The sequence below is a fragment of the Vidua chalybeata genome, chromosome 17 (genome assembly GCF_026979565.1).
Source record: "Vidua chalybeata isolate OUT-0048 chromosome 17, bVidCha1 merged haplotype, whole genome shotgun sequence".
In the NCBI taxonomy this organism is placed as follows: Eukaryota; Metazoa; Chordata; class Aves; order Passeriformes; family Viduidae; genus Vidua; species Vidua chalybeata.
This window is the reverse complement of record NC_071546.1, coordinates 6,703,702-6,841,223: the sequence shown is the minus strand read 5'-3', so window position 1 is coordinate 6,841,223 and position 137,522 is coordinate 6,703,702. Positions and strand designations below refer to the sequence as shown.

The following is a 137,522-nucleotide window of genomic DNA, read 5'->3' as shown; positions in this document are numbered from 1 at the left end:
GACAAGGGCAGCCTGCAGCCCACAGCCCAGAATGACAGCAGGGGACAGAATCTGGGAAGGATGTGCACTTGTTAGGCAAAGAGATCCCTGGCTGCAGTGGCTGGGCTCAGCACCTGTCCTGCAGAGCTGTGTTCATTCCCTCACCACACCCCACCTCGTCTCAGCAGAACAACAGAGATGCACACAGCTCAGTCCCAGCAGCCTCGCTCTTCCTGGGGGCAGGATTCAGTCTGCTGCCCTCCAAAATTTACCCTGAAAGGAGCTGAGCACTGGGTGTCAGGACTGGCAGAGAGGGCTTTGCTCACAGACCTGCAGCTCAGCATGCCATGAAGATGCATGGGAGCAAGTCCCCCTGACACACTCCCTGCAAAGGGTCCCTGGAAGGTCACATTTGCTCCCATTGTGCTTTTCAGCTAGCTCTTGCCAGCTGCTCATCCTTGTCTCAGAGACACTGCCTGTCTCTGGAGGGCTGCAATGTGGGATGCCCTGTTACATGCCCAGACTGCCTCCTGCCTTTACCTGGGTGCTGCTCTGGTTTAGGATGGTTTAGGATGGACCCCACAGGCAGGTTGTACCACATGACTTTCTTCATACCATGGCTGTGGGAGAGTTTCTGCACCCCTTAAAAGGTCGGGCACCATAATTCCTGCTGGACATAGGGGCATGAGCTGAAGGGAGCAGTCCTGTGCTCACACAAGTCCTGCAGAACTGGGGACACTGTAACACAACACAGAGCGTGTCCACACAAAGATGGAGGTGACAAAACATGACTGGGAGGGACACAGCCCCAGCACTGCCCTGTTTGCTGGGCGTATCTGAGCCAAATGCCCCAAACTCTTGTCCAGAGCCATTTCTCATATGCCACCCTACTTCCTCGGTCAGCCAAATGACCCTGCCTTGCTGAGGTTCTTTTGTGCTGCTGTGGGTCGTTTTCTGGGAACATTCCCACTGCCCCACAGATTCAGGCACTGCCTGTCACCACAGCCTGGCAGCTCCCCCCCATCTTTATTCTCTCCGAGTACTGTGTCATTTGCAGACTCCACGGTGTCAGCCTTGTGATTAGATTCCAATGCCTTTATGAATAATTTGTTGCGCAATTATAAAGCAAATATTTAATTGAACTTTATGTAAAATTGCTTCTGCCTCTGAGCACTAAACCCCAGTTTTGGGAGAGGGCTCTGCATGACCCCATCGGGCTTTGGGTGCCCTGTGACGAGGCAAGCAGAAAACTGCCAGACCCCCTCCCAGCAGCCTGTGCCTGCTTGCAACCAGCTGGCCCTGGTGCCTCAGCTGAGCCTGCGAGGGGACCACGAGGGGATGGCTGCACACTGGCCCCAGAGACCTCTGCAGATGCAGCAGCTGCAGGACTGCAGTGAGCCTCCCTTCCCTTGGGAGCGTGTCCTCGGCACAGGCAGGAGATGTGTCTCCCTCAGCTGAGCAGCAGAATGAGCCAGCTGGAGCATTCCCACAGTGTGACCAGTGCAGTGCTGGAAGAGCTCAGCATGAAGGATGTCACTGTGGAAAATGTCTTTGTGACAAGTGGATGGCAGTCAGGTTTCAGCACAAAGATAAGGACACATGCAAACACCCTGGATTTTCTTCTTTCCAGTCCTTTCCCTTCCAGGACAAGACTGGACAAGACTGGAGTACGCAGGTGGAAACTTCAGCTGACTCCTCAAAGGAGGGTATTCCTCACTGGCCATGTCTCAACAGCATGGGGCACCAGTCTGAATTGATAACAGGAGCTTTGGAACCAGGGTGCCCACCCCAGGAGCAGCTGCTCAGCACATGCAAGGGCCAGTGGTCTGTGCAGGAACACTCAGTACCAGACATCACCCACAGGCTCAGCTGGAAGTGGCTGAACAGGAAAGGTCTGGACACACCTCAGATTGGCCATGGCATTGCCTCTGCACAGGAAAACATCTGTATCAGCAAACCAACAGAACTGGATGAAATCCTAATTTACCATGGTCTGCAAAAGAGGCTGAAGTGCCTATTTCCAGTGAGGCGAATTTGAAATTGAAAGAGGAAAACGAGTGCATTGAAGAGATCAGAAGCTCCTTTCCAAGCGTGTATCTGGTGCAGGTAATTGCTAACTGACCTGGAGGGGCTCTTGAAATCGACCTAATGCAGCAGATTCTGCTGCTCAGAGTGGCTCCAGGGCTGGGGACAGCATGTGCTGCACTGTCCCTGCAGTGTGCTGGCACGAGAGGACAGGCTGGGCAGTGGGGGGTCACAGCATGGGAAAGGGAAGGCCTAAGGCTCCCCGCCCCACAAGTATCCCAGCCTGGCCTGAGCATGTCCAGCTGGAAGGGCCTGGTCAGCTGCTGGAAGCTGGACACTTGTCCTTGCACAGGGCAGGCCTGTTGGCAGTGATGGGGGACCCAAGGCTTGGAACCAGCCTGGAGCAGCTCTGCTGGCACACTGGGAAAGGAGGGATGGATGGGGGGTCTGGTCAGAACTTGGCAGTTCAGGCACTGGGGCTGGACAGCCAGGTAGGAGCTGGAGTCCCTGAGAAGGGGCAGAATTCAAAGTGCCCTGCTGACACGGGTGTGTGTTTATTGGTTTCTCTGCACAAACCAGTGAAGAATGTCAGTCCCCTGTGGGAGCCTGGGGTTATTCCCTTCCCCAGCAGCACTCTCTTGCCTCTCATCTCAGCTTGGGCAGCCCTTTTACTCAGCTCTTGCTTTTATGCCTACAGATGAAGCAGCACAGCTTACCCTTTGGCTTGCAGCCACACGTCCCCTGCTGACAGCACACCCCAGGACCAGCCCCATTAGCTTTTGCCCCTGGCAGCTTCCCTTGCTTCCCAGCCCTTGTTCCTTTTCACTCATAGGCGTTAAAGGTTCATTTCAAGATACACCTTTCTGCTTCCTCTGCAATCCAGACATTTCTTTAATAAATCACATCTGTACTGGCTCTGTGATGTCTATTTGGCTTTGAGCTGTCATCTCCACTGCTTGTTGTGCCCAGCGTGAAATGCTGCCATTCTGCCTATAAAAATTGGTGGCTGGGGCAGTTATTTGTAGCAGTCATTCAACATTTGCTTTACTGGTCCAGGCCCAGACTAAAGAAAGCCCAGTGACAAGTACTCGGCTCTGCTAATGGGCAGGCAGATGAATTGCCCCTGCTGTGTGAGGTGTTCACAAGTGCCCTCCCTTCAGTGGCACAGGGACTTATTCCAAGTTGTTTGCTCCCAAGACTTACATCTAGATGCACAGCTCACCACCTAGGCATTGCAAGAGAGTGGATAACTGAAGCTATGCCCTAGATAGGCAATATAAAAAAGACAGGGAAAGAAAATGAGGAAAGGCAGAGTTTGGGGCCATCAAGTCTGGGTTGCATCCAAGGATTTCAGCTAGATGGAAAGCTTAGGACCAGGGCTAAGTGGCAGGAGGACCATGATACAGCCTCCCTTTGTCCTTTTCTCCCTAGTCCACACACATGCAGGCACACACACTCTTCTGTAGCCCCGAGGTCAGCCAAAGGCAGAGAAAAATGAGGTTCAAAGCAATTGTAATCTTCCTGTGATAATTACAGGAGAACTGTGGTGCAGTGAAAGTCACAGTCTGGCTGCAAAAAGCAGTGGAGAGGCTGTAAGCTGGAAAACAGTTGTTTATTTCTGTTACTAGGATGTTCTTTGGACTCACATCCCAGAAATGATGTGAGGTGAGCATTGCTGGAGTACACCAGTGCTGAGTCCAGCACTGGAAGGATTTGCAGTCTGAGCTGGGAAGATCACCATAATGTGGCTGGGAAGGACTAGCAAAGCCCTCCTGTGCCCAAGGGCATTGGTTCAGTGCCTACGTGTAGGAGGTGCAGCATCAGCCCCAGCTCTGCTTATCTTTCATCATGCCCTGTTCCCTCTGACTCAAATCCTGCTCAGCCACCACCACTGTTAAATTAACTGGCAATGTATGTGCACATGCAGTCAATTCCCTGGCTTCCTTCATCCCGTGGCAGTCCCACTGCAAATGAATTTAAAGTTACACTTTCCTTGTGCCATTTATTGTCCTGCTGTTGTGACTAGCAGGCTTCTGTGAGTATCTGACAGGGTTCTACAGCTTTTCCAAAGTGCAGCTGCAGGAACCTGGACCTGCCAAAGACATGCTCTAAGTGCATCAGTGGGGCTCCTATGCTCACTCAATTACCAGGATTCAAAGAATGATCCTAACGTTAAAAAATATTATTATTTCCAAACCGCATACTTGTGTCTTCCCTACTACATTTCACACAGTCCAGTACAGATATTTTTAGAATAGATTCAAACACAGTCCATCACATCCCTTGAGCACATAATTAAGTAGTCACCTGTTTAGCTGTTGTATGCCTGCATTTCCTTTTTCCAGGCATACCATCCTACTAACCCACCTTGGAATTGTCATTTTCCTGAAGTTAGCTATGGCACACTCATGGAATGGCACCTCTTGGCTGTTTTCACCACTTCAGACTGTAAATGCTATGAGATGCTCTTACTGGCCCAAAATCCTCCAGAACCACGGCTATGGCTGCAGCTTTTATGAATACACATTCTGAATCACATTTTCGCAGGCTTTTACAAGGATATGGCTTGGGGCCACGTTTGTTGTAACTTTGAGTTTTCTGGGAAATACTCCTGCTTTCTGTAGCTGCTGCATATCCATTGCCAGTGATGATTTCTCCTCTGCAGTGGGTGTTCCTCTGGGTGGGCAGAGAAGCCTTCTTGCCCAGCAGACTTGTTCTGTTGCAGCTTCTGGCTCTTGTACATATTCTGGTCTTTCCTGGTGTGCTATTGCCATATGCAGAATTTCACAGATTAGTCTGTGTTCAGAATTCTCACAGATCCTCAGCTCCAAGGTTTTACTGCAGGTCTTTAATTCTGTCACATATTGATCGACTGTTTCTGCTTGCTTGAAAAGGATTGGAAATGTTAAAATGATTCATTGTTTTATGGGATACACAGTGGCATTTTGTTATGTTTCTCTTACACGTTCCTTTCCTCCTCCCACCAGCAGCACAGAGACCAGGGCTTTCACGTTAGTGCTTCTTTCATCTGCACTAATTGCTAAGTGGATCTCAAACTGCCTGACAGTTTCCGTTCTCTACTGCATCCCAGCAGGGAAGGATTTAATGCTGGACCCTGTGATACGCTTGTTAGTTCTTCCAAGAGCTCCTGGAAACCACTAAAGTTCATATTTAAATTTTGTCAGAGCCACCTTGCAGAGAGAAGTGTATGTATGAGGAAAGATTGCCTTCATTGGGGCTGAACCAGCGCTGATAAAAGTGACTTAGCTCTGAAGAGTGAATCTCAGGGAGTTAAAAATAATTTCCCCGAGTATCTTCCTGTGGCCCCAGAGAATTAGCAACGAGCTTGGCGTTCTGAAAGCCCAGCCCAGAGCCCATCAGAGGCAGCACAGCCCCTGGGTGTGGAGGGATTCTCTGCCCCAGACCCTGTGTGAGTCGAGCAGAGGCGTGTGCTGTGCTCAGCACAGCTGAGGGAGCCGGTCCCTCCTTCCTCCCCCTGGAGACAGCAGGCTGGAGACCCTCGAGGCACCCCCAGCAGCCAGCCCAGCAGCCAGCCCAGCAGCCAGCCCAGCAGCCAGCCCAGCAGCCAGCCCTCCAGCAGGGCACGATTGGCCCTTGCCTTGCTGTCTGTGCTGCAGGGCTGCCAGGACACATCCTGGTTTGGCAGGGAACCCCTCCTGGCATGGGCCCTTTGCTGCTGTGGTGCCCTGGGATCCCTCAGCTGCAGGCTGCCAGGATCTGAGTGGCCGTGCCCAAGCAGGGCCATGCCATGTGCAGAATAAGGCTCCTTAGGGAATCTTTGGAATTGCCTTTGGAGACACAGCAGCAGCCTGCACCGTGGCTCTGGGGCAGGGATAAGGAGCAGGCTACACTTGCCATTTCCTTTTCTTAAACTTCAAATGTGCCATCAGATGTAAATTATTCACTTGTAATCCCTGGAGCTGGCAGCAGCTCAGAGAGGATCCAGCTCAGGTGATAAGAAGGAGGAAGGAAAAAAGAGGAACCCATTAAATTTAAAAACCTCTGAGAGTCACAAAATGTAAAAATATATTCAGGAGAGGAGCCAGGCCAGGATAGGGAAGCTGAGGGTCTGGCACTCACAGCTCTCTGAGTAGTGGGGTGCCATGAAAGACAGGGCTTGGTGGTTCTGAGTTCTCTGCTCTGTTACCTCTTCTAACTCCTCACGATGCTTTCGTCCTGTGTCTGTGGTGAAGATGGAAGGAGAAAAGAGCAGGAAACACATGCAGAACCCTGCTGGAGTGTCCAGCCCAGACTGAGAGCAGAGTCCTGCTCTCCAAGGATGCATTTGGGGGATGCCCTCTCCCTCTCCACAGCCAGACCCCTGGCTCAGTCTCCTGAGAGAAGGTGCTGAGGATCCCCAAAGTCAAGGTGTGGGAGCAGCTGTGTCACAGCATGAGCAACACTCAGCAGCACTGCCCCCAGGGACATGACCAAGATGCCCAGAGCTGCCTTGGCTCCTGCAGCATACTTGGAAAGCTTGTTTACTTGGTCCTGATGCAGTTACCATGTTAACTGAAAACAGAGAGCAGCCCCTGGCAAGGCATGGGCTGCAGAGAGCTGGAATTAAAAACATTTTAAATGTTTTGCTTCACCAGCCTGGCTGCCCCTTTGCCCACCAGCTTTGGTCTGCTCCTGCAGCAAGTGCTCCATCACCTCTGAACCAAACTGCATCCATCAGGGAGAAACACTCCCATCTCAGGCCTGCAAACGTGTCCTGGAACAGCCCCCCAGGAGCCAGCACCCCTCCCCATCTGCCAGGGACTGAGCAAGCTGCAGGCACTCGAGGGATTGCTGCATTCCTGTGTCCTGCAGGAGCGTCTGCAGGCAGTGGCACGGCTGCAGCCCAGCTCAACCTCCCCAGCACAGCCAGTCCAAGCCCCACAGCTCTGCAAGAGGGTCTGACAACAGGGTGGTGGACACCCACTTAGCTCAGCCCTTCCCAGAAGCTGGGGGGATAGCTTTAGGAGACACAGGGGAGATGACAATGTCCTGGCTCGGCCTCAGTGGCTCTGCAGACACAGAGCTTGCCAGCACTAGGGAAGGTGTTCATTCTGAGCTCCACCCCGGCTGGTGGGCAGCTCTCCCTTCACCTCCATGTGCTGCCAGTGGCACACTGCAAATGGCTGTGGGGAGGACAAAGGGCATCAGTGCTGACACAGACCATGACTGCCAGGAGATCTCTGGCCCTGGCAGACCTCAGCAGGGCTGGGGGGAGGACTCAGAGAGGACTGGCCCTCACAGCAGTTGAGAGAACTGGTGGTTTTAGAGTCTCAAGGATCTTGTGCATCCTCTTGTCACTCACTGCATGCTAGCTCTCCATCCTCTGTGCTCTGGACTCAGACCAGGACCCAGACCCAGACTGAGCTTTGTGTCTCCGGCCTTTGGCCACACATCTCAAGCTGCCTGAGCCGACTCAAATCTCAGGACTCCCTGTCAGCTCCACCTGCATAACTGAGGTGAGAAAAGGGGCTGCAGGTGCTGCAGGGGCTGCACCAGCCTGGACTGGAGGAGGCAGCCTGAGACCCTGCAAGCAGATCAGCTGCACCTCCTGCTTTGGCTGCCGGCCCCTGCAGAGAGTCTGGATCACTCCTCAGAAGAGCAGCCAGATGGGAAAGGTCTGTGTGAGTCTGATAACAGCGGCTGCTTGGCTTCCCTCCCTGGCAGGCCTGCACAGAGCACACAAGTGCCCGTGTCTGGCACTGCAGGAAACAGGGGGGACCACGTGCCCCGAGGCCAGGCTGGCATCTCTGCCCTTAAGAGCCCCCAGCACAGCTTCTCCTGCTGGAACATCCCCAGGGAGTGCAGAGCGAATGCTCACCCCCACGGTGAAGGGTAGGTGGGAGGTGCATCCCCTCGGTGTGCTCAGACACTTGGCACATGCTGAGCCAGGCTCCTTGTGCCTGTGGCACTCACAGAACAAAGTGCTGGGGCTCAGGGTGCAAAGCCAGCACCTCTTCCCAAGCAGGGCTCAAGGAATTCGTCCCTGTCCCAAAACTTACTGAAGGACATGGAGTTGCTGGCTCTGGACCACCCAGGGCAGGACAGGAGCTAAAGGCCAGGCAGCTGCTTTCTTGCACTTGGATGCCAGCAGAGAAGCTGTGGATGTGAGGGGTAGAGCCAGGTGACAGAAAAGAACAAGGCGGTGCTTGTGGCAGGAATGCAGCAACCCACTATTCAACTACACTCTAAACTTATTTTTAAAATTCTCTTTCCTCTGCAGATGGTGCAAACAAAGTAATCTGCCCCCACTCTTCTGCACAGCAAGCAAGAAGACATCACTGTATCAAACCAGGTGGAAGTGGGCACCTTCACCAGCAGGCACCAGCCCCCATTCATTCATTCACCCTCCACCAAAGGCATCTCAGCAAGCCAAGCAGCTCTACCCTGCTTCACCTGTGGAAAGAACACAGCACCAGAGCAAGGCCAGGGTGCTGAGCAGCCTGGGGGAAAGTAGGCAAGGATGGAGGATGTTTTCTGTGTGTGGAAGGGAGAGAAAGGCTTGGGAAAAGTCTCCAGATTCCCTGGGACCATGGAAACCACTGGCAATAGGACAAACAGCAGGGTCACTTCTAGTTCGGTAAAACTTCGTGTATGCTTCTGCATCACAGCTTGCTGCCTCAGTGCTGGAAATTCTTGGATTTTAGGTGGAGGATGGATGTGATGGCAATGATAAAACCTGGGCTTTTCAACTCACTTTCACACTTGAGGCCTGTGAGGTGGGCTTGACTTGTTAGGTAGGTGAAGAGATCACAATGATGGTACCAGGAGAGGAGGCAGAAATCAAGGCAGAGAGTGATGTCTGTGATCAGTCATGTGACAATCAAAACAGAAAATAAAGCCCAACATCCAGCACTTGGCTTTTGCTCCTGCAAATCTGTCTGCACCCTTGTTATCAGCAAATCCAGAATCAGCCTCCATCCCCTGCACATAGGGAAGGAGGTGACAGGGATCAGCAAGGCATTGTAAATTTGGTTCTATTTTTACATGCACAGAAGGAACAAGGAACTGCCCATCACCTCTGTTTCCCCCTGACAGCAGGACTAGCACTGCCTGGGCCAGCAGTGCCCAAACCTTTGGTTTATGCTGTTCTTGGCTGCAGAGGCAGTATGGGCCTTTCCTTGGGCACCCTGGCACTTTAGGGCTGTGAATATCCCAGGGACATTCTGGAACCACTGGTTCCTACTTGCTGGAACCTCCCCACCTCTTCCTGGCTTTTCCAGGATTTCTGAGCCACAAGGCTGCAGCTCCTGGTCTGACTCCACAGCCATGGCTGTGCTCAGCTCCTGCTCTGCAGCACTGGGGAGGGCAGGAACATCAGTCCCCTTCCCCGAGGGTGGGTGCAGGGGTCACTTCTGCACCAGCCAGAGAGGCTGATGGTCCTGCCCGGGGCTGGTGCCTTGGTGCTGCAGCAGCCCCGTGCTGACATCCAGACCCCAGCAGAGCTGTGAAGAGCAGCTCCCCACAGACACTGCACCCCATGGGCCCCACTCTTCCCCAGCTCTTTGTGCCTGGGGTTGCACAGATCCCAGCACCCCATCCCGCCCTGGTGCTCGCTGTGCTGTCAGGAACAAAGCCCTCTCCCGAGCGGGCTGGGCTGCCTTGCCTACAACTAAATATTCAGAGGCACTGTGCACTAGCCCTTTGATCAGCAATTTATCTCTCCATGCCACAAGTTTCCTGGAGCCTGGCGTTTCCGCCCCGTGCTCAGCCCAGGTCCCAGGAGCCCCAGAGACAGGTGTGAGGAATTAGCTACAGGGACTAATGCTCTGACAGGAACCAGCACCAAAAGCAGGGGACAGAGTGTAATGTTTATTACATTTGAAGCAAAGCAAACATGTGGCCTACTTATGTATCTAGAAAGAATTAATTTGGGAGCTCCACAAAGCAGCAGATTATAAATTAGAATAATTTTCACCAACTTCAGCCCATTCATCTTGTTTCACACCAGGCCTGTCAGCTCAGCCTGACGCGGCCGAGTGCAGCCCCAGGCCCAGCTGCTGTCTGCTGGCACGGGAGGACTGTCAGCAGCCAGCCCATGGGCACAGCCTGCCAAAACCCATGGGAAGCACGTGGGCTTGAGCCAAGGCACACACCTTTAATGGAAACAAGCTCACAGCCTTAAGAATGGCTCCAGAGGTGCTGAGGGCCACCAGCTGCCACCTGCAGGGGTATCCAGAGTGCTCTGCTCCAGGGACTGGCCCAGGGACAGCAGAAGATGCTGAACACCCACCTTGTGCTCCTCCACCCCCCTTCACTTGCTGGCAGCCTGCAGGGAGCTGAGGGTCTGGCAGGGCTGTGCACACACCTCCTTACCACCCACCCTGGTTACAATTCCAGGTTAGGAATCTGGCTTTCCTGATGGAACATAATGGACAACCTTAGGCAAAGGTCAGGTGGAGAACCCTTTCCACAGCTCAGAGGTCACTCCTGGGGTCTTCACCCACCCTGTGCAGGTGCCTACCTGAGCTGCTGGGAATGTAATGCTCTGCATGCCCGAGGCACTGGGGGCCTTGGACTGACACCTTGAGCAGGGGTAACAACCTCTGTGCAGTCAGAGTCTGGTGCAAGGAGCAGCAGGAATCACAAACTGGAAAAGCAGCTCATGCCTGAGCCAGGTCCCAGGAAGGGCTCCAAGGGGGCACATGAAGAAATTACCCTGAGGTATTTCAGGGGTTCTGTCCTGGAGAAAAAAATCACCCAGAGCAGTGACTGTATCCCAGATGGCGAAACCTCACTGGCACCTCTGAAAGCAGTGGATGAGAACAACACTGATTTGGCCTCTACTTACAGATCCCAAGAGGACAGCATGCAAAATACCATATGGACGCTGGGATCATTTTACTGCAAAAGGTCACCTGCTGCCTGGCTGGATGAAGTGTTAAAAGAGACAGTGGAGATGCCTGGGCAATGCTTGTAAAGGAGGATTCATCCCTGAAGATGGATCAGTTCAGGTCAGATCACTGCCACCATGATCTCAACTCTCCAGCCCTCCATAGTGATCATGGGTGGACAGAACCAGAGGTGGGATCAGAGCCTCAGCACCCCCCTGTGCAAATGAGAGCACTCCCAGGACGGTGTCTGCAGGGCTCCAAGGCACAGACAGTCAAGATGGTTTCCACAGGGGGGAGCAAAATTTGTCCCAAGGGTTCTCCTGTGTTGTGTCTCCAGAGTAGCCAGGAACAACTGCCTGGAGCACGCTGGTGTGATGCTCTTCCTAACACTCTTCTAGACAATTTTCAATTCAAAGAGACACATGCCAATTTGTACGTGGTCTTTTTGACAAAACTATCCAGAAGCAGGAGGTAGCATGCTGCCAAGGGCTTCAGAGATGTGTATAACAGTCTTGTCTCAGCTGACAGGACTCGAAAAGCTTCATCCCATGGCAGGGACTCTCATTAATCTGTTCTTAGCAGCTGAAACAACCTGCACTGACACAGGAGCTGTCAGGCTCAGCAAGCCCACCAGAATCCACCCTGGCAAGTGTGTGTGATCAGGATGGGCAGAGCCCTGCAGGCACCCCAGCCCAGAGGCCTGCAGGGACCCAAGCCCAGGGCTTCCAGACAGGTGCCGGGGGGGTGCACCTGTCCCAGCCAGGTCTCACTCCAGAGCAGCACCCACCCCTTCACCACCGCTCTGTCTCAGCTGCAACCCTTGCTCCACACTCGGCCAGCTGATAATTTGTGTTAGTTTGTTCAAATGTCATTATTAATTAGTAGAAAAACACTATTAGCAATGTTAATGTATTCCAAACAGTTCTGCACATTGGCATCGTGTGAAAGCAGAACTGGGGCAGAAACCAAGGCAGCAAAGCCAGGCTTGGGCATGGGCTGAGCTGAGCAGTGAACCAGGATTGTCCCTCCCTCAGCACTGCTCTCCCTGGTATGGCAGTCAGGAAAAGTTGGACTGAGACAGATTTGTGTTTGTGTGTGTTTGGGAATCATGACCAAAGAAACGACCCACCATGGGAATTTTAGGATTAAGAGAAAGGAACTGAGGCAGGGGCACGGGGGTAGCAACAAAACCAAATGTAAAGTGGATGAATTATTTACTACAATAAACAATTGTGAAGTCACTTACTCTAGCTCTATGCATTCTAAATGGGGGCTGCAGCGTTTCTCACATCCCCCTAGTGTGCTGAGTGATTTTTTTGCAATTGGATGCATGAGGCTGGGGTAATCTTATAAGAGACTCCAGAAGATCAGTTTAGTATTGATCATGTGCTGAATTTAAAGGCTTTCCACATCCATCTGCTGCTGTTCCTCAGGTGACAGCCCAGCAAAGATCTCACTGGGCCCCTGCACCCCAGAGCAGCCTCATTTGGCTGCAGCTTGTGGCTGGGCTGATGCACAGCAGCACGTGGAGCCAGGGCATCCCACCAGGGCTCCATTCAGGAGCCAGCAGAGTCACAGAGCTGCTCCCACCCAGCCTTTGGATCAAGTCCCCCAGAGGATCAGTCTGCTGGTCAGCAGGGCCAGCTGGTTGTGGATTGCAGTGGATCACAGCTCAAGCCCAAAAGGGGCACATCACAGGGTGACTGTGCCAGCAAGAGCTTGGAAGAACATCAATCCTGGGGAGACAGAGTGACAAGAACAGGCAGAAAGAGAGAGAGAGGGAGCACAGGGAGGAGTACACATGGAGCAGGACCTCTGCCCGTGTCTCCTGGTGTCTGCCTTGGACTCTGCAGGTTTGCCAGGCATGTGACTACAAAGGGCGAGCCCAGACTCCAGAGACAACAGCCTGGCAGCAGGACAGTTGCTGTGACATGCCACAAATGTGACAGGAAGAGGCAATTCGGGATTATGGGATTCTTGGATATATTGTGTCATGATGAGGTTTTAGTTTTACAAATATGCATATTGCAACTTGTAATGGAGCCATGAAAGCTGTGAGCCACGTTTTCTAAATGACAACCTGCTCTGCAATGCTAAAATAGAAACTGTTTTTTTGTAAAACAACAAGAGTTAAATATATGAGAAATCTACTGGTTTACTGAAATAGGAGATATGCAGGGTAGGAAAACAATGACACCTCCAGGTCCATATTTACTTAACAAAGGACCTGTATTCAAGTAACTCTCACTGGCATACTCACAGAGGTTGAGTGGCTGAAAGTAAGGATACAACATAAAGAAGCCCTCTTTATCAGCAAAGAGAGCACATCAGGTGCTTCTTCAAAATTCCCAGGCAAAAATAAGAGTCTAAAAATCCATTTTGCAAAGCTGTCAGCTGGGGTGAATGGGGGCCGAACTGTTGTCACCTACGGGCTGCTCTGCCAAGTGCTGAGAGGCAACACTCAACACAGGGCAGGGCCCAGACAGGACCTCAGTGCACTGTACCTGGTAGGTGCTGAGATGCAGATCTTAATTCCAGACATTGATAACATTGACATCCAGCTCCTCTGCTGCTGTTGTTGTTGCTGCTGTTGCTTTGTTTTCAATAGCTGCAGTTAAACATTTAACCTTTACATTGATGGAATGACCCAAACATGTTTTTCCAGGCTGGTCAGCAGCAAGGCTGCCTCACAGTGAGCAGAGGGATGCCTTTTCCTTTCAGCCTGGCAAATCAATGTGCTGGGTGGCTGGCAGACTTGCAGGTGTCCCCTGCTCAGAACACATGGAAGGGCCTCAAAGGTAAGGTACAAGCAATTCTCCAGACTGCCAGCTCTAACAAAGAGGTGGGCACAAGCCTCTGTCTTCTTGGCAAGCAGAGAATAGCAGCTCACAATTTGGACACCATGCAGCTGTTCCAGCTAGAAGGCTGGCTCTGGCTGGTGCTCTCCCATGCCTGTGGCTCTGCCAGCAGCTGAGGCACCTATTCATCATCCTGGCATTTCAGATGGCATAGAAAGAGTTACAGGAAGGAGCAGCAGAGTAATGGTGAGTTAATATGGTCCCATGTTTTTTACTACTCTCAGAATATTAAACTGATTGCCTGGTACCAAAGGCCAGAAGTGTCACCTCTCAACAAGATGAAATCTATGTAGCCTGTGGATAGGGGAAAGCCACAAGATTTATAAAGGCATCCATAAAATTAACATTTGAATGAGGATGTGGGAGAAGAGACCATGAGCTGCAGCAGCAGGTCTGCAAGTCCCTGCCACCCCTGCATTCAGAGCCCAGCAGGCACTGTTGACTGGGTGCAGCCTCCTGCACCAGTGCCTGACCCAGTGGAGCACAATGGGTGCTCCATTGCCAGAAAGGGATTGCCAGGAAGCTTTTGGGTGGTGGCAGCATTTTAGTAGTGCCACAGGGAGTAAGTGGCAAAGGGCAGGAACCAGCCACATCCTAGATCTCCTTGGGGAACCCCTCCCTGGCACTCACAGAGGCTCAGGCCCTCTCTCCACCCTCAGCATCCTGCATGGCTCCATCCCACTGCCCAGGTGCCCAAGGGCTGTCCCTTGGCACAGCAGAGACAAGGACACCCAGCATCCCAGCAGCTTTTGGGGTGCACAGCTGCTGACACAGGGGCTCATTCAATGTTCTGCTACACTGCCTGTAAAGCCAGGGGCTGGGCACCTCTGGGCCTCTGCCCTTCCTCTGCACAGCAAGGAAAATACTCCAGTCCTACCACAGAACTGTGGCCAGTGAGATGTTGGAGCACCTCTGCTCTGGAAACAGCCTGAGAGCTGATGTTGTTCAGCCTGGACAAGAGAAGTTTCTGAGGAAGCCCTAGAGCCCTTTCCAGGGGCTAAAGGGGCTCTAAGAGAGATGAAAAGAACATTGTAGAAGGGTATGAAGTGACAGAATAAAGGCAAATGGCTTTCCAGTGACAGAGAGCAGGGTTAGATGGGATATTAGGAAGAGATTGTTCCCTGTGAGGGTGGGAGGCCCTGGCACAGGATGTCCAGGGAAGCTGTGACTGCCCCATCCCTGGGAGTGTTCAAAGCCAGGGTGGACAGGGCTTGGAGCAACCTGGGACAGTGGAAGGTGTCCCTGCCCATGACAGGTTGTTGGAACAAAATCATCTTTAAGATCCCTTCCAACTCAAGCCATTTCAGGATTCTGTGATTCTATAATCCCACAGACCTGCTGTCATCCCATAAGACAGTGCCTGGGGCCACAACTCATCCAGACCGTTGCACAGCTCAGATTTCTGTCCGTGGGCACCGGGGTGTGTGTCACAAGGGTGGGAGTGCCCAGCCCCGTGTCCCACCTGGTGCAATCGGGGCCGCTCCCGCTGCTGCCGGCGGCGTGACTGCCGTGCAATTAAAGGAATGAAATGTTTATACAGGAACGAATCTGTGCTAATGAGCTGCATCCTGCGCCTGCCCCGACAGGCTCCGAAACACAGCAAGCAGCACGGGAGAAGGTTCAAATGTGCTCTGCTCCCAGCCAGCAGCCAGGCCTGGGCATGGAAGTGGGGAGGGAAAGGGAAGCGAAGCCAGGCAGGTGGGTGGTGAAGCACAGGAGCCACTGGTTCTTGGATTTCCATTTCTGGTTCCCTGACAAAGGAGTCAGCAAGAGAGACCAATCCCATGTCGGGCTGGCTCAGGCTCAGGAGGTATTCGAGCTGTTTCCTTCTCTGGGACGGGAACTGCACCGTGCTCAAAGGTTTAGGAAGAACAGAAGCAATTTGGATGGTGGGGACATGCTGCTTTGGGCCCTTTCACCTAGATGGCCTGTTCAAAACCTTTCCTGCTCAGTCCTTTCCTGAAGGTAGCAGCAGAAGCTGTGCAGGAGGAAATCCCTGTGCAGGTCATCCTTGCTCTCCTCTATTCCTCAGAAACACTGCACTAATCCCAGTCGCCTGCCTACACGGGAAGCCACGGAGACACAGAATCCAATTAGCTTGAAATCCTGCTCTGACTCCTGCACAGCATCTCCCTCTCACAGAGCTGTGGAGCTGCAGAGATAAACAGTGCATTAGGATTCCAGTGGGGTCTGGCAGGAAGGATGGCTTTGGAAGTGCAGCGCCAGCCCAGGGAATGAGCGAGACACCCATGCACCTTTCCCAAACACCTCCCTCCACCTCTGCCTCACACCAGCTCTTCATCCTCACTCAGCCTGCAGCACCATTCCCTCAGCTGAGCAAGGTGGGAGCTGGGGGCTGAGGCCAGAGCTGGCAGGTCCCCAGGCTGCTGTACCCACCCCAGGGACTCCACCTGTGCTGTGGGAGGAATGAGCGGCCTCCAGAGCCTCCTGGGGGTGCCCAAGATGGCATCAAGGCCCGTGCCACAGCCCATCTCCTCACCAGGGCATCTCTGTGCCCAGAGAGCTCTTCAGAACCAGCATGACATCTGTCACCCTCAGCTCCCTTGTCCCTCCTCCAGCAGGGAGTGGCCCTGCATGGGTGGACCTCCAGAATGATCCAGGGGACAAAGCAGGTCCCAGTCCCACAGAGAGAGTGGGAAAAGGGACTGAGAGAGGAAATCCTCCCCTGGGGAAGCCAAGCACAGCATTTAGCCAGGGCCAAGCAGAGTGCAGGGGGTGCCTGTTGCTGACTCTGTGCCAGGCCCTGGCTGGACCTGGGGCAAGGAGCCTTTTGGGCTTGATGCTTCCACTGCCAAGGCTGCTGTACTCACACTCCTGCTTGCACCCACTGTAAATTACCTGCTTTGCATTTTGCAGCAGCAACTTAACAGTATTAATTCATTGTGTTCTGTCTTTAACAAACACCATTATCATATCACCAGCCAGGATTATGCAAATCCTGCAAAAGGAATTATTTCTCTCCCCAAAGTCACCTTGATTTATCAGTTTTAACCCAAAATGAAATAGTAAGTTGCTTTGGACAAACTGTTAAAAACTTGACCACTCATGACCAGGAGCCTGTGATGGCCCCATAGGGCACCTGTGCCCAGCTGGTGACACTTCACATTGACAGGTGACACAGCTCTGTGCTGGCCCCCACTGAGTGCAGGTGGACCTGGACCAAGAGCAGTGGAAACAACCCCCTTGCAAAATCCACCTGGGATAACTCCATGGGTCCATTCCCCAGGGACAGGCCCTGGGGCAGGGCAGAGGCTGTGAAGAAGTACAGAATCATAGAATCACTAAGGTTGGAAAAAACCTCCAACATCATCAACACCAACCTTTGACCAAAACCCACCATATCAACCAAACCATACCCTAAGTGCCACATTGAGTCACTTCCTGAATGCTTCCAGGGATGGTGACTCCATCACTTCCCTGGGCAGCCCATTCCAGTGCATGTGGGGTTGGCAACAAGGAAACTTTGCAAAACTGCATTAAGACCCATGGCTGCCACTGGTCTGCCCCCATCCCTGTCCCTCCTTTTCAGGCCACACTGCAGGCTGAGCCTGTGTCACACGTGTTCTCCCACACAGGGGTGGGTGCAGCTAGGGACCAACAAGCAAACCTGCATTCCACTCCAGGAAGGGGCTCTGGAACAGGGCCCTCAAATAGCTCAAAGCCTTCGGCCATGACTTCCTCTGCTGCAGAGATAAAGGCTCCCCACCCCTCTCATGATGCTACACCTGACCACAGTTGTCCCTCAGCATAAAAGGAGGCACTTGTATGATTAAAGGTAACCTTTTCTCCATTATCTGTCAGCAATTTGAGCCAGTCCTTCAGCAGAGGGTGAGAACAGCACCTTAGCAAGAAGAGAGGACTTCTCCTCTTTCTCAGGGCAGACAGCAAGACTCTGCAACCTGAGCACAGCCTTTTCTTCCAAAAGGAGCCAGGCCCACGGTTAGTGCTTTGCCCTGACAGGCAGCATTACTTTATGTGTTCCAGCTCAGTGCAGAGGGGCTGTTCTGAGACAGAGATCTGCTTCAGATTCCATTAACTATGGACAGTAGCTGTGTTAGAGTAAAAAAAAAATCCCCCCATTAGTTCAAAATAATTTTTACTTTCAAACTCAATGTGTTCTGGCAGACAAAGAATCAAGGGCACCAACTGTGTGTTGGAGCAGCATGATTGCAAGTTGGTGAATTGAAAAGCCATAGAGAGGTGGACACTCAGCAGCTCTTGTGACTATGGCCCACATTTAATTCTAACAGAGGATGGGAAATTCCTCAAAAAAACCCAAACATATTATGAGAGAGACAAGGATGAAATTAGGCACTGGCAACCTATGGTAAAATACAGCTCAGTAAAACCAAACACAGGAAAAAAAAAAACCTTTTAAGGAGTCCCTGCACTGTGCCTGGACATCATCGCTGGCACAGCTGGGCACACCTGGGCTGGGGCCTGCAGATTGCACCATGAGAAAGGGTTTGATCAGCTTTCAGCCTCACCCATCATGGGCCAGAGGAGCACTGAGCCCCCGAGGTTTTGTGGGGACAGAGCTGGGGACAGGCTGGCTGGTGCTTGTGGTGTGCAGAGACTGAGGAGGAACTGGAGGAGCCTCCTTGGCCCTCCCAGAACAGAGCCTGAGTGCTGGTGGGAGAGATGCCTCCTCTTGGCATGGCACAGACCAGGGCTCAGGCTGCCCACAGTCTCAAAATCACACTCATTCCTGCTCTGATGTGTTCCACGTGGTCCCTCCTGGATCTCTTAAAGCTCCCTCATCTTCTCTGCCTCTCATCCATCCTGGACCCAGCTCCTCAGCAGCAGCTCTTATTTCCAGCAGAGCCCGATGTCCTCTGATCATTTCACACCTTTCCTCAGGCTGACCTAAACCAGGCTCTGCCAGGCCACCACTGCCCTTGCAAGGTCAGAGGGAAGCCTGGAAAGAGGGACTACATCCTCCTGGCCTTGAGAATCCAAAGGGTGAATCTTCCCAGATGTAGCCAGTCCTGCCCACCTTGCAGCTGGGACAGTCCCTCTCCACAGCCACAGAGCCCCTCAGAGGCAGCCCCTGCTCTGCTGAGCATGGGGACAGGGCAGGCCAGAGGCTGGGAAGTGGGTGCAAAGCTGGAGCACAGGAGGGATGCAATGGCAGAGACCAAAACGGGGAAGGCAATTCAATTTTCAGAGGCTGTCCCACCAATTCAGCTCAGAGAGATGATAAGAAACCCATTTCCAGTGATAGGCACCCTAATCCCCAGCCATCCTGCATTTCCATTTTTGAGAGGTGCTGTTTCCAACAGGGAGGCATTTTCACATCTAGGTTAGCTAGAAGGGACAGCAATGGATTAAATACCAATTTTCCCAGCACTGATTAACTCCTTCTGTGCCTTCTCCTGTCACTTATGCAAGTGCTGGATCACAGGGCAGTGAAATGACTGCTGTGCTGTACCACTGGAGCAGGAGCACAGAGCTGGAGGCCTCTCCCAGGTTCTTCCCAGTGGCCTGCAGTCTGAAGAGACAGGGAAGAGAAGAACATGACATGCATCAGCAGTGCAGGCAGAGCAGCTTAGATCAGGAATTTATTATTGCTTAAGGCAGGACTCAGACTCAGCTGCGGCACGAGTCATGCAGCTAAGTTTACATCCGGTGTCAAAACCATTAGACAGGTCCAAAGTGCTGCAAGACTGACTTAAAAGCACATTTGGAGGAGAATAGCCACTTAGAGAAAAAGGGATGCAAACTATGCAGTGGTGGCCATGCCCCTCACATGCCATTTTCACAGTTTAAGCACTGTGATCCAGGTGCAGCCTCCAGGTTACTGGAGAGTAGAAAGACAACAGCAGCACAGATGCTGACCTCCAGCATCAAGCAGAACTTCTGTCACTGGGAAGCCACTAAGCCACACCATTCCTTGGATGCCAGCACAGCCTTTCCCCATATGCCTGTAGCCACACCTGCATTTGTACCAACTATCCCAGTCCTCTTCCTTGCCCCATTGCCCTCAGACTGTGCCAAGTTTCTCCATTTATCTCCATTTCCTGATATCAGGCTCCTACCCACTATCTGAACCAGTCCTTCAGGGAGTGATGGGCCCCAGACTCCCAGTCCTGCTTCTACAGCACAGCTTTTTACCCTGGCATCCCTCCCAGACATGATAAAACTCCCACCACAGGGTAGGAGCAAAGCCTGAATGTTCTGACTTAGGCTCTCCAAACCCCTCCCTTGACCCCAGCTAGGAACTGAGCAGTTTTGCTGGGAAGGGGAGCCCCAGACAGATATTGCCTCATAACCAATGAGGTCTCTGGTGCTGAGGCTGCAGGAGGGAGCCCTGACTGTAGTCAGAGCTCTCCCACCACTCCACATGGCTCCAGCACCAGCCACAACTGTCCATTCATCAACCACTGAACAAATGGAAATTTAAGGGCTCATGGCTCTATTACACAGAAAACAATTCCCCGTGCATTTTTACGGCGCTGTAATTTATTGGATCAGAAATGATGAATGGCAGCAGGAGGGGGCAGGGCCCAGCACACAGGGGAGTGCTGATGCACTGGAGACCAGAGAGAGGTGTAGCTCAGGCCAGGGAATGAGAAAGCCCCCAGGATTGCTGCTGCATGGGGCTGGGAGAACGCCACCACCTACAAGGACTGATTTCCTCCCACACCTTGCAACCCCACCATTCAGTGCAGGATTTGTAGCAGAGGCTTCTGTAAGAAACATCCAGATGAAGAAGAACAGAGCTGGGCTCTGTGCTCCTGAGGCACAGCCCCACACCTCCCAGGCAGCCTTTGCTGGCAGCTTTGCAGATTCAAGGCACAAGCAAGAAACGGAAAAAAAGCTTCATCCCTGGAGAAAGAGGAGCACCTGGTGGAAAAACAGAGCGTAAACGTGAGCACTACAGCTCCTCCCCCCTGTAATCTCCCAGCTCTGGAGTTTGGGCTGCATTCAGCAGTAATTGAAACCAGGCTCCTTAACACAGGTGTCAATTACTGCCTGTTAATGCAAGGAGCACTGATAGATACAGCAATTACACAGCTCTGCAAGGCTGGAGAGCACAAAATGAGATGGAAGGGCTACTTATGTCACTGTAGGTGTTATAGGACAGCTCTCTGTCCCAGCAAACCTCTGGCAGTGTTAGACTGGGCAGGTTCTTGCCCTCTAGCTGCACACCTGCATCTTCACCTGAGGGAACAGCCCTTGTCACCAAGAAGGGAACAATATCCTGGGCTGCCTCAGGTAAAGAACTGCCAGCAGGTCAAGGGAGGTGGTTCCTGCCTTTATGCAGCACTGGTGAGGCCACACCTGGAGAGCTGTGCCAGAGCTGGGCTCATCACTACAAGGCACATGGACATGCTGGAGGCCACCAAGGGGCCATGAAGATAATGAAGGGCCTGGGAGCACCTCACATCTGGGGAAAGGCTGACAGAGCTGGGACTGCTGAGCCTGGAGAAGGCTCAGGGGGAAACTTGTCAATGTCAATAAATACCTGAGGGGAGGGTGGAAAGAGGATGGAGCCAGGCTCTGTTCAGTGGTGCCCAGAGACAGACACAATGGGCACAAACTGGAACAGGAGGTTCCCTCTGAACACCAGGAACCACCTTTTCCCCCGAGGGTGACTGAACACTGGCACAGGGTGCTCAGAAAGGTTATGGAGTCTCCATCCTTGGAGAATTCAAAGCCATTGGGACACATTCCTGGGCAGCAGCTCTGGCTGGTTCTGCTTGAGCAAGGGCTTGGGCAAGATGACCTCCAATGTCCCTTCCAACCTGAACCACGTTGTGGTGGTGATCTCCAACCATTCATATTCTTTGTCTTCTGCCATTTCTACATTTCTCTTGCCCAGCTGCTCTTCCCCCACCTCTCTGCTCAAAGCCTCCCCCATTCCTTGCCTTCCAGGGCGTGATGTGGCAGTGAGGAAGGGGGCTGGTGCAAGTGTACTGTGCCAATGACAGCAAGAGGACAATGGAAAGTGCAATTCCCAGAAAAACCCTGCAGAGATCCAAGGCTGTGAACATCAAAATCTGCATACCCCAGCAAGGAGAAAAACCAAGAGAGCCTCAGTGCAGCAGCAGGGGTATCAGAGTCAGAGGCAATTTTTTACCACTGCAGACTGCAGAAGAATGTGAGCCCTTTAAAGCCCCAGGCTGGCAGTAACCAGCATTCCTCCCATCTACACCCTGAGCTCCCCCTTCCCCACCTCACAAGGCACCAACCACAAACCATGTAATTAATACTACAGAGATGTTCATCTGAAATGAGAAATGAAGCACATCCTGAGGCATCCTGACTGCTGGCACCAGACCCCATGTTGCTGCTCTGCCTTGCTGCTCCTGTGTGTTTTGGAGACAGGCTTGCTTCCCCACTGCAAGCCCACTGGTGTTACATACCTTGTTTGCTGGGCAGAGGACCAGAGGAGTGCAGGGGGGTCTGCAGGGACGCTTTCTCCCTGCCCTCAGGATGTTTACAGTATTGAAATTTTAGCAGGAAGCCAAGCATCTGTTCTTCAATAAAGGTCTCCCAGGGGGCTGTGTGGGGAGGCAGAATCATCACACATGTAAACACCTGGTCTTACAGGCAGGAACAGAGTTTGAGGAAGGAGTGCAGCACTTCTGAGACTCATTCAGCTTTGCTTCCGCTGCTTAATGAGTTCAAACACCATCAATATTCAATGGCAGCCCTCCCTTGCCAGGGTGGCTGTGTTGGTGAGGGGCTGGCACAGACAGGGGAGGCCTGGGCAGCACAAACACACCCCGAGCCCTCCCCACAAAAGGGCTCATCCCCCTGTGCTGCTGCAGCACACGTGTCCCTGGCACTGCCCTGCTCCAGAGCGCTTCCAGGACATTCAGCCTTCACACACTTCCTTTGAGGAAGGGGGCAGAGCCAAACTGTGCCACACAATGTTTGTCTGTACTGAAAACTACTTCCCCTGTCCCCTAAAGTGGCCCCTGGCTTGAGGTTTGTCAGAAAATGGTCTGCACAAACAGCAAGCTGCATCACTCCTCTCAGCCACAGGGACCACACTGTGGCAGCAGGAGACCTCCTAAAGGCAGGAGACAAGGCTCTGTGCCTGCACACACGGCTGGGTGCTCCCAGGGTTTCCCAGCCCAAGCCCACTCCATCAATCCAAGCCTCAAACAGCTTCAGCAACACCAAGAGGCCTTAACTATCTCTGGCCAAAGCACTGCAAAGCCACCCAGGGCTATTTCCAGAGGCAAACAGGATCTACTGGTGCTCCCAGCTTCCACTTCCATCCTGTCCATACGTCCATCCTCCCTCCTCAGTAGACTCCAATCTCCCATTTTACTTCTTCATGCCTACAGTCTGTACTTCAACACTCACCACAGGATTGTGCATTCTCATTTATTTTGTGCCATTGCTGCAGCACTCCTGGCTCCCTCCTCCAAGTCCTTCATCTTTGTGTCTTTTTCCATTTCCAGCATTTTCAATGCACAGTAGGATTTTTTTCTTATATGAGAGGGTAGGCAAAGGTTCTTTCTCCTTTTTTTTTAAATATTAGTGCCCATTCAAGCAAGGTGGACAGTGTTCAGCAGAGCTGTGGTGCTGCTTTAACACTCTGCTGCACTGCCCTACACCAGCCCAGTCCCACCCCACCCCTCCCAAGCTTGCCCACAACTCTGCCATGTTCCAGGAGCTCCAAGACAGAGCTGGAGTTCTAGGGCATCACTTCTGTCTTAAAAAGGAAACAAGGCTGGAAGCAACAGACTCCATGGTTCTACAGGTCACAAGCACAATTGGATTTCATCTTCAAGCACCATATCTGGTGCAACTTCTGGGCTGAGAATGAAATTGCCTTTACCTTGGATTTACAGGGACATGAAATCTCAGTCTGGGAGTTACACAGCAGAAGGATTCCCAAGGTTCAGCTGCAGGTGAGTGGAAGGTGAAATGAAGCAGCAGCTGTGATACTGTTGAACACAGTTCACGTGCAGAAAGTGCCACTGCCCCACATCAAGTACAGAGTATTTGGGGCTCAGAGCTCACAGCTATTGGCAGGGTAAACAGGGTGAATCCTGCTGGAAGTATCACAAGTCCCAGTTATTGGAAAGTACAGCTAGGGCCAGACCAAGTCATTCTCAGTTCCAGACATTCTACTTGATGCACAAAATCCCTTGGTCTACCAGCCTGGTGTGGACGTACTGGTTCAGTAGCTTTACATGAGGAAGCTGCACCACCTGCTGTCTGCTATGAAGCCAGTTAGCAGAACATGATCAAAGATGATCACTAATAACTAAAGTTTTCTTCAGAACCAGTTTTTTACAGGACATGCTCTTGATTAAAGTCATCAAGAAAGACTTCATATCTGAAAACTAAGAAGCAAGATCAACAGAGAGACTGTTTAGTCAAAATGGCTCAGGCTCTCCAACAGAATATGGGAAGTTCACTTTAATACCCAGCTCCTGCCAGGAGAAAGATTGTACTGTTATCCCTTTGGGAAACTCTGTCAAGTTATTTCTACTCTAAAAACTACAAAAGCTAGCACTGAACAAAACTTTGAAATATGTGGAAATTCTGCCAAGCAAAAAACCAGCCACCTGCCCAACACCACTTGAGGCTTAGCAGCAACAAAAATGACATCTGAAATCCTGCTATTCCCCCTTCCTGGACTGCAGCACTACCTGATCCAATCAAATGGGGCAAAGAGGCAAGATTCTTACCAAAAGCCACAATACTAGAAGTCTTCTTAGGACATGGTGCATTAAGGCAGAGCAGTCAGTAAGTTCTCTTGGCTGGAATAAATATGAAAGGCTGCAGAACATCTCCCTAATTCTAGAGATCAGTGATAGCTGGGCAAGTGTTTTGTGTGAGAGGCCTTATGGGCATGCAGTAGCAAGGTCAGTGGAGGACTAAAGGGAAAGGAGTTGAGAAGACAATGACCTCTGCTTGATGAAGCATAGGTACAGAATGTACAGACAAATGCAAATCAGAAAAGTTTATTTAAAAACCAAAAAATCCCCCCCTCAAAATCCCACATAGTTTTTGATAAGCTTATTGCTCAGATTAGATCTCCTGTGACACTGCTCATTCTCCTCTTGGCCTGTAGCACCAGAAGTATTCTTGCATCCCTGTCTTCCCTCCAACCTATATCATCTGGAAATGTTCATCATTTTCAACTGGTCCCAAATACCAGCATTTAATTCTCTCCTTACTATGCACACAGAACATGGAAGTCCCCAGGCACAAAAGGTCCTCACTGGGACAACTCTAGGGATGATTCCATCAGGATGGGAATTCCTAATTTGCAGAAACATTAAAAAAAAAAAAAAAAAGGGAAGGTGTATCTACCTTCTCCTTTGAAGTCAAAAGCTAACCAGCAGTAAAATCATCCCTGAACCACTCAGCCTGCAGTCCAGACATGCCCATGTTCATTCTACAGCTCATGGTCTACATTCTCAGTAAACAACCTTCAGGATCTCCTAATGGACTTTTTACAGCTTTTCCCTGTCTCAACTCGCTATTCTGCACCCACTGAAGCAGGGCTTGTCTTCCAAGGTCCTGTGAAAGGGATATTGCCTTTTCTTGTGCAGCATCTACAGATCCACACTGTAGTAAAACAGCAGAATTCTCTCACTGGGCCCTGGCTCCACTGTGGGTGGTCACAGAGACTTTTGGACCTTCCTCCTGGATAGCTGTCAGGCAGGTTTGGTAAGAACAGAGCAGGTGGCTTTGTGCTTCTTGTTCAATCAGTGCTGTTGTGGGGTTTCAACAACCTCTTCCTCACCATGTTCGGGGTGGCGCAGCAGCAGCTGCAGGTCAGGGTCAGAGCTGGCCTCTTTGTGTGGCTCCAGTGCTTTGTCACCTGCATGCAGACAGCCCCTTTAGTGACAAACTTGCTGGAGTTCCCACCAAACCTGGCATTGTCAAGGAGCTGGAACTAGACACAGCTCCTAGTGAAGCAATGAGAAAGCCTACAAAGAAAGAGAAAGGGATTTAAAACAATCACCTTTGGAATTCATGGCTTTGAGAACAACGTGGAGGGAGATTCCTAACAGGCAGACAGCAAAGCCCAGCCAGTTCAAGAGGCTGAGGCGGTCTCCCAGTAAATGTGTGGCCAGGAATAAAATGCAGATTTCCTGTGGAAACAAAAAAACATGACAAGTGGCAGGGCAGGACCTGAAGAGATATGCATGAGACATTTTACAGCTGAAGCCTAGATCAAGATGTCAGGCTGCTAAATTTCTATCAGCACATTCTTTCATGCACACAGAGTTCTAAAAACAGTTTCTAGAAACAAACAACCTGTCAAACCAGGATGTGGGATTTTAAGTCATCTGACTGCACAGCTCAGCTACAGAGGAATCTTACAACTTCTGGATCAGAGAGATTTCAAATATCACAGTTCAGCTCAAAGGTATGTGTGCTGGACTCCTCTGGGAAGGGGAGGATGTGCAAACTAGGCTACAGAGATAGTTCAAACCAGTGGTTTGGTCATATGCAGGTCTGATGCAAGTGCTTGCCCTTCTTACCCCTCCTCTCCTCTCTTCCACACCATGTGCTGCTCATGAGAGCAATGTCTATGTTTTAGTTTAGCCCACATTCCAACAAAGTTTGATCAATAATGGTATTTTTTATAGAACAGCCACTACTCTCTGGCCCTTTGCTGTCAGGGGCCAAGAGACTTCACTGCAGAGACTAAAAGGCAAAGCATCAAGCTCCTGTGCAAGGAGAACAAAAGTAACAAGCAATAATTTCTAAGGATCTAAGCAAGCTCCCACCACATAAAGCCCAATAGGGATGACTCAGTACTTGCCTTCTAGTATTAGCACAGGAACCATGCCTTACCTTAAAAATGCCAGCAATGGAAAGGGTGAGGCTAGATGTTCTGGAAACCAAGAGGAACTCAGAAAAGCCTAGACCAAAGGCAAGAATTCCACCCAAGAACAGCTTCCCTACCAGAGAGAACAGCATTCCTGCTTCATGGAAACGGAAGAGCTTCTCTGATATGGACAAAGGAAGGCCTAGGAACAAGACAATGAGTAGCAGAATACCATTCCCAGCTCCCAGGATTCCTCTTAATAAGATTGATGGGGTGGGCTGCTCACATTCCAGTATGAGGAGGATGTGGAGCCAGTTCTTCACAGCCCTTACTTCCACAAGTGTGGCAGGCTACTATTTCTATGCACTCTTTAATGTCCTGCCAGCATAAGATAAATCCAGGTCTCAAACTACTTTGCAGAGTTCATAGTTGTTCACTTATCTAAGTGAATGATCTCGAACAACAAACTGGTAAGCAATCTCCCAACCACTCTATAAAGCTATCCCTGCTTTCTCTAATTAACTCACGCACCCTCAAACACCGCAAAGAGTGGGAAGAGCCCCAGGAACATGAGCGGCTGCAGGTGAAACATGATATCAATGGGATTCTGGAGCCCTGAAAGAGGAGAACCAATAACAGAGCAGGCAGCAACAAAACAGGGAATAACACAGGTCCCAGAGCCTTTATTAGCACCATTCCTAGACATCCACCTTATTTGTGATGCCCACACCTGTGCTGCTGCAGACACCAAGCCACCTTCATTACCCACCAACAGATATCCCGTGCCCAAGGTTTCAAACACCTTCCATGAGATGTTTTGTTTCTGCAGCAAGGGCTATCACCTCTCCTTATTCCCCTCCCTGTTACCAGCACCACCACCCCCTCCTAACACCCCACGTACCCAGTTCAGCCTTCTGCATCAGTATCTGCGTGAGAGTCCAGCGAATGCCCCCCAGGAAAGAGGCACAGAGCACCAGCACAAACCCCTGTGCATTGAACTGTGTGGACTTGTAGGTGAACATGAAGAGTCCCCCAGCGATGAGCAGAACCACCAGCAGCAACGTCACTCTCTGCAGGAGAGCAAGCACAACAGAGACAGGCACCTCCTTCCTTTCAGATTCACCCACAGAACTGCATCATTCCTCTGCTTACATGTTTCTTGTACACGCACTGCCTATTTCCCTGGGTCTGACCTCCCTCCCTAAAGCATTGTGTGGGACTCTTACCATTTCCTCTAGCTTGAACAGCAGTGAAAAAAGCAGGATGAAGAGAATGGCAGAGGATTTGGTCATTGTGTAGCTGTAAGGACCAAAATACAGTGTCAGACTCCTTGAATGTAGTTCTTCCCATCAAAATACTGTTAGGAACCATCAGCCATTTCTACACTGCTACCAGCAAGCTGACACAGACCCTGCATGCTGACCCCTCTAACCAAACACCTGTTCAAGGAACACACCTGGCAAAGCACTCTCCAAACCCCACCAGAGGCTCCCAGGGAACGTGGTGTTTGTACTCACAGGGAGACAGTGACATACAGGAAGCTCCAGTTACTCAGCCCAATATCCAAGGAAGTTGACAGAGCTAAAGAATCAATGAAAAAGTCCTGAAGTTAACAGTCCTCTGTGACATTAAACAAACCCACCACAAAACCCTGCTTCATAGCCACAAACATGGACAGCAGAGCAGACCCAGGAGAAAAAACACGTTTTCCTCAAGTTAGTTCTTCAGAACCAATGTAACTCAGATATTCTCAGCTCTTCATGTTTCTGTCCTGTTCCCTGTGACTCAAGTTGGGCTCAGCATTGCACTCATTCAACATGCATTACAAAAAAGCCAGAAATAACTCTTGCCCTCCCTGTGACTGAAAGTGATTGCAGATTTGCATAAAGTCTTTCTTGAATGTATCAGGACATGATAACTTGTAAGTCTGAGGGCCACTGCAAGAAACCTGAAGAAGCGACAATTATCAGCACACAGCCTTAACCCTGGTGCAGCTTGTGGTACAGTCTGTTCTCCCTTCTAGGTAAGTTTCCTACCACAGGAAACAGTGTTACTAATCCAAGGGCAGGCCATGCTGGAAGGTAAAATTGCTGCAGATGTGGAGAAAGCTTTTTTCAAGAAACCATGGGGCATGTTATGTAAGGTACTGCAAACCTTGCCAGAGATCATAGACCAGATGCTGTTCTGTGGGAGCCAACACAACACACAGCCAAAGAACTGCAGAAGTAGTTACAGTTCTGTGCTCCGAGTAGGAGCTTCACTCCTTGGTCTCAGGTAGTTCTGTGTGCCATGAATGATGAATTCTCTACCAAGCTCCACCTTGAGAAAGATGAAACGCATGGCTTGATACTAGTGTTAAAGAGAAAATGTTACTTGCAAACGCAACTTATTCAAGGGATTGCAGAAGGTTCTCTGTGCCAGTGACTCCTTCAGAAAGATTAATTCTGTGTGGCCTCTCCCTATTCTTACCTGTCTTTGTAATGAGCAATGTGGCATGTCTCAGGCTGAAGCTTTAAGTAGTATCTACACCTGCTCTACACCTGGTAGGGAAACACGGGGGCCGGAGCGATGGCTGCACCCCCTCGCTCACCCTGTCCCAGGGGATTGGCCCCGACCACACCAGGCAGACAAGTGGCTCTGGAAGCGGCCAGAGTGTCACGGGCACCCCTGAGCAGCCTCACAGAGACACCGAATATGCTGAGTTGGAAGGGACCTCACCACTCCCTTCAGTGAGTCCAGCTCCTGGCCCTGCACAGGACACCCCAAGAATCCCACCCTGTGCCCGAGAGCATTGTCCAATTACTTCTTGGACTCTGTCAGTCTTGGTTCCATGACCACCCTTCTGGGGAGCCTGTTCTAGTGCTCAACTACCCTCTGTGTGAAAACCTTTTTCTAATCTCCAACCGAAACCACCCCTGATTCAGCTTCTTATGTTTTCTTGGATCCTGTCACCGGTTACCAGAGTGATGAAATCAGTGCCTGCCCCTCTGCTTCCTCCCGTGAAGACTCTGAAGACCACAATAAGATCTCCCCTAAGTCTCTACTTCTCCTAGCTGAACACACCAAGTGACCTCAGCCGCTCCTCATAAGGCTTCCCCTCCACTCCCATCACCATCCTCGTGGCTCTCCTCTGGATGCTCTCCAACACCTCAATGTCTTTCATATATTGTTGTGTCCCAGACTCGTGGCCCGCTCCCGTCCCCTCCCGTGCCCGGCCGTACCTGCGGGGGCGGCCCGGCGGAGGCAGTCGGCCCAGGACAGCGCTGCCCGCGGCCGCCCGGAGCGGCAGCGCGCCAGGGCACGGGCGAGCGCCGCCAGAGCGAAGATGAGCAGCAGGTGCAGCAGCGTGACCAACAGCGGGAACGGGAAGCTCTGCGGGACCGACAGCCGCTGTCACCGCCGCCGCCCTCCGCCGCCGCCACCCCGCACCGCCCCGCCACCCCGCACCTTCATGAGCCACTTGTTGTAGAAGGTGATGCCGATGGAGAAGCCGTAGTAGAGCAGCACCAGCGGCGCCGCCAGCGCCGCCCGCCCCAGGGCCGCGCCGCACGGCCCCGCCGCCATGCGCCCGGCAGCGCGCCGGGGCAGCGAGGAGCAGGAGGCACCGGGGATGGGGACGGGGGGATGCCGGCGACGGGGCCGCGGCAGGGCAGGGCGGGACGGGGGGGCCGCGATGCTGAGCGGGCCGTGGCGGCGGGGGAAAGCGGGGCCGCCGGTGACGTTGCCCGGCGGGGCGGGGGAACGAGCGACGGTGGCGGAGCGGGGCGGGCGCGCAGCGGTGACGCTCCGCGCAGGGCGGAAAAGAGGCGGAGGCGGCGGCGGCGAGGAGCGCTACTGGTTATTATTGGAACCGATACAAAAGGCGGGCGGCGCCGGGGCCCCCGGCCCGAGCCCGCGGCACGGCAGCAAGCGGCGGCCCCGGCCGCACGGCCCGGCGGGCTCGGTGCGGGCGCCGGCGGCAGCGCGGGGCCCTCAGCCGTAGTGGTACACGAAGTCGTAGCTGCTCGGCTCCTTGGGGATCGGCGGCGGCGCTTCGGGGATCTGGATGTTCTCCAAGTCCAGGAGCCTCAGCTTCATTTCCATGCTCAGCAGCGTGTCCAGGTCACTCTTGGTCAGCTCACTGGACATGTCCTTCCCCAAGAGAGCATTAAGCCCATCAATCCAGATACAGTACTGTGGAAAAGAAGGGGTCATTCACGACTCCAGGCATAAGTGATACCTTATGTCGAATCTTTCTGTCCATGCAAAAATTGGAGAACTTCAAGACAGGAAACGCTGGAGTGAGTTAATATATAGAGAAAAAAATCCCACCCCCAGCTCTAACACAGTGCCCACTTCCACTTCCAATAGATGTTAAAAGCCTAGAGGGAAGTGTGAGCCCATGGTTGTACTAGAAGGACAAGAGTTTCTACTGTGGCATAACAAATGAAAAAAGTAAACCTATTCTAGGCATCATAGGAGGAAAAAAAGTAGCAGTCCAGACTAGGGGAAATTAGTGTGGGATTTTTTTTTCTTTTTAAATGAAATGGATAACTAAGGGGAAAAAAAAAGATGGTTCATACTAAGCATCAGCAACATATTCTAGGAATGAACCTGGTGAGTGACAGCCTGCTCGAGTCTCTAATGAGAAGCAACTGATCCTTCTTAACCTCTGAAGTTAATTGCTATATATTCTACTGCTTAACCACTACGCTTCTTACCTCATATTTATTAGGTGCAATGAAGTTCAAGGTCTCATCGGGATCGTACAATATGGAGAAGGCCAATTCTAACACTTCCTAAATGGAGAAGAATCTTTCACTCACCAACTGAACAGAACATTACAGCACCTTCTGTCTGCCACCCCGAGAGAGCTGCCTTGCTGCAGCTCTGTACACTCTCTCATACTGGTATTGTGAGCAATTCTGAAGAGACTACAGCACGATCATGCTTACAGCTCACAGTCACAAAGGAACACGAGGAAAGGGCTCAGACAGGAGATGGGGTTATACACAACACACCTGCAGTGGGGGAGATCATTCACTCCTGTTGTTCGTTTCCAATCTCAAACACTACAGCATTAGATATTAATGACTGTGAAAAGGGAGCACTTGCCTTATTCTGTTTCAGTGCACTTTTCTCCTTCATGTGTGGACAATCCTTCCCTGTGACAATGGCTTTGATGTCTGCAACTGGAACTAACAAGGAAAAAGTAAAACTCCCAAACAGGCAATTCTAACCAGAAAAATACATAACTTTTTTTTGTCTTTGCAACTGAACACTGTTTGGTTTTTTAGCTCGTTAGTGCAGTTTTTCAAAACACATTGCCCGTGAGACATCCCTGCAGCTGGCTTTTAAAAAAGAACTATCAAGTAATTCCAAGTTTTGAAGAATTTGGGCAAGGACCAAAAGTTGGTATCCCCTTAGTCAAGGCTTCAGCCTTGTGTCTTTCATCTTTATCTAGGATTATATTCAGCCTCTAGACAGCAGAGCACAGAAGAGTGCACAGCCTGTAATCAGGACTTACTTTTTTCTTGTAAAGATTCAAAGGTCACTTCCCCCTGGGCATTATCTTCCAGGTCTCCATAATGTAGCACCTTGTGATTCAGAGCCAGGCGACAATACCAGAATCTTTCTGGAACACACACAAGTAGAGTAAGCTGAGCAAGATCATTCACGTAAGGTCTCACAGCCACTATGTTACAGCCTCTCCACCCAATCCATCTGCTCGCCCAGTTCCTCAGCACAGCTTCTTATTCATGAGGGGATGGCTGTATTCTTAGAAATGCACTTTGGGCCATTCCAAACTACTAGCTGAAATGGACAGCCAAGTAACCAGCTTTTCTTTCTGGCAACATGCCTGCTGACAGATTAATTAATTAGATCTTATTCGCTACAGCTCTTCACATGAAAAAATACAGTAGACACTGTCACCTTACCTTGTCTTCTGCGATTTCCAATTTTCCTAAAGCTACTTCCCTCACAAAGCCTGTTCAGGCGCTGCTGCTTTATCAGTTCCAAGATCTCAGGCTGGATTTTCTCTCTCAGCTCCCTGGCAATCAAATATGGAAGAGTAAGCAGAAAATGGAGATAATGGCATGGATAGAAGGCAACTGTTTTTGTTAGGCACATACACAATAGGTGGAGACTGGAAGTCATCTTGGCTCATTCTCTCAGACTGGCGTAGACGCAGAATCTCAGAATAGCTCAGGCTGCGCAGTTTGCTCTTGAACTGGTCCAAGGAGTTTGGTTTCGAGGGCAGAGCCCTTGTGATCTGTTCCCTAACAACCTGCATAACCTAAAGAGGTGGGAGAGGAAGAAAAACAAGTCACTTTCTTGTTGGCAGCAGGGTATCAGGGCACAGCCCAGTGGCAGCAAAGAACTGACATGGTATAACCAGGGCCAGGAGTATCAGGCTTCTGCGCCCTACTCCTTAACCAAATGTACAGGCTGAGTGAACATGTGCTGATCAGCAAAAGATTTTATAAAAATATTTCTTCTCCACCCTGACCTTATTAAAATCTTCTGCTGTCGCCCTCATTTCTTTCCAGGTCTTGTTCAACAGCTGGATACAGATGGCAAACAGCTCCTCAAATGCACGGTCATGGGTGAAAAACATGGGGTGATAGTCATTCCGGCCTTCGTTGGCTTCAGAAAGAAACAAACCACAGCCATGTGAGCATATTGGACAAAAAGTACTAGGAGTAACTAAAGTCCACTACAGTGACAGACAACTGATGGTGTGCAACAGTACTTACTCCAAGAGATTAAGACAGTTCAATACTTTGTCACCCCATAGTTTATTGACAACAGCAATTCTCCCCACACTTCGCCATGCAAACCTCTATGACTCATGCCCCTTTCATCCTGGTCCCCTAAAATAACTGCTTGCAGTGTTTCCCACCTTCCTCTGGTGGAACTTCTTACAGTGGTTAATTTTCTCACAATGCTGTTTTGAAACTGTCAGAGCTAACAAACTTTTCCCAAGTTCATGATGGTTTCAAGACTATTTTTTTTATACAGCGCCCTCCTGAAGCTCTGGGAAGTTGAAGCTTTCTGCTTGTATCAGTTTTTCAGGAGAACCAGAGTGCACACACCAAAATTACTTTATTTTGATAATGGTATTATCACTCAGACATCAACTGTGCTAACTCCAAGCTTGCCCTTTCCTTACATGGCAGAAGTGAGATCAAGGTACAAATGCTTGTGAATATCAGTTTCTAGAAGCATCAGCCCAGCAGCCTGTAAAGCTGGGTAATAAATGGCACTTACGGAGTTCCCCAACTTGCAGGATCTCACAAAGCATCCTGGTGAGCTCAATGGCACTGCGCCCAAAGGGACACTCATGTTTATCTTCTCGGCTGCTGTTCTCCAGAACAATCTACAAGAACAGGATGCCACACACACTAAGAAGAGCTGCTAAGGTGTTGGCATCTGTAAAAATCAGCAGCTTCACATACCCTGATATAGGTATCCTGATGAAATTTGGCCAAGTAAAGCATGTTGTCCAATGCCAGCATCCCAGGAGGAGTCTGTGTAAAATCCATAGCTGGATTGATGTGATTCTGTGAAAAGAGTGTGTAGAAAGAACCCAAATGAATTAGCTCAAAGGAATTGTGTGAGAACCTTTTCCAAATGAATTTTAAACCACCTGTCCATCAAGCACTCCCTCACATCTATCCAAGAGGTAACCCTGAACACCTGCTGACAATGCTATCTGAACTTTCTAGAGGAGAGGCTGGTTCCAAGTTCTTCATAGCACAGGTGCATACGGTAAGGAAATACCTCCAGAGAATGCCTAATGAACCCTTGCATTTAACCCATCAACAAATTCATAACGATATTCCCCAGGAGTGTGAATGTAATTGAATCTCTAAACTCAGATACCAAAGTAAGGTAAAGGAAACAGCTATTTCTGTTCCTTATTTCCCCACAGCTCCTATGGAGATTGCTCAGATTGCCTTGACAAGGTTTACAGTCGAGGTGCATACAGTGAATCCCAGCATCTTGTAGTCCTTGGTGTACATGGCTTTGCGTTTCTCTGTTCCGCTGCCAGGGACGGTGTTGCTGTCAGATTCTGCATCAAATGCAATTCTTCTCAACTCAAATATGATGTCTCTCTGTGCCTGAAGGACAGAAGGCAGGGAAATGGTGATGTGATCAATCACTACAGTATTTCCACACAATGAACACAGATGCCAAAGGTCATTAACACTATGCACAGAGGCAACCCATTTCAAAATGGCAAGCTTCAGTACAGTGGGAAATTCGAAATATTTGTTTGCATTTTTCTTTAACTGCAAGTTTAGTTACAGGCAATTTCTAGGCATTCAGGTAATACTGTGGCACTTCTTAAAAACTGTAATACAGCAGAGTAACAGACACCTTAAAAATGCCCAGTTTTCCTCCTACACTGCAAGCAAATGGATAAAATGATGTGCCTGCCATAGAGGTAAATAACCAGTTTGACAGCTGGCATCACACTGGTAAAGAAAGGAGTATATGACTTTCAGTGCCCACTTACATCTCAAAGTCCCACAGAATGCAGTAGGATGGTCATGAGCATACCCTAATCTCAAGGTTGACAATGTGAAGGGCAAGTCTGAAACTTTATGTACCATCCACTGCAAATTCCATAGCACTAGGGAGCTCAGGAATAAGGCCCCTTGTACATCCTATTCTATCAGATCTTACTCAGCTCTAATAGTGACCTGATCATTGGGATCCATCTTGGTCATCATTCTCTCTTCCAGGAGATTAAAGGTCAGGACCTGCAGGACGTAGAGCTGATGTGCCATTTCTGTTTTAATGGGGCGGTTTCCTCTGATCACATGCTGCAAAATAAAGGAGAGGGTAGAAATTAAGAGAATGCAAATAAAAGCTGAGGTATTAGCCCTAGGCATATGCCAGACTGCCCGTGCATCTCTCTATATGAACATTCAGTTGTTTAACCTCCATATTCCACCAGAAGCATAATTATAATGCTTGGCAAGAGCAGAAAGCAGCATCCTGGTAACTCCCTTTTGAATAAGTTTTACCTTTGAAAGAGTCACTTTTCTGCAAGTGCCCTGAGGGCAGTAGAATTTACACTATACGTAAGTGAAACCTCCATTGAGAGGACATTAGGAAGCACTTTGTCATTCCAGATATACTTACATTTAGGATTATAGACCTCAGGTGCTTCTGGGCAAATGCATTAGCCATTTCCTGTTGTGGAATTTAAAGACGAAATAACATGAGTGAAATATAAACAAAAAGCCCACACTGTGCAGAAAGGAGAAAATGGAAGAAGCCTATGAATTGGAGATAGCACTGGCACACAACAAAGTGCTTTTCTCCAGACCATCAATTTAGCATAGCATCTCACCACAGCTCATAGATGGCTTCACTACAGAACATCACTAGTGTGGAGAAAGCCACTAGCGGAGTCAAAGCACAGAAGCAAATTTAGCTTAATGCTGGACATCAAATGGTACTTCACTATTAGGAGATATGGCAGCAGGGAGCATATTGTGCATTGCCCAGGAAAAATCTGCCATCCACAGGAGCTTCCTCCAATTAGCATTTCACAGCTTCTTATACCAAGGTAAACACCCAAGATAACAAGAGCTATGGGATGCAGGACTCAGGTCTCCTCCCTCTCAAAAACTCTCCCTCTGAAATTTATTTCCTTTGTCCAGTTTCTAAAGAGATGATCAGAAATCAGCTTGAGGACAATTTGCAGAAGTATTTCAATTTACAGAAATACAGGCTAATAATTTTCATGCTTAGAGGAAAGCTTCCAGTTTCCCTCTTGACTGCATGGCTTCCTTCTCTAGATGAGGAGGGCTTCCCAAACATCAAGTCATGATGACAAACAGTCACAGCAGATGCAAGATGTCTTCAGTTCCAGCAACAGTTACACATGCATCTGCAAAAACCTAACCTGTACTTTCTCTGTGAATTGTGAAGACGCACTTTGTAACATACCAGTGACCTCATCACCCCTGCTAGAAGAATGGCACTGTGCTAATGTCAAGGTGAATAGCATTAATTTGCTGCCATAAGCAAAATCTTTTGGGTAAGAAAAATGCGTTGGGCATTTTATCATCTGGAAGAAGTCCAAAAGAACTGACAGTCTGAGATCTCTCTTCACATTCCTGTGCAGTGCAGATTGAGAATTGGGAGCAGATGTGGAGTCTCAGACAATTGCACTCAATCAGCTGTACATTCTGAGTAATCCAAAACTTTCCAGCTGCTCGTATCAACATCACTCTTGACAGAGCAAGAAGTCTGGTAAAATGTGTGCATTAACCTTGTTCAGAGTTCCTATTACCACTTTTGATCTAGACAGAAACCTCCTGAACCAAGAGAATGACTGACAGCCAAGACGTAATGGCTGCAAGTTCAGCAGCACTCATCTTACAACCAAAGTGAGTCAGTGCTTGAGTGGAAGGTATCTAAGGAGCCTCTAGATGAAGTAGGAGGTGCTTTCAGAGAGAACACGCTGCCCTCTGAGTCATTATTTTCTACTACTATTTGTGAGATGTAGTACTGAGAATAGGACAAGGCTCTGTTGTTAGGATTTGCTCATGCATGTGACACAAAGAATCCTTTCTCTGAAGGAATTAGATTGTACGTGGGATGGAGTTAACAGGTGACTGAAGCAGATAAAAAGTGGGAAGGACAAAGACAATCAAACAATTCTAAACAGCATAGAAAGAAGCATGAGCACACATACAGTCAAACCACTGCTAAGGGATCTATGCTCTGCTCAGAGTCCAGTAAGGCCCACTCTGCTGCTTGATGGTCATAGAAACACAGAATGATTTATGCTGAAAGGGATGTCTTGACTCTACACTCTAGATGTCTTGACCAGTAGAGTCCAACTCTACTGGTTCAAGCAATATCAGACTGATTTGGTTACCTAGAACTGTGTCCAGTCAGGTTTTTAATATCTCCACTGATGGAGACTCCTAATCTCTCTGGGTAACCTGTTCCAGTGTTTGACCATTCTCATATTTATGTCGTGTGGGTGTGCACGTTTCATGTGGAATTTCCTGGGTTTTAAGCAGGGCCCACTGCCTCTTGTGCTGTCAGTAGGCACAACTGAGAGGAGTCAGGCTCCCTCTTTTTTATTCCCTTCCATCAGATATTTAAACACGTAAGACCTCCCTGAGTCTTCTCGTCTTAAGGCTGAGCAGTCCCAAATCTCTCAGGCTCTATTCATATGGAAGACACTCCAAGTCCCTTAGACAACTCCATGGCTCTTTGTGGTCATTTGGACTGTATTCAAGGGAGGAGAAAAACATGAAAAATCCCTTGGAATTTTGTTTGCTATGAAGTCTACTGTCTTTGCTGAATTACCAACAGAGGAATATGTTTTTTTCTTATTTTCATGTATTAAGCATATCCATTAATTTTAGAAATTATGTAACATTTATTGAGATGGCAGTTTCCATTCTGCTGCATCCTTGAAAAAAGTGGAACATTCTCTGTGCCATGCAGAAAACAAAAAAACCTACCAGTATATCAATACAGAAGGTTCCAAATCAAGCTATTAACAAGAATGGTGATTTCCCTGGAGTTAGCACAGGGCAAAAAAACATTCTTACACTACAATTACCATAAGGGAGAAGTCACAAATTAGGCAGAATTTATGCTCTAGCCCTCAGTCAGCATCAAGTTTCATGACTGCTCTTCAGAGCTCTATCTTTAGAAGGATGCAGCTGGATATGAATCTGTCATTAACACAAGTGAGATTTGGGCTATAAACTCATGCTGCAGTAAGTTTAAGGAGATTCAGATTGCTAAAGGCCTTGTTCCAGTTTTACAGTTGGTTCACCTGATCAGTCCTGCAGTATCAGTTTCCTTTTATGACCATCTGTATGACCTTGTGTGCCATTCAGGGTTTCTCCTGCTACTGATCCTTCTCCCCTCCACAGTCTGAGTGCATCCCCAGGAGTCCTCCCGCCCTTCTCTCTAGTTTCATCCACTCTCTGAGGCTCTGGGCATCATCCCTGGGATACAAGGAGGCACAGCTAGAGAAAAGCTAACATGCCTACAGGTCCCCTACATGACCAGCCCCCAGGCTTGAGTTACTTACAGTGATGGGCAGGTCTAGTGGGTTAAGCAGCTTGTCCTGCTGGCAGAAAGCAAAAAAAAGGCACAAAGAGAAGCAGACAGGATTTAGCTTGGAGTCCAGGAATAAGGCACAAACAGGGCACTAGAGAAGAAAGGCTTAACACAGCAAAGCTACACAATACACACATATGCACATCTTGCAGGTAGCTGAGATCTTGGGAGTTTCCTCAGAGCAGGGCAGTGTTTCATTTCTCATGTTTGCCAGCAGGAATATCCCCCTATGACTTAAGAAAGGTCACTTTTTGGGGGAGAGGGAGGTGGGTGTTTCTTTATTAAGTACATACAGCCCCAAGGAGTCTAGCCAGCCTACCTCTCCCATACACAATTAAAAAAACTTCCCATGCTCTCTGCAGGATTACTTCCTGTCTCTGAAGGTCTTTCAGAATCCTTTCTGAGCATGTCCTAAATATAGATGTGTGCTCCAGGACACATTATTAATGGGATGGTACTTTTTCTCCTCTGTTGCCATACTGAAATAGCCACTTAAGTTCTTGGCAAGGTCTGAGGTCTACCTTGCCCAGACAATATGATTTCTGAGGCATAAACAGCCAGGAAGCAACCATCACTCAGGTTTAAAGTCAAAAGGCAAGAACAAACCTGTCTCTTGTCCTCAGGTGCCTTCAGGAAGAGGGCATTGATCAAGGCAATGGCATATGTCTGAATCTCTTGGTTAGAGCTGCAGAAAGAAAAAAGGGAGGCTTTTAAGGCAACAGATAGTACAGAACATTACAGCTTGTTGTTCTACCTGCACCATGAGAATGCTGACTACAGCTGTCTTGCATTTTCAACAGATAAGCAGGACTCATGGAACCTATGCTTATGATGTCCAACTCTTCAAAAGATTTGCAAAAACCTGACAGATTTCTGACTGATAGGTCCATTATCCAGTAGATAGAACAGACTGCAGCCCAGCACCAGCACAGTTTATTTCCAATGCTGCAACTATCTCTGTAAAATCTGGTTATGGTACAGTCTGCTACATGGATACAGCCTGAAACTGGTATGGAGCAAGTTATTTTTCTCCCCTATGCCAATGGAAGCCATCAAAAGCCAATGGAACTAAATGCTTCACTGCAGAACTTTTTCAGGTGCTTAGCCCCTTCCTAGCTTACACAGAGCATGTGGTTACACTTGCCATGTTCAAAACAGCACAAAACAAAGCTTCTAAACGCCAATGATATTCTTCTGTCCTCCTCCTGATATTCTGTCAAATGCAAGTTTGCAATACTACAACTCTTCCTGGGGGGGTAGACTTTGGTTGCCAAGCCACTCTATCCCTCCCTCCCTCAGCAGGACAAGGCAGGGGAGAAAACAGGATGGGAAAAACCTTGATATAAAGGCAGCTTAATAAAGCATAAGCAAAAAGGCTGTGCATGGAAGCAAAGGAAAACAAAAGATTTATTCTCTACTTCCCTTTAGCAGGTGATGTCCACCCACTTCCTGGGAAGCAGGGCTTCAGCACAGACTTCAGTTGCTTTGGAAGACAAATGTCATAGCAGCCAACCCTCATCCCTCCTTTCTCTTAGCTTTTACTGCTGAACAGATGTCATATGGTCAGTTTGGGTCAGCTGCCCCTCCCAAGACCTTGCCCAGCCCCAAGGGTAGTGGATGAGGGGAGGAAACATTGGAGAGAGAGTTCTGATGCTGGAGCACTGCTCAGCAGCAGCCAAAACACTGAGTTCTTTATCAACACCTTTTCAGCTCTCAGAGCACAGCACAGCTCTGTGAGGGCTGCCCTGGGGAAATGAACTCCATCTCAGCCTGACCCAGTGCACTCCTGCATCAAGCTCTTCTCATGAACAGAAGTCCACTGTATCACCTAAATGAATATGTGTGCATGAATATACTTTTCTAAACATATTTTTTATTTATTTAACTATACATGTAGAAATAAAAGATCTTTTTATAAAAGATCTAAAGCCAATACTTCTTTTAGCTTAAATACCTATTTTCCTCACTTTGACATATGTCTGGATAACAACCATATTCTTTCTTCTATTGCTCCCTTCCAAATCTTTTTGATTTTGGTCAATCTGCTGTACTTCAAACATGCAAATCTCCATGCACCATCCTAGGTTTTCCTTGGGCCTCCGAGCTGCACAGGTCTCTGAAGTCTGTCATTCACTTTTCCTCTCCTTTTCAGGGTTTGTTGCTCTTTTCACCACACTGCTTGCTTTTTTGACAAAGCAGAACAATTTTTAGGTTAGTTTCTCCTCTTCTAACTCATCTCCTTTGGACTTGTTTCCATGGTCATGTTCTTCCAGAACATATCCTCTGTTATGAACTGTTCCCTCCTGATGGCCTTGCCAAGAAAACCGCCAGCAAAGCCTGACTCACCCTCCACCTCCCTTTCCAAAATATTCCCTGCATGAATGCTTTCTTAAGTGACCATTTGTGTTCTGGAAGCACTTAAGCACACAAGTTGATGTCTTGAACAAAGATAATTTGCTTTAAAATCTGCACAAGTGTGTTCAATGTTAGGAGCAAATCTGTGTTTGACTAAACCAGAAATCATGAAGCTGAAAGAACATATATTCTTTGCAGAATAAAGATGCTGGAGTGTTCAGGAGAACTTGTTTAGCTTTTCTGTTAACCAAATTCAAATGTATAAGCATTCCAAGCACGCAGTGACATTGATGCACTACTTTGTTTGCAGTATAATTTGGTTAAACTACTGTTCACTGATTAAAGAGCATCAATCACATCCACAAAGAGTGCTTTTCCATACGTTCAGAATTAAAAGGCTTGAGAAAAAACCCAACCTGTGCAAAGCTCTAACAACTACATGCAGCTTTTTTATAATGAAGAGTAGAATTGACCTAGACAAACAGCCCTAAGAGACAGATATTAATTTGCCAGTTTGTTTGGAAAGAGAGGAAGGAAATGAAGGGAATTTTTAATCCCTTCAAGCAAGAAAAGCAATTGTTTTCTTCCTTAGTATGCAGGACAAAACCCAGAAGATGATGAGCTCTTAGATTCTAGTGGAGACAATTTAAAGAGGGGTAAAAGTGACAGACAGCTGGATGCAAAACCTTTGGAAAGTTGATCTAGTGCAACGCAGGTTTGGTCCTAGCACTGAACGCACATGGACAGTTATTTAAAGCTAAATATCTTTGTTCAACACTCATGTGCCCAAGTTCTTCCAGAACACAGAACATATTTTTTCTAGGATCTACTTTTTAATAAAATCCATTAGCAATCTTAAAAGTTCAAGTAAGTTGTCATATTGGTAATGCTTAAAAAAAAATACTCTTTAAGTGTTCCAAATGTAAGAGGATGTATTTTTAAATAAACAAATAATCATAAAATTGGTATAAATCCCACCACTGCTGGGTGGACACTCACACTTGCAGGTGGGAAATGAGCTGCCCCACAGTGATCTCCTCTGCAATCTTCTGGTACAGAGTCTGGCTGTTGAGCACCATGCTCTCCAGGATGGCCAGGGAGCGCTGCAGGATGGACACGTCCACCATGGGCTGACTCACATACCCTGCAATCTGAAAAGACATCAAGCAGCAGGTCAGCTGCTGCCAGCCAGGACACCTTGTGCTGAGTGAGCCAGGGATCAGAAAGGGGGGTGCACTGTGCTCTCAGACAGTACTCAGCTTCTCAGAGTCTTTTGGTCTTCCTGGAAGATGCACTAAAGCATGAAAAGAAATAATATCCAGGCAACCCCCTCCACCCAAACTCACCTGTTTGATGAAGGTTATGGAGACCATGTCCCAGGAGACAATACCGTGGTCCATGAGCTCCAAGAAGGCAGTCAGGGTGAAAGCCAACATCTCACTATAACTGAGAAATTGAAGAATTCAGTTATAAAAGATCTGCTGGCAAGAAAAAAAGCCTGTTCAAGCTGGATGAGAGAAAAATGTCACCACATTCTCCTAATAACACACTTTGGCACCTGGGGGAGCAATAAAGTGCATGCATTCATGCAGATAATTTTACTGTTTTGTAGAAAGATATTTTATTTTTCCTGGTTACAAGCACAAATTAAAATTAGCAGCAGTAAGTCCCTAGTCCTGCCACCAGAGACTCACAATCACCAGGATCAGTACTTGGCTACTCAAAGGAGCAAACACATTTTCACATCAGAAAAAATAACTAAGGGAAGTTAATTGTCCTCTAAATATTGGGACCTGACTTGAAATAAAATGAAGGCACAGCATGAATTGTGGAAAATTTAATACATAACCACAAGACAGAAAGATAAAAGAGACTGGGGGAAAGATTGCAAAAAGTGCCAAAAATGTATTAGCTGCTAATATATAAGAAGAACTATAAATGTTATTACAGTAAGTCATCAAGACTTTAAAACTACTTTCAATGAAATATAACAACTGCAACAGAAAATCCACCTGAATTATTTGTACCATAGTTCACTGTGACTGTGCTTGAGAAAACCTCCAGAGCCAATCGTGACTGTCTCCTCTTCTGCCTCGTGAAGTTTAGCAATGACTGGAAAGACTTTGTCTCCACAGACCAGTATTTGCTATAAGGTTAGTTGCTTAATGCCACTTCAGCAAGCAAAATAAGTCCCTTATTTGAGGCCTTCTCCCAGAGTCCTAGAATAAAGGAAACTTACTGGGATAGAAGCTTGGTCCCACTCTCCACAAGCCGTGTCAGCACTGTAATCCCTTCCATGTTGATGAACTCTGTGGCAAAGGTGACGTCTGCTGAAAGTTTTGCCAGTTCCTTCATGGCATCCAGCCGGGCTTCCATGCTGTGTGACTGGATCCTCTCCATCAGCTGGCGAGCTGCCCTGGACTGGCAGGAAAGAGGGATGGTGCCAGTTACAGACCAGGCACCTGCAGGCTGAGTCCTGCCAGCATCAGCGTTCTGTCAGAAGCCCATGGGTGGGCAGGGAGAGCAGAGCCAGGGTAGAGATAGCAGCAAAGTCACATTCAGTAGCTGCAGTCAGCAAGTCTAAGACAGACTAAAAAAAGGCTTCTCTCAGCAACAGTTACAGCCAAGCAGGAGGTGAGTAAAATGCTGTTTTGCATGTTAGAGCAAATGCCTGTTTTTCTCCTCGCTGAGGTGAGTGGAGGTGGGTATAGAAATATGGAGCAACACCATTAAAGAAATACAATATTCATAAAAAGTCTCATAGATTCAAAGAGAAGCATGATCTCATTTTGTGCATTCACAAGACATTCTGTAAGATTTCTCAGACACAGATCACTGATATCCTCTTAATTCCCTTTTGCCCAAGTATCTTCTCCCAGTCCTACTCACCCTCAGCTCTATGCCAAGACACTTGCACAAAAAAAGGTTTAAGAATTTAAATAAAAAGAAAGCTGCAAAAGATGACTTTTGAGGGCACAATAGCAATAATTCAGCAAGAACAACCTCCTCTTCATCAAATGTGTCTCTATTTAAATTTTTATCATTCAGTCACTGGAACTGTTGCTTTCTAACTGACCGTGCTATGTGCACTCATATTGAGCATGAATTTGTCAGGTGTCTCACTGCATCCTAATCCAGGAGATGCATTAAAACTGCAGACTGGATTTATGGACAGGAAGTCCTATAAAAGGGCAGAGCATCCAAAGGAAAGACACACACCACAGGCAGGATGGAAAACAAAGAGTGCGTGCCTCACTGCATGGAAGGGCCCACAACAAAGGTACCCCCCCTGCAATTGGGGGAGAAGGAGAAAGAAAAGCCAAGAGGTAAGAAACAGCTCACCACCATGGAGAGTTACTGAGAAACAGGGAGGTGAGGAAGCATTTACCGGGGAGACTGCCAGCTGTAGGATAGTTCCATTCTTGATGTCACAGCGAGTCTGGAAAGAAAACCCAAACTTAAACTGCGGAAAAGTGGGGGGGAAATAACCCAGCTGGATCTCCAGTGCACATCTGTATGCACAGTAATGTCACACAACCCTGTGAGGGTACTGAATTTGAGTGTCTGAGTCCCCACACCTACAGGCATGCAAAGGGAGCAGAGCAAAGCTCCTCTGTTGAATGGCACCATTTGAGTCTGAATCTCTCTGACAGCAGAGATGCTGCTCCTCAAGGGTTAGTGCCAGTATTGTTCCATGACTGTAGTCCAAGACATTTTGGACTCTCACCCAGGGTATCAGCAAACTGCTGCCTCTCACACTGACCTGCTCTGTGATGTACAGCTGAGGACCATCAGCATAACGCAGAGTGTAGTACTCTGGGTTTGGCAAAGACCACCTGGAAGGAAGAAGAAGGATACATTAAGCATCTCTGTCCTCTTTCTTCTGGCTGTCAATTAGGAAATGGAGCTTGAACCCAGGAAGTTGCAAAAGAACTTTCAAGCAAAGCTTTAGAAGGGGAAATTAGGTCTCCCAAAGAGGGGAGAAAACTCCTCTTGAGGACAATGTGGGACTTAAGCCTACTCTAAATCAACTCTGTGGAGCACCTGAACAGGCCTGCACTTCAAGAACAGCAGGATGGGCCAATCCTCAGAGAAACTGACCCTAAGGCATACAAATGCACACACTTAGAATTGGAATAAAAATGGAAGGCCCCCATTTTCCAGCAGAGCCTTTTCTTCACAATTTAAACCCCAGCCTATTCCATGACCAAAACCAGCAGCAGGCAGCATGGACTGTGCTAGCAGCACATTAACAAGCAGCAGACTTCCACAGTAACCCAGCAAGATTTGTCAGCAGGACAGACTTTCTCCACAAGGATTCCCAGAGAACTACTCACCCATCACAGACCTCCTTGATGATGGATGCAAGAGGCCTTTTCTAGAACAGAAAGAGAGTCCTCAGTAGCCGTGTTCCTCTCAATCAGAAAGGAATACTGCCCATTTCTATGCTTCCCACATTCTAGTATCAATGCTGGGGTGCTTTTCCTCCCCCATCTGGTTACCAGGTCTCACCTGATCTATTTCCAGCAGCTGGGCATTGGCACCTGGCCACTCAACAGCCACTTTCACAATGTCTGAAGGTGGTGGCATTGCTCCAGACTCCTCCAGGTGCCCTTACAACAGCATACACCTCCACACCTGTTAAGAGAAAGGACAGTGAGCATCTTCTCTGAAAACTGTTTCACTTGCTACACTGGATCTACACCAAGCTTTGAAACACCTAAGCCCAGCCTTATGGTTTTCTGGGCCTGACAGGGACAAAACACCCAGTATTAGCAGAGATCAAGGCCTCACACAAACAGCATGTTGTGAAATTGCATGCCCAGCTTCATCACCTAAGAAATACTGCTGAGAGCTTGTTGGGGCACTCACAAGAAGGAGAGTCACTGATCAGCAAAGCCCCATCTGTCACCCACTGTCTGTACTGGGAGCTCAGGCTGCAGGACTACTACAGTAGCAGCTCCCTAAGCTCAGCTGCTGTCTGTAGGTGAGAGCAGGAACAGACTGTCCAGGTAGCCTCCCTCCCACAGGCTGGGGTTTACTCATCCCCATCCAAATTTCTTAGATAACCTGATCCACTCAGGGTACCCAAACAAGCTCTTAGGCAAAGCTAGCTTTATCCTATTCCCTTCCTGTAATAGCATAAATCCAAAACATGAGCATCCATCACAGAAAATAAGGTAACAGCATTTGCTCTGGAAGTCTACCTTTCACTTCTTTATCTGCCTTTCAGAGCATAAGCTTGTGTTCAGGGTTTGGTCCCAGTCAGTTGTCAGACACAGTGGTTTTTGCCCAAAAATTTGACTACATGACCTCCTGCACTCCTATGACAGCCAGACTTGGTCCACTCTACTACCACCCACCAACTGGGAAGTATCTGGCAAGCCAAATTCAGAATTTCATTATATTCTGAAAAGCCTATCCCAATTCACAGAGATGGCTACAAATCAGTACTCTTGGCCTTCTCTTTCTGTTTGAGCACCAATACCACGAGTGGCTTGTATTTTCTTAAAACTCATTAAAATGACTGTAAGACTAAACACACCTCATGCAGAAAAGTGCCAGTCAAGTTAGGTTCAAAGTAACATCTCCAGCTTTTCAGATAAGCAGCAGACATTAACTGACCCTAGAAAAGCAGCAGACTCAGGGCACCAAATCAGGGCAATTACCAGTATCCAACCAGTACTCCCCAAAGAGCCCAATTTGTATGACAACCCCAGACCTGCAGGTTTCCATCTATTAAATCTAGAAACAGACAGGCAGCTCCCAAATGGTGTGTGATTTCCACTCACTGCTCTCCAGCAATTAAAGGCTATGGTGGCCTAAACTGAAAGCCTGAGAAACATCAGTCCTGTGCAGAAGCACACCCTCAACATCCCCAGTACCCAGCCTGTAATAACTGAACAGGTAATTACCTCTCCCATGAGCAAGCCAAGTCACAACCAGAAAACATCTAAATCTACTCAATGTTCAAGACACAACAAATACACAGTGAAGAGACAAGGCTCAAAGATTAGTCCCTGAGTATTAAGAACTGAATTTGCAACTTTTAAAACTAATTTACCCATGAGTAATTATGCATAACTAGTTAGCATCTAATTACCACTTTTCCCTTCAGCCTCTTGCAGTACAGTCATAGTCTTTTATTTGTATTGCAAGTGGCAAGTTGCTACTGAAAAGTACAAGGAAATACAGCACTTTATATGCCAAAACAAAGCATATGTCTGTTTCTAGAAGCCTTTACAAATCTCTAACTTGTCTTTTCCCACCCAAAGAACACGCCTCATTCAGAGAGGGAAAGTGCCCATTAAAACAGAAATGCTGATACGAGGGGAAATCCTGCAGAAATCATAGAACATTTAGGTTGGAAAATACCCTTTAGGTTGTGAAGTCCAACCATAAACATAACACTGCCAAGTCCACCACTAAATCATGTCCTTAATAACCATATAAATGTCCTGTTTCATCCTCAGAAAAGTACTGCAGAGGCACACAGCACCAAGAGGTCATCCATTCTACCTGCAGCTCCTCTGATATCCTCACCACCTAAACCAGGGATGAACCAAGTTGTATTGTACTACCTTGGTATCTCCAAAAAAAAGCTCTCAGCTGTATACAAATGCAAAGTAGCTCACCACGATATTTAACACTTATTTCTGCCCCAAATTTCTTCCATAAATGAGCACCCACTCAAGACTGGCAACCATGCTCCCTATTCCAATCAGTATTCAAGGCACGGCAAATACACAGGGAAAGAATCAGAGATTCAAGACTCTGAAAAATATCTTCAAGGTATTTTTTTGGTTTTGCACAGCAGCACCACAGAACAGACACCACAGGTATCTCTACCAAGGCAGAGATCTGAACACCAAAGTGACTTGGCTCAGGAGAACCCAGAGAAGCAGGAATTAAAAATTTAAAAAGGTAGGAAACTTTTTAGAACAGTCTTGGTCAAACAATGCTTTGAAGGACCAACACAGATCGATAGTTCAGTAGAAGCAGCTTTCCAGAAGAGCATGACTGGACCATGAATACAAAGGGTACTTCAGGTCAGCCTCTTAACATAAGGTTGTCTGCCAAAGCATGCTTTGAAAAGATTTCACTGTGCATCTGCAGACAAGAGGGTTGTCAAGATGTTTGGTTGTACAATGGATATTTTGCAGTGCAACAGTGATAGAGCTGATAAAATTGTTGAGAAGCTCTTGTGAAGAAGTATAGACCATGATGTTGCGTAATTGTGTTTATCAGTCAGTCACTTATGTGCATGCTCTCATAGCACATTCTTCTCAACCATGTGTAAACAATTTCTCACAGTTTCTACAGAGAGACAGAAGCCAAGCTAAAATCCATCAAAAATTAATTCGGTCTTCTTCTGCAGAGTGAGATCTGTCATATAAAGCAGTGGTGCAGGGGTAGCTGCAGGGCAAGGAAAAATCAGCAGAGCCACTAAAAACGCACTATTCAAAAGACTTCTGAGAAGCTGCAAGCTCAAACAACTACAGTATTTTAAGCAGAATTTCCCTATTCACAAACTCAATCTTCTTTTCATTACAGATAGAGAACAAAGTGTGCTGCACACAGAATGAAAATGAGGAGGATGAAAGAACATTCCCTGAAAAAGAAAAGCTGCCTGGTAGAATCCCCCAGTCAACAAGCAAATAGCTGCAGCTTCTGAAACCTGTAGATGCGACAAAAAAACCCTCAGCAGTCCTCAGCAAGTCCCCAGATGGTACCAACTGGCCAAGCTAAAGTTGGAAGTGACATTGGCAGAGGGACTAATGGGACAGGTGGGCAGAGAAGACATTCCTTGGCCAAGTAGCATGAAAGGGTAGGAGCTAGTTGAGTCCAACCCGAAGGCTATGCAGTTTTATGTTACCTCACACACCAAGCAATGAGAAACATCCCTCTCTAGATAAACCAGAGAAGCAAATGGCTCAGATTCCCTGCCTCTGGCATCCTGCATTCCTCCAAAGGCCTTCCATGGCTGCACTTTGGCTGTAAAGCACTACGCCTATGGGCACATTTCAACACAGTACTGCAGAGACCATCTCTTGGCAAAGACAGAAACTGATAGCAACAAGCAAAAAGAGAACTGCTTTATTATTTTTAATCCGTCAAGTGACTTCAAAGCCGCCAGCCAGGCGACAACCCCTGAAGCTTGGCTTAAAACCCAGTTAAAGGCATTAAACAGTAATTTTTCTGCTAAGCACTGTCCGCGCTGTACCTCGGCTCCCGGGGGAGCACCGGCCTCGCCCCTCTCGGTGGCTGCCCCGCGCGGGCGCGGCCCCTCCGGGGCAGCGGGGGCGATGCGCCGGGAGCGCGGCACCGGGAGCTGCTCCGCTCCGGGGGCGGGCGGAGGAGCCAGGCCGGAGCCAGGGCCGCCGGCAGGGAGGGCGGTGGGCGCGGCGCCGCGGCCCGCCCAGGGAGGCAGCAGACCCGAGGCGCTCCGCCGACGGCAGCGCTCCCCGTCCCTCTCCTCATCCCTATCCCTACCCACGCCCTCCTCGCCCGCGCTCCCCCGGCCCCACCGCGGCCGCTCCGCGCTCCCGCGGCCCCGCCGAGGCGCTGCCGGCGCTGGCACCGCCCCTGGGCGCGTCATGCGCCCGCCGCGCTGCCATGGAGACCGCGGGCACCGCGGACACCCGACCCGCCCGCCCCGCCGCACCCCCTCGGCAGCCGAGTCAGTGCCGCTAACCGAGCGTCCCTCGTCCCTGCGCCCCTCCTCGCCTCCGGGGCCGCCGCGGCGGGGCTCACGTCAGTTCCCCGTGCCCACGGTGCCCCGCCTCCGGGAGCGGCTGCGAGCGCCGGGGGCCCGGCGCGCAGGAGCTCATGCAGGGCAGCCGCTCGGGCTGGCGCGGGGCTCTGCGGCGGCGCCGCGGCCGCGCTCGGCTCCCTCCGCCCCGACAGCGAGCGCGGGGCCGCGGAGCTCTGCGCAGCCCCCGCCCCCGGGCGCGCCCCGCCCCGGGAAGCGCGGCCGCGGCGCGCCGGAACGGGCGGGGCCCGCGCAGCGCGGGCGGAAGTCGCGGCGGCCGCGCGTAGCAGCTTCCGCCGGGGCGGGCGGGGTGCGGGGAGCGAGGGAGCGCGGCGGGAGCAGCGGCGGCGGCGGGGGGAGCACCGAAAGCCGCAACCATGGTGAGCCGGGCGGGCCCGCGGGGCGGGGGGCCGGCGGTGCAGCGAGCTCCGCTCCGTGCCGGGCCGGGCCGGGCCGGGCCGCGGGTAACGCGGCGCTCTCTTTCAGACGGTGGGAAAGAGCAGCAAGATGCTGCAGCACATCGACTACCGCATGCGGTGCATCCTGCAGGATGGCCGCGTCTTCATCGGCACGTTCAAGGCCTTCGATAAGCACATGAACCTCATCCTCTGCGACTGCGACGAGTTCCGCAAGATCAAGTGAGCGGTGGGGGGTGCCCCCAGCCCGGCTCCCCAGCGTGGGGGGCTCGGGGTGAGAGCCGGGACAGCGGTGGGACAGCGTGTGCTGGCGGCTCCTGCAAAAACAGCCATGGGTTTAGTCTCTTTTGTCAAATCCCCAAACTGCCACAGCTTATAGGACCCTTTGTTTCACTTCTTTCCCAATAACCAACATATGTGATGCCATTTGTAGCAATTTAGATTTCTCTGTGTACTTAGTTTGAGGCATATAAAAACGTGCTCATCTCTGGAGGTCATATATTCTGTTGTAAGCTCAAAGAGCAGCATTCATTCATTCATTCTGTTTTTCCTTCTGTTTTGCCATTTGTTTTTCTCCCCAGACCTAAAAATTCAAAACAGCCAGAGCGGGAAGAGAAACGAGTCCTTGGTCTTGTGTTGCTGCGAGGGGAAAACCTGGTGTCCATGACGGTTGAAGGACCACCTCCAAAGGATGTAAGAATGAGCAGAGAGCTAAGGAAAAAAGAAGGGAAATCTGATGGATTTGCTTATTTGCAGGGAAACACTACTATTGTATTGTTGTAGACTTACAGATGCTGTTGTGCCTAGGTCCAACAAACTTCACTGCAGGAAGCTCTAATTCCTTTGTGGGCTTGGACATTTCGTTGGACAAAGGAAGGCTGTGGGCATCTCTAGGCTCTAAGGACTTCTGATAAATCTTTCTTTTTGGGGGTTGTGTTTTCAGACTGGAATTGCCCGGGTACCCCTCGCTGGAGCTGCTGGAGGACCTGGCGTTGGGAGAGCAGCAGGGAGGGGAGTACCAGCTGGTACTCCCATGCCACAAGCTCCTGCAGGATTAGCTGGCCCTGTCAGAGGAGTGGGAGGACCATCCCAACAGGTGAGATACTATGACCCATGTGGCTTTTATTTTTTGGTACCAGCGCGATGCAAGAAATTGGTGTAGTGGAAGAACTGTAATCTTAGTTTCACCAAGTTTGAGTCTAGCAAGGCTTTTTTTGGTATTAGATCTCCCTAGGTATTGTCCTGTATGACAGGAGAAGAGGGTTGAAAAGTGCAGCTTTTCACACATAATTCAAGTGGTATCCGTTGAATTGTATTACAGGTTGTAGTGTTATTTGGTAAGTTAAGAGAAGACTGCTGTAATTTTCTGAAGGGGAATTTCAATGTTACTTTTTAGTTATTATGATAAAGCAGGTGCTGTTTTTTCTGAGTCTATTTGTTTTGTCTACAGGTGATGACACCCCAGGGTCGTGGAACAGTTGCAGCTGCTGCTGCAGCAGCCACTGCCAGCATAGCAGGAGCCCCAACTCAGTACACACCAGGGCGTGGGGGTCCTCCCCCACCCATGAGCAGAGGAGCCCCTCCTCCAGGTAGGAATTACTCTGTAGAGCTCATGTTTTGTTGCAAAATTGGTAATCTGATGAAAATCTGGTATTGTGGGAGATATCCTGATACCCAGCTAGTGCCTTGAATATTCAGCTGGATTTACATGATTGTTTTTTTCTCTGGCTAAAGGAATGATGGGACCTCCTCCAGGCATGAGACCACCAATGGGCCCCCCCATGGGAATGCCACCTGGCCGAGGGGCTCCGATGGGAATGCCCCCCCCAGGCATGAGACCACCACCCCCAGGAATGAGAGGTGAGCAGAGGCTCTCCCATCTGCCACGGGGCTCTGAGAAGCTGTAATATAATGTTTGAAGGGTGATGCATTTCAGTGTCTCCCTAGCTCTGCTAGTTGTCATATAAGTTCTTTGGTGCCAAAAAGGGGTCCTATGGCTACTTTGAGCATGGGGGAAATGTATTTTCTGTTTAGTGTTGCTGCTGCTTTCCTCTTCAACTCTTTTCTTTATTCCCAGGACCCCCTCCACCTGGCATGCGCCCCCCAAGGCCATGAGAGTTCTGTGATGTACCTCTGAACAGGGAGAAGAAGGAAGGGGATACACTGAGCAGTATCACCTCAGACCTTTGCTATATATATTTTATATCTACTGCTGGTAATGTTTGTCCTTTTTAATAAAGCTGGGAAACCTACTAGGAGGAGTCACTGTTGTACTGGTCTGTTTGTGTCAAGGGTGCAGCCATTGCTTTTTACTGCTCTGCACTGGTCATCCCAGGAGAGCAGGCTTGAAGAAAAAAAGCTTAATTTCTATAGATAGAAATTAACAGTTGTTTTGTTTATAGGAATTATAGCAATGAAGTTTAACATGGCTGATGGAAAAAGAACAGATTGGGAGAGTGGAGATGGTAAAAAATTAAAGAAAACATCTTTGTGACAGGTAGTTTGAAAAACTTCTTTTCCTATTATAGAAATAGGTTCGAAACCACAAGAGTATTTTTCAGCTCTTAATTATTTGAGATCACAGAAGTATATGAGCAAAACTTCATTCAGTCTTTGCCTTAAAAGTTATTATGTACATGAACTAGAAAGATGTAACATATTCCAGCTCTCAGTTGTTCTAGCCATCCATAAAACAGAGTCAACATCTTACAAGAAAAATAATCCTTTATTTCATGGGTTGCTACACATGATTTCACAGTCTTCAACCAGGTAACTGACAAACATCCCAGAGCTATTCCACAACTTGAAGAAAAACTTCAATTTTACTGAGGTTGTCTCCTTGCAGTACTACAAAATCGAGGGCCTGTACAGTGTGTCTGCGAATACCCATTTGGTAACAGTTCTTACTTTACTTTCTCTTATACCTGCAAGAGAAGGTAATAGAAATTATATTACTCCATGAGCCCAACTTGCAATGACAGATGAGGAGCAGCACTGAGCATTTTCTAGGCAAAATGGTCTCCCAAGTAGAAGCCTAGGAAATTGTGTTATTAAAGGCACTATCCTTGATTACCCCCAGCATCAGACCTGCAATAAGAGGGTACTGCACACCTTTTAGAAAGGGCCTTCCAACAATGACAAGAGGAAGAAGAAAGCAAGGAAAAATCCTCAAAACTTGAACAAGAAAGTAAAGGGAACTATACCTGGACTTGGATTTGAAGTTTCCTCCTTTCCTGCGCTGGGCAATACCCAAGCGTTTTCGATCTTCAAATGATGGGCTTTTGAGAGAGAGGGGAGGGAGGAGAGGTCAGACATGTCACAGAATTTTATCAGCAGGACAGGCACTTCTCAAAAGAACCCTGCCCCAATTTCAGAACCTCTATCCCCAATATCACAGTACCCCTGAGGAAGTACAGAGATGCAAACAAATTCTCATTACTGCAGTCTGCACTAACGTAGACCGCAGACCTTACCTGGCACGGTACTGCTTCAGAGCCTTCCTGCTCGTGTTGGTCAGCTCTTCATCAAACACAGACACTTTTTTCTTCTTCTTGGGACCTAACAAATAATAAGAACACTGGTTGTAAACAGAAGGCCACAGCATCATCACAGTACTCCTGAACACAACAATTAGCCTAAGCATGAGGCAAAACACTAAAACATATGGACCCTGGGCCAGCACTTGTGGTCATTCCTTCAAAGATCACTGCCTCTCTCTATACAAACTAGAATAATTTATCTATTTCTAGTAAAAGTAAGTGACATAAAGTAAGTTAGCTGTAAAACAAAAGTCTCTACCTGCTGGTGCTGCTGCTGGTTCCTCTTCTGGCAAGGCTCTGGCTCTCTTTGCTCGGCGATTCCTCTTTGCCAGCCGCTCAGCATACATTTGAGATTTCAAGATCTCAAACTGTGACCTTTCTTCTGGCTGAAAAGTGTTAAAATACAAGTTTTGGTGATGTGAAGCTTTGCTAAGGGAAAACTATGATAGTCTGCCCAAGGTCCCACTTGTCCACAAATGAACTCACTGTCATTTGGGCTTTTTTCTGTGTGTCCTGTACAAATTTCTTCCTTTTCTTTTTCCCTCGTAATGCTAGGTCAAATTCCTGCAGGGCTTTAGCCACTGGAAAAAGAAAGAAAAACAGAATAAAGAATCTCTTAAAGCACAGAGCAAAGGCCAGCTGTGGCTATAGGACTGACCATGGCAACAGTGTCATGACTCACATTTCTCTTTCTTCCTCTCCTCACGGGTCTGGAACCAGCTCCGCTCCAAACTCTCACTCCCAGTCTCTTTTTTTCCAGTCTCCAGCTGCTTCTTTGCCTTGTTGATCTGTGATAATTCAGGCAAGATGTGAGCTCATGGTAGCTAAAAATTACTCCTCTCTTCCTTTTCTAAAATAGGCAGGTTAAGTACACCTAGGGTAACCTCATAATGGACTGTATCACACCAGATACTAAAAAAATTGCTTACCTGGGCCTCTGACTGCTGCATCTCACGTTCCTCACGCTCCAAGCAGAGAACTGCATAGATATCTTTCTCTAGATTCTCAATCTTCTCCCGAAATTTCAATATGACATCTAAAAACAATACCATATGAGAGGCAGCTCATGGGAAGTCCATCTTGTTTTTCAGCACCTCCTTTAGTGTCCCTCTGTACCACGATATTCCCTGTGTATTCTCTCCAGCTCTTTACCTCAGTAAAGGTACCACATACCTTGGGGGAGGATTCTGGCTTTCACTGGTGTTTTAGCAGTCTTGACAATCTCCTTCAGCATCTTGCGCTCTTCCTCACCCACAAGTGAAACTGAACGACCAGCCTTGCCTGCCCTGGCTGTCCGACCCACACGGTGCACATAGTGTTTGATGGTGTTAGGCATGGTAAAATTGATTACCTATAACAGAAACAGCGCTAGTAGGGAATCAACATGAAATGCCTCATTAAAAAGCTCAGCATTTCAAATACTCACAGTTTTAACACCTTCAATATCAAGTCCACGTGCAGCCACATCTGTAGCTACCAGGATATCAATCTGCTCATCCTTAAAGCGCCTGAGCAGAGAGAGCAAATGCATTAGCAATGAATGTAGTCATCTACTTCCACCCTAAACTTCCAGCTGGGAACTTCTTTTTAGCCTAGGCTTGCTAACTAAGCCTGCTAATACCTGAGTGATTCCAGCCGCTGTGTCTGAGAGAGGTTCCCATGAAGCTCCCCAACCCGCAGGCCCATCAGTCCCAGCAGGATGTGCATGCGGTGAGCTTGCTTCTTGGTCTGGGTGAAAAGCATCACATGATCTTGGAAGGTTCGTGTCAGCAGAGCTAAAAGAAAGTCCTCTCAGAAGCCTGCTCCATAGTGACTCACTGATTCCAGCTTGCCTTGGCTCATCACTAACCTGTTACAATGGCCTCCCGGTCCCCCTCCCGGTTGGGTCTGATCCGGATAAATTCCTGCCGCAGGAAAGGTGCAACATCTGTGTTGCTGTTCACGAAAATTCGGACGGGATTTTTCAGGGAAACGGAAGCCAAATCTTTCACCTACAAAAACAGGTTAAGAAAAAACATCCACATGATTTCTGGTAAAAAGACCTGACAAATTCCCATTCAACTTCCTGCCTTGGTATGTTTCTCAGCAGCTTGTCTTACCTCCTCAGTCATTGTGGCAGAGAAAAGCATTGTCTGACGGTGGTGGGAACACAACCTGATTATTTCCTTCATCTGTTCCTCGAAGTATTCATCCAGCATCCTACACAGGAGAAAAAGAGCAAGGTAAGGCAGCTTCACTTGGGCCTGGCCAAGAAACATCACATAAGGCAGAACAAGGACAGCCTGATAGCGATAGCCTGGAGAAAGGAAAACAGAAAACTCATGTTTTTCATTGTGGTCCTGCTTACCCTACCTGTCTGCTTCATCCAAAATCAGCACCTCAACGCTGCTCAGGTGGAAAGAAGGGCAGTTGTGGAGATGATCAATCAGTCGCCCGGGAGTGGCAATAAGAATGTCTGGCCCTGAGCGCAGAGCAGCTTCCTGGGTCTTCACATCCAGGCCACCTAAAGAGAGGGAATACAGACTGCTGACCCCCCAAGCACATTGCTGCAGAGTACAGGGATGCAAACTGCCTGAGGAATAATAAAACTACATTCAAAAACAGAAATGACCCCATGTTTTCTTTCTCAGAAGCAGGTACACAAGTACTGCACAACCCTGGAAAGCAAGATTTTAAACCGCAATATATCTACTAGAAGCATAATAACCATACAGCCTCCAGTTTTACAACACAGAATTCCCAGTTCTGTATAGTGGTTTACAATGAGCTGTACAGTTCACATAAATGACTTAACACTCACCTACTGCCAGGCAAGTTGTGACACTGCTGAACTGTGCCAGCTGTTTTGTGACAGAGTGCACCTGAATACCCAGTTCTCGTGTTGGCACCAGAACCAGTACACGTGTTATTGGAGCCTGACGAGGTTTGTAAATCAGGCGCTCAAGGACAGGCAAGATGAAGGCAGCTGTTTTACCTGAAAAACAAAAAATTAAGAAGGGTTACCAATTATTGTGAATAGCTAATTCTCAGAGCTAGTGCTCTGCTCAACCCCTACCTGTCCCAGTGGCAGCACAAGCACAAATATCTTTTCCCAGAAGACCCACTGGGATACAAGCCTTCTGAATCGGGGTTGGTTGCTTGAAGCCAAGAGCTGTGATTGCCTACAAAGGAGGGAGAGCAATTAAACTCTGTCCCTGGTATGGCCACACCTGGAGTGCTGTGCCCAGAGCTGGGCTCATCACTACAAGACACACAGACATACTGCAGAGAGACAAGCAACGGGCTACGAAGATTATGAAGGGCACCTCACATCTGGGGAATGGCTGACAGAGCTGGGACTGCTGAGCCTGGAGAAGGCTCAGGGGGAAACTTGTCTATGTCAATAAATACCTGAGGGGAGGGTGGAAAGAGGATGGAGCCAGGCTCTGTTCAGTGGTGCCCAGAGACAGACACAATGGGCACAAACTGGAACATGGTGATGTATGTGTTTAGTTCCCTCTAAACACCAAGAACCACTTTTTCACCTCAAGGGTGACCAAGCACCAGCACAAGGGGCCCACAGAGGTTGCAGTCTCCAGCTCTGGAGATATTCAAAGCCATCTGGACACATTCCTAAGCAGCAACTCTAGGTGGCCCTTCTTGAGCAGGAGTTGGACAACATGATCTCCAAAGTCCCTTCCAACCACTCTGTGACGAGTCTTGCTCAAGATGGTGTTAACACATTCAATCTTTGATTGACACAATCAAAGAATAGTTTCCATTAATCTATAATAACAGCTTCTAAAGGACTATCACACTACCTCCCAAATGATTTCTTTGTTAGAGAGGCTGCAAAGCAATGAGAAATTTGACAGTTCTAATTGGTGGCAGGGAGGCTGTACAACATTCTTCAGAGTAACATGTAATAGATCAGCTAGGTAAATACCTTCAGCAAAGGTCGTGAAAGATTCATGTCCTGGAATGACAAGTTATCATCATACTGAGAGGCATCTTCAAAAAAGCTCTCTGCTTCCTAGAAACAGGAACAACAACAAAACTTGGAACAACACATACAGCAACACAATATGTTATCAAAGGGCTCTGGGCTGGTTTTTGAGCTACGATTTGTTAACCAAAGCAAATTCCTCAATAAGAAATTCTGGAGGAATTTGACTCATTTTTAACACTTACCACTTCTCCCTTTTTTGATTTCTTCTTTTCCTTCACTTTGACCTTATCTGCAGAGAAAGAGAAATGTGACAGGAATTAGGAAGCACAGCTAAACCCATAACAAGATGAACTATTTTCACCTTATAATCTCATACTCTTTGCTCTCAATTCAGATATTGAGGGAGAAGCCTCAGAAACAAGTAGAGACATGTAATGGGGTAAAATTGATGAGTAAATATCCTTGTTCAAGGATGAGATCAATTATGGCTATCATTCAAAATAAACTTGATTAAAATCAGAAGGAATGTTGCAGAAGGCAAACAAAATATAAAAGGTGCTCCTTGCCCACTCCCAGCAAGGCTTCACTTCAGACTTTTCTCCAGTGAGCCAGCTCTGTGTCAGATTCACGGCCATCTCTGTGTGTACTGCTGATACCTGCTTTTGTGAAGATACTTTCATCATCCAGTGAATACTCAGACTCCACATCTTCTTCATCCCTACTGCAATCCTCATGCTCCTTTTTGGTTTGATCATCCTCAGCCTCTGCATCCTCATCTTTCACTTTTGCTTGTTTAGCTTCCCTTTCCTAAAAAAAGAAAATAAAATTCTATGAGAATGTTTTTAAAAGGATGAAAAAGAAACTTCAATCCTTTGTGAGTCTGTGTTTCTTATTATGAGCCCATTCACAAATCCATGGTTTTGCATAACTTTAATCACCAATAATTCTGCAACCTCATCCATTCAGCAACTCATCACATGTGGCAGCAAGCCGAGCCGAAGTGATGAGCTGCAGCCAGAGCACCGTGGCTGAGGGAATGGCCAAGCACATATCAGTCTTTTCAGCAATGAGAAAAACCCTGACCTGCAGCTTCCTTTTCTGTCTCACTTTCTCAATCTTCTCATCCAGCGTCGTAGCTGCTTTCTAGGCAGAAAATCACAACAGGAGAGCTGTAAGAGGAGCCCAGGAGAGCAGTGGCTGCTGTGGCCTCTGGCACCGCAGCTCCATCCCGGCCTCAGGCCTCACCTTGCCGCGGAGCTGCCGCAGCGCCGCCGTCCAGGCATCCTCCCCGCCGGCCTCCGCCTCCCCGAACACGAACTCGGCGCTGAAGTCCCCGCGGGAGGGTCCCCGCCGCCTGGGGCCCGGCGCCCGCGGCAGCTCCTGCGGTAACAGCCGTGAGCAAGGACCGCGGCCCGGCCCCGCCGCACCGCCCGGCCCGCGCCTCCCCGCCTGCCCGGCCCCACCTCCTCATCCTCGGAGTCGCCAGATTCCGAGTCCACGGGCACCACGTCCCCCTCGGCGATGGTGCCCACCAGGCCCAGGCTCTCCAGCGTGGCCATGGCCGCGAGCCGGAACCCCGCGGGAGACGCGTGCGCTGGGCCGGGCCGGGGGCCGGGCCGGGGGCCGGGCCCGGGCGGGTGGGCAGAGCCGCGGCTGCCTCCGCCCCGCAACATCGGGAAAGGAAACCGAAAGCAGCCGTGCCGGGGCCGGACAGGTGGCGGTGCGGTGTATTTTCCATCCTTTGCGGTTCCCCACTCCTTCAATTCGCTTCCCCTTCTCTTCGCTTCCCCTTGCCGCGGGAGCCGGAGAGAGAAGGACAAGCTCCGTTTCGGGGGCGCTGCCCGCCGCTGGCGAGGGGCGGGGGCTCTGCCCACCGGGCGGGACTTGCGGGGAACTGGAAAGTGAAACTTTGCGGGGAATTGGAAGGGGGAGCGCTGGTGTGTGTCGGGGCAGACGCGGCGGCTCCCGGGCTGTGCGGGCAGCGCAGCGCAGCATCGCCCGTGTTCGGCCGCAGGAGCGCCACGGTCCCCAGCGCCCAGCGCTGCCCTCGCCCCGGAGAGCTGGAGCAGACCCGGAGCAGTCCCCGGCCGGGCGATGGAGGGTCCTGGGCAGGAGCCCCACGCCCGACAACTCCGAGGTGGAGCGAGAGGTGAGGGTCCCCCGGGGATTGCGGGGCAGTAGGGCTGGGTGTGGTGATGGGGTGGTGCTGGTCCAGGGGGATCCGCTACTCCCCTGCCTGTGTACAGCGAAATTTTCTCTCAAGGCTGACTTTTAACACTTCCTTATTTGCCCTTGGAGTCTCTTTGGGGCCACGATGTGACGATGTGTTGCAACAGCCTCTTGCTATTTGTTCCTGCTAGCAGTCAATTTTTCCCTCAGTGCCCTGTGGGGAGTCTGACAAAGCCCCTATGGGCTGTTCTTCCTGCTACTCCGAGAGGCTGGACTTCCACAGAGGCTCCATGTTTTGTGCGTGCTATGTACAGTTCAAGTCAGCTGTGGTGTCCTCTATCTTTTCACTGATGATTAACTCCCGAGGAAATGTTGTCCTGTGATGAAAACTTAGTCTTTCACCTTCTGCTTTCAGTTCTGTGGAAAGAGGTTTTGTTTTTTTAGTGTCTTTGTAGCTCAAGTGAACTCCTAGCATGGCACTCTCTTTAGCAGTTGCATAGAAGGGTACAAATGAGACACCAATTCGAAAATCTGTGTGCAAATGTAATAATTTTTTAACTTGATGTCAAATGTTCAAAATATGCTGACTATCAGGTCAATATGCTCATTCATCTTTGTTGGGAGGCATGTTAATTTGGTTGATTTATAATTAAGGAGTGTCTTTTTTTCCTGCTTTTTTAAAGGGCATGCACTTCGTTTGGACAGCGTCTTTACAGGAAGAGGCAGAAATAGAACAAATTATGTACCAGGCCAGGCACCTAAGTTAGGGGAAAACCTCCAAGATAGTAATTATACCCCTCTGCGTGGGCAAAGAGAAGAGGGGTTTGGTGGTTGGATTTCAAAGGTTCCTCAGTCAAGTAAGAAGAATTCAAGAATCCAAGGTGAACAGGCCAACAGTGAAGCCACAGGATTCTGGACTAAAGAGGAGAATGAGGGAAGGAGAATGAGGTATCAAGGTGGGCAAACACATGAGAGGGGCAGAGGGCCCTGGAATGAGCAAGAAAATACATTTAGAGGAAGAAGGTGTCAGCTTGGACCAGCCCGTGAGAGGATCAGAGGACCCTGGAATGAGCAAGAAAATGGAGGCAGGGGAAGGAAGTATCAAGGTGGACAAGTTCAAGGAGGAGCTAGAGGGAGAGGGCTGAGGAGTGGTTGGGAAAAGGAAGGTAGCACATGGAGGATGCAGCCTCAGGAGAATCCTCATTTCTACCAGAATGCTACCCCAGGTGGTGTCCACCACAGTGAGCAGCCTCAGCAAGCCAGAAGGATTGGCTATAAATTCCTTGAAAGTCTTCTCAAGAAAGACCCCTCAGAAGTTGTCACCACACTTGCTTCCAGTTCGGGGTTGAAGGAACTTCTTTCCCAGACAACCATGAACCACAATTTCGTTCAGCTCATTTGCCAAGTGCTTCGGAAAGCGTGCAGTTCCCAAATGGACAGACAGAGTGTCCAACACATTCTTGGAGTTGTGAAGGAGTCCAACTTTCTCAAGATCTGTCTGCCACAGTATGTGTCTGACATGGTAACAGAAGTAGTTCCTTCTGTACGCCATGGGTACCCTGAGCATATCAGCAACATCATTTTACTTCTCCAGCACCTGATAAGTACTTTCCCAGCCAGTGCTGTGCAGAAAGTCTCCATTCTCTTGACAGTCTTGACAGCATCCATAGATGCCCTGAAAACTTTTGGTGTGAACATCACAGAAGAGACAGAAAAGAATCTCAATAAAGTCCAGATGCTCATGCAGCATCTGCAGGAGAAGAGGCGTGAAGGCACACTGAGGGCTGATAAGTGTACATTTATGCAGCCTCAAGATGGGCAAGAACAAAGCTATCGTTTCATGAGCATTTATCCGACATATGATGAGATACACGGTAATGAGAAACCTTTTCTACGTCCCAATTTAGTTTTTGGAAAATACGAAAGCACCAGTATTTATCTTGACACCCACTTCCGACTTCTGAGAGAAGACTTTGTAAGGCCTTTAAGGGAAGGTATCATGGAGGTTTTGCAGAACCTCCAGGACAGAAATTTGAGAAAGAAAAAATTTGATGATATCAGGATCTACTTTGATGCACGGATTATTGCCCCATCTTGTACCCCAACTGGTATTGCTTACAAGGTCCAGTTTGACACAAAACCACTGAGGTTTGTACAGTGGCAGAATTCTAAACGATTGCTATATGGATCCCTTGTCTGCATGTCCCAAGATCACTTTGAAACATTCCTTTTTGCCACTGTTTCTAATCGTAATGCTGCAGAACTTGTCAACGGGATTGTGGAGCTGTGTTTCGATGCAGAGAACCAGCCACTGCTGGGAGAGTTTCAGCCCTCAGACTCTTTCCTCATGGTAGAGACAACTGCCTATTTTGAGGCCTATCGGCATGTGTTAGAAGGGTTGCAGGAAGTGCAGGAAGAAGATATCCCATTCCAGAAGTACATTGTGGAATGTGATGCACAGGTGAAGGAGCCGGCATACCTGACACGGGATACTGCCTACAACCTTGCACCTTTGATGAAGACTTCACGTAAAGAGAAGTGCCCTGATATCTTGAAAAGTGTCTACATTCTAGATCCCAATGAATGGCTTTCAATGGAAGCTTTGAAATTAGATGAGTCTCAGATTCAGGCACTGAATCTTGCACTCACCAAGGAGCTGGCTATCATTCAAGGACCTCCTGGCACTGGTGAGACATATTTGCTTAAAGGCTCTGTAATTTAAGAAGTTGATTTCCCCATCTAGGGAGATTAACTTCAGAGAAAGCCAGCTGTATTGTCTCCAAAGCTTTAGTCCTGTGGATAATTGATGCTTGAGTCACCCAGTTAAGTGAGCTGTGGAGACAGTTAAATATCCTCAAATAGCCACGTCTGATCTTTGCCCACCTAGATGCAAGTAGACACCAACTGCACTGTTGGCTGTGCTTATATATTGGGGTGAAGAAGTTTACAATGGCCTTTGAAAACTTTGTCCTTCTTGCTGTGCAGCACTCTCCTACTTGTCTTCACGGCATGTTAGGGCTTCAGGAACATTCAGCCATGAGCCATTGTGTGAATAAAGTATTACAAGATGAACTGTAATTGTTCTAAATTGTACTGGAATTTAACAAGCACCAGTGCTTGTATTCCAATAGTATGTGGATGTTTCATGTGCAAGCAAATGTCATCTATGATGCCAGTATCAGAGTAGGCTGGGGGATGCAGTGGGAGAGAAAACCCTGTGTCCAGGTCTGGTGTGTTATCCAAGAAATAACATTCTTGCAGACCGTGGCCTTGCTCAGCTACAGGCCAGAATGTCAGTGTCATGCTACTTTGTCTACATTTTGTAAGCTAGTTCCCCCTGAACTGGGGTCAGTTCTCTCCATACTGACCAGATTGGCAGCCTAGAAAGAAGTCTTATATGTGTTTTTGATGATTTCTATGTTTCAAGGCACTCATAGAGGGCGGATTACCCTTTTCTGATTCTGAGTTTGTCTTGCAGGGAAGACTTACGTGGGTTTGAAGATTGTTCAGGCTCTCTTGACTAATGATCATGTGTGGCAAAGCACTTACCAGAAGCGTCCCATCCTTATAGTCTGCTACACTAACCATGCACTGGATCAGTTCTTAGAAGGTAAGAGTACCTGCAAGCAGGATGGTGGTATCATAGAATCATAGAGGTCATAGAATCATAGAATGGTTTGGGTTGGAAACACCTTAGAGATCATCTAGTTCCAACCCACCTGCCGTGGACAGGGATACCTTCCACTAGACCAGGTTGCTCCAAGCTCTGTCCAGCCTGGCCTTGAACACTTCAAGCGATAGTGCATCCACAAATTCTCAAACTTCACTCAGCGCAAACCACTGTAGGATTTGCAGTCAAAGGGTATTTTTCCTACCTCTTGTCCTACTCATGAAAAATGAGCTTGGCCCTTTAGTTCTAATATTTCTTTTTTATTCACAGGAATATTCCCATTTGTATTAGATGGGATAGTGCGTATTGGGGGCAGGAGTACCAGCGCAGCCCTGCACAGATTCAATTTGAAGGACCTGAGGAAGCATGCCAACAGATATGACTTCCTAGATGACGACTTCAGAGACTATGAATATGTATGTGTAGACCTCCTGGGAGATGCTGGGACTGGGTTGCCTGTGCATTGGAGGAGACAATAAACCTCCCCTCACCTGCCCTTTCACCTTATTTTACACTGAATTTGGCCCCTTAATTCTTCTGTCAGTTTTTTGTCGTGCTGTTAGTGAACTTTGTTTCTCTGAATGTGACACTGCCTCCTTTCTCTTTGTTTTGAGTAGATAATGAGAGAGATGAAAGAGGCTGAGGAGGGTCTCCATGAAGGAGCGAAGCAGTTGGAGTGCACGACCTACGGAGTTCTGCATGAGCGCTACTTGAAACCGCACATGGCGCCCCAGCACTGGGCCAGCCTGAGAAAGGCTCTGGTAAGAGAGGTCCCTTTCTTCTGAGTCAAGCAATCCCAGTGCATGCTTACCATCCTTTCTGCTAATGGGCCTGAGGTTCCCCTAGCATACATCTTTTTAGATTCATTTGATTACTGGGAAAGTAAGGGAGTGAACAGCAAGCTGTGCCAAATGACAGTAGTCTAGACAGGCAGGGCAAGCATGGGCTTTGAATTTTGCTCCTTTAAACTGCAGAGATTCTAAGTGATCTTTAGCAGCATAAAAATGCAAGTACCCAAAGGACAGCCTCTTAAACTGAAGGGAGGAGGGGTACTCTTTCTGAAGATCTGTGGCTGCTTGGACTTTCTTGTTGTGGAGGGTGTCTTGGGGGAACTTGTCCTAGTTGCAACTGCTGTATGGTGCTGCTTTGGTATCATCCTAAGACTCTGAAGTGCAATAGGCCTGGCTGATTTCACTTTCCCTGTATTAGGAGAACCCTGAGTTGTACTACATTGGTTCACGACACTCACTGATTCTGGAGTGGCTGGGACTTGGTGTATCTGCCTTCAAGCAGAATTCTGCAGAGAATATATGGGCTGAAAATCCAGGTAAAACAAACAAAACAAAAAAAAAACAAACACCAAAAAGATACCCACCCCACACACATTTTCTACAATTGTGTTCACCTAAGCAGTGTATATGTGCCAGAAAAGAGACACTGCTACTTAACAGGCACTGAATGATGTGTGATACTGTGAGGGAATGGAAAGAAGATTAACCCTAATTTCAATGTAGTGATCTGACTGCTGCACTGGCAGAGTGGCTGTGGCTTACTTCATGTGACTGGTGACTCTCACAGGTGGTCAGCAGGAAGAAGAGGAGGAGAGGGAAGATGAAGCAGGAAGAAGAGGTGGTCAGCAGGAAGAAGAGGAGCTTTTGGCGATCCCAGAGATGGCTGACCTGATTGAAGCTGAGAGAGTGATTGAGGATGAAAAGATAGCATACCCTTGGAGGAGGGAGAAGGAAGATGACAGTGCTGTTCATGAACTAGCCTTTGCCATGTTGGCTCTGAAGCTGGACCAGGAAGAAGGAGCAGCTCAGCCATGGCAGGAGACCGCGCAATGGGAGGTAAATGCATGCATTAGCACGACTGTGTAAAGAATAACATGGGGATGCTAACAAAAAAGAATCTTTGTGCTGTAACTGCTTATTGGGCACTGGTTTTTGGGGTTTTTTTTGCAGGTAACTCGTGGCCAAAGGAGAAAAATTATGCAGAAGATGAAGGTTGAACTCCGTAAAGTGAACACAATGACAGAGCTAGAGGCCAATGCCGTTCAGGATGTGTGGCAACTTGACCTGAACTCCCGCTGGAGGCTTTACAGGTGACAAAGCTATTTTGCAGGGCTTGTCAGGCAGGTGTTTCCTAGGATCATTCCAGTGTACAAACTGTGTCAAGCCATGATGTTTCTGTCTGTACCTGTTCAGCTCCTTGTTTGAACATGCTTGTTCTTACCTTCCTTGTACTGCATGGGAAGCAATGCCATGCTCTGCATTTGTACTTGTTCAGGACTAAGTACAGATGGTAATAATCTGTTTCCCAAAAGGCATGGTGGAAGTTTTGAACTGAAGCCACTCAGAAACTGTGGATCACCATCCCATTTTCCTTGCAGTGTGTGATAATGGCGCTTTCTTCCCAGGCTTTGGCTGCAGACTTACCAGGATTTTATTAAAGAGAACATTCGGGAGTATGAAGAGCAGTATCAGGCAGCAGCAAAAAGACTGGAAAAACTGAAGCTGGAGCAAGATCTCCTCATTCTCAGTAACGCCAGAATTGTGGGGATGACAACTACAGGTGCAGAGCAGTTGGGAAGCAAATCAGTATTGTATTGCTTGTAATCATGTTTAAAGAACCGTTTTGCTGAAACATTAGTATCATGTGTTGCTTCACAGCCTGGGTCAGGCTCTGCATTAGTCTAGAGCCTTTTTAATCTGTGACTCCCTTTGCAAATGGGGCTGTTGTGAGAGTTGTTAATTAGTGGCATGAGCAGCTTCTCTGCTGTTCTGCACTCCCCCTCTCTCGAGTAGCATTCTTCTAATGGAACTGCACCACTTGTGACTTAGTAAGGCACAGATAATACCTGTAATTGCTATTCCCACAGCACCTTCTGGAGATGGTAGTCTCAAAGTCATTGTAGTATGTCCCTTTGGAGAGACAATTGAGGCTTATTTATGCATGTAGAACAATGTATTGAGTGTACCTTCTGTCTGAAGAGAGCATTGAAAAAAGGACCAAGTCAGTCATAGGATAATCCCCACCTGCCTTCTTTAATAATTCTTCATATAGAAGCCATCCCTGGTATGGTGCTGTTTTAAAATTCAAAAAACTGAGTGTTGAAATGGGGAATCTTGAGAAGAACCACAATTTTTCTGAGACAGAGCCTACTCCCCTCTGTGAAAATCTTGCCTTACTGCTTGAATGCAGTTATATCCTAAGGTTTATCTTCTGTCTTTGCTCAGGCGCTGCAAAATACCGAAAGATCTTGCAGTACATAGAGCCGCGAATTGTCATTGTAGAAGAGGCAGCAGAGGTGCTTGAGGCTCACACCATTACTACTCTGAGTAGAGAATGCCAGCACCTCATCCTCATTGGAGATCACCAGCAGGTAACTTCCATGACTAACGTCTCTGTCTGCTGGGTTAATGAACAAGAACTGTCTAACCAAATGCTGTGTGGGAAAATTGCCAAGGCTTCCACAGATACCTCAGGTCCTGTCTCCTGTAGTTTTAGAGTGGAGCTCCTGTGGGACTGGTGTTTTACTTTAACTGATGCAATTTTACATGTGCTTTGATTGTGATTGTATCTAGCTTTGATGTTTAGCACTTCTGCGAGAATCCAGTCTCTGGCCTTTCAGAGGGCAACCAGCCACAGAAAATGAGAGTGAAAAATCCTACTTACACATAGGAAAAGTGCCAAAACCACCTATCCCTTCTCTTTCAGTTGCAGCCTAGTGCAAATGTATATGACCTGGCCAAGAACTTCAACCTTGAAGTCTCTCTCTTTGAACGTCTGATCAAAGTGGATTTCCCCTTTGTCTGTCTGAAGTACCAAGTAAGAAAGAGCTATAAAAAACTTAATGGCATTTGTATTTAGGTTGTTTTAAGTTTGTAATACACTTAAGTTTATATTTCTACATTAAGAGCAGCCTAAAAGAAAAGAATGTACTATCTAACTTCTGAAAAGAGTGGTAGGAGCTGTCAAACTGATACAGAGTTCCAGCATATTTTCAGTTATTTAGCGATACTGTCCACAGCACTGTGGTTCTCATGTTTTTGTGTGAAGAGCACGGTTTATTGTGGCAACTGAAACTTCCACAACTTTGCAGAGTGAGACAGCACAGTTCTTCTCAGGATGCTTCCTGCTAAATTGCTATAGTCATCTATCTTGGTGCCTGTGGAAGTTAATTCTACCACCAGCAGTCATGTATTAAAGGCACATGAAAGAGCTCGTTTAGTAGTTAGGGTGAAATGCTAGCTTTTGTTATCTATAGGGGTGCTTAGATTTGCACTGAAGCCAGCATTATTGTGCAACAACCTTATCAAGAGATTTTCTTGAAGATGCTCTGCTGCTATCACTCCTGCAGTAGTCAGTGGTGTCAGCAACAGGGTGAGGGAGAGCAGGGATTGGGAAGTGCTCCCTTCTTGTGTCTTATTGGAAAGTCACCCTTGTCTTGTATTCAGCCACTGTCTGTACAGTGGAGCAAAAGAATATTGACAGGGAAATATGATGCTCCTTTCTCAAGACTGATAAAACTGTTTTGTGTTTCAGCACCGCATGCGCCCTGAAATTGCCCAACTTATCAGTCCTCATATATACCAGAAGCTGGAGAACCATCCCTCTGTCCTGGAATATGAGAATATAAAAGTGAGTTTTCAGCAATCCAAGTGGTTGCTTTTGGCCCCCTGTTACTGGCTAAACGAGTTTCTGTAAACTACAGTGATCAAGGGTTTCAAATTCTTAGGTCAAATTCAGTTATTGAAATTTATACCTGAATCAAGGAATTGTGCAATATAGAATTATGTAAGTAATTTGTAGTTCTTCTGGTATTAGTGATGGTGGACAGTGGAAATAGATCCAATACCAATGGCTTAAAAGAACAGTAAAAAATGAAAGGGGGAACAAACGAATTGTAGGATTGTGAAAGCTAGGAAGAAATCTTAAATGAAAGACTTAATGGATAATATTGAAACTCCAACACAAAATAGGTGACAGGATTACTGGAACCCTTTTTCCTTGGTTTCTCCATTTGGACATTTTACCAATAAACAACATCTGCAAAGAAAATCTATGCCGCTTACAAGTATAAAGTCATCACTTATTATCTAACATGCACAATAAACAGCCAGAATTCAGTAAGTCACTAGAGTGCTTGCCTTGGGTATCAGTCAGTGTCAGTCTTTGCTTCTTCCTTAATGGTACTGAGTTTCCATCTTAACACTTACTCCTATTTTCTGATCTGTATTTCCTCAATGAAATGAGGAAATGAGGCTTCATGTATCTCCATGTTGGTGCTTTTCTTGCATCTTTGAACTATTAGCAATCATCTCTCTGTAATCTTCCCTTGCATATCTTGCATAGCCTTTTTCTGCACCTCGCTCACAGCACTCTGTCACAACTGAACTATTTTCCCAGAAGTCTGAACCAAGCTTACACTTTTACATGGATGGCCTTGGATCTCTGAAACACCAGCCACTGAATACCCTGAGAAAGATTGGAGGGAGTTGCAGCAGTAGCATTACAGAACTTTAGACTATGTAAATCTGTCTTCATAAAAAAAACCAGTACTAATTAGTTATAAGTTCTTTAACTGGATGAAGGAAGCATTCTGAAAACTAGCAGAATGCTGAAGTCAGACAAGAGAAAATTAATAGTGAAGATTTAATTATTAGAATAAGCTATCTGGGAAAGTGGCAGATCCTCTTTTGGTGTCTTGAAATTCAGATCAAGTCTTTGAAGAAGACAATTTAGTTAACTAAATTAGAAACCCAAATAAACCCCCTCCAAAATCCAGCTAACCAAAACCCCAACAGAGAAGAAAAATACCACCTAAAAGACACAACAACTTGGGAGACTACAAAATTTTACCCCAATTCTCCTACAAGAATCTATTCTAGAGAATCTTGTGGTTCTATCTGGCCTTAAAACAAACTTGAGATACCAAAAGGCATCAAAATTGAATCTTTCCAGCTAGTACAATAACCAACGTAGGTGATGACTGAATTAAATTCTACTCCACTGGACACTTTGCCATTATGGATACCTTGGAAAACCAGAGATCTATTTGATCTACAAAAGCTGTTCTTTCCTGTTAAAATCAGTCTCTGGGTTTTGGCAGGCAGAAAAATAATTTCTTACAGGTAGAATAATTCCAGTTAATAGGTAAAACATAAAAGCTCCTACACACTCAGGGCAAATAGAGTTTTTGAACAGGTGAGCAGTCAACTCTACACATCATGAGTTGGTGACTACTGGAGTCCTAGCATTCCTAGTTTTTTCTGTTGAAGAAGAAATCTTCCTTGCTGCTTTGTTTTTATTGCAGCAACAGAGGAGGCATATTTTAGGCATGTGCTCAGCCCTGTGCACTGGTAACTTAGTATCTTTTTCTCACAGGGCCAAAACAAGACATTGTTCGCACCATGAGTATGGTTTGAGAAGTTACACTTCATGTTTTCTTTGCTATAACCTGGAAATGTACAGTAAAAACATCTCTGGAAAGATAGGGAATAAAATCAGAAACTGATTTCACATTAGGATACTAAAATATTACCAATAAGCTGAAATGGGAATTTGATTAATAACCTATGGAAATCTAAGAGGAAATTACCTAAGTACACAGTAACTGCATACTGTAGTCAGCTCCTAAAAAGTCCTCCTGTCAGTGGATAATCAGGAGCATGGAAACAGGCTGGAGTGACAGAAACTAGAATTCTCTCTCTGACATCCTTCCTCTTGTTTCAGGGTGTCTCAACTAATGTCTTCTTTGTGGAACATGAGGTTCCTGAACAAGAGATCCAGGAAGGGAAAAGCCACCAGAACCCACATGAGGCCCACTTTGTAGTGGAGCTGTGCAAATACTTCTTGTGTCAGGGCTATGAACCTTCTCAGATCACCATTCTCACTACTTACACTGGACAGCTCTTCTGTCTGCGTAAGCTCATGCCAGCGAAGATCTTTGAAGGTGTGAAGGTTCATGTGGTAGATAAATACCAGGGAGAGGAGAATGATATTATTCTGCTGTCATTGGTGCGGAGCAACAAAGAGGGGAGACCTGGGTTCTTGCAGATCCCTAATCGGATATGTGTGGCATTATCCAGAGCTAAGAAAGGCCTCTATTGTATTGGAAACATGAGAATGCTTGGCAAGGTTCCTCTCTGGAGCAAGATCATTGAAACCCTTGAGAAGAACGGTCACATTGGCCAGTCATTGGAGCTTTGCTGTCAAAATCACCCTGGAACCAAGACAAAGGTATCTACAGGTGAAGACTTCAACAGCGTCCCGGAGGGAGGCTGTACTCTTCCCTGTGAGTTTAGGTTGAATTGTGGTCATGCTTGCACAAGGGCATGTCACCCATATGACCCGGAGCACAAAGAGTACCAGTGCCTGAAGCCTTGTCAAAAGGTACTTTGTGCAGATGGGCACCACTGCCCAAAGTCATGTTATGAACCCTGTGGAAAATGTATGGTGCAGGTAGAGAGAAGGATTTCTAAGTGTGGCCACATACAGATGGTGGCATGCCATATTCCAGCATGGGAATTGGAGTGCCAAGAACCTTGCCAGAAGAAGTTAAACTGTGGACACGCATGCAAGAGTTCCTGTGGGAAGAAATGCACAATGTGGTGTTCTGAAAATGTTACTGCCACACTGAAATGTGGCCACAAGAAGGAAGTTTCTTGCTGGATGACTAGGATGAGGAGGATGATGACTGGTGAGTACAGTGTGAAATGTGAGAGTAAGTGTTCTGTCACACTGGCATGTGGTCATGTATGTTCAGGTTCCTGTCATGCTTGCTTTGGAGGAAGATTTCATAAGGCATGTGCCAACCCATGCAAGCGTGTCTTGATCTGTTCCCACAAGTGTCAAGAGCCTTGTACTACAGAATGTCCTCCTTGTCAGAAGGAATGTCAGAACTATTGTATTCACAGCAAGTGCAAAAAGAAATGTTGGGAAAGCTGTGTTCCTTGTGCTGAGCCATGTGAGTGGCAGTGCCAGCACTACCAGTGTACCAAACTTTGCTCTGAGCCGTGCAACAGGCCTCGCTGCAACGTTCCCTGTGCTAAGATGCTTCCCTGTGGTCATCCCTGTGTTGGATTGTGTGGAGAGCCCTGCCCAAAGAAGTGCCTTATTTGTGACCATGAGGAACTCACTCAGATCTTTTTTGGCTTTGAGGATGACCCAGATGCTCGATTTGTACAGCTTGAAGACTGTGGCCATGTCTTTGAGTCGGTAGGCCTTGACCACTATATGGATGAAGATGATGATGTGGTCAAGCTGAAGGTATGCCCTTTGTGTCAGACACCCATCAGAAAGAATCTGAGATATGGCAGCAGTGTGAAAAGGCAGGTGGAGGAGATAGAACGGGTGAAAAAGAAAATCCAAGGCCCGACAGAGGAAATTCAGTCTAACAGACGGAGACTGCAGGCTGCACTGGCGCGGGATGTTTTTCTGAAGCATAATCTACCGTCTAAGTATGCCATGCTGGAAAATAAACTAAAATCTTCTGCTCTCTCAGCAAAGTGTATCGGATTAATTGAGAACCTGCTTAATTTCTACAAACGTGTAGCAGAACTAACTAATTCTATGAACAAAATTGATGAGAATGAAAAGCAGGGGCTGATAAAGAGGCTGGAAGAAGTGCAGAAATGGTTGGATAAGCAGCGCGTCAGTTTTACAGGACAGGAGCTCACTGACCTGCAGTCTGAGATCCAGAGACTGACTTATTTGCTGAGCCTCTTGGCAAGGTGCAAAGCAAGTAGGGTGATGTCCACAGACATTGCAGCAGAGATTAACAGTGCACGTGAGATCCTGGAAGGGACAAAGAAATTCACAGAGGAGGATGAGGCTGCAGTGAAGGCTCACCTGAAGAAGATCAATGCTAGCTTGCCTGCAGCAGGGCTGGCGATTTCTGAGGCTGAGAGGGTGCAGATTGTCAGTGCTATTGGCTGTCCCCGTGGCCACTGGTTCAAGTGCAAAAATGGCCATATCTATGTAATTGGGGAGTGTGGGGGGGCAATGCAGAGGAGTACGTGCCCTGAGTGCCACGAAGTCATCGGCGGAACAAACCACACTCTGGAGAGCAGCAACAGCCTGGCCCCGGAGATGGACGGGGCAACCCACGCGGCCTGGTCCGATGTGGCCAACAACATGCTCAACTTCGAGGACCTCCGCCGGCTGATGTAGAGCGGTGTGAGCCTCGCTGCTTACCACAGACACGCACACAGGGGCACAGCCCCGCTGCTTTCCCCGTTTGCTTGCTCACTAATAAAGTGTGTATCACAGCGAACTGGGCAGGGCTGTCTCTGTGGGGCGGGGCTGTCTCTGTGGGTGGGGCTGTCTCTGTGGGCGGGGCTGTCTCTGTGGGGCGGGGCTGTCTCTGGGTGGGGCTGTCTCTGTGGGTGGGGCTGTCTCTGGGTGGGGCTGTCTCTCTGGGCAGGGCTGTCTCTGTGGGGCAGGGCTGTCTCTGGGTGGGGCTGTCTCTGTGGGTGGGGCTGTCTCTGGGTGGGGCTGTCTCTGTGGGCGGGGCTGTCTCTGGGTGGGGCTGTCTCTGTGGGGCGGGGCTGTCTCTGGGTGGGGCTGTCTCTGTGGGCGGGGCTGTCTCTCTGGGCGGGGCTGTCTCTGTGGGGTGGGGCTGTCTCTGTGGGTGGGGCTGTCTCTGTGGGTGGGGCTGTCTCTGGGTGGGGCTGTCTCTCTGGGTGGGGCTGTCTCTGTGGGTGGGGCTGTCTCTGGGTGGGGCTGTCTCTGTGGGCGGGGCTGTCTCTGTGGGGCGGGGCTGTCTCTGGGTGGGGCTGTCTCTCTGGGCAGGGCTGTCTCTGTGGGTGGGGCTGTCTCTGTGGGTGGGGCTGTCTCTGTGTGGGGCTGTCTCTGTGGGTGGGGCTGTCTCTGTGGGTGGGGCTGTCTCTGGGTGGGGCTGTCTCTGTGGGCGGGGCTGTCTCTGTGGGCGGGGCTGTCTCTGGGTGGGGCTGTCTCTGTGGGTGGGGCTGTCTCTGTGGGCGGGGCTGTCTCTGTGGGCGGGGCTGTCTCTGGGTGGGGCTGTCTCTGTGGGCGGGGCTGTCTCTCTGGGTGGGGCTGTCTCTGGGTGGGACTGTCTCTGGGTGGGGCTGTCTCTGGGTGGGGCTGTCTCTGTGGGCGGGGCTATCTCTGGGTGGGGCTGTCTCTCCGGGCGGGGCTGTCCCTGTGGGGCGGGGTTGTCCCTGTGGGCGGGGCCGCTCCAGCCGCTCCCGGAGCGGACGTGACGCGCGGGCCGCTCCGGGGCCGCCCCGCAGCGATGGAGGCGCGGGAGCCGCTGCGGGACGTGCGCGGGGCGCTGCGGGCGGTGCTGGCGCGGCTGCGAGGTGCGGGCCGGGGCCGGGGCCAGGCGGGGGTCGGGCCCAGCCGGGCCGGCTCCCCGTGGGCTGAGCTGTCTCTGTGCCGTTGCAGAGGGAGAGCCGGGCGAGGGCCGAGAGCCGTTCGAGCTGCCGCGCTTCTGGGACGCGCTAGGTACGGGCGGGGAGCGGCCGGGCCGGGATTCGGTGGGGCCGGGGCCGGGTACCCGCGGGGCCGGCCCGCGGCGGGGCTGCTGTCCTCGGCCGGTCTCCAGCCGTGGGGCGTGCCCTCCACTCACGGAGTCACGGCATGGGCGAGGCTGGAAGAGAGATCTTTAGGATCATCAAGTCCAACCGTTAACCCAGCGCTGTCTCTGTAAACCCTAAACCACGTCAGGGCCAGGTCCAGCCTGCTAAACGTCCCCAGGGTTAGTGACTCCACCGCCTGCGAGGCCAACCTATTCCAGTGCCTGACCCCTCTAACTCTGGTCACCAAGCACTCCAAGGTGTGGCAAAGCAAAGGCCGATATTTTGAACTGTTCATACAGGATTTATAAAGGTCTCTGTTAAAGCCTCCTGGCACATCCTGGTGAAGAGGTCATGAACCAGGATGCAGATTGCGCTTCTGGCTATCACTACCAGCCAAGTGAGAAAAAGCAGACACAGGATACAAGCAATATGCATGGCACAAATGCACCAGGGAATTTTTCTTTGTGGTGGGGTTTAGTTTATGTGTTTGTATGGCTTGGGTGTAATGGTAAGCAAGTAGTAGGATCAGAAGTGCTGCTCATCAAGCTGCTCTGTTCTTTTATCTTTTACCTGAGTTACTTTCTCTTCTTTTGCTCCTATTGGATTTTTTTAGGTCAGACATTCCAAGTGACATCACAGGAGGCTACAAAGCTGAGTCTGGCATTCTCAAGGCCTCCACTACCTTCTGCAGAGGTGAGAGAAAGCCTTGAAAGACTATGAAACTGCAGTGTGTTTGCAAGCTTCAGGTATTTCTTGATTCATTTGACTAAATGGCCTGTGTACTGTAGAGTGTATTGATAGAATCCAAGAACTGCCCAGAGGACAATTTTCTCTAAGGTAGGGAGATATACTAAATAAAAATGTTTGTATATTCTTTCACAGCTACAGCTCGTTGCTGATAGAGTCAGGTGATTGGAGAATACAGACCTTAGGTTTAACAAAGAATATGCAATATTTTTGCTATCAGTTGAGAGAAGTTTACCATACGAGTATTTGGAGGAGAGAGAAAAGAAGACCTTCAGTTCAGAATAATGATCTAAGATACTTTTTCTTCTCTGATGCATGACCACCACACCAGGGGTGTTTTGTTACTAGATCATGAGGCAGGTTGAGCTGCATACAGCTTGCTTGTGGTGCCTTCTTCTCGTGCTGTATTTGTTTCTCAAGCAGACTTGCTATTCTTCCCTTTTCTCAGTGAAAAGGCAGTGATTGCTTGTGAGGATTTCTAAATGTGGTGCAGATGGGTGTTACTCATGGGTGCTCCTTTTGCCTCTCCATTTTCAGAACTGCCGGAAGCTGAGTGAGGACGTCCAAAATGCCATCCTTGCAGTTGCCACGGTGTATTACTGGCTACCAAAGGGCCAAGGTGGGATAATGACAGCAAGGCAGTCACTGCTGTATAGGATGATGGTTCTTTCACCACCACTGTATAGAAAAACTGAGTGTTTCAGAGCTAATGAGTTCTGGAATCAGCACGTTTTCATTAGCATGGTATCCCATTATCTGCTGCTCTGTAGACTTTGAACATGTTTATGAGTGTCTGTCTGCTGCTGCAGTTTTCCATCTGTGTGATGGAAAACATGAGTGATAATGTAGGACGTTGTGTAGTTGATTGAGCACTGAAATTTATGAAGTGTTGAAATCCTTGTCCGGAGTTCTTTTGGAACTGGGAAGCATTTTCCTTTCTTCAAAATACTTGTAACTTCATTTCTACAGTGTATCCACACAAACAGAGCAGTCTGTGTGTTCATCTTCAGCACTTATTTTCTGTCAGTGCTGACTTTGTGCCAACTTTCTTGCTCTTTCTCAATCTCAACCAGGTACTACTCTTCGGAAGATGGTTCGAGATGCTACCACTGAAGTAGTGGAAGGGATGATCCAACTCACAGACACAATTCTCAATGCCCCAGTGGAGAGGTTGTAATTTTCAATTGCACGGTTCTGTGATTTTTTGATAATTTTTGGGAAAAAAGGCAAGAAAAAGTTGCAAATATACTCATTAGGAAGCAGCAAGGCCTTTACCCAGACATGCCATATTAGTGACAAGCTGGTTGGTGACATCTTTGCAGCAGAACTTTTGGTGGTGTTTGTCATCTTTGATGCAGAAAATTTAACCACAGTCTAGCACAGTGCTGTTATTGACTCTAACCTTGAGGGTTTTGTTTTGTTTCATTTCAGCTTGTCTCAGGAACAGCTAATATCAACTGGAGGTGTGTGGGAGGCCTGTGAGCAAGTGTCTAACCTGCCAAGAGGTGAGTGCTGTAAATGCAGAGCAACAGCACTAGGACTTACTGTCTTGGAATATCAATAGCTTTTGTAAGGGCATTCCACCTGGTACAATGAAAGCTGAATGCAGAATAACTCAAAAACCTGACTGGTTTTGAAATGTATAAGCTTGGAAACCAGGTCAGATTCTTTGCCTGACAACAGTGCAGCTCTGAGCTCTGCAAGAAGTTTGATCCTACAGTGATTGCAAGCCTAGATGGCGGTTGTTGCAAAATGACTGGAAACAGTGAGGTGCCAGTTTTTGTCCTTTTGCTTTTGCAGATAACCAGGCAGCAGTTGTGTCGGCTCTGGCTGCATGTCTAGGTGTGGTCAAGGATGCTGTGGAGGAGATGGAACATGTAAGGAGGCCCCTAAGCCTTAGAGGAACCTGCAGTGGTGGATTCATAGAATATTCTGAATTGGAAGGGATACACAAGGATCATCAAGTACAGCTCCTGGCCCCGCACAGGACAACCTAAACAATCCCACCACATGCCTGAGAGTTGTCCAAATGCTTCTTGAACTCTGGCAGGTTTGAGGCTGTGACCACTTCTCTGGGGAGCCTGTTCCAGTGCCCAACCACCCTCTATGGTGGTTCAGTGATGGAACACAGGAATTATTTTACATACAGGCTTTAATATAAATTTGTTCCAACGTGACATAAATTATTGTTTTATGCGTGGATTTTAATGAGTTTTTATTCTCAAGCCTGGTTTACTTTGTATAAGATTTTTGTAAAGCCATGTCCTGAATTGGGGACGGGGGAGACAATTTAGGATCATGTAAGAATTCACCAGGTTCTTGCTGTTTGCACTGTTAGAGTGGTGAATTAGTTTTTCTTAATCCAGTAATTTTGGGATTAACCAACTGGGATTTCTCCATTAATTATTTATGTGATGTCTAGATTATGCTTTCCCTTTCCTCCTGAGTATCGCTGGAATTGATGTTAGGCTCTGGGTTTTCAGTGCCTCTGTGTTCTCAGGCACTGGTGGAAGGGCAGGATCCCTATGGGGACATCATGGAAGATGAAGAGCTGGGCTTTCGGGGCAACAGAGACACGTATTGGTCAGAGGCTGACCGGCAGCTGCTCAGCTCCTGCATGGGATTGATGAAGGCTTCTAAAGCTTGCCTGAAGAAGGTCTTGACTGCAGTGAAGGCCCATGGCAAAGCTGATTCTCCAGAGCACATTGCACAGCTGGATGACGTGGCAGACATTGCTAATGAGATCAGCCCAAGGTAAGCAGGGTGTTCCCCATGCTGCTTTTCCCTCTGGAGCAGTCTTGGTCTTTCTTTGAGGTCTTGAGTGAGGAGTAGGAAGAACCTCTGTGATACTGGAGCTGTGAGCAGGTGGTGGACACAGATGTGGTGAGAAGGCTGTTAAGCTGTTGAGAGTTGTGTAGGTCAGGAGAGAAGCATAGGGGATGGAGCTGTGACCACATCTCACTCCACGGTGAGGGGGACACTCAGGTGACAGAGAAGGCAGTGGGAAGCATCCCGTAGGTACAACTGACATCTCACTGTTGTTCCTGACTTGCATTCAGGATGGATGCAGGCTTTGACTAGGATCTGTGAGTTGTGCTATCAGAACATTTCTTCTTTGCTCCCCTCTTTCCTGTTGTAGTGTTGATGAGCTGGCACTGAGCATGTACCCACCTGTGAACCCGTTGGCTGTGCGACTTAACGTGAGTATCTGCAGTACTGATACCTCAGTATCTGAGTATCTGCCCGTGGGACAGTGGCCTGGCTGCAGGGAATGGGAAGAAATCAGATTGGAGGGGTTATGTGACTTCAGGGAGAGATGGGTGCTAGTAACTGCCTCAGTAATAATTTCTTAGGGATGAAGAGTGCCCTTTGTTCTTGTACACTTAACTTCCTTCTAGTGGAAACACATTCTTCATCTGTACCTCTTCAGGGAAGAGCATGGCCACTTAAAACTTCAGCTCTGAACTCTAATCCATAGAGATTTCTAGTGACAGAACCTCAGGAAAGTGAGTCTAAGGCTGCCTAGGTACTGCACATGTACTTCTTTCCTTGGGTAGTGCAGTCTTGCTCAAATAATGTTATCTATGAAAAGAAAAACTCTTGCAGTGAGTGTATTTAAGCACTGAAACAAGCTGCTTGGAGAAGCAGTGGAATTTACATCTTTGGCAACACTCAAAACTTGACTGGGCAACGCTCTGGCAACCTGACTGAACTTTGAAACTTCCTTTGCATCATAAATCAAGTACAAATCTCCTCATATCTGGGATTTCTTTTATTCTTAATCCTGGTTTCATGCCTTTTGCCAGTGGCTTGATTTTTTTGGAATAAAAAAATATTACTTAATATCAAATTGCATTAAAATCAATCACTTGTAACTTAATACTTTAGTATCAATTACTGGTTTCTAATAGGCTTGTCTTTTATTAAAACAAGGCATTTAATGTATGCTTTATAAAACAGCCAGGTTTTTTTTTTTTTACCTGTCACAGCCAGGAGTAGGTTGGGAGGCACTTCCAGCATGGCAGTGATGGATAACTTCATTCTGCATCAGGATCCATGGCAGTTTTATTCATTCTTGGCTTTTGTGCATCCCTATAGTCCTCTTTATTTACCAGTACTGTTCAGACCCTCCTTTTCCTCACATTTGGCTCACCTCATTTCCCTTTTGTTTCTTTCTAGGCTGCTAAGTTGGCCTCAGTATTAAAGAAAGTCTTAGAGATTGCAAAGTGAGTATGAGCAAGTTTTGTGTGTTCCCTGCTGTGAAGGTTGATACCTTTCTGCCTCATGTCAAAGATGACTCATTTCTAGACAGTAGATGCTGGCATTTTGGAACAATGATGATGTTATCTAATCACAAAGGGATGGGAGTAAGAAAAAGATGCTAGGTTCCCTTGTTTTGGGGTTGGGACTGCAGACATGAGTGTGGGTTCTTCCTTGCTCAAAGCCCTCTGGGGCTAGAGCACCCCTTTTTACTGCTGTGGTTATTCAGAGCTTCACAATACCCCTGTGTTGCCTGGATGCATAACACCCCAGGAGGCTTCCCTAATGAATTTCCTCCACTTTTGCAGGACAAGCCATGTATGTCCACCATCAGAGGAAGGCTGGGTGCAGTTTCTAACTGGTGCAGTGGATCACAACATGAACAAAGTCAAGAACTTCACACAGGGTCAACTTTAACTCTTCTGTGCCTACGAGTGTTGCTGCCACTGGGTCTGGCATCTGCATTTCCAGTGAACTTTGCTGTTCTTCAGCTGTTTGGAAAATGATGAGAACAATATAGGAGAGAACTTCACTGCTACTTGGAAGAAATTCTCCAGGAAGTTGCCCTTTGCCATGGCAGAAGGTGTCATTTTGCTTGGATTCTTGGGGGGAATGCAGTGCTGCTTCTTAACATGCCCCATTCTTCAGACATTACAACTACTGTGGGGTTCAGAGAAAAATAAAATATTGCTAGATTTACATTAGTTGCTTTTATCTGTCTTCAGAGGGTAAAGGGTATATACAGAGTGAAAGGGTCTTGCTTCTTTTGCAAGCAGCCCAGTGAATAATTATAAACCATGCTGCACTGCTGCTATTTCCTGTCTAACCTTACAGAGCAGTGAGCGAGCTTTCTCTTTTTTATTTTCTCAGAAAGCAGCAGAAAACATTGTTTACTACCTTACCAATGTCAAGGATCTACAGGGGGAGATATCCCCCTATATATATATCCCTAGAGACATGCTACATCTGTCATCACTTTAAGGTTCCAGGATACCTTTTACTCTATCACAGGTAGGGCTAAAGACTTCAGCACTGGTGGGCTCAGCACAAGGTGTGGTGCGAACTGCAATATCTACTTCAGCGTTCAGCCCATCTTTGTCACAGTGAGGTTCAGCTTCCAAAACTGGAGAGTGGACGTGCTGGCAGATGGGAGAGAGTTGAGTTTGTGCAAATAATCAAAATCGGACATGGTTTTAAATATGACTTTTATTAAACTGTTAACATCTGTGCTTGCCTTTTGTAAGGACCTGTTCTGAGTTGGGCCTCAGGCAGCTGCAATGTTGATAGTTCTGTAGCTCTTCAGGTTCTGGAGCTGGAGGCAGGTAAGACGTGCAGTGAGTCTTCTGGACCCTGCTCGAGTGGGGGTGAATGGGATTTGCAGCTCTTGAGTGCTTTTAGCTTGCACAGAGCCCACCCTGAAAGGAGAGAAGGGATTATACAGGAATCACCCCTCTTTGTGTTTTTAGTTTCCTGTGTCTGGGATATGCATTAGCTAGACAGGAATGTGGTGCCAAAAAGGAAAGGAAAAAAAGAAATAGAAGAAAGCTGGCAGTTACGTGAACTACCACAGTGAAATTGTCATCTAACAGTAGAGTTGAAAGTCTCCATGGAGGCATCTAAGGAGACTTTGTCCTACTGCAGCTTCTTGAGACAAATGTCATGTGAGGGGGAGCATGCCCCTTTGGTGGCTCTTGGCTAAGTCACATTTGCCTGGTTCTTCAGTAGAGAAGGGGAAGACACCACTGTCTCTATTGTTTACAGTGAGTAATGGATGGAAAGATGTCATAAACAGTACAGTTTTACTCCACCTAAGGATGTTCAAGTTGCTCACTAGAAAGTAATTGATTTCTCAAGAGCAAATAATTTCTAAATTTCATAGCTCATTTCAGTGACTTCTAACTTTGTCTTACTTTATGTGTGTTTCTGACTAAGTCTTGGGGCATTTCTCTGGTAATCTTTTTTGTTGGCAGGAGATTTTCATTTTGCTGTCTATACCTTTGATGTTGAAGCTTCCATGAATAGATGCCATATTGGCTTCAACTTAGGTATTACACATCTGTTTAAAGTTCTCTTAGCTGGCTTTTCTCCTTTTCAGTGTGAAAATCATCTGTGTTTTCTGTAAATAAAGGATGGGATGCTTGGGGCTTTTATGCCATAGTGATATCTTCCTGCCATGTTCTTGCCTGGTTATTTTTGGGACAACCTTTCCTGTGCAAGGGTTTCTCTTGCTAGTATTGTGTCTCTTTTTCCATTTGCTGCTCTTGGATCAGTCAGTTTGCACTTACCTGTAATTCCTTTGCCTGTAAATGAGCCCTCGCCCTGCGACTGCTATCACACACTGCTCCAGGGGTTCCATGAGGGGGTTCTGGAGGCTGATCTTTGCTGTGCTTGGCTCATACTGGACCATGTTTTCTGGGAACTGTTGAAAGAAGCAAATGAGCTGAAACTGAGAGAAGATACATTCTTCTATGATTAAAGGGAGAGGTGTGATTTTTTTTTCAGTGCCTGAGCTGCTATTTGCCAGAAGAGGCAAAGTCCAGCTTAATTTCTTCCGCTCTGGTTTCTCAGAAAGCCCCTGAACCCAACAGAATTGTTTTGCTGCTTATGACTACAAAAGTGGTTTTCTCCCTACTGCAGTGGCAGAATGACAGTCCAATCTTACTTCAATGGTGAGAGGGGAATCACAAAGGGTGATTTCTTCCTGTGCCAGGTACATGTAGGAGTCCTCCTCATCTCTCAGCACAGCAGTCAGCCTGAGCAGGTGGTTCTTTCCCAGCTCTTTTCCAAACCATATGTAAGGCACAGAGACCTGCAGGTTATTGACTGGAACAGAGTGGTGAAATAACAGGTGATGAGTGCAGTCTGGTCTTTTCCTGGATGACACCTAGGAGTGTTCAGTGCCCAACATTGTACTAAAAGCTGCAGCATTTAAATGCTTAAGTGACCCCAAGTGGATTTGCAGATTGAAAATCTCTAAGGTGATGTTGTCAAAGTGTTTTATTTCACAGAATGGGTAAGGTAGGTTGGAATGGATAATCCCAGGGTCATCCCAGGGCACATGGCACAGGATTGTGTCCAGTTGATTCTGGACTATCTCCCATTAGGGAGACTCCACCATCTCTCTGGGAAATCACCTAGAATCAACTATTCAGCCAACCTTTTGTAAACCTAGGGCTAGGAGAATTTTTCTGAAATGAGAGCACTAGAGGACTTTTCTAGCCATGCACCCAAGAGAGTCCTTACCTGAATTGCTGTGGAGGTTAAAATGAAACTCTTCCTTCCAAAGTTGGGCAATGGGCACACCATTATAATGCAGAGCCTGGATCCCAGCTACCAAATGAGTAGCCTTTTCTTTATCACCGTTGTTAAACACTTCAATGGAAAATGTAATATCTTGTCCCAGTTGCAAAGAACTACTTGACTGGAAGTGGATGAAAAGGTTGACTGGCTCTTCCAGAGCAGTAGGAATGAAGATAAACTGTGTGCTGCTGCTGGTTGTCTCAAGTTCCTTCATATTTCTGTAGGCTTTGTCAAGTACTTTTTTTTCCTGGAGAGAACCTATCACAAAAAAAAAGGGAAGCTCATACTTTGGTACTCTTTCCTGTTTACTAGTGAGAAGCAGCAGGAGAATGACATTGATTTCTCCTGGTAGTACTGTAGATAACTGTTTCTAAGAGCATAGAGAGATTTCTTTTTGTGCTTCTGGTTGGATCAGTTTGACAGCTTCAGCTGTCAGGATATTCACTGGATGTGCTTGACAGATTCTACTTGGGAATAGTTGTCATAGTTTTTAAACCACCTTGGTGCTAGCATCTCTCAGAATAGAGGAGGCAGCTGCTTTTTTGTTGCTGTAGCTAAGGCACAGTTCCATGTTCTCATGTGTAGAAAAGCTGCAGTTGTCTCCTGCAGCCATGGAGACAACAAGCCACAGGTTAAGATGGGGTGGTATGGTTGAGCCAGGGAAACAGCACTCAGATTCCGAAGGGGAGCTACTTGTTGAGGGAGAGATTTAGGCAGTATCTGAGAGCACAACAGTCCTTTTCAGAAAGCTGGAGTCTGAAAGATATCTATTCGTATTTATATTACAGAGGTAATGGGAGGTGGATGTACAGAGTGTAGAGATACCTTTTCTGATTTCTGTTATTCCAGACATGAAAGTGCTTGGTGAACAAACACCTGGTCTTCCAGACACCTTAATGCCATTAAGCAGGGTGAAGTTTGGGTGATGACCTCTGCTTTGGCTCTGTAGACAGGGATAATCGGGTGTTCTAGTGCCACTGAAGAAAGGGAAGTAGTGAGAAGTGGATGACCCTGGTGCTCTGGTTTGGCTCTGCTCTAGTCTTTTACTCCTGATGTGTAATAGTGACAAGGAATGTGCTCACCCCTGTGCCTGTCCCATACCTTCAGGGTACTTGTAGTTTTGTGTGATGTCCTCACAGCGCTCACTGCCCACGCTCTTGGTGCTGATGTTGTTACCGGTGTATTTCGTGCCACCAAAAGCTGGCTTGAGGGTGTCATCTGCTTTGTGTATCCAGACATGACACTTGGCATTGATGGCAGCAAAGAAGTAGCTGACATCATAATCAACTTGTGTGTCCCCTTCCTTGATGGCATGAACAGGGGCTGGCCCACAGAAGGACAGACCTGAGGAGAAAATGTGGTCCAGTTAGGAATCAGATGCTTTCCCAACTAAACCCATTCCTAGTTTAGACCTGTACTGGTGAAGCATCTAGTTTAGGAGGCCATGAGGAAGCAGTGATAGAGCTACATGAACTGCACAAACCAAACAGATAAATGACAATTTTGTGCCTAAAGTCAACAGGGTGAGTGAATGCCTGTCTTTTTGCATCTTTCCACTGGAAAATGGGAAAGGAGGAATATTGAACGGCTTTATTTGCCCCTGCTTCACTTCCCCCCTGCTCTTGCTCAAGGCCATCTCTGGTATCTTACCTTTGCTTTTTTCCTGGCAGGTGGCATCCAGTGCCTGCCACCCACTGTACTCTGGTAGCAAGTCTGTCCGAGCCATCCAGCATTCATTCCAAACATGGAAGGTCCTGCAAGAGGAAACACCATGAGCTTATATCAAGGGACTGAGCCCTGAGTTACAGTGAAGCTTTTGCCAAACCACAGCTGGTTAATGCTCCCTTGAAACAGTTCAGTTTATATTGAGAAGAGCAGAGTTGTGTGTGGAGAAACAAGTGGAGTTTCTCCAGCTGGACTGGGCTGTCATTCTTCCTTTGTGGGCTCTGGAAATAGGGCACTCTTGAGTTTGGGTTGCAGCAGTTTATCGAGAACAGGTCTTGTAGACAGGATCTCAGCTGAGCTGTCTCCTGTCACCTCCTTGCAGCTGTTTTACCTCTTTCCCCCGTGTTTCATTTCCCACATCCAAGTATTGTCTCAAATTCTTGCTTGGGCCCTGCCATGTGTTCTTACCAGACACGAGCACTCTTGTCCTGTGTGAGCAGTGTCCCATCTTCATCATAGTACTCATCCACACTCAGGCTGCTCTTGGTGTTGTGAGCCCATGTAAAGCCAGTGACCACCCTGGTAGGAATTCCCAGGCACCTCAGAACTGTGCAGAAGAGAGAGCTGTGAATCAGTTGTGCACCCTGCCCTAAGGGTATCTCTGCTGATACATGTAGAGCCTCTTCTGGTGCTATGCCTGTCAGCAATGGCACCAGGTCTGCTCTTTGGACTTTGCAAGAGGCAATCCTCCCTCAGGAAATGAGATTTCACATGTGCATTCATGTGCATGGATGTACTGATGCTCTTATCTCGAAGGCATTGATGCTGAGTGTTGATGAAACTAAAGATCTGCCTCTCACCTGAAGATTAAAGGTTGTAGCAGCACTGTACCTGAACACAGGACTGCAGCAAACACCCAGCACCTCCCGTAGCGGACGGGCTGGAATTTTGACACAATCCACTGCTGGAGGATGGGGTTGCTTCCCAGCCACTTGGAAGGGGGTGTCCCATTATCGTGTTGCCCAGGCTCATATTCTGTCAGGCTTCTAAACTCATTGCAGTTCACCTGCAGAAAAGGAGGAGAGAAAGATGTATTAAGGAATTGCCTCTCTTTGGTAAGTCCACTGATCCTGTTTGTGGAAGCTACTCCCAAAGCAGATGAAACCAAGAGGACTTTTTTTGTGCAAAGCATGAAGGTCATGGCTGAGCAGAACAGGGGCAGCAGTCTGCTCTGAGATTTATTCAGTAAGTGCACGTTCACTGCTAAGAACCTCCTGCAGCACTACTTGTCTGCTGAGGGAGTATCAGGACAGGCTGGAGATGGGCAGGAGGTGTTGTTTGGAACAGGCTTCCTCTTTGCTCAGTGGTTTGGCCTGACCTGGGGTTGAGAAGTTGCCCCCTGCTCAGGTCAGGGCTGCTCTCTGCCCTCCTTACCATGGCAGCAACTGCTCGGCAGACGTGGACGGGGTTTTTGCGTTGGGCAGGATCCTTTTCTCTTTGGAAGTGCTCCCCTAGAGCCAGCAGTATGAAGCAGATGTCAACCATATCCTCCTCAAACTGAAACAAGAAGACATCACTTCAGGAAAGTTTCCATGAACTTTTGTTCTCCTGAGTCCCTACAAGGGTTTGTGACTGTGCAGATTGTTTCTCCCTTTCTGCAGGTAGCTTTAGGTAAGTGGGCTGTGAAGGAGGGCTCCAGGCAGAGATTTGCAGGGGGAGCTGAGGGCAGACCTCCAACTTTATTGAAGGTGGGAAATGTATCAGCATGATACTGTGTCCCCTGATTGAGGGAAGTTGATGCTTTTCTGGAGCACTCTCTAGGTTGGCACAGAGATACTTTTATGATCTGCTGGCATGAAAGTGAAATAATCACTGGCTATGTCAGATGGCCGTAGACAAACAGAAAGATCTTCTTGTCCTCACTTTGCCTGTTATGTAGAGGCAGTATTACTGAGCTCTGTTAAATGCTTTTATACCTGTTGATGAAAGGAAAGCACATAAAGCTCAGATACAGATCAATGCATTCCTTTATAGAGGACAGTCTGAGAAGGAAGCTAAAATTACATGTGCTGGGTTATAGGACTTCATACACAGGTCCCTTTTCTCCTGTACAGGAGGTAGTGGGTGCAGAGAACATGGAGATGAATAGAACTCTTTCATCAGAGCATCCTGTACACACCAGATATATGCACCTTTCCTCTGCTTGGAAGAGAGCACAGACATACTGGACCTCTTCCTTACCTGACTGAAGTCCCAGGGTTGGGCTAGGATTGCATTTTCAGTCCCCTGGTAGATGATGCCCTCTTGGTTTAAAATGTACTCCTGTCGCTGTGCCTCATTAGCCAAGAACACCTCATCATCTAGATTAGAGAAAAAAGCATCAGGAGAAAGCATTGCTGGACTCAGATGCACTTGATTCTCTCATGAACCAGCAGATTCCACTGCGCTTTGGCAGTCCCTGGCATTCTGCCCTGAAAAATACCCCAGGTTGTGAATCAGACAGGAAAGAAGAATTTCATTGTCATCTCTGTTTCCTTGTCTGAAAAGTTCCTCTGGACCCAGGCTGTTGCACTTGCTGGCTCTTCTACTCTCCTGGCTGGGAAGTTCTAATACTAAGAAAGATACAATGGCCTTAACCAGACCAATTACAATCTTGACTCATCCTAAAATCTCTATTATAGGAAACACTTAATCAAACATTTTTCTCTAAGTAGAAGGACAGGGTTCTTGCAGTGGAGTACTCCAGGGAAGAGACAGAAGTGCTGAGGCAGGAAACTCTGGGCTTTATGAGCCCCTACCCCTCTCCTGAGGTGCTGTGAGGAGCAGAGTGGAAGGAGCACTGGGTGAGTCAGCCCCAGCCTCCCTCCAGGGAGGCAGTGCCACAGCTCCAAAGTTGTTTTTGTGAAGTGACTGATCCCAGCCTGCCTTTCTGTTTCTGACCACCTACCTCGGCACCAGGGATTAAAGAGGAGGGTGAAGTTGCCCAGGAGCTGAGGGGATTTGGAGGCACGTAAAAGCAGAGTGTACTGGCCCATGGGGGCATTGGCAGGTGTGTTCACACACAGGGTCCAGGAGTTTGGGTCCTGTTCCTCCACTGCTGCACTCCACTGCTTCTGGTCTCCCAGGCTGGAGATGGGAAATTCAGCCTGGATTTCATCTGCTTTGGAAGAATGTGGTCCTGCAGACAAAGAAATCTGGTTGTGTTTATTCCAAACATTGTGTTAATTCCTCACCTGTGCAGACTGCAGGGACCTTGTCTATCTCTGGAGCCATAGCTCTCCTTGTGAGAGGGTCATGACCTTTAGCAGCTTAATGCCCACTGAACATTGCTAAGGTCAGTAATGCACTCAGGTCTCCATGCTTGAAAGTGAGATGTGCTTTCCATAGATTTGTAGAAACCAGGAATGGCCAGAATGGTGCAGCCCTGCTGTTCCTGTGGAATTTAGTGACTTGTAACAAAAGTCACAGCCCAGTGCTCACAATATGGTAAAACAAGCTGGGGCTGAAAGCTGCTGCCTTTCTCAGGGGTCTCACTAGAAAACACTCTAACAGAAAAACCTGTGACAGGCCAACCAGGTTTGAATGTTACTGACCCCAAAAGCCAGAAGAGATCTCATGAGTATTTTGCAGTCATGGAATAGTGAAGCTGTATTGGTTATTGTGTGCACTGTCTCTTCTGGAAGGGATCTGGTTGTGACCCTGCAGCAGCTGGAGACTCTGCTTGGCCTTACATAAACAGTTCACTGGCCTCACATTTAAATTTGGCACCCCTGCCCAGCTCTGGAGATGGCTTTTACCTCCAGCTCTGTTCTTCAGGTGGGTGGAGGAGCAGAGCTCTGGTAGGTTTGTAATGGCATTACCTGTCTGTACAACGAGGAAGGTCCTCTTCATCTGCTTCAGGTAGTTGTGTATTGGAGCTGAGAAGCTCACAGTGATGGTGAATGGCTGCCCCCGCCTCACTATGAGCCTTTTAGTGCTGATTTCTTCTGTGTGGTGGCTTTTGTTATTCTCTGGGATCATGAAATCACATTTTTGGATGCTCAGACCTGTAGAAGATAGAGAATGAGTTTGGGGCTGTGAGCTGCCTGCAGTCAGGCCCTGAGCCACATTCTGGGACACACAAACAGCTGATTAGGTGTTTCTCCACTCAGATATTCTCTCCCTGCCTTTGAGACTTTCTATCCAGTAATGGTAGGGACCTTCACTCTGAGCTTGGTTGTTCTGGTGTTGAGTGACTGTTGAGCTGCCTTTGCTTATACCTGACATCATTAACTGCACTGGTGCAAACATTGCTGCTGGTTCAAATGCACAGCTGTGTCAAACACCAGTTTTCCTACTTTGTACCACACCAGTTGACAATGCCATGCAGGAGACAGAAAGATCCTCCTCCTGTCTCCTACAAAGGCTTTATACACATCATATGTGCTTCTGTCCAGCACCAGAAGACAGAAAAAAAAAATGGTCGCAATTTCAAGCACTCAGTTACTCCCTGTTTAATCTCAGCCTTGGGACCATCCTGACCTTATTTACCTCACTGGCTTGTAGCTCATCACTAAGGTCCTTGCCCCTGTGGGTTGTAGCTGTTTCCCCTTATGTGACACGTGCTGTCACCTACCTCCCCTTGCTGACCCGTGCTCCTCCCTCTGTTGCAGCCTAAAAAAAATTGAAATCCACAGAGCATTTCTCTGCTATCTAAATTGATTGCTCCTGTGCTAAAGCCATAACTGCCCTCTTTGCAGATTTCACTGCTCTGCTCTCTCCTGATGTCTTGTCCTGTCTTGTCCTCTGCATTGATACCTTCTCCCATTGTGGTTGTACCTTCTGTGTTTGTTGGGGAGTCTTGCTGGATTGTGTGCTTTGTTTCTCTTTTCCCCATATAAATTTTTTCCATGTGATGTTTTTAGTGAAAGATTCTGGTCCAGCTTTCAAATCCCATCATGGCTGAGCCAGTTCAAACCCCTGCACCAGTTCAGGCCTTATGGAGCCAGCTCTGACCTCATCTGTTTTCTTCTCTGTGATGAAGATGTCTGTTCTGTCTGTCTCGTAGAACAGTGAGTAATGTGGAGTGTGGCTTCCTCTCCATCATATGGCTTTTCATGGATCTTACTGTCACTTTCTTCAAGGTTGCCTGGAACCTGGACTGTTTCCCTGCTCCAGGAGCTCAAACACTTGGTCATCTCTCTGTTTCAGTTGTGTAGTCTCCTTAATTCCTCCCACCCCCTCATTCCCTATGCTGAGGATTCACTTACCTTTGCTTCCAAACCCTCACCTGTCTGCCTTAGCTGCTTCTTGCTGCTTCTCAGACTCCTCTCAGGCATCAATACCAGCTTTTGATTGCTGTGCCTTTTTGTGCAGTCTGCCATGCAAACTGAGCTCCCTAAGCCTTTAGAGCACTTGGCTCCTGCCCTGCAAGCTCAGCTCTTCCACAAGCCTCATGAACACTGTCTTGGAGCAAGACCAGTTGTCTCTTCCTGACACACAGCTGGCTTGGAACTAACAAAAGTGATTTTTGCTTACCTTGGCCCATGGCTGGTTCTGGGTACCATGAAAATATTCAGCTTCTGCTTGCTCTGGTGGGCAGTGGCTCCTTCTTCCAGCTGTCTTAAAAACTGTCCTCTTGCAAAGTTGTTTGCTTGATTTCTTTGTACAGGGTGGGACGTGGTGTTGCCACCTTTCCAGCTTATCTGGTGTGCAGATGTTGAGGACTCTTTTATCTCTCAGACCACACTGAAGACAGGCTACAGATGAGGTAAAGTTCCACAGCAGAATGTGAAACATTTAAAGACAGCCAGTGACAATTCCTTCAAGGAGCTGTGCACCGAGGACCCCAGAGTAGGAAATGCAAATCTTAATATGGCTCTGAACACTGCACAGAGTGCACTTCCAGTGTAAGTGTTGGAGAGCTGCTCTCCAGCATTGACCCCAAGCTGCTTAGATCCTAAACCCTTCAAGGAGTTAAAAAATGTAGTCAGTGCATCTGTTGCTCTTGTGCCTAATTCAGAAAAGTGAAAATACTTAAAAATGAGAAAATGTGTTAAAAGAAACAGCTAAATTTGTGTAGCTTAATGCAGATTATTTAAAAATATTGTGCTGGAGACTTGGACTAAATACATTCCTAAAGTTGCTGTAATATAAAAGGAACGTCTCTGGATTAATAATAATTGGTCAAAAGACAAGAAATAAGATATCAGAAATGAACAGCTTTCACTCTGGAGTGAGTCATCAATAGTTTTGCAGAAACTTATGATTTCCAACAAACTTAAAAATAATTTGAGAAGTTGATTACATAATATAGTCCAGTGAGTTTGGTGATTTTCTTAGTATTTTTATATTAAACTTTACAACTGTTTGCTTATATGCACCATTTAAGCTAGAAACAAACTCTCCTGAGTTTTAGGCTTTTGCAGCGTAGCCTTAATTGTATAGATTCACTTTCACAGAGTAATTGCAGAGTGCTTGAGGCTGGGAGGACCTCAGAGGTTCATCTTGTCCAAGCTCCTGCTCAAGCAGGGTCACCAAGAGTTGCAGCTCACCTCTTGTAGTGATGAGCCCAGCTCTGGCACAGCACTGCAGGTGTGGCCTCACCAGTGCTGCATAAAGGCAGGAACCACCTCCCTTGACCTGCTGGCAGTTCTTTACCTGAGGCAGCCCAGGATATCGTTCCCTTCTTGGTGACACGGCCATGCTCCTGCTGTACGTGAGCTTTGACTGCTCTGCCTTTATTACAAAGCCTGGAGGTCACCAGATTTGCAGAAATTGGGAACACTAAGAAGAATATTGGGAAGATCTTCCAGAAAATTCTGTATTTTTTGTCAGCATACATTGCTCAATGTTAATTATATGTGATTTTTGTATGTGTCTTGAACTTGTTTCTTACATAAGGAGCTAAACACAGTATGTGATGGCTGATTTGTGGTCTTTTAGTCTAAGCAAATTTTAAACCAAGTGATTGTGCTCAAACTTCTGACTTTCTTTGCATGACCAATGTTCTTAAATGCACCTTTGCAGTATATGTATGAGTTTTGAACCTCTAAATCAGAGTGGTTTAGATACAAGGAGGTATTTATCCCATCATCACTGCCTTGTAATGACTGTGTATACACACAGTACCATCTCTTGGTCAAATTGGCAACTGCAAGTAGGATTTCCTGCACAGGATTTCCTGCACTTCAACTCTGAAAAGGGACCTACTTATCATCCCTTTGTGTCTTTCTTGACACTAAAATGGGCTAAAAAAGCCCATGGAGAAGGTTAACACCCAAAAGAGACTTCTGCACGTATTACTCGAGTGTTTGTACTGGCATTCCATCTGGTGAGAATGGGCCCCCTGTCCCCAGGCTGTCCCTACATCCAGAGCTGCCCCATCCCAGGTGCAGAATCCAGCACTTGCTTTTGTTAAACTTAGCTGGTTTTGTTTTTAAACTCAGTTGGTGCTTCTCTATCCACTGCATTCCTGACATGCTCCTAGAAATCTTGAGGAAAAGTAATCCATAGATGCTTGAAAGTGTCCATCCTGCCTGGATATATTACTTTATTATCTTGTGGTGTGTAGGGATACTTGTTTTACAGGTCCAAGCATAAATCCATAAAAACTTTACTACCTTTAAAAATAGAAGCTTAAAGTGTTTTGTGAGCATCTTTAATAATTGTGTCTCCCTCTGAATGCAGTGATCAAAAATTATATACACTCTTTTATTGTGTCCACATTTCCAGCTTTGATGTGGCATACCCATGAATTAGATAGGAATTTTTATTTTGAGGGGAATTTCTTGTTGCTTTAGAGCAAGCAGAAACGCTTATGCTGTGCCTTTGGTTTTGCATTTTACAGCGAGCAGTGCCCTCCACATTCAGTGCAGGAGAATGACAGACCAAGAGGCAAAGCAGTGAGGCTTTGGTGGCAGAACAATGTGATTTGAAACCAGCAACTTTGGCTATTTGGGATTGATTTTTTTTTTTTTTTTTTTTTTAATCTGAATCTAGAGACTTAGAAGGACAAATGATGGGGAAAAACATCCACTACCCTGGAGGCTGATTTCAGTGTGTTTCAAGACCAATTCATGGTTGTGAATGTGTCATATCAGTGAGTGCTCACTGGATTTTTTTTGGAGTAGTCAGACTGGAATGAGAGCTGGCTGGGTCAGCCTCTTGGGCATGCTCATATTTAAACTGCATATTTATAAAGAAAAATACTGACAATTAGCCATATTTTACTCCATCAACTCCCACTGACTTCTGACCAAGGGCTGTGTAAAGATTGTAGGTTTGACAAAAGCAATTTAAATCCTTCCTCGGGCACTTACATGTTTTTCTCTGTAATAATCATTAGCATAATTGAACAGTTGTCTCATGTCTCATGCAGGAAGAATGTGTTTCTCCTGCATGGCACTGGCCAGATCTGCATTTTGACACTCAAACTGAGCTGGGTGTGGTTGCTGAGGGCAGATGGAAACGCTGACACTGTGAAAACCCAGCGAGTGTTGCAAAGCTTGGCACTTGGCACAGGCTCTACAGCGCTGGTTTCCCTTTGAACTGCAGCCTTCCTTTACAGGTAGTTAATTAGGATGAGGTCATTCCAAGCTCGTGTGACAAACACTGTCTGAAATAATTGCCTGGATTTTGTTTAAGAACAAATACTGCAGGAATTTGAATATTTTGGCTGTACTGTGTGTTAAATGTAATGTCAGTCTGCATTCTTGTAAGATTTAATGAGATTTTCTGAAATACCATCACTACCTCAAGGCCTTTTCTGAGGCTAATGGAGGATTGTATCCCCTGACTCTCCAAGATCCTGCAAGACTTAATTGATAGGTGCAAAGCTACCTATTTTCCTCTCCTTTGCCTGGAGAAATCTGAATTCCTGTGTATGTGTGTGTGCATGTGTCCTTTTCAACCTTCATTCCAGTCTCTCTGGGCTGACTAGTTTTACCAAGCTTCCACATCCACTCTAAGTATATGTGTGGGTGACAAAATATTGTAATTAATGTAATAAAATGGGATTTTACATGTTTTGAAGATTTCGTTGGCTTTAAATCAAAGAAATATTTAAATGAGTCCTCAGTTTAATCTGTGTCACAGGGTCAGTTTGTGTGCATGGGACATTCTGGGGAAATGTCCTGCATTCCTGGACAGTACTGACTGGCAGGAGGAAAAAGTCCAATTGTCTCTTCGGAGCATTCAGATCTTTGCTATATTGGCTTGTTAACTTTGCAAGGAGTGATTGGACACATTAGGGATTTAGCTATGGGTGGCACAATGCCTCCCTCATGAATGATGATCTGCTTTAAGCAGCTTTGTGGTATGAGGAAGAGTGACTGTTAATTGTGAGTTTTTGTACATCTTTCTGATGTCCTTTTCCTACTTTTCTACTTTTTGTGGCTTCTCATTTTTCCAGTCATAAGAAGAGAGTTCTGTTGTATCGCTGCCATATCTTATTGCTGTATTTTCATTCTAGCAATAAGATTAAATGATAAATTCAATTCTAGAATTTAATTATGTCAGCTACTTGGATAGCACTTTGGCTAGTACTGAATAAAACGTATTTAGTGGATGTAAGCCTGGAGAAGTGAAGGTTTCAGGGACACCTTATAATTCCTTCCAGTGCTTAAAAGGAGCTTAGAAGGAGGCTGGAGAGGGACTTCTCACAAGGGTATAGGGGGATTGGACATGAGGGACTGGCCTTAAGCTGGAGGAGGGTAGGTTTAGATTGGATATTAGGAAGAAATTCTTCCCTGGGAGGGTGGTGTGGGCCTGGCACAGGTTGCCCAGAGAAGCTGTGGCTGCCCCATCCTTGGAAGTGTCCAAGGCCAGGTTGGATGGGGCTCTGAGCAGCCTGGGACAGTGGAAGGTGTCCCTGCCCACGGCAGGCAGCTGAAACAAGATGAGCTCTAAGACTCCTTCCAACTCAAACCATTTTATTATTCTGTGATAATTAAATTGCATTCCATGAAGCTTATAAAACCAGTGATTTTAAATTACGTTCCTTGGAAATCCAGCTGTTATTGCTACAGGCTCTCATGCTGGAAACCATCACACTTGATCCTCTCCTTCAAGTTTAATTATATAATGATTCCCACTAGTAATTGTATGTGTGAAGGCCCATAAAACAGGCTAGAGAATGAGAAAGGTGACACTGTCTTTGCAGTATATTCTCTGGTACCTTTTTATTAGTTTCCGTTCATATTACATCACTTTATTTTTGCTGAGTAATCTGCATTTCTGTGCTTCCAGTCATAAGAGTGCATGAACACTGCACCAGCCTCATAAACAGGCAAAACTGAACTGTTGTACAGGTTATATCACTGAGCAGGAGCCACCTGAAGCATCACAAATCCCTTAATGTCTGAAAAGTGGGTGCAAACCAAGTCCACCTGAAGCTGCCTGGTGCCACTCCTGTAGGGAATGATTTCAAATTCCACTGTTGAAGTCTCCATGGGGGCCATTCTTTCCACACTAAAAGAGAGAATGCATTTGTAAGTTAAAGCAGCCAAAAATTTCTTGCTATGTATTCTTCTGAGTACCCAAATTTAAGACTGTATGCCATCTCTCCACTCCCTGAGCATTCCGTAATTCAAATCTTGGCAAAAGCGGTGCAAAAAACTCCATCTGCTGTATGGAGAGTACTGACATGGTGGCATTTTGTCCAGGGCTGGTGCAGATGAAAGTCATGAGTTTGACAGACTCATTTAAAAATACCCACTGGTACCCCAGATTTCCCACCAAATGAACAAGTGACCAACCAGAAGTGTTTACGTACTGCATTCGGAGTTGCTCTTTGAGCAGGCCACTGCCTTCAGCTCTCAGGACACAGTCTGTCACCTCCTCAGACAGAGGGTTGGTAAATGTGACCTCCACATTGACAGGCTTGTGTACCACAGCTGGACCAAGGACCTACAGAGAGAAAACATTCTGCTCAGCCACAGCATCAGTCTCATGTCTCCATAATGCTTTGCTCCTTTCATTCCCGTTGCAAACCACTTGCCCTCTTAGGGTCACCTGGGCAGGAAGGAGCCACTAACAGTTTGGGACAACAGAGTTCAGCCTTGAATGAGCCATCCAGTGTGGCTAAGAATCAGCAAACTGCTGTAGAATCCACCATTTAGTCCCTTTTATAACTAGGTCAGTGCAAGGTTTCATGTATAACATGATACTCATCAGAGTGAGAACAGAATGAGAATACAAGTATTGGCATATATGGTGAACTACTGGAGGCACCTTAAATTAGCTTTAACTAGGCTAAATGAAAGGTTTGGGATTGGAGAACATGGGACGTGTGAGACAGAGGTGAATTGTGGTGTCTCAGGGAAAAGAATGCAAATTAGCAAATAAACATATTCATTACCTTATTTTGGCTGAGATAATGTGGAATTGGTATATCTGGTATATATTTGTAAATAATTTAATATTAGGTAACATGATTGAGAGGTCCATCAGCCCAATTGCATTTCTCTATTACTGTCTCCATGTTTATAGGGAAGTTTCAATCACAGAAACATAAATGCTTCTTAAAACTTAATCATTGAATTGAAGTAATTTAATCCAGGTGCCTGCCTTACATAAACTGGCTCTGTTATTTGCATGGCACAACACAGAGATTTTGGAAAAAGTCTCACTAGAACTTGGTATTCAGAAATTGCCAGACCTGCAAAAAACCACACTTTTTACTCCTGTGTGTGACCTTGCTTTTCTTGTGTGCTACTGACAGAGTGGGTTGGGACAACTAATCTAGTCTGGAGGCCTTGAAAGACTCTGCACATTACCATATTCCCTCTATGTTATTTACAGTAAGATGAGCAGATAGCATTTGATCCCATGAATTATGCAGCATTTAAATCTGCTGTCCAAAACCAGTTCAGCTCGTTTATGTGGATGTGATGGGCCATGCAAAGCCAGGACTGTCCCTGGGCAAACATAGTGCAGGATCTTTCCTGTAGGCTAAGAACCACTTTTTATTCATTGTACAACATTTGTCAAAAGTCAGTTAAAAGTGGAAAGAAGAGAAAGCCTCCAGTTCTAATTAATCACTTGGGAAGTGTTGCAGAAGGTGAAAAGTGACACTTAGCATGATACAGTTAAAGAACTTTCTTTGAATATTGGTAATAAAGAGACTCACAGCCCCAGGCATTATCAGCTGGTCAATGAAGGTGTCTTTGGTAAAAACCAGTCTTCCTAAATAAACTGGAATATATTGATCATACTTTTCTAACAAAAGGGGAGGTCTAAATATGGATGAGATTTCTTTGTCTGTATTCTGCCTGTCCATCCTTAGGTAAACTTACCTTGTAACTGTAACACTGAGAACTTTATCAGTGCCACATTAACAAGCACTGGCAAGAATATCCCAGCACAGCTCTGCCATTGAAAGATTTTCCTTTTTTAAGTGTATTTCATTTCATTTGTATCATATGGCCTATTACTACAGCAACAAGATCCAATCACCCTCAGACATGATTTCACTTCCCACACTCCTTCCCATGAGAAATAGGTGGAGTAGGAATTCCAGTTGCTGCTTCTCAGCACATCTCTCAAGGGTCACAGAGGTGACTATCTTTTACCTTGATGGTGAGAAAAGGATCCTGGAGTACAATATCCTTCTCAACTAGAAGTGAGGCTCCCCGTTTGATCTGGCACACAGCAGTCACTAGGATCTTCCTGTCATCCACCAGAGAGTTTTTGTACTGGGAGTAGGAGATCTTGAAAGAAATCTCTTTCACTATAATGCAAACAGAAACAAAATTTCCCCCTCTTCTTTTTTCTGAGTATCAGCTATCTGTAAGATACCTGTGTTTTAAGGAGTAATACTCTTATCACCCTGGGGCTGCACATTTGTGAGTGTTGACACCAACAGACAGGAATGATGCTCATGGGTGACTTCTACTTACATTTACATAAAGCACTAAATGATCAGGTATAGTTTGGTACCTGGACAGATCTGAGGTTGGATGTATGTGGCAATACCTGCTGCTGTTTTTTTCATTTATCTGAAGCTGGGATTTATTGTTCCTTCCTTGCAAAGAGGGCAGAGGTCAGAAGGTGGGTTGGTTTAATGCCCTTGCAGATGCAGCTGTTCAGCCTCTGCCTTGCACAATCAGAGTTTCTGTGCCAGTGAGGAAGGCAATGGAACTCAGTATAGTGAGAAAAAGACTTCTACTTCTGGAACTGTGGAATGAGTTCTAACGTTTTATGTATTAGCTTGAGAGGGTAGTTCTGTTCATCTGTGCTGCCTCTCCCTTTTCAGCACTGTCCCTCTAAAAGCAGGGCAGAGACCACTCTCTGCAGGTGGCACAGCTCTTCCTGCAGTTGGTGGTTGCTGTCGTGCTGCTGTGAAAGTTGTAGGCTTGTCTTTCCCCCTTTAATCTGTCTTTTGCTTCGCTTATGAGGAACCAGCAGCTCACTAATCTCCAGTCTATGTCTCTTAGTTGTTCTCTGTTAGCAAAAAAGGTCATAATGTAGCACCAACAGTAGCTGTGCTGGGTTAGACAAAAGGTCACCCTGCTCAGTCTCCTTTTTGTCAGTGCCTGAAAGCAAATGCTTAAGACAGGGAAAATATGTGTGTTTCTTTTCCCCTGAATAGCCTTGACTTCCAACTGTTTGCAGGTCATACACTTCATGAGCCATTCTTTATTTTCATGTGATCTGACCACAACCCAAAACTACGTCTTGTCCAGTAATAAAAGCTGTAATAAAATTAAAATTACCTTCTTCAGATCCAAGTTTAACAGACCTATGCAACTGCAAAATCTCTGCCTTGGGTTTTCTGGTGTAAAGAATGGCTGAAGCCTTCAGTTTAACCTTTATGGTCTTAAAATCTGAGATCAAGTTTCTGAGTGTCAAGGTAAGGAGGATGTCCTGGCCAACCACAGGAGGTGCATCAAGGAGCAGCTTCCCCGAGATGCTGGGGGTTTGAGTGGGCTGTGCCCTTGAGAATCGTCTTCTGGGTCTTGGAATTTTGCTTCTTTTCCCAGGTCTTCTCACACCAAGCAGCTTCAGTGCTTTCTTGTACACCTGCCTTTCTTTCAAGGATCCTGCATTGGAAGATACCATGCTCAGAGATCTCATGTAGGTACTGGGTATAGTGCAGTGGAGCCATGGCTGATCTCAGACATTTAGGGAAGCTGAGAACGGCAAAGATACTCAAGAGGAGAAAGTGAGGTCTAACTCTAATGTGAATTTTGGCACAAAAGCAAATGAATGTACATGGCCATGAAGGCTGGAAAGTAAAACCTGCCCATCAGCTCCAGGTAGTTGTTCATGGGCACCTCTTAGAAGCTGTGGGCAGTAGAAAGATAATTCTGGGAGATTCAGTTCTACCCATAAGGTGGGGCAGTTGCCATCTCCTCTGAAACTGAGAAGGGTGAAAAAAACCTTTTGCAGAAATTCTCCCAAAACACCTTTCCAGAATGGCTGGAGAATTGAAATGAATCAATATCAACAGATAAGGAGCCTAAGACTTTGAAGATTCACAATTACTTGGCTCTAGATGTAAAGAAATTGTCAATACTCAGTCCAACAAAGACCTTAATTCTTTTCACATCTGATCATCAGTGGCAAAACTATTGTAGTAAAGAATTTACCTTCTGGATATTTGTAATTAGCAGTGACATCCACGCGGGAGTTGCTGCCCACTGCTTTGGTGCTGATAAATTTTCCAATCTTCCTGGTATCAGAATAAATTCTCTCTTTTCTTTTCTTGCTATAGCGAATCCAAGTAACACAGTCAGCATTCACTGCTGCAAACACAAATGGGCTGTCGTAATCCAGGTTCACATCCCCTTCCTTAATGGCTCTGGTGGAGGCAGGACCACACTGATAGATGCCTGTGTTAGAGAGGGAGAAGTTGAACAACATAAATCCTCATGCTGACAGCAAGAGGGAGAGGCAGCCACTCCAAAGACACATTTGGGAGAAGTAAAACAACATAAATCCTCATGCTGACAGCAAGAGGGAGAGGCAGACACTCCAAAGACACATTTGGGTCAAGTACAGTGTTTTTATGTCTGTGTAATGTGGTAACAGCATGCCCAGAGATTCCACATGCACTTTGTATCAGAAGGTGGGGCTGCAGAGGGGGCTGGTAGGGAGAGCTAAAACTTCTGGTGATGTGTGCCATGAGAAATGTTCTCACCCACCAAAGGCTGCAAGGCTGCATGCAAAGCTGTCAGGTGAAAGGAGAGGAGTCAGAAGTACAGTCAAACCTAAGAGATGGGAATCAACAGTGCTGGGTGTGCATTGAGAAGAACCAGGAAACTGAATTTGTTAAACCTGGTAGTGAAGAATGGGACTTTGTGATGTGAGGAGCTAAAACAAGCAAGGGTGAACATAAGATGTGCTGGCTTTTGTGGAGGCAGAGAATTGAAATTTAAAAAGAAATAATTGTTATGCTGGTCAGCAATCCAGAGGCTGACAGAAAAGCTCCTTACTGGAGATTGATGTGGGTATCACTTTTCTTGTGCACCTGAATTAATGCTACATCTACAGGGAATATATAGAAGAGAATTGTCCTGAAATTTTTGGTAATTTCAAATTTCAATTTTTTACTCCTGGTAATCTTTAGGAGCAATACTATCTATAGGTTTTTATATTTACAACTGTGTTACCTTTGCTTTTTTCCTGGGGCGTTGCATCCAGAACCTGCCATCCATCATAAAAAGAGCCGAGGTCTCTTCTAATGAACCAGCTTTCATTCCAGACATGGAAATTCCTGCAAGGGAGGTAGAATGTAGAATATCAGATTTGTACAATGCAAGAAATAATCCTAATTGAGTGAATGAAAACTGTGGAGAGAGCAGCTGCTGTACTCCTTACATGAGTACCTCCTTCCCCTTTTTTTTTGCCAGATTTTTGTGTTACACCTCTGAGAAATGTTGGGATGTTATGAAAAAGAAATATTAAACGGAAAATACTTCTATTCAGAGTCAATAATTCAATATTGGACAATCCTGAACAAAAAGCCAAAGGTCTGGAGTGGAGTTTTATATCACTGGGAGCATGAGGTTGGGGTGGTTTTTCAGGAGCATGATTCCAGATATTTTAATTAGGGGGGAATATAGTGGAAGAAATATTAAAGAGATATGTATATTTACCACACACTGTCTTCACTCAAGTGCAGGTTGTTTCCAGACACATCAATGTACTTATCAATACTCAGATTTAGGTTCTTGTCATGGGCAGAGTTGAAGTTTGTAATAACACGAGTAGGTATTCCCAAGCATCTCAGTACTGCAATATAGAATACCATAAAAGCTCTGTAAACCTATTTTGCAGACACATAGAAAGTTTTTTTCTTGGTCACACAGTTTAGTGTATGTTTTCAGTGGTGAAACAAACCCTCAGAAATTTCCCTCCAGCTATAATGCAAGTCACAGTCATTGTGCAAAATTGCTTAAAAGACACTTCCACTGACATGACAATCTTAGCTGTCATGTCCTTTTTAATAAGAGTTTGGTTCACCCATTTATTTTAATCTTTGATTCTTCATCCTCTTCTCTTTCCCATTTTCCCTCTGTTTGTTCCTTGTTTCTTGAGAGATAGACCTCTCAATTTTCCTTTGTATTTTCCCCAAAGAGGTTCTTATGTCTCAGAGCAGCTCTGACTGGATACTGCTAGGATGAAATGATTTTCCTGACTTGCAGATCCCTTTACAGGTCTTCAGAATTGTGACTTACTCTTGTGTCCCCAGCAGGTAAGATACAGCAGTAGAAAACTGGCAGTGTGAGAAGAAGAGAGTACTGGTTTTCTTTGAATCCTAGCTTTGAAACAGGAAACCTTGCTCTTTTCACCAGCCCAGCCTGGAAAACGCCTTTGGTTTTTGTTTACTCGCAAAGCTTTGTGTTTACTCACAAAGCTGGCATGCATTATTTCCACCTGAAAACTGAAGGATTAACCCTTCACACATGGAGAGCAGAGGCTCCTCACTCTCCCTGTCGAAGTCGAAACAGCTTGAACAGAATTGTCACAAAGTTCAGCCTGCAGAACTCGTGGTGAGCTGCCTCTGTGGTGTCATTCCCACCTCTCCCAGTGTACCTGTGCACGTGACTCCTGCAAACACCCAGCACTGGCCGTAGCGGACGGGTCTGTACCTGGCCCGGTACCACCGCCGCAGGATGGTCACGCTCCCGCTCCAGCGCAGGGGGTTTGTTCCTGAGCGGAACTTCCCACTCCACTTCCCTTCCACTACTCCCTTCTCATCGTTGCTGTTAACCTGAAAGAGTCCTTCTCATGAGAGAATTAAAGTATTTACAGGAAAAGAGAGAGAGGGAAATAGTTAGAAGTGACCCTGTGCGGGTAGCACTGTTCCTGTTGATGGGGTGGCGGGACAGAATATTTGAATTTTAGATAAATTTGGTCTGCTCAAAGGCTACAACTGGACCAAACCCAGACCAGATTGTAGAATCTGGTGATTCAGAACTGCCTTGTTTTCAGTACAAGTGGTCCCAAATGTACTGACTGACACCTGTTTATGTTTTCTCTGTTTCATGCGTTGATCTCACCTCCTTGTATGTCATTACTCTGCTAGACTGTGCATTCATGCTGCCTCACATTCTCAAGTGATTTATGGAAGCCTTGAGAAATCCTTCTTTTCTCTGAATGTGCATTCGTTGCATATGTGCAGATAGTACTTACAGCTTGCCCAGACTTGTTAGATGTGGTTGCATATATTTGTACACATCTATTGTAGAGCCCTGTTTAAGTATCAAGTGTAGTGGTACAGGATACAGTAAGTTATTTTTAATATTTTTTCCTTAATTATTTGTAGTTATAGTAATTTTGTACATCTGAGTAGAGTTATTTACTTTATGTTGAAGCTGAGAATGCCTAAAGTGAGTGCTGTCCAAAAGGCTGAAAAACATTAGTTATAAAGGAGGAATCTGATAAGAAATGTGGTGAGGCATATATTATTTATAAAACAGAAAACTTTTCAACTGCCTAGTTGTGCATTTATGTGTTTGTGAGGATAGGTGTGTGCTGAGGAGTTGTAACTATTTGTTGCAGGAAATGCTAAAAACCTCACTGAACAAATATCCCTTAAGTAAAGAATGCTAAATTCAGACATAAAATGCAGCTGAACCAGCACCGGTTTTCCAAAATATTTTGTGCTTCTTTTGGTGTTTGAAGTGATTTCAGAATAGACAAATAGTTCACAAGTGATTTCAGAATAGACAAAGGCTTTCCAAATTACTGAAAAGATCTAATGGACTGAAAATCTGTCAGGAAAATACATGTGAGGTTCAATGTTCCTAGAAGTTCTTGGAAACATTCCTTCAGTCGTCAGCAAACTTTTGGGAAGAAGAATCAATCTCCATTTTACCTATTTTGTAGCTATTTTGTTGCTTGGCTACGCCTGTAAAACATGGAGGAATTCACGCTGAAGTGTGAGTGTGGGCTGGGGTTTTGTTGGTAGGTGCATTTCCAGCTGTGAGTGCTGGATCACTTTACCATGGCACTGATAACCCTGCTGACATAGACAGGGCTGTTCCGCTTGGAGACATCCACTGCTGGGTCCTCACGGTGGTTCAGGCTCCGGTCCAGAACAGCCAGAGAGATATCAAGGATGTCTTCTTCAAACTGGAATCAAAACAAGCCATATATTAAGGCTGATTTCATAAGAAAACCTAAAGATAAACTCCCCACCTAGTTTCCTTCTCCAAGCATGGGAGGAAGGTGTTGGAAATAGAGGAGTTTTCTGTACTGTTGAAGAAAACTGGGCCAAGAAGAAAACCATTAAGCTTCCAACTCTCCATAGTATTTTAAAGATGTCTCTGAGCACAGTTTGAGGCTGTGGCCACTGTCATTCACAAGGACATTACGTGGCCTGGTGGCAAAGACAAGACCACTGTGGGTTGGGCTCAGCAGGGGTCACACCCTCCCACATCCTGCCGTGCCCCTTCAGGCGCCTGTCTGTTATGAAAGCTTTACTCTCATGGGCTGCCTCCACCTCTTATCGGGTGATCTGAACTGAAAGAAACCCACAAAAATAATTATTGTGGATTAGGGTCACCAAGACACTGCTTGGGCCCAGAGAATGGCCCAGTGCTTGGCTGGATGGATGTGGCCAGGCAAGGATGGCCCTTGACCTCTGAGACAGAAAGGAACTCTGGCCTTGTTTCATTTATCGGTGTAAAAGCAGCCACGGGATCAGGAGGATCAATAGAAATGCTGTCTGCAAATGCTGGTGCACCTGGAGGGCACAAAGTGGCCAGGGATGGTTCTGGCTGGCACGGGCAGTTGCAGGATGGCTGGGTGGCTGGAGATGGGCTGTAGTTCTGACTGTGCTTGCAGTGGTTACACTTGGAGGGCTAAACTGCTTTTCAAAAATTCCAACACGAGTTGTTTCAGTTGAGTACATTTGGGGAATCCTTTTAGTGTCTTCTGCCCCATTACTGAACAGATTGCATAAATATTTACATGCACTGGCTTTGCAGTACCCAGAGGCTTTCTTTGCTCTCTACAAGGGTCAAAAAAAAAAAAAAAAAAACAAAAAAAACCAAAAAAAAAAAAACCACCACCAAGTACAGTGTTACCAGTTTATGTAACAGGCAGAAGAAAACTAAAATTATACTTTGTTTCTTTTATTTCTGTATGAGCACATGCCATACAGGGGAAATGATCCTGATGCTGCTCTCTGTAGTGTAATGATAAATGAGATACATATTTGCAAGAAAATCTGAAGTGAGGAATATTGAATTCTTATACTATGAGAGAATGATCTTTTTCTCCTCAAGACCCCATTTATCCACTACTCTTATTTTGAAAGTTCTGGAAGAGGTGATGCTGTTTACCTGTCCATAGTTCCAAGCTTCTTCTTGAATATCTTTCTCCACTCCCTGAAATATGATTCCACTGTCGTTCAGGACATACTCCTGCCGCTCCTTTTCATTAGCCATGTAGACATCATCATCTACAAGCAGAACGAGACATGATGGCTGGAAGGAAATTGCTTTGCTCTAACTGAACATCTCAAATAGAGGGCAGTTCTAGGGATCAGGTGAGACTGCCCATGTATCCAGGCTTAGGACTCCCTGCTACACCTCTGTAGCCATTTAGAGACTGAGTAAAATAAGCATGAAATTCCTTTCAGGGGAACTGACTGTGTTCCTGTCCCTTCAGTAAGCACAGTATGTATCTTACTGGTACATGTTACTTGTTTTACAACTGAATGCAAAAATCAGAGGAAAAAAAAATCTAGAATGAATATTTGGAATATTTACTGCCTTTGATTTCTTATCCTACAAGCAAGAGTCTGGGTCTTTGATGCCTTGCAACACTGAAGAAGGGACAAAAGCCTGATCCTTGATGTTAAGCAAAAGACCAACTTTCTGTAGCTGTGACTGTCGGGTACAGACTTTACTGTGACACCCAGGTCTCCTGGCTGAGACAATGAGTTATTTGAAGGAGGTGATACATCAGAGCATACCTGGACACCAGGGATTGAAGAGCAGCACAAACTGCCCCAGGACTTTGGAAGAGACCTTGTTCCCAGCAAGGACCTGGAGTTGGAGTTTGTATCGTCCGATGACGGCATCGGCTGGGCTGAGGATGGTGAAGTTCAGGCAGCGAGGCTCACTGGGCTCTTGGGTTGCACTCCAGCCACTGGCACCCTCCTCAGAAAGGGTAAATATGGCCTTGGTCTGCTGGGATTCTGCTGGAGATGGTCCTGCCAGAGGGAATGGATGAACTGGGGATGGTGGTTTGTGAGAGGTAGGGGTGAATTGTGTTATGAGGATAGCATGCAGTGTTGCGGGGATGTCCTTAGGAGCAGAGATAGAGCCTTGGTTTTGAAATGAGGATGGCTCCTGCCTCCCTTTGAATTATTAACTGTCTCTTGCCTTAAGAGACAAACTTTAACATTGGAACTCCTGAGCCTAAAAGGACAAGGACTCCTGAGTGAAACAGGACAAATCTTAATGTTTCAAGGATGTGCCATGTAGACCTGTAAGGCACAAGTATTTTGGAGCTGGAATAACCTGGGTATGAGGTGACTGCCATGGGGAGATTACCTGTGCTTGCAATAAAGGTGAGGTTGTCCCAAGATTGTGCTGTTGTTTTGAGGTTCAGAGAGATGTTGAAGGGCTGTCCTCTCCTCAAGATGAGTTCTGTGCTGCTGTAATCAGAGGTGTGGTGTGCAGCTTTATTTAGTTTGGATTGCCAGTTGACTTTTCCTATTTTTAGGGCTAGAAAGACACAAGACATGCTAATTAAAAACATTTTCCTTCAGACTTGCACACCTTTTCATTGTGTCCAATGTACTAATTTTATTATATTTATATATAGCTGGCATTATGTGCTATAGGAACAAAGGAAAATCCATTGTTATTAAAAACTGAAAAAAGGCCAGGGAGTTAGACAAACAGCTGAAAGATGAACCCTTTTCTGTAAGGTTCTTTCAGAAAGAGAAAAAACATTCCAAAATCCAAAATTCAGAGAATTCATCTTTGATTTAAACAAAAAATCAAAATCTTCTGTATTTAGATAAGACTTTGTTAAAGTCTGAAGAGACCGTTCTATTCCTCATGTTCCTGCTCTTTTTCTGTGGTCATATCTAGTTCCCATAATGTTTTACAGATTTACAGAAAGAAGTATTAAAACTCTCATCAGGAGATGCAAGGCTGATTCTGGAAACACTGCCTGACAAATGATGGCTAGGAGGTTGGTATCTTCAGTATGGAACTTGCTTGTTATCTTCTCATGTATCTTGTATCTAAATTAATTTACAGTCTTGTAGCTGGAAGCTGGTTGTTATTTCACACTCTGTTGGAAAAAGATTACAAGCAGAGGAGTGGCATATCTCGAGGCAGTGCTATGGGTTGCTGTATTGTATCATGATAGGTTGCCCAATGTTGAAAATGGGACACTGAAGCTCAGATTACAAAAGCTTCAAGCTTTCTTTTTCCTTGATAAATTAAAAAATTCCCACAACAACAAACAAGAACATAGCAGGAAAATGCAGATTCCCCCTATGAAAACAGGTGTTTGGAAAGTGCCTTTCCCAGTATGATATTCCAGAGGAGTTTCAGGTGAAGAAAACCACCTGCTCTGACTAGAGCTTGTTAACCCTGTGCAGAATAATGGTGCTGTAAGCAACATTTCCATCATTTCACTGAACCAAGAAAGGGGCTCATGTCTGAGAGAATCCATAGGATTCTACTGTAATAATAGGGTGCGATTTCAGTTTTTCTGCTGTGTTTGCAGCATGGAGTTATAGTCTATGAAGGCTTGATAAGGTGTAATTGTCCTCATTTTTCAGCTTTTTGGAAGAAATTTGCATTTCCAAGGCATAGTCCAGGCAGTAAAGGCCTGGAGCAAGTGACTTTCCTGTAGTCTGTGTGCATAAGCGTGTGTGAGTGTTTTGAGTTAAGGGTCTTGCTTCAGATGTGTCACCTGGAGACAAAAATTCCATTGGCAGGAGCGTGATGTTTGAGTCACATGGTGTGAAATGCCTGGAAAGCATGTTGCTTGCATCATCACTTCATTTTCCTGCCCTAAACATGTTTAATTGAACGGGACCTATGGAAAGCATCATTCCTAATATCAAGTCCTCTAATTTAAGGGTGACTTAGAAGGCGTTTCTGAAGGGCACTTGGGAGTCAGGGTTTGAAAAGGAGTCAGTTTGCCTTGCTGCACTTTATCCATGTGTATCCCGAATGCTCTGCAGGGCAGGGAGCACCACGTGTTGAGCTGTGCAGGGATGCAGGAAACTGAGAGCATTTTGCACATTTGTAAATAAAAATGTCACGCATAGAGGATTTAATGGCAACCCATGATATTAGTAAGGCTCTGATGTTAAAGGACCTAAACAGTGCTGCTAAAGACTGTCAGAGTGGAATGTCACAGGCAAGGACAAGATGTCCATCAGAGGAAGAGGGGAAGTGAGCAGAAGCAGGAAAGATAAAGAAGGCAGTGGCTAGCATGGGTTTGCTCTAACAATTTACTACATCAATACTTTGATTTGCCTTGTGAAGTTCATGGCTACACAGGCATTTCCAGAGAATATGTGCAGGAGATCAGAAAGAAAAGTTCCATATCTGTGGCAAGAGCACAGTAAAGCTTGATGCCAGTCTTTTGTCCGCGTGAATCTCAAATTTATCCTTGTTTTGATCTCCCCAGTTTCAATTTCAATCTTATAATTTCTTTTTCTTCTTTCAGTGCCTGTGAGGAAACCTTATTTTCTGTAATTCTGTCAGTGTACAATTGGCCAAAAATTTGTTTGTGTGTCCGTCCTGTAATGGACAGACTTTGGTTTGGGAGCATGCTCAGAAGGAACAGCCTGGTGGTCACTGCTGAAGATGCTGATCATGGTGGACACAGAATTCTCTTTGCCTTTGACTGAAATCTGAAGCTCTAACAGGGAAACATGTTTAGGCTAAACTGTAGAGTCTCTGTGTGAGAATTCCATGGTGCATGTGTCTAACTCGAGATCTTTACAGTCAGCATGAGAGTGAGCACAGCGAGTGCAATCCCAGACAGACAAGCAGCACCTGGCTGGCAGAGCCCCTCTTGGGAGCCCAAGTGACCTGGCTGAGGCCAGACTCCATTTGATCTTACAGCCTGGGGTTTCCATGCAGCAGTTTGATGCCCCAATCACTAGCCAATACTTAATTAGGTGTCTGCAAAAGCACTGAATAGAGCAGTTAATTGATATGATTGAAAAATATTTTCTTCCTCTACTTTTCTGTGTTACTGGAAAAAAATGGTTCAAGACCCATGATAATAGAAGAAAAAAGAAAATCAGTTCTAGTAGAAAAACCAACAAATACAACCTAAAAAAAGCAAAGTTCCTGAGAGAGCAGCTAGATGTAATTTATCTTGTTTTCTCAGCAAATATTGCTCATCTGGATTGGAAGAGGGATGTCTGGAGCCATCAGGCTGGATGAACTTACCTGCCATAAGGATTCTTTCTTCTTTTCCACACTCGTGCGTAGCTCAGGTTATGGTTACAAAAGTGTGCAAGAACATTCTAAATCCTCTTCCACCAGCAGCAGTAATGAAAGGCTCAGGACTGGACTTGGCTACATAGGCTGGAGTTTATACAAGCTGGGTGTGACCTGTGGTTGGTAGCTACTGTTTTTGTAGTGATATCCTACGTGAGCATCCACTGATGACTGCTTTAATTGCACAGTCTTGAATCCAATTATCCTTATGTAAAACTGGTGAATGACTGAGGAAAGATGATAATCAGTATTCTGGCATTTTACAGAGAAAAGTGTCCAAAATTGGGTCTAATGAAGGAAATATTACCTTAAGTAGACAAAAGCAACTTAATTTTAGATGCTTTGGTTTGTGTAAGTTTAGGTTTTTGGGGACTGTATGTAGAGAGGGCAAGTGTAGACTAACATACCTGGTATGGTACAGCACAGCTGTGTGGGACAAGGAGTAATCCAAGTAGATTTATAGTAATTAGTGTTCCTGCCAGTAGGTTTTTCCCCCCATTTTTTCTTTTTTTCAAAGACATCTATCTGAAGATCTTCCACATAACTGCATATAATTCGTTATGTTTTTGCCACAACATTATTGTAATAATGCTTCCTTCTCATTACCTGTTTCTGACATGATTACCTATAATCTGCATTTCTTCTGTAAGGAGCACTCCCCTTCCCAGGGAGGGGGCACTGGGGGGATCACCAGCTGTGACTGGGGACTTGTGTTAAGTAAAGAGAAGTGTTTAATGGCTGCCTCTGCTTCTAATAATTTTTCTTTGTAGTCTGGTGTTCATCATACATGCACATCGTTTCTCTGTAGCTGTTTGGCATGGCAAGGTTGGTTGGGCCCTGGAGGAAGCTGCAGAGCTGCTCTTCTGGTGTGAGCCCTGCCCACTGTAATTACAGGCACTCTGCTCCTGCAGCTCCCTCCTGCCCTCTCCACCCTCATCCTGTGTGACAGCTTACCTGAAAACATGCCCTGCCAATTTGTCCCAAGAGTAGGTTGCAGACTGCTCTGGACTTCCAGTGCACTGTAATGAGGAGCAAGGGGTGTCAGGAGAAGGGATGATCTCTTATTTTACTCACCTCTACATTCTGCCTTGTGTCTTTTCTTCAGTTCTGTTTGTTGTTTTGTTTCCACTTTTATATCAAGAATGCTGGGAACCAAAAAGGCAAATTAATGGCCTGCAGTTAAAATACATTTTTAAAAAAGGGAATCTAATGGAGCTTTTAATGGGTTTTTTGTGTGTGTTGGTTTTTTTTTTTTTTTTTTTTTTTTGTAAAAATCTGTGATTATATCTGGATCCCTCAGACTCTGAAATATGCTCAACTGTCAGACAAAAATGCCCATGTCCATAACTCCCGACAGCTCTCTTTTGGCTTATTAATTCTGCTTTAAGCTTTTTGTAAGTCACACAGCAAATATCACTCTCCAGGCCTGGCAGAGCTGTTTGCACACCACGATTGCCCCACATCCTGCTCTGAGGGTGACCTGGCAGCTCCTGCACCTGGGCAGTCATTCCCTGTCCCAGCAGCCCTGGGGAGGCTGCAGGAGCAGGGAATCCTTACAGCTACTTAAAGGTGGGTTTCAGGGGAGACCTGGTACCTGGAGATGCTGGGACTGGGAACCCACAAAAGAGGCTTCTGTCTGCAGACTCTGACAAGTGTGGGGCCAGGGCTGCCCCTGAGTGAGCCACGGGAGGGTTTGAAGCCAAACGTGTTCCTTGTCCTCAGTGACCTTACCCTGGTGGGCAAGAGGAGTTATTTACCCTGTGTTGCTGGGCTGCCACCCTATTGCAAAACCCTCCCCATGCTTTGTGGTGCCTGGGACTCTGTCAGGCTGCATAAGAATTCAGTTACTGTTTTGAATATGTACATGTGTTCTCTACTCTCTGACAAGCCTGTGCCCACAGGCTGCACAAATACTGCCAAGCATCACTTTTGCCATCCTTCCTAGGCTCTTTTCCTCCTCATTCATGGAACTATAGGTGTCAAAAATACAGATATTAGGTGAACAATGGAGAAAATGTTCCACTCTTCTAGGTTAGTGGGGCTTGTGAAATGAAGAAAAAGATCCCTTTTCCTCAGTCTTGTGATTTCTTGTAATACCCCCATAGAATGTATAAATCATTACAAAACAATACAGTTGAGAATGATTTTTATTTATTGCTGACAATTAGAATGTGGTCAAAAGGAGATTGTATGAATTATTTGAGGGAAAGGTCAAAACTGGGAGATTGACAGAATGAGATTTGAAAATAGTGAAACTATTTCTACAAAGAAAGGGCTTAGTTTTTTTCTTTTGTCAGGGGGTGGGAGGGAAGAGAAATACAATTAGAGACTAAATAGTTAAGCACCATGAAAGCAGACTTGATTCTATTGCAATGTAAGAGGTCATCAGTTTTCGTGCAAAGTTCCTTTCTGTCACCACTGTCCCTATACAGAGGAGAGTGTCTTGCTGTGTTAATGCTGAAATGGAAGGTTGATTCCATCACATTATGCAGGTGCTACTGCAATTGTTACAAATCCCTTAACATGTGAAAATTTGTCACAAGAGAAGTCTACTTGCAGCTGTAAGGGCCCAGCCCTCCGAGGTGTGAACTCGAAATAAATTTTTGATCTCTCCCTCGGTGCCAGTCGTGACAAACTGAAAAATAAAAGAATAGAAAAAAAGAAGAAAAAATTTAGTTCAGGCTTGCATTGTCTTTTAGGAGATTCCCAAGAAACAGAACTGTAATTACTTGGAACCTGACCTTGGGTTTTGAAAATTACTTAGGGTTTGAGGCCATGTGTAGACTAAGAAATGAGAAAGGACAGTACCATCTTCCTTTACTCTCAAGAGGAATATGGAAAAGAGAGGTGCAATGTCACAGCTTCATCTAAGGCCGGATGCAGATTTGGATAGTCAGCACAAACTCAGAATAGAAAAACTTTGATGGCAAAGATCAGTGCTCTGTCCAATGCCTGCTTGGTTCATATCCATTTTGGCAATAATGATTTTTCTAATGGCCATTGTGCTTTGGTTTGTATCTCCTTTTGGCCTAAATTGGCTTACTCTTTTACTGGAATAATGTTTTCCTATTTTTTATGGATTATTAAGTCCAAATTGTTCCACAGCCAAAGCAAGTCAGGCTGTTTTACAAAAGAAGAAGCTTTAGGAAATACAAACTATTAGTCAACACTGAGCTGATGTATAAAGCAGCAGAGTCCAGAGGAAAAGAAAATAAAAAACAGGAACAATTTGCTTTTTTGTTTTGAAAAGGCAAGTTTTTTCCTACTTTAAAGGAGAACAGAGCAACTTTTTGTTTGGGCTGAACCAAAGGGAGTGTCTGACTTGTTTGCTTTAGCCTAATTATTTTTGCAGTATCAGGGTATTATATATGAAAATAAAAACAGAACACCAAACTGTAGAATAAGCTGCAGAGAGACAAAAGAATTTCAAATGTGCATTTGCTTTCCCAGGAAAAAAGAATGTTAGCAGGTTTGGGTTGTTAAAGAAACTCTATGTGGAAAAAACACCACATAATTAAGGAATCATATCTATATATATTTGGTGGCATTTTTGTTTTCAGAGATAGAAAATATAAAAAAGACGAATCAAGTGTGGGTGTTTTTTTTCTTCTTTCTGTTTGAGGAATTAGAGGTGCTGTTGGTGATACTGGAAGCAGCTTGCACTTACTTGATCTTGACCTGTTGGTTCATCAGAGTGACCAGCAGCACGCAGCGGCTGACGGGCTCCGGGAGGGGGTTGGCGTAGGAGATCTCCAGGGACACAGCTTTGTTCACCACAACCCTCTGGGGCACCTGAAGGACAAAACACGTTCCTGATCATTCCCAGGTTTATGCTTTCCTGAGTCAGAATTCAGTGGAGCTGCAAGTGTCATTTAGCTGACAAACATTTGCTTTCCTCGTGTTTGAAGCTGGATGGGGCTTAGCTCAATAGGGCTGTCCAGCTGTCTGCAATATTTTGTGCATAATTTCAGTGAAATAGAGCCCTGGCTACACAGACATGTCCCATGAAACCTGTCTGATCTTTTGGTTGCTGAATGGCTTTGTTGGCATATTATTGATTAGGATTAAAGTGCTAAAACAATAAGCACTGGTTAGAATTAAGGGTTTAAATCTGTATTTTGGCAAAGTTCTTTGAGGACAACACAAGCACTTGCCAATACATGGAATGAATGCAAGTACTGTGGAACAGAAGGCTTGTGACTGGGAAAAAAAGAAGGTAACAGAGCTGTTCTAAAAAACGGGGGCAGATTCAGGCCAAGGTTCAGAACTGGCCTCTCACATCCTGGCATTCTCAATTCAAGCAGGCAGAATTTTGGAACAACATCTGAAATGCGGCCTAAATTTAATACCTTTATCCCCAGATTCTCATCATAATATCTGAGCTCCAGAAGGACCTTTTAACATCTGTTCAGAACATCAGGGAGAAAATTGTTCACCTTAATGATGATGTTTGTGTCCTCTAAAATGATTGTCTTCTCCACCAGCAGCTTCAGCCCGTGCGAGCGCATGACTTTACACAAAGCAGTAACTTGGATCCTTTTGTCAGTGGTCAGATATCTTCCATAATGAGTATAAGGGATCTTCACCCGGATATGCTTCCCTAGAATTCAGACATATACTTAGGAACCATTACATTTTACATTTTCAAAGCAAGCTAAAGAGAAAAGAGTTATAGTGAGGGGTTTTATTAATTACTGAAGAGAGAAAAGATGGCAGTGGAGTGTGTTTATATTTCCTTCTTGTGAGACTCATTGTGTATTTCCCTCTTCTGGGTGATCCTTGTCTCCTTTAACTCATTTGACCCTTTCAGTTTTGAATAGAGGATTTTGACCTGAAACTGAGGGAGTCTGCTTATCTGCATTTCATTGGATTCCTGGCCCTTTGTATTTCTTATGATTAGAGGAATAACCACTTTAATCTATTCCCTCCTTGAATCCTCTCTATTTTACCTCAGTCATGAAGAAAGTTCGGGTCAAGTTTCACAGAGATCCTTTTCAAGTGACCTGGTCAGCTGCTCACTGTAGTCCTACAACTTTTCTGCTGTGTATGGGAAAAATGTTTATCTTTGTTGCTCCTGGGGATGAAAAATATCTCTATAATAATTTAAATAGTCTTTACTCTTCAAAAGAGAGACAGAGTTTCACTGTAACTTTTAACCTTTTTCCTAGATGATTTCTTTTCATGTGTTGCCTGTTGGGTGCCAGAAGGCACACATCAGACTTTTTTTACTTGTTAAGAGTAAGATGTGTTCCTATGTAATAATCACCACACACACATGCACGTATGTATACATATAGAAACCATGGCACACACACATAGTGCTGCTTCTGGAGCTATAACATAAGTGTAGCCTTCTATGTAACATTTCATGAGACATCCACTTAATGCTTGAACTAGTGAAAATTTGCAGAGGGAAAAAAATAATGTAAAATGTTCTCATAAACAATGAGTGACTGCACTACAAAGCGGATACAGGTGTGATACTGATGCTTCCTCCTTCCAGTTGCCTTGCTGTGGCTAGGAGCAGAGCTCTATTGGCTCCTTAGGGACATTAAAAGTTACCTTGTTTAGGACCAAGCTCCACAGAAGTGGCTGCCTTCAGGATCTCTGCCACTGCTCTCCTTGTGTACAGGATGGTGGAGGCACTCATGTCCACCCTGATGCTCTTGCGGTCAGAGGAGAGGTTGCTGAGGACCAGGACCAGGTTAATGTCTTTGCCAAAAACTGGAGGTTCAGCCAGCTTGAATTTCCCAGCAATACCAGGGTTTCTCATTGTCTCTGAAGATCTTCCCCCGGGAGAGTCTGTGTGTCCTTCCGTGACACTTATTCCCAGTATCTTACCCAAGGCCTTTCTGTAGACTCGTCTTTCCTCAGAAGAACCTGGTGGAAGCAGAGAACCAAGTAAAATTCTACTTTTGTTGCAAATGCACTCCTTCTGTGTAAAGGTTTTCAGACCAACACAGGCTATCAGCATCACTCAGAAATATGCAAAACCCAAAAGCTCCCTGTATCTTCATTAAGCCTCCATTCAGGTTTTTCACAGGGGATATACCATGACAGGGTGAATAAATCACTAAAATGAAATATGATGCATTTGTATTTGTTTAAAAGTGAGATTTCTTTTTCTCTGGTCAGAACATGCAGTAATGTGCTAAGTGATACTCTGCTAATCTGATGGCAGCCAGCCTCTGTATTAAATATGGTTGCACTAAAACACTGAGGAGTGAAACCCCGAGGGTTTGTTTGTCTTGGGTAGTAAAATGTATTTTATCGCCCTGTTTTGTGTATGCATTAAATTTTATGCTTATGTGGAAGGGACTAAAGTATATTTTCTATTGTCCCTTAATAAGGAAGCTACTGAATACACAAACCCAGAAATATAACACCCATTGTATTAAGAAAGCAATCTGAGCACGCTGGCAGAAATATTTTCTGAAGGCAGGGGAGAGATGTTTAAACCAAGCAGGTTATCCATTGCAGCTTCCCAGCACCAAAGATTCAGTAGGCAATAACAGGAGATCACTTGTGCTAATTCCTCTACCTTCTGGATATTTGTAGTTAGCAGTGACATCCACACGGCCATTGCTGCCCACAGCTTTGGTGCTGATGGACCTGCCAATGATTTCAGTATCACAATAAACTCTTTTCTTGGTTCCATCATTGTACACAATCCATCTGTTGCAGTCGGCGTTCACCTCCGAGTACACAAACAAGGTGTCATAATCCAGGTCTACTTCACCTTCTTTGATAGCTAAGACAGATGCAGGGCCACACTGAAAAATTCCTAAAATGTAAAAAAAAAAAAAGAAGAAAAAAAAAGAAAGGTTAAACTGTGTAAACTTTATTAGTTGTGCTCAGTTTGGAGAAGGACTCTTAAGTCAGGCTGAGAGCGTAGGCCCTTACCTCTGCTTTGTTCTTGTGGAGTTGCATCTAAAACTTGCCACCCATTGTATGACCTTCCCAGGTCTGGGCGAATGAACCAGCTTTCATTCCACACATGATAATCCCTGGAGACAAAGAACAATGTCTAAAAAGAACGATAATATAGAGTAGTCATGCAAACTTCCAGTTGGAGAGGAGTAGTGAATTAAAAAAAAAAAAAAAATCTAAACTCTAAACTGAGACACAAAGTGTCAAGTTACAGTACCTCTTTCAAAGGACAGATTTACTGCCTGCTTTTGAGGTATAGACCTCAGGGCAGGGAGGGAGAAAATCATAAAGTATGTTATTTGTTTGTTTTCCAAATGGATGTCCGCAGTATTAATTTAGATGGTTGTATTACATTTTGCCTACTCAATTGCTTTTGTACTACTAGTGTTCATGTTTTAGGTCTCCTAGATCCTCTCTATTGTTGCTGATGAGATGGAAGAAATTATATTTACCATGTGGAATCCTTGCTGATATTAAGACTCCTTCCAGAGCTGTCATAGTACTTATCGATACTCAGGTTTCTATCCACGTCATGGGCAGAGTTAAAATTTGAAACCAAACGAGTTGGAATCCCCAAGCACCTCAAAACTGAAATACATTTCATAAAAAAACAAACAAGCAAGAAATGCAACAGAACCCACACAGCTTTAGTTCAATGATTACAAATATCTGAGAAACAAAGTGTCTAAATATTTTGTGATTCTTCAGCATTAGTGGTCTTCACAGCACTATTCCTTTGGTAGAAATTATTGCTTTGTAGTTTTGATAAAACCAGAGCTCCCAGATGCCTCCATTCACCCCAGCCCTCTATCCTGACAGCTTACCTGTGCACATCACACCTGCAAAAACCCAGCACTGGCCGTACTGAACAGGTCTGTAGTTGTCCTGGCGCCATTTCTTGAGGATCACCACGCTGCCATCCCATCTGGACGGGTTCTCATGCGAGTGGAAACTTCCTTGCCACTTCCCCAGGAGAACTCCATTATCGTTATCATTTCCATTGATCTAAAGGGAGGCCAGTGGACAGAACGCACAAAATGAATTGTCTGCAGTGCACTGTATTTAGCTCATTGTGTGGCTTATGGCTGAGTCTCAGGGGTGCTTTCTGCTCACTCGTGTGGGGCTGGGGTTAAGCTGTCCATTTCTTACCATAGAGCTGATTACTCGGCCCACATATTTGGGATCTCCTCTTCGGGACACATCCATGGCTGGGTCCTGACGGTAGTACAGGCTCAGATCAAGCATGGTGAGGCAGATGTTTAGGAGGTCTTGAAACTGTGATCAGATAAGATACATTTTAAAGAAAATGGATGGTTTCACAAGCAGAATTAAAGGAGATTTTACTGCAGTTCCCCCTTTCTGAGATATCCCAGCCCAAAAGTGATAGGGACAGTGGGGCACACTGTGAGCAAACCACAAGTAAGGCTACCCAGGTTTGTGCAGTTATTATATAAACAGAAAATAATGATAAAATAAATGCTATTGGAGACAGAATGAGAGTCCAAACAAATTCCTTGTGACTTACCTGTCCATAAAACCACCCTCTTGCTTCAATGTACCTTGCATTGCCCACAAAGATGATTCCATTTTCATTTAGAACATATTCTTGTCTCTCATTTTCATTGGACATGTAGACATCATCACCTGAAAACCAAGTTGGGCAGGCTTAAAGTTGAGAATACCAGCAACCTTTCAGAAACATTTTTGTCCTGATTTAGCAAGGAGAAAACTTCTACTTGCAAAATAGAAATGTTACAGCTCCATGAACAGGTGCAGTTCAGTGGTAATGTCTGTTATTATATATGGCCAGGGAAGGTGGGGGGTAGGGGGGGTAAAAGAAGGATCCATATTTTATTACTTAACCTTTTCCCCCTACTTTTAGTGTAGCCTTGTGTATTACCTAAATGTCCCCTGTCTGCACTCTGTGTTTTTGTGAGGAAGATAGACAAAAGTCCAGGCTAGTTCACCACATTTTTCTGTCTTCTCAGGGTAGTTAGAAGTGGAACAGATTGAAAAAGATTTGAAAAGAATGGCACAGATGACATTTTTCTCTTTTTTCCAGATGTATTTTTCTTGTTTTAAGATTTCTAAATGAAGACCTTTGCTTGCCTGATCCAAAGTCCTATCAGGAATGTTATTAGGATAAGCTGCTCAGCCATTCACTTGGCGCTCGTTGTTCCTCATTGTTTTTCCAAGTTTATGGCACAGTATTTAGCTGCCATGAAAGCATTGGTTCCCACAGAGGTTTAGGTTGTTTTAGTTACTCTTTAGGTAGCAATATCTGCTTAGCTCTGCTTTTAATTCCATAATGTTTAAAGATATTTTCTGAAAGGTTCAGGATTGCAGGAAATACATACAAAAATATCAGCTTTTCTATTTTATTGAATCAACTTCTTTACCTTCCTATAGGAACTTCCCATCCTTCCCTTCCTGCAAATAAAAAAATTGCAGTTTATTTTAAAAATTGTATCATATGATATAAATCTATTTTTGTGGTTGTTGTCCACACTTTTCAAAAATAATATCATCACTGTTGATTCCTGAAGTTTTGGGGTAGCATGGACATGGAGACCTGTGTGCAGTTTCAGGTCTGCACTTCAAGGTGTGGACCAGTTTGAAAAAGAGGGAGGAGCAATAAGAATGCTCAGCATTCCTGAAAATCTGAAGTATGAATTAACTCAGAATTATTAACAAATGGGGGCAAGGAATGGGGCAAGCATTGTAATAAATTCCAGAAATTCTTGTGAAGAGGATGGGGCAGGGGGAAATAAAGTCTACTCTTGGTGTCTGTCATATGTAGGAGAAATTAAATACTGAAGTCACAGCAAGAAAGATTTGGTTAGTTAATAGGATAAAGATTTAATAGAAAGGCTTGTGATTTATTGGAGGGAATTGCCAGGGGAGGTGCTGGAGCTTCCCTAATGGCTGGTCATTGAGAAGGAATTCAAGACCTCTCAGGAATGACCTAAGTGCTGAACTGAACCTGCCTTAGAGCCCTGGTGTGGGATGAGATGACTTTCTAAGATCCTTCTAGCCCTGTGAATTTATTATTCTGAGCAATCTAAATGTCCTTGTATAATCACTTGAAGATCATATATTTTTTTCCTAAGGTTTATAAGGAGCACCTTTTTCCTAAGGTGCTCTCAATAAACCTTTATAGCTTACTAAACTAGATTTTTTTTTCTTTTTTTTTTTTTTTGGTCCAGAAGATTTTTCATGTATTAATTTATCCTAGTAACCCTTCACTGAACATGGTTTAATTCTTGTAATCTCATCCAATGACTTTAACATTTAAGTCTGACTAACTGTTTTCTCTTATACAGCTTAAGATTGCATTTTTCTTTTTCAGGGCCATTTCACTTTCATTCTTTTTCTTTGATTAATAAGGGCTTTCACATTCTTCATGATTTCCAGGTGATAAGTCTGTCACTGAAATCATTATTATTTCTCCCTAGAGGTGTGGTCTTTTATTTTCTAATATTATATCTTATTTCTTCTCACCTTCTCCGCTCTCTAAGGTCAGTCAGTTATTTCTGTGTGTTGTCCCAGCCCATCTGGGCATGGACAATGCTGTTTAATGTCATTGTGCCAAAGTCAGTGATGAACTACTTGATCAGAGTGTTTTTTCAGATGACACTTAAGGATTCACTCTCTAGTAGCTTTTCTCCAATCCAGCATTTTTTCTTTCATCTCTAGTCCTGACTGTTTTCTTATAAGTAATTCTTTATTGATATTCCAGTTAATGAATTAATTTCTGTATTCCTCAGCTTAAGGACTAATCTCCCACCTGGAACCATATCTACAGACCAGATTTGCCATTTATCCTTTGCCAAGAAAATAAATTTCCCATTTCCCTTCTGCTCTGACACTTACAATAGTGGTAACATACCCTCAAACTGAATCTGTTCCTGTTTTTCAGGATCAGGGAGCTATTGCACTCCGCAGAACTTATTCAGCAGCATCCTTCATTCAGCATTAAGGATACTCCCTTTTATCTGTCAGTAGCCAAGGCATCATCTGGTAAATCTGGAGGACTCTTCCACAAAAACATGAGTTTAAAATTGTAATGGGCACAGCTTAATTTTTCTGTTTTCAGCTGAGAAGAGTTTGGCCTCTTGAGTACTGCTGCCACGCTGGTGTTCCAGTCCAGGAGCTGTCACATATTGCTGTCCCTGCAGTGTGGTTTCCATCAATTACAAGTAACACACAAATTATTTTTCAGGGATTTCTGGGCAGGTTTTTCCCCTCAGGTCTGTGCAGAGATGGTCTGAGTTTCCTGAACATATTTGTATAATTATTTCTGTCTTCCAGGACTTACTGAGCTAATTAGCAGCTTTTTTCATCTTGGCTATTGACGCATTTCTTATTGGCTCTTGACTAACATATGGTCATGGAAAAAATAGTGGATGATTGTGGCTACTTTTCTCTTATAAGCTGTTTACTCACTGGGATGGCTAAGAGTTCTCTTAACACCAGGGTGTCATGTTTTCAGGCTAATCCAGGTTTCTAGCCTATTGCATAGTTGCAAAATATGAGGTTAGAAATTTGCAGCCTCAGCATGTCGCAGGAGAAATGCAAGAAAAGCTGGAGCAACAAGAGGTGTCCATTTTCAACCCAAAAGAAGAATATGGGAACTGGACAGGAGCCAGCAGTGTGTGCTTGTCACCCAGAATGCCAAGCACATCCTGGGCTGCACCAACAGAGGGGTGGGCAGCAGGTTGAGGGAGGGGATTCTCCCCCTTGACTCTGCCTTTGTGAGACACCACCTGGAACACTGCATCCAGTTCTGAGCTTCTCAGCACAAGGAAGATGTGGAGCCGTTAGAGCCTCCAGAAGAGGCCACAGAGCTGCTCTGAGGTCTGGAGCCCTCTGCTCTGGAGCCAGGCTGGGAAAGCTGGGCGTGTTCATCCTGGGGAAGGGAAGGCTCCAGGAAGAGCTCACTGTGGCCTTCCAGTGCCTAAAGGGGCTTATAAAAAGGAGGGAGAGCAACGCTTTACATGGACTGAGAGTGATAGGACAAGGGGGAGCTGTTATAACCTAAAAAGGGAGAGATTCAGATTAGCTGTTAGGAAGAAATTCTTTACCAGAGGGCAGTGATGCCCTGGAAGAGTTTGCCCAGAGAAGCCCTTGTCTACAGAAAAAGTGATCTGCTAGTTCTGAAGAGGCTGTGGTATAACCCCATATAGCACATTGTGTTAGGGTACAAAGGGGGTGGCAGCAGCTTTTTTAATGTAGTGAAACCAGACCTCTGATCACAGAGCTGAGATTGCAGCCTCTGGCGACACAAAGAGAGACAGCCTGAGGGAGCAGCTCTGTGCAGGTGGGAAAGCAACAAGGTCAGCTGTGTTCAAGAGCAAAGGCATTGGCACCTACCTGGGCACCAGGGGTTGAAGAGCAACACAAACTGGCCCAGGTATCTGGAGAAGATCTTGTTCCCTGAGGTGACGCGGAGGGTGAGGTTGTATCGCCCAATGACAGCGTTGGCTGGGCTGGAAATTGTGAAGGTCATGGCTCCAGAGTCGCTGGGTCCTTGGGCAGCACTCCAGCCACTGCCCCCCACCTCAGAGAGGTTGAACACTGCCCTTGTGCGGTGAGACTCCGAGGGGGATGGCCCTGCCAGAAAGAAGGAGTCACTGGTTTCCATTCCAGAGTGGTTTCAACATTAACCTCACACTTGAAACTGAGCACACTGGGGTGCGGGAAGCACTAAAAACACAGGCAGAAAAATCATATGTCTAAACAAAATAAGGAGAGAACTACGAGGAGTAAAGATTACAGTTCTCTGAGCACACGGATTAGCTATGGGAGTGTTACCTATTTCAGTGACAAATCCTAGGCTCTCTCCATTCTGCCTCGGTCTGTTGAAGTACAGGGTGATATTGAAGGCTTGTCCTCGCCTCACAGTCAGCTCGGTGTTGGCATATCTGTCTGTGTGGTGGTTGGCTGCATTCACTGATGGTTGCCAGCTGATGTGTGTTGGGGTCAGGTCTATAAAACACAAGAAAAGTCATGAAGAAGCAACTGGCATGAGGTCATTTGCTGTTTAGTGGCGTGATGAGGTTACTAAGAGCAATTACCTTTTGTGGGAGGAAGTACAACCAAAAAGCAGATGCCCCATTAAATTAAGTCTATTGGTCAATAATGGAAATCTGTCCGTGGGTTTTGTTAAAGAGCCCTCATGCAGAGCACTTATGTACTTCCTCTACAGGGTTGGACGCTCTTTTACCACTGGACTTAAAAAGAAATTTACAGGGGCAAATTGGTGTCATTTCATAATCAGCACCAAAGAAGGTGTCCTGTAGCCCCTTTATGTTTTCAACATACATATTTTTAGGGTCACAGGAATGGCAATTAGGATATCTTACTTTTCCTGCTTAGATCCTGATGTCATTTGGCCTAGATGCAAGGAAAAATGCGTAGTGGGAGATCATCTGTCTTATATGGATGAACAAGAGGTATTTGAGGACATGCTGAAGCCTTTGACGAATCAGTCCATCTGTCTGAATCTAGCTCTGTTCAAAGTGGCAGCTGGACACTGGAGTTCCTCTTCTAGTAGGCAATAACTTCACGTCATAGAAGAATTCTTGCAGAATGCTTGGAGTGCTCTGATATTGTGACCTCCTGCACATATGCTGTTATTATGGTCTGTGGTTTAAACCCCATAAAGTGGTTCCTGACACCTCAAATGCTAAACTGCCTTGTTGGCAAGCAAATATGAATATGATATCCCTTGCAAGATTGTTTTCCCTTCCCTGTTTCCTTGCCATGCTCAAACCTGAGCAGTTATGCTGTCTTTGGGAATGCTGAGAAGCACCTTCTATGTTTTTACCTGCCCTGGGAGACTTTACAAAATACACCTGGAGCATTGTGCTTCAAGTTTTGATAAATGCTCAGGGCAAGTACCTTGGTGAAGGCTCTTCTAAGCCATTTTTATTAAGGTCAGTGTCATAAGTGCAATGAGGTTGGGGGTGGGGGGAGTGGGGACAGGATGGGGACACATGACCACCACCATTTTAAAGGGAAATCAAAAGAAAACAATAACAACAACAAAAAGAATAGGATGGAAAGGATGGATTAATGCCTATGCAATATTATTGTAGGGATCTTCAAACAAGCTTCTAGGTGTAGACCACAGAGCTTATCAGTGAAATACTAAGTCAGATCAGAGACAATACAGCTGCATATTAAACTACAATTTACATCTAATCCTTGAACAAGAGGTAAAAGTAAGACTAATTTTGCAAAAAAAGTGTTATAATTAAATTCAAGGAAGAATTTTTTTTCTGGTAGTTTAAGACAACAAAGAGGTAATGTGAGAAAGTATTGATGGGCTGAAAAGGAGAATTATTAGCATGAATATAGAGGACAACAGCAAGCTGCAGTTAGCTGCTGCTCTCCCTGCAAAGCTGATTTGTAAATGCTTTTTCCAGCATTAAATGAGAAAGAACCCTGCTTTGCAATTGCCCAGCTCAATAATCATCTTCATTTTAAACTTGAACAAGCAGAGATGCTCTCAATTACTATTTTCCTTTGGTAGGGTTTTAATGTATCTTTGAATTCCTGTCTACAGGTTCCATGCTCACAGCTTCATTAGAATGGATTACACAAATTTTGTTAATACCAAGCACAACACATCTCTGACAAAGTATTTAAAAAATGGCGCCTTTTGATGTAATGAAAATTTCTTTTCTCCTCCCTGTCCCAATATCCTCTGTTTAGCTCAAAAAATATTCTCAAACAAGTCTTAATAATAACAACATTAAAACTTTGAAAACTTGAAGTGCGAGAACAAATTACAGTATGAAATTACCTTCAGATAAGAAATCTGAGCAGATACCTACAGGGCATGAATCCTGAGGAAACAGCCCTGAGTAAATATCTGCTGAAGGGAAGCAAACTTGCAGAACTCACCTGCCATTCCCTCAGCTTATGAGAATTGCATACAACTTCTACTTTGTTCTTCAAGGATGTCCAAGTCACATCAATCATAAAAAGAAAAAACACAGCAATCTTTTCGTGCTATCAGCTGAAATTTGAGAGAAGGGAGAGGTACTTAGCAGTTGTTATTAATACCTGTAAAGTTGTCAAACGAATTAACTGGTTCCCATAATATATGTCTGTCTAATGCCAGAGTTCCTACTCAACGTGGGTGTAATTATGGGAGGAGATACCAAAATTATTTACTCAGAGGAAATGCATGCTCTTGAATCCCAAGACAAGAAGAGCTTCCTACAAAGATAATAGGTGTGCCATGAATAAGTTATCTTTAAGGATGAGGAAATGGGGAACGTGGTGGGACGTAAAAGCTGTCTGAAGGAAAAAGGAGCATTTCCTGATGACTTAACTTCCAAGTGGGTTAATATCCCTTCTGGGTTTGTCCAATAGCTGTGGGTTGGTTTCAGAGGGGTTTTTTTGTCTAATATTATCTCAAATGCTCTCTGACAAATAAAATTATGAATTCCCACTAGAAACAAGTATCTGTTTACCTGTTAAGTTAGCTCCATATATTAGTATTTCCCAAAAGTTTTATTTCAAAAAGAACTCACAAACTAATAAACTTGATTACTTTTTGTCAGCACAAAATTTAAGCTTGTCTATTTTAACAATCATGACTATATTTCTTTTTGGGTTTATAAATATATTTCTTTTTGATTTTGTACCATCACTTGGTAAAAGAGTATGAGTAATAAAATTATGTACGAGTAATAAAATTAGTTTTGAAGAGGATTATCTGCTTAAGATTCTGCAGCCCCACTGATCATGTTTTAGCACTCAGTAAAGACTTAAAAATAAATTAGTCTGAATTTTAAGTTACAAAGAAAGAAAAACCAACTGAAATATCAAAAGTTAAGCTTCAGCAGCTGTTTCTAAGGTTGATTTTACAAGACAGGCTTTGTACCTTTTTGAGAAACTTTGCTTTCCTATTACAAAGACTATGAGCACTTATTAATATGACAGTCATGCTAGCCCTATCCCAAAACACTAAAGCTTTTCCCACTGGGCAGCAGTACACCTGGCACAGCACATCTCCACTTACATTGTAATTCAGCGGTTCTTCCTTCCCTTGGAAGTTTCCAGGATGTTCAGCTGTCAAGGCTTGTTCCGGGAATCACCTCAAATGGGTTTGATTGCTGTCCAGAGCTACTTCAGTTGGTCTTTTTCTCTTTTCCTTAATTCATATTCCTTGGAAACCATAAGAGCCACAAGCCTCTGATGTTACCCGGTCTTCACACACGGCCCCAGTGACAAACCGCATCGACCAGTTCTTAAGTTCAGGCGTTCAGTACTTACAGTGATTGCCTCAGATGTTACACATTGCTCCCACTGGCATTTGACTGTTTCCTTTCTTCTTCCTTGCTGCTCACACACGTAATTAAGTCTCAGAACACTTTTTCTGTCTTGGCTGCAACCACCTGCTTTACCTCTGCAAGGCACGCCCACAGTGGTGCTCACCGAGCCACCAGAACCTCTCTCAGAGTGGCCTACATCCCAAACTGGCACCTGCCAGTCTCACCTTCACCACAGCAAAGCACCAGCAGCTGCTTTTGCAATCCCTTTGGAATGCAGCAGTCATGGTTCCTAAGTGACTAATGACTGAACGTTGTCACAGGTGTTTTTCCTAGCTCAATTTCACCCACCCGTCATCCAAAATGGTTCAAAATACTTTGTTCCTCTTTTTCCCTTGTATCAGAGTCTTGGAATTGCAGTTCAATTTGCTAACTTTCAGAGAAAAACTTCTAGAGTTTATTTATCTCATTAATAATTTTGTCTACTGTTCATATCCCCAGCGTAACTAAATCCACCTTACAATTGTCTTTTTACTACTTTTTCCTACAAAGAGGAAAGCAGTTTAAATTCCACAAAAAAAACCAACCCCCCCCCCAAAAAAAAAAACACCAAAAACAAACAAACAAACAAAAAAAAACAACCAAAACAAAAAAAAAATACCACCCACAACCCAAAAAAAACCAAACATGGCAGAATCTCTTCCATAAGTCTGTATTGGAGTGTCTTTTACTCACACTCATTAACTTCATGTGCAGTGAGTGTTCCTGGGGAGGGTCTGATTTAAGGGTTTCTCTCATTTCTGCTCGTGCAATTCACTTGACTTCAGCACAACCTGGGTGTTTCACACACACACAAGAAACAAAAAGAAATAATTTACTGTATATCTACATTCTAAACTCAAGGCTGTGCTTGAGTTTGAACTTCTTCTTTGGTTTACTGTAGCCCAGAGGAGGCCACCAAGATGATCAGAGGGATGGAGCTCCTCTCCCGTGAGGAAATCCAAGGGAACTGGGTTTCTTCAGCCTGGAAAAGAGAAGGCTTTTGGGTGATCTAATTGTGGCCTGCCAGTACCTGAAGGGAGCCTACCAGGAAGATGGAGAGACAATTACAAGTGTGTAGTTACAAGGTGTGGAGTGACAGAACAAGGGGGAATGGCTTCAAACTGACACAGACTAGGTTTAGATTGGATGTTAGGAAAAAAAATCTTCCCTGTGAGGGTGCTGAGGCCCTGGCACAGGTCGCCCAGAGGAGCTGTGGTTGGCCCATCCCTGGAAGTGTTCAAGGCCAGCTTGAATCCGGCTCTGAGAAACCTGATCTGGTGAAAAGTGACCTTGCCCACAACAGGGGGATTGGAACCAGATTATCTTTGGGGTCCCTCCCAACCCAAGGCATTCTGTGAATCTGTGATTTACACAATGAGAGCTCTTGGCTCTGGCAAGGCTTGAGGAACACCAGGAGAAAAGAGAAGGTACCACTGTGGGCTCCTTGCACAGCCCCTCTGTAGCTCATCCCATTTTATGTGCAGTGTGGTCTCATACTGACATCCTGTGACTGGCAGCAGGAAACCAGGGTGGTTGCAGGTGCCCTTCTAAAGCAATTTTGCTGGCTACAAGGACAAAATAACTTTATAACCAGTCTGAGCTTGGGCTCCTCAACAGTGAGTAGTCCTCGTGACAGGTCACAGTACCCTGTTTAGTGTGGTGGAAGTTGGGACACAGAATTAAGATTTTAGTGCTTCCTGGCCCAACAGTGCCAGAGCAGTCTTTCCATCCACTTTACCTACACAGTCCTTTTCAGTCAGAACTTGACTTACTGTCACACAGTTATTTCCCATAAACCATGTCACTCACTGGGCTACACCTACTTCGCTGGAACCCATCATTTAGCCTGTACCAGTCTCCCATAAAGGGTTGAAGTTTGCTTTACTAAGCTCAAATCTAAGAGATGACTTCCTGTGACATTCACATTCTCTGGAGAAGCACAGAGAGAAGAAGAGAAAACAATCTTTATCTCTGCCCCTTTGTTTTTCCCATGTGGAATGTGGAATGGAGATTTTTTACCTGCAGTGATTGCTGGATTGGGTTCTGGTGAAGGTTGTTTGGGGTCAGTGACCAATGGGATCCAGCTGTGGCTCGGACTCTCAACAGAGAGTCACACATTTGAGTTAGATAAGTAAGTAAGAAGTAAGTATGTAGAATAGAATAGTATCTCTTTAAATAGTATATTAATGTGCTATAATATAGTTTTAATAAAGCAGATCCTTCAGCCTTCTGATCTGGAGCCGCACACCATCATTTCTTCCCTGGATCTGGGGTTCGCCACATTTTTTACAATAGCTTCCTGACACATAATTATAGTGAAGAATTCCTAACTCTTTTCAAGTAAAAATACCCTCAGACTTAAGATTACCCTGCCTTTTATTCCTAAAGAAGACTTTCAGCAAGTTCAAAATATCAACATTCTAAAATCTGTACAAAATGTATACGCTGAGCCTGGCAATTACCCCAATGTGTTTGTTGAATGGCTCTCAAATTAGACATCACCCAAATTCCTGTTGAACATTTCCTATGCCTCATTTGGTAGCTGTGATTTACCAAAAAAAAAAAAAAAAAAAAAAGAAAAAAAAAAGAAGATGTGGAAGATGTCAGGGCAGAGTTTGTAGCAAAGAAGTCACAGCTAAATGACATAAATTGTGCAAGTCATCCTCACTTCTCACTATATTGTAGTATCACAGTTTCAGGAAGGAGAAACACTTTGGAAGTGTTTGGAAGTCCACTGGATAAGGCTTTCATTAAGTAACAATGAGTTTATGAATGTGTGTGTAGAGGCATCTGAAGCCAGGAGGAATTAATTCCAGAGAAAGCCAGATATAAGTCAAAGAGTCTCTAAGTAGAAGGTAAAATGTTCTTTTTAATAACATGGATATTCACAACAGTAAATGAACAATCAACCATTCCTCAGTTTATTTAAAATTACAATGTAAAATTGCAATGATATGATGTTGGTGGCCCTTTATCAGAGGAAATGAAGATTTGTTTTGCTGATTATCTCATTGTTTTCTATACAAGATTTCTTATCACATTTTGTTCAGTTTATACACACACAGGCCACTCCTTGTATATCTTCATGTTAATTAATCACATTTACCGTCTTAAAAGTCTTGATATCTGCAAATTTATCACAGGAGAAATTAACAAGTAGATGTTTGAGACCCGCCTCAGAAGGGATAAGTTTAAACTTGGTACTGGATTTCTCACTGGCTTTCAGTGGTGGTATGCTAAAAAAAAAAGGAAACAGTAAGTTGAAAACAGGCTTATGCATCATGCTTCAGTTTCTTCACTAATCATCTTCCACCATGATTAGTGAAAAGTGAAAGAACTCTTATCACTTCAAAGTAAGATGGCCATGAAAAGACCACACATGGCTTGACTATCTGATATGTATTTAAAGACTCAAATCCATACATTAGAGGCTCTCACAAATTCAATATGCAGTAACTCAGATAAGTCCACAAAGGGGGACATAATAATATGTGAGATAAGATTTTGTGCAGAACAGAGGGTGTAAAATACATCACTGAATCATTGCAAAGAATAATCTGAGACCATGAAGAATGTTAATATCAACTCTTGAATTAGAATGGAGTGTAAGCACCAAGGAAACCTCAGTGTTTACAGAGCAGGAAATTCTGAATGGAAGTTAAAATGTTTTACACCAGGTGTGTTTTGTAACTCTTGAAAACCTGTTAATGTTTTTCCCTTACCCTGACATATTGTCTTGTCTTGCCTGAGGATAAAACTGTGTGGGATAGACAACACAAGGTTGGTAGAGTCCCTCAGGAAAGATTATAAATGATGGGATGAACCATTCCTAATTGCTCAAGTGCAAATGACAATGCTAAGTTGCTGTGTTTGTTTGTTTGTGTTTGTCTGTGTATTCAGCTAAAGAGCATGTTCCTATATCCCAGGTATTTTCCAGAAATAACTGCATTTGTGAGGTTATATTGAATTTTTTGTGCAATTTATTGTCTTTACAAAATGAGGGACAGTCTGCAAATTCAATCTTTCTGTTTCAATTATGAAATGCTGAAGGAAAAAGGGCAGAAAAAGTTACAAAATCACCAAAGCAGATAACAGGGAATTGGGATCTATAGTAAAAAAAAAGGTATTTTATTTCAGTCTTCTCAATCACTGTCTCAACATAATCAAATAGTTTCTTGACTCTGTTTATTAATGTCCTAAGATATTTTTTTTTTGTAGAGCTTGAAAATTAGTGTGCCTGTAGCTCTCATTTTGGAAAAAGCTGCTTGTCATGGTTTAGTCTGTTCTGCAAAAACTATCCTCCTCAAACTGTGATCTGCTGTGTATGGAAAAGCTGAGCATGGAGCAGACCTGGCTCTGTGCTTTCAGAGGTCCCACCCTTTGAGATCACAACCTGTGTCTAAGCAGTATTAATTTTTTTTCCTAAAGTTGTGACACTGCTGTATCTGCTTTTTACATGTATTTCTACCTGTTGGATATAAATACAATTTGTTTACAATGCTGTGCACCCAGATTGGCACCTGAAGTCCATTTAATAAAGTGAAAAAAATATCCTGGTTGATATATGTTGTAATTTGTGTAAGTATGGACAGAAATAGCTGTGTATCCTATTGTTGGCCTTTGATCACAACAAGAAGGTAAAACCTGTCTGGCCTATAGCAGGATAGACAGCCTCAGCAACATTTACAGCTTGGGTAAGCATGAATTTTTTTTCTGGAAGTGTGTGGTCCTGCTAGATAGGCAGGAAAACAAGTTCTGTCCAATTATGACAGCAATTATTTGACCTCCCAAACCATGGAGCCAAAGCCCAGCCTAGATGAAGAGCTGGTTCATCAGTGTGTGCTCATAACCTGTGCCTCCCAGGTTACAGATAGAAGAAAATGATGTCTCATCCCACAGTTCAGTTCCAACTCATCCATGCCCACATTCTTGTATGTTTGGTATCAGGAGGCATTTCTGGTACTCACCGTAGCTCCAGGATGCCTTGGAGCAGGTCACTGCCCTCCACCTGCAGCACGCAGTCCTTCACCTCCGCATCGATAGGATTGGTAAATGCCACCTCCACAAACACCTCTTTATTCACTTTTGCTTCACCAAGTACCTGTGCAAAGAAATACTTGTGAGGCCAGGTTCTCAGTGCTCTTCTCTAGCTGAGCCTTTTCAGGCATCACAGGAGGAGATATTACGAGAGGCTGTGATGAACCATGGCAGAATTTTTGAATGTGAGCAGAGCATTTCTTTCACGGAATAAAGTGCTCTCAAAGAACTGCCTTTCCCTTTTCTCTGCCACTGCAGTTACAACAAAGGGAATTTACCTGTATGTCGATAGCAGGATTGTCCAGGGTGATGTTTCTTTTCACAAGCACTTGAATCCCATCTTCTACATGACATAAAGCTGTGACCTGGATTGTTTTGTCTGTAGTTAACTGCTGCTGGTATTCAGGATACTTTATCTTAATGGGAAATTGTTTTTCTGGAAGGAAAAAAAAAATTGAATTGATACACGCTTTTATAAGCCCACAGAACTTCCTATCTAACATTAGTATTTTCCTTTTATGCTGTGTCTAGGACTAGGAAGACCTTCAGCCATCACTGCCAAAATAAATTTATGCAAATGTATCAGTTTGCTTTAGACAAATAGTGATTTCTTCAATGTAATCCCTTCTCCATTCACTACTACTGTATTGCCTGGCTTGTTTTCCCCCCTATTGCTCTGAAAGATGCAACAGCTGGAGTTTAAGGAGTTTACTGGGGCTTCTCCAAAAGTTAAATTACATATTAAAGACATGAATTATGATTTCTGCTTCTTGCTAATGACTTGAAGCCCAAGATTAATACAAGACAGTATCAGTTGTGATTCAATGATCTTTCACCTCATGTTGGAGATGCTGACACATCTCTTATCCCAGGCTCCTAATGGTAACATTTTCCAAAATGTGAAAAGCACTTGGGGACATGATAGTGTGAAACATGCCTTATTAATGTATGTGTAATGTAATATTTTTCTCAGCCTTTTCTACCCAGGGATTTAGGATTGCAGTTTGTTAGAGCTTTTTCCTCCAAGCTGACCAGCCTTCAATGCCCATTTACTGATAAAACCATTGTGATTAAAAGTTATTTGAAAAATTACCTTCCTTTGGAGCCAGAGTGACAGATAGGGAGTCCTTCCAGATCTGATTAACTCGTCTTCTAGTATACAGAGTACTCCATGCAGTCATATTTACATTTACAGTCTTAGCATCAGACTGCAAATTTTCAAGAACCAGAAGTAGGTTGAGATCTTTGCCAACTTCTAAAGAGCCTGCCACCTTGAATTTTCCTGAGATGTCAGGCTTCTGTTCAACTTCCTCTTGTTTTGGTGCTGTAGGATCAAATTTATCCTCGAGTCCTAGCTTCTTACGGGCTTTTTTAAAAATATCTCTTTCTTTTGCAGAGCCTGTCAGGGAGAACCATGAAAATTATCCTCAACAGTTAGCATGCATCTCTTATTTTACATGGTTGCTAGAAAGAAGCTAGCCAGGACATAATGTCTGTGCTTAGAGATAAACAAGCCCTCTGTTTTCCACAGCCATACCTCATTTTCTGTGTCTGCAGTCAGTAACATCACTGTCCTTCTAATAACATTTTTTAAAACATAAAGTCTTAAGACTAAAGTGTCTCTTTTCCCATTTCTATCCCCTTTTATGGCTATAACATTTAGAAATGTGAATTCTTATTTGCTACCACAGAGAAAGGCCCAAATGCTGGGGAAGGCTGATGGCACTGTGTGGTGGGTTGAGTCTGGCTGGCAGCCAACCATCCACCCAGCCCCTCACTCCCCTTTTCCATAGGAGGAGAGAAAGCTCCTGGATTGAGGTAATGACAGTTTAACAGGAAAAGCAGAAGCTGCTCATGAGCAAAGGAAAAAAAGAAACATAACATGGGGATGATCAGACCTGAAGGACTGAGAAGGTGCTGTGCTCTTGCACCCTTGGAAAGAGTTGCTTTTCCTGGGCCTAAGTACTGATTTAGCTCAGGTTTCTGCAACAGATCTTTTATCCTGCAGACAAATAACTGGGCTGTAGCCTAATTCTCACTAAGCAGAAGCAGAAGTGCATGTCAGCAATAGGCAGGTAGAACAGTGAACACTTTATTTGGAGATACTTGGACTTGACTTGTTTAGGTCCCACAAAGCAGCTCCATATCAGAAAGGGCAGGGCAAGGCAGGGTTTTTTTGTTGTTCTTTTTTTTTTTAATCAGTACCTTTTCTCCTCTTTTGTGTAGGAATTGAATAAATCAAGTATAAATTCTGCTCCCACTTTATAAATGCACTAAGAGTCTCCTAACTGAAAATGTATATACTTTTGGGAATGAAGCAGCTATGTGATCAGAAGAACCAGGAGTTTTACTTACCTTCCTCATATTTATAATCCCTGGTGACATCTACACGATCATCCCTACCAACTGCCTTTGTACTGATGGAGGCACCAATTTCTGTAGACTTAGAGAATATCAAAGTTTTCTTTCCAGTTGCAGAGTCATAATTCCAGTACATACAGTCAGCATTCACTTCTGCAAACACAAATGGGCCATCGTAGTCCAGATCTACTTCTCCTTCTTTGATGGCGTGCCGTGAGGCAGGACCACACTGATAAATTCCTACAGCATCAAGGAAAAGGAATTTAGGCAGTATCTTTTACAGTAAGCAGATTATTAGACAGATATTTATCACTGACTCTTGAATTGCTCAGTGCTGCTGTCCCTTTTAAGCCCTTTCATCCACATAAACCCTCATACAAGGCCACTCATCAATATATCTTGTGTTTATTCTGAAAGCACACTTGATTTATTTTATATTATCTCTTAATTTTCAATAGCATTTGATACCTACATTGGAAATATAGGAATTGCTGTAAAAACTGCTCCTGGAATTCTAGTTTCTTTCTTGGCATTCACGGATGATCTGAAGCATCTGAAGCTTCCCTAATGCAACCAATTAAGTATTTTCTTCTGCAGCTATCTCTGAGCAGCTTGACAAATTGCTTTTACAATGATTTTACTTTTTTTCCTTCTCTCTAAAAGTGACTGGCTTAAAAAAATTTCAGCATTGATCCTGAAATAAAATTTGTGTACCTCCACTTTCTTCTTGGGGAGTTGCATCCAGAACTTGCCATCCACTGTATGAGGGGCCCAAGTCGTTGCGTGTAAACCAGCTTTCATTCCAGACATGGAAATTCCTGTGTGCAAGAATGAACTAAGTAAGCTACTGGTATGTGTTTATGGATTCCTGTCCACCTCCTTTAATCAGCCATCTTAGTTACATGGATTAAATGCCTTTATTTGCACAGTTCTTATTTGAGACTCACCACTTCTACCCTGACCCTCATTACAATAACTGGAAAGGTGCTGAAAATTGCATTGTGAATAAATATAAATGTTCAAGGGCAGAAAACAAATTTGTGAAGTTATACAAAATGCCTTGAGCCTGTTTTTCTCCAAAAGCTTTGAGCCCATACACTTCCTTAGTTTTAGCTTTAGATTTGCTTCTGGCACAATGCTACAGTCCTAGATGTCACGTGTAGATAGAAAGGGTCCAGAACAAGAAGGGGAATAAACAAGACAGAAACTGAGGGACTACTTCTGCTCTTTGCTAAATACAAGCTTGTTTGAACTGCTTTTGATGCTTAATAGAGGCAGTAGTTAAATTACTTTCACTGCAAATGATGCCACTTCAAGAAAGCTGGTTCTGTTGAACATTTATAGTTTAACATGAACTGGTTCTGAAGAATAGTTTCAAACTAGGTTAAGTTGCTACTGTTTGATACATCCAGTGCAATATTGCAAATTTTCAGTCATCTGTGGCATCATAACTGTAATTTTTCCTGCCCTTGCTTCAATTAGCTGTTGTAATTAGTGTCACAATTCTTTGTTTAACCGAGAAAGAGTGAAAACACCAAATCCTGTAGTATTATTTTGTGGTATTTTTATTGATCCTCTCTGTGTGTGTAGTAGTTTTTAAGGCAATTCTTAAGAAGATAAAGCATTTGTCATTAGAATCTATGCTCTGGAGACACTGTAGACATTGATAATCTACTATTAAATATTGAGCCTTACCACACGCTGTCAGCTCCCCTCTCCAAATGGTTTCCATCTGCATCATAGAACTCATCCACACGCAGATTTCCATCTGCATCATGGGCAGAGCTGAAGTTTGTTATTGTACGGGTGGGAATCCCCAGACATCGAAGCACTAAAGAGTGAAGAGAAAGCCACAGTCAGAAAGCAATATTTCTGCAGGTTTCACCTAGCATAGTAATGTCTTCAAAGGCTTCCATATAGGTAGTAACATTAGTGCTTCCATTAACAGCATCTGTGCAATGTCAGTCATGTAGGTGACATAAAACATACCTGTAGTCAGTACTGCTGCAAAAACCCAACATTGTCCATATTTAACAGGTTTGAATCCTGATTTCTTCCAGCTTTGCAGGATTTCACCACTTCCTGTCCAGCTGGTAGGATTCTTGCCACCCTCATATTTTCCACTCCAGTTTCCTAGCACCACCCCTTGGTCATCATTGGCGTTGACCTGAGAAAATATTCACTAAGTTTATGATGAGGTAAATGAAGAGTTTACAACCTGTCTGAAAGGGGCCTAGGAGTTACAGCAGATGCCATATTGAATTTCAGCCAACAGTGCTCTCTCATCAAAAAGGGAAAGCTCACAGTAGGCTGCACTGGAGAAAGTGTGACCAGGAGGTTGAGGGAGGTTGTTAACCTCCTTTAATTATCCCTAGCAAGGCTGTGCCAGGAGTCCTGCCCCTAGTTTTGGGTCTCTCAGTTCAAGGGGATGTTGAGACACTGAAGAGGACCCAGGAAGGAGGGCTGCAAGATGGTCGGGGGTCCTGCAGCACACAAACTACAGGGAGAAGTAGAGAGCACTGGCCTAGCTCTGTCTGGTTAAGGAGGGTGGGGGGAATCTAAAACCAGCTTACAACCATTTGAATGTGGGTTCTAACTAACTTTTCTCTGTTATATATACCAAGAGGCAACAGCAGAAAGCTGTAGCTTGGGAAAATCATATTTGACATAAGAGATAAATTCCCCATTAGGAGGGTAGGGCAGCTCTGGACTGGTCACCCACAGCAGCCACAAACCAGTCTTTCTTGGAGAGTTTCAAACCAGCCTGGCGAATCCATGGCTGAGCTGATCTAGTACCCAGTAGATCCACTTCAAATGGGTGACTGGACTAAAGACCTCCACTGAACTGGTCCCTCAACCACCCCTGTCATGTATTTTCAGTGTGACAGCTGGATATCAAAGTGACAACTATCAGAACTATCCCAGAGGAGATAAATCTGGCAGGCTCAGAGCAGATGACCACGTAGGCCCATACTTCACCACCCGTATTGTCAGCTGCATACAGACAGTGACCTAAAATTCTCTATGAAGTGGCCTCATATTTACTTTCACCGACTACTTATAAAGGACACTTAGTAGTTTGCACTTTGTGAGCCTGTTGCTTACCATGGCACTGAGAACACGGCCCAGGTACCTGGGGTCGTGTCGGTGAGATACGTCAGTGAGAGGATCCTGACGGTAGTACAGGCTTCGGTCCATTATGGACAGGCAAATATTGAGGATGTCTCCTTGAAACTGAGGTACAGAAATAAATTAGTGTTTTGAAAACAGAGATTACTAAAAAACAGGATGCAGAGAGCCATATTAGTGTTGAATGGGGATTTTAAATCACTGACTGAAGTGCTGCAGAGCTCAGCCAGGCGCTACCATATAAAAATGTGGCCACAACAAACTCTGAAGATCAGAACTCACTGAGATTTTAAAAACGTGGAATCTGTGGACTTGAGGCCTCTCAGCATTGCTACAGTACTTTACTAAGTTAAGGCTATGTAGTCTTAGTAAAGATATTAATGTTTCTGCTGGTTGCTCTTCCAAGGCAGAGCAGGGAATAACAAATTACAAATACTCATATTGATCAGTGAAACAGGGCTTGGCACAAGTGCTGATTGCAACACCAGAGTCCTGCTCTTCAGAGATGTATGCAATGAATTGGAAAAAGCAAACGACCCAGTTCATGCAAAAACAATGTCTGGTGTTTCAGTGCTACATTTACCTGGCCGAAGTTCCATCCAAAGCTGCTGATATGATTTTTATTGCCTGCAAAAATGATGCCAAACTCTTCTAGCACATATTCCTCACACTCAGCCTTGTTAGGCATGAACACATCATCACCTGAAAAACCAAAACAGAGAGATGTACAAATACAACAGGCAAAATAAAACAAAACCTCAAGAAGTCTTGCTCTATAAGGCAAGATCTCTCTTGATCTATAAGGGTGCTTGCAGATATCCACCCTTTGCTGTTCTTGGTGCTATAAACAGATTGTGAAACTCAGGATCTACAATTAGAGAAAGGGGTGGGAGGTGTCTGAGTGAAGATGGAGGTGTGACACTGCCAGATCTGTGAGAAAATGGTAAATATGACTCTTTTCTTGGTTCTACAGAGGCCAGACACACTCTTCTAAACTTGTGCAGAAGTAGGGAAGTTCTGTCAAAAGCAGAACCTTATCTTTTAGAGCAATGAGCTCTCCAGTATGTACATGCTACAGAGCTGATTCTATGTACCAGAAGGTCCTAAGAAACTGTTAGACACCCTTTTTTTGGTCACTGATCCATGATGCTGTCAATTTTCAGCTGCTATATTCCAGTATAGATCAAATGGAGAAGCTACAAATATTAATGAAGCTAAAAACAACATAGATTCTTTAGAGGAAATTCGACATATTCATACCTGAAGACCAAGGGTTAAAAAGCAAAACAAAACTGCCAAGACTTTGTGGAGAGGAGCTGCCACTTTGAACACTCAGCCTGTAACGTCCAATGACAGCATTATGTGGGCTGGAAATGGAGATGCTCACAGAGTTGGAACTGGTGGACTGTAGAACTGCACTCCAGCCCTCCTTGCTCACTGTGCTGGAGATATCAAACGTGGCCAGGGTCTTGGATGCCTTTGAGGGTTTTGGACCTTTCAAGAAAAACAAATAATTTTTTTTTTCCATGCCATGCTGAAATAGAGATCTAGTCATCAACAAACTCAGCAGGGATGTAACCCTCCCAACCCTCCTCTCAGATGAATTTGTGCCATATATTGGCAACTGAAGGAAGCTGTGGCTGCTGGCTGGGGTAGGAGTAATACAACAAACACCTCACACAGTTCCATGGCTATGTGAATGAGCACGTTGGCTCTGAGGTATTCTCTTGCTGCTCTGTAGTGCAGATTGGGCCAGAAGAATGTCCTGAGGCAGCGTTACTCTCCCTGTGAAAGAAGCTGGGGGCCATACCTGTTTCTGCAATGAATATTAAGTTTTGCTCAGGCCGTTCTGTTCCATTGAAGGTGATAGTGAAGGCCTGTCCTCTCCTCACAATCAGTTCTTCACTAGAAAATTTACTTGTGTGGTGTTCTCTTGCATTTTCTTTCAGATGCCAGTTGGTACTTGGCTGCGTTGCAGCTATGAAAAAAATGAGAAGAGCAAAAAAGCTTGAGGGTACATCCAAAGAGGAAGGAGCACAAACACACTCTGAAGAATTGATTATTACTTTCTACAGGTAACTGGTACCCATGTGAGGCTTCCACTAAAATTAGAAATAATTTATTTCTGAGCATTTTTTTTGGTAGAGACTCTATCTTGCATAGGCTGTTAGAGGTTATCTAACATATCTATCTTTTCCCGTGCACACAATAAATGAAAAAATGCAATTCCTGTGAAAATCCTTCTCCTGACTTTCAATGGAAGAATTTTCTCTTACTTTTTTTTTTTTTCCTTGGATCAAAACTCCTTAGAGAAGTAGTGACCTCTCAGTGTCCATGGCAGAGCTGAACATGAAGTATGGATGTAGGAAGGTTACAAAGAGCATCACAGCCTTTCCCCTTGCTCACCTTGGCCCATATCTGATCAATGTGTCCTCTGTATGCAGCTTCTGAAGCTTCCTCTGAAAGGCCTCCTGTACTTCTGCTGGCTCAAGGAATGACTTCCTTTGGTGCCTTTCACTTCTTTAAATCTTTGCAATATTTCCTCTGGGGGTGGAGCTTGAGTAGCTGTCTTTGCCCCCAGCCTTGATCTGACCAGTGGGGCTTGAGGATTCATTTTTCATTCATTTTTTTTTTTCCTCTCTCAGTCCTCACATCCTCATCTTGTTTCCTTGCAACCTAACATGTGGAGCTTGGACAATATTTATTCCTAACAGTCTGGCCACTTGTTAAGAGTTTCTTAATATATTCAAAGTTATAAGAACTTCAGCATTTAGCTGCTTTTCTTTCTGTTGTAGTGCTAAAGTTCTAGGAACAGCATAAATCCTTCTTGCGAAACACTATTTTTAATTTTAAATACTCCATGAGCAATATTTACAGGGACT

The 137,522-nt window shown here is 45.7% G+C and overlaps 10 protein-coding genes and 1 long non-coding RNA gene across 17 annotated transcripts; 4 read left to right on the top strand and 7 right to left on the bottom strand.

The window, feature by feature from the left end:
• Positions 1–20,259: 20,259 nt before the first annotated feature.
• SLC35C2 (solute carrier family 35 member C2) lies at positions 20,260–30,201 on the bottom strand. Of its 3 annotated transcripts, none has more exons than XM_053958789.1 (11): positions 29,940–30,201; positions 29,714–29,864; positions 28,010–28,073; positions 27,719–27,791; positions 27,394–27,562; positions 27,024–27,107; positions 26,519–26,694; positions 25,680–25,809; positions 25,458–25,535; positions 22,105–22,242; positions 20,260–20,581 (listed from the first exon to the last, which is right to left on the bottom strand). In XM_053958789.1, exons 1-11 carry the CDS (start codon positions 30,054–30,056, stop codon positions 20,526–20,528), a joined length of 1,236 nt encoding a protein of 411 aa, XP_053814764.1. In that variant the 5' UTR covers positions 30,057–30,201; the 3' UTR covers positions 20,260–20,525. The 3 variants fall into 3 exon arrangements, with proteins under 3 accessions (XP_053814764.1, XP_053814767.1, XP_053814765.1); XM_053958792.1 differs by having other exon boundaries at positions 26,630–26,694; XM_053958790.1 differs by lacking the exon at positions 27,024–27,107 and having other exon boundaries at positions 20,261–20,581.
• A 114-nt stretch (positions 30,202–30,315) lies between these two features.
• ELMO2 (engulfment and cell motility 2) lies at positions 30,316–49,856 on the bottom strand. Of its 5 annotated transcripts, none has more exons than XM_053958713.1 (22): positions 49,636–49,856; positions 45,453–45,578; positions 45,278–45,318; positions 44,704–44,776; positions 44,329–44,379; positions 43,180–43,361; positions 42,287–42,386; positions 41,940–42,091; positions 39,192–39,270; positions 38,557–38,595; positions 35,628–35,678; positions 35,183–35,305; positions 34,463–34,597; positions 33,932–34,036; positions 33,744–33,852; positions 32,983–33,119; positions 32,606–32,769; positions 32,411–32,523; positions 31,999–32,106; positions 31,583–31,669; positions 31,193–31,266; positions 30,316–30,665 (listed from the first exon to the last, which is right to left on the bottom strand). In XM_053958713.1, exons 2-22 carry the CDS (start codon positions 45,528–45,530, stop codon positions 30,465–30,467), a joined length of 2,202 nt encoding a protein of 733 aa, XP_053814688.1. In that variant the 5' UTR covers positions 45,531–45,578; positions 49,636–49,856; the 3' UTR covers positions 30,316–30,464. The 5 variants fall into 5 exon arrangements, with proteins under 5 accessions (XP_053814688.1, XP_053814689.1, XP_053814690.1 ...); XM_053958714.1 differs by having other exon boundaries at positions 49,668–49,856; XM_053958715.1 differs by having other exon boundaries at positions 49,695–49,856.
• Positions 49,857–49,976: 120 nt separating this feature from the next.
• SNRPB (small nuclear ribonucleoprotein polypeptides B and B1) lies at positions 49,977–52,369 on the top strand. The gene is made up of 7 exons (XM_053958535.1): positions 49,977–50,072; positions 50,179–50,330; positions 50,690–50,801; positions 51,052–51,204; positions 51,559–51,697; positions 51,843–51,968; positions 52,186–52,369. The coding sequence occupies exons 1-7, from the start codon at positions 50,070–50,072 to the stop codon at positions 52,221–52,223; spliced, it is 723 nt and encodes a 240-aa protein (XP_053814510.1). The 5' UTR covers positions 49,977–50,069; the 3' UTR covers positions 52,224–52,369.
• A 445-nt stretch (positions 52,370–52,814) lies between these two features.
• Positions 52,815–59,309, bottom strand: DDX27 (DEAD-box helicase 27). The gene is made up of 21 exons (XM_053958442.1): positions 59,039–59,309; positions 58,821–58,955; positions 58,659–58,718; positions 58,232–58,382; positions 57,818–57,864; positions 57,573–57,659; positions 56,703–56,808; positions 56,448–56,621; positions 56,000–56,150; positions 55,747–55,846; positions 55,497–55,638; positions 55,269–55,422; positions 55,074–55,155; positions 54,821–54,998; positions 54,577–54,683; positions 54,330–54,435; positions 54,134–54,228; positions 53,907–54,033; positions 53,582–53,666; positions 53,312–53,386; positions 52,815–53,032 (listed from the first exon to the last, which is right to left on the bottom strand). Exons 1-21 carry the CDS (start codon positions 59,246–59,248, stop codon positions 53,017–53,019), a joined length of 2,388 nt encoding a protein of 795 aa, XP_053814417.1. The 5' UTR covers positions 59,249–59,309; the 3' UTR covers positions 52,815–53,016.
• Positions 59,310–59,605: 296 nt separating this feature from the next.
• Positions 59,606–72,691, top strand: ZNFX1 (zinc finger NFX1-type containing 1). The gene is made up of 13 exons (XM_053958441.1): positions 59,606–59,724; positions 60,428–62,431; positions 63,223–63,354; positions 63,685–63,830; positions 64,032–64,175; positions 64,624–64,741; positions 64,993–65,261; positions 65,376–65,515; positions 65,831–65,985; positions 66,651–66,796; positions 67,132–67,242; positions 67,960–68,055; positions 70,150–72,691. The coding sequence occupies exons 1-13, from the start codon at positions 59,670–59,672 to the stop codon at positions 72,586–72,588; spliced, it is 5,955 nt and encodes a 1,984-aa protein (XP_053814416.1). The 5' UTR covers positions 59,606–59,669; the 3' UTR covers positions 72,589–72,691.
• A 924-nt stretch (positions 72,692–73,615) lies between these two features.
• Positions 73,616–79,664, top strand: CCNDBP1 (cyclin D1 binding protein 1). Its single transcript, XM_053958354.1, has 11 exons — positions 73,616–73,739; positions 73,825–73,884; positions 74,572–74,651; positions 75,243–75,324; positions 75,779–75,875; positions 76,137–76,210; positions 76,506–76,582; positions 77,206–77,459; positions 77,845–77,905; positions 78,885–78,931; positions 79,274–79,664. The coding sequence occupies exons 1-11, from the start codon at positions 73,673–73,675 to the stop codon at positions 79,380–79,382; spliced, it is 1,008 nt and encodes a 335-aa protein (XP_053814329.1). The 5' UTR covers positions 73,616–73,672; the 3' UTR covers positions 79,383–79,664.
• A 489-nt stretch (positions 79,665–80,153) lies between these two features.
• Positions 80,154–89,588, bottom strand: EPB42 (erythrocyte membrane protein band 4.2). The gene is made up of 13 exons (XM_053958353.1): positions 89,448–89,588; positions 87,791–87,976; positions 86,878–87,108; positions 86,172–86,290; positions 85,365–85,487; positions 84,822–84,996; positions 84,399–84,537; positions 83,916–84,019; positions 83,367–83,609; positions 82,209–82,523; positions 81,628–81,788; positions 81,251–81,384; positions 80,154–80,380 (listed from the first exon to the last, which is right to left on the bottom strand). Exons 1-13 carry the CDS (start codon positions 89,455–89,457, stop codon positions 80,230–80,232), a joined length of 2,091 nt encoding a protein of 696 aa, XP_053814328.1. The 5' UTR covers positions 89,458–89,588; the 3' UTR covers positions 80,154–80,229.
• On the top strand, positions 83,616–91,862 carry LOC128796567 (uncharacterized). Its single transcript, XR_008433838.1, has 3 exons — positions 83,616–83,788; positions 89,581–89,679; positions 91,759–91,862. It is a non-coding gene; the product is annotated as an uncharacterized LOC128796567 (long non-coding RNA).
• Positions 91,863–94,225: 2,363 nt separating this feature from the next.
• On the bottom strand, positions 94,226–105,116 carry LOC128796663 (protein-glutamine gamma-glutamyltransferase 6-like). The gene is made up of 12 exons (XM_053958555.1): positions 104,924–105,116; positions 104,341–104,580; positions 103,706–103,824; positions 102,363–102,491; positions 100,950–101,127; positions 100,010–100,145; positions 99,524–99,627; positions 98,501–98,743; positions 97,625–97,951; positions 96,482–96,639; positions 94,684–94,817; positions 94,226–94,379 (listed from the first exon to the last, which is right to left on the bottom strand). Exons 1-12 carry the CDS (start codon positions 105,114–105,116, stop codon positions 94,226–94,228), a joined length of 2,115 nt encoding a protein of 704 aa, XP_053814530.1.
• A 4,867-nt stretch (positions 105,117–109,983) lies between these two features.
• On the bottom strand, positions 109,984–122,768 carry LOC128796572 (protein-glutamine gamma-glutamyltransferase 6-like). The gene is made up of 13 exons (XM_053958360.1): positions 122,696–122,768; positions 120,599–120,772; positions 120,158–120,397; positions 116,310–116,428; positions 115,934–116,059; positions 115,609–115,789; positions 115,237–115,372; positions 114,758–114,861; positions 114,396–114,638; positions 113,417–113,734; positions 112,291–112,454; positions 111,522–111,646; positions 109,984–110,489 (listed from the first exon to the last, which is right to left on the bottom strand). Exons 1-13 carry the CDS (start codon positions 122,700–122,702, stop codon positions 110,339–110,341), a joined length of 2,088 nt encoding a protein of 695 aa, XP_053814335.1. The 5' UTR covers positions 122,703–122,768; the 3' UTR covers positions 109,984–110,338.
• A 4,239-nt stretch (positions 122,769–127,007) lies between these two features.
• Positions 127,008–137,056, bottom strand: LOC128796571 (protein-glutamine gamma-glutamyltransferase E-like). The gene is made up of 13 exons (XM_053958359.1): positions 137,047–137,056; positions 136,451–136,618; positions 135,901–136,134; positions 135,224–135,342; positions 134,617–134,745; positions 133,501–133,678; positions 133,207–133,342; positions 132,226–132,329; positions 131,506–131,751; positions 130,244–130,549; positions 129,429–129,586; positions 129,081–129,214; positions 127,008–127,349 (listed from the first exon to the last, which is right to left on the bottom strand). The coding sequence occupies exons 1-13, from the start codon at positions 137,054–137,056 to the stop codon at positions 127,202–127,204; spliced, it is 2,070 nt and encodes a 689-aa protein (XP_053814334.1). The 3' UTR covers positions 127,008–127,201.
• Between the last annotated feature and the right edge of the window lie 466 nt (positions 137,057–137,522).

Excerpts from the sequence above, each read along its gene's own strand:
- DDX27 (XM_053958442.1), bottom strand. The coding sequence starts at position 59,248 with ATGTTGCGGGGCGGAGGCAGCCGCGGCTCTGCCCACCCGCCCGGGCCC. Across the intron at positions 55,847-55,999 it reads ATTTTGGATGAAGCAGACAG|GATGCTGGATGAATACTTCG; the intron begins GTAGGGTAAGCA and ends TCTCCTGTGTAG. Across the intron at positions 55,639-55,746 it reads CTGCCACAATGACTGAGGAG|GTGAAAGATTTGGCTTCCGT; the intron begins GTAAGACAAGCT and ends CTGTTTTTGTAG.
- EPB42 (XM_053958353.1), bottom strand. Across the intron at positions 81,385-81,627 it reads ATTCCCCTCTCACCATTGAA|TTCCCAGAAAACATGGTCCA; the intron begins GTAAGATTGGAC and ends TTCTTTCAACAG. Across the intron at positions 80,381-81,250 it reads TACAGGCAAAGGAATTACAG|GGTGGGCTCTGTGCAAGCTA; the intron begins GTAAGTGCAAAC and ends CTCTCCTTTCAG.
- ELMO2 (XM_053958713.1), bottom strand. The coding sequence starts at position 45,530 with ATGCCACCACCTTCAGACATTGTGAAAGTGGCTGTTGAGTGGCCAGGT. Across the intron at positions 31,267-31,582 it reads ACTGAAACAGAATAAGGCAA|TGTTAGAATTGGCCTTCTCC; the intron begins GTGCTCCCTTTT and ends CCATTTAGGAAG. Across the intron at positions 30,666-31,192 it reads TTGCACCTAATAAATATGAG|TACTGTATCTGGATTGATGG; the intron begins GTAAGAAGCGTA and ends TCTTTTCCACAG.
- LOC128796663 (XM_053958555.1), bottom strand. The coding sequence starts at position 105,116 with ATGTCTTGTGTCTTTCTAGCCCTAAAAATAGGAAAAGTCAACTGGCAA. Across the intron at positions 98,744-99,523 it reads GCCCCAGGAAAAAAGCAAAG|GCATCTATCAGTGTGGTCCT; the intron begins GTAACACAGTTG and ends TCTCTAACACAG. Across the intron at positions 94,818-96,481 it reads ATCCTTTTCTCACCATCAAG|GTCCTTGGTCCAGCTGTGGT; the intron begins GTAAAAGATAGT and ends TTCTCTCTGTAG.
- CCNDBP1 (XM_053958354.1), top strand. The coding sequence starts at position 73,673 with ATGGAGGCGCGGGAGCCGCTGCGGGACGTGCGCGGGGCGCTGCGGGCG. Across the intron at positions 77,460-77,844 it reads GCTAATGAGATCAGCCCAAG|TGTTGATGAGCTGGCACTGA; the intron begins GTAAGCAGGGTG and ends TTCCTGTTGTAG. Across the intron at positions 77,906-78,884 it reads CGTTGGCTGTGCGACTTAAC|GCTGCTAAGTTGGCCTCAGT; the intron begins GTGAGTATCTGC and ends GTTTCTTTCTAG.
- SNRPB (XM_053958535.1), top strand. Across the intron at positions 50,331-50,689 it reads GACGAGTTCCGCAAGATCAA|ACCTAAAAATTCAAAACAGC; the intron begins GTGAGCGGTGGG and ends TTTTCTCCCCAG. Across the intron at positions 50,802-51,051 it reads AAGGACCACCTCCAAAGGAT|ACTGGAATTGCCCGGGTACC; the intron begins GTAAGAATGAGC and ends TTGTGTTTTCAG.
- SLC35C2 (XM_053958789.1), bottom strand. The coding sequence starts at position 30,056 with ATGGCGGCGGGGCCGTGCGGCGCGGCCCTGGGGCGGGCGGCGCTGGCG. Across the intron at positions 28,074-29,713 it reads CCGCCGGGCCGCCCCCGCAG|CTCTGTCAACTTCCTTGGAT; the intron begins GTACGGCCGGGC and ends TTGATTCTTTAG. Across the intron at positions 26,695-27,023 it reads ACTCTTTGCGGTGTTTGAGG|GCCTTCCTTTGTCCATATCA; the intron begins GTGCGTGAGTTA and ends TCTTGTTCCTAG.
- LOC128796572 (XM_053958360.1), bottom strand. Across the intron at positions 114,862-115,236 it reads ATCAGCAAGGATTCCACATG|GGATTATCATGTGTGGAATG; the intron begins GTAAATATAATT and ends CTTTGTCTCCAG. Across the intron at positions 114,639-114,757 it reads TCCACAAGAACAAAGCAGAG|GAATTTTTCAGTGTGGCCCT; the intron begins GTAAGGGCCTAC and ends TTTACATTTTAG.
- ZNFX1 (XM_053958441.1), top strand. The coding sequence starts at position 59,670 with ATGGAGGGTCCTGGGCAGGAGCCCCACGCCCGACAACTCCGAGGTGGA. Across the intron at positions 64,176-64,623 it reads CCAGCCTGAGAAAGGCTCTG|GAGAACCCTGAGTTGTACTA; the intron begins GTAAGAGAGGTC and ends TCCCTGTATTAG. Across the intron at positions 64,742-64,992 it reads TATATGGGCTGAAAATCCAG|GTGGTCAGCAGGAAGAAGAG; the intron begins GTAAAACAAACA and ends TGACTCTCACAG.
- LOC128796571 (XM_053958359.1), bottom strand. Across the intron at positions 130,550-131,505 it reads GGATTATAAATATGAGGAAG|GCTCTGCAAAAGAAAGAGAT; the intron begins GTAAGTAAAACT and ends TCTCCCTGACAG. Across the intron at positions 129,587-130,243 it reads CACTCTGGCTCCAAAGGAAG|AAAAACAATTTCCCATTAAG; the intron begins GTAATTTTTCAA and ends TTTTCCTTCCAG.